The 141312-nt window shown below is 46.9% G+C and overlaps 7 protein-coding genes and 1 long non-coding RNA gene across 11 annotated transcripts; 4 read left to right on the top strand and 4 right to left on the bottom strand.

Moving 5' to 3' along the window:
- The first annotated feature begins 3940 nt into the window (after positions 1-3940).
- On the top strand, positions 3941-19482 carry matr3l1.2 (matrin 3-like 1.2). The gene is made up of 21 exons (XM_084448343.1): positions 3941-3982; positions 5109-6142; positions 6529-6590; positions 7216-7254; positions 7398-7501; positions 7764-7819; positions 8991-9107; positions 9207-9332; positions 9788-9949; positions 12339-12463; positions 12722-13289; positions 13759-13867; positions 14453-14472; positions 14870-14992; positions 15918-16046; positions 16153-16281; positions 16382-16512; positions 16906-17245; positions 18012-18174; positions 18529-18644; positions 18816-19482. The coding sequence occupies exons 2-21, from the start codon at positions 5309-5311 to the stop codon at positions 18861-18863; spliced, it is 3501 nt and encodes a 1166-aa protein (XP_084304469.1). The 5' UTR covers positions 3941-3982; positions 5109-5308; the 3' UTR covers positions 18864-19482.
- Positions 19483-23236: 3754 nt separating this feature from the next.
- On the bottom strand, positions 23237-36184 carry matr3l1.1 (matrin 3-like 1.1; the record flags this gene model as incomplete). Its single annotated transcript, XM_084448663.1, has 20 exons — positions 23237-23361; positions 23545-23666; positions 25378-25681; positions 26887-27412; positions 27534-27664; positions 28875-28997; positions 29350-29369; positions 29615-29696; positions 29777-30453; positions 30590-30866; positions 30930-31407; positions 31683-31807; positions 32867-32983; positions 33119-33244; positions 33965-34078; positions 34200-34264; positions 34367-34443; positions 34577-34615; positions 34910-34971; positions 35240-36184. The coding sequence occupies 20 exons, from the start codon at positions 36182-36184 to the stop codon at positions 23338-23340; spliced, it is 4434 nt and encodes a 1477-aa protein (XP_084304789.1). The 3' UTR covers positions 23237-23337.
- A 9933-nt stretch (positions 36185-46117) lies between these two features.
- On the top strand, positions 46118-55414 carry ugl (ureidoglycolate lyase). 3 transcript variants are annotated; one of them, XM_084449042.1, is made up of 15 exons: positions 46118-46174; positions 46328-46462; positions 46701-46919; positions 47043-47133; positions 47237-47313; positions 47549-47659; positions 47811-47870; positions 47990-48146; positions 49965-50163; positions 53417-53495; positions 53591-53683; positions 53779-53851; positions 54001-54068; positions 54507-54637; positions 54948-55414. In XM_084449042.1, the coding sequence occupies exons 1-15, from the start codon at positions 46169-46171 to the stop codon at positions 55117-55119; spliced, it is 1671 nt and encodes a 556-aa protein (XP_084305168.1). In that variant the 5' UTR covers positions 46118-46168; the 3' UTR covers positions 55120-55414. The 3 variants fall into 3 exon arrangements, with proteins under 3 accessions (XP_084305168.1, XP_084305170.1, XP_084305169.1); XM_084449044.1 differs by having other exon boundaries at positions 46135-46170; XM_084449043.1 differs by having other exon boundaries at positions 46150-46174; positions 46334-46462.
- Positions 55415-55521: 107 nt separating this feature from the next.
- naa15a (N-alpha-acetyltransferase 15, NatA auxiliary subunit a) lies at positions 55522-70577 on the bottom strand. Its single transcript, XM_084449041.1, has 20 exons — positions 70313-70577; positions 68717-68801; positions 68407-68511; positions 67670-67827; positions 67326-67460; positions 67010-67163; positions 66350-66469; positions 66129-66224; positions 64892-64998; positions 64692-64764; positions 64382-64551; positions 63791-63943; positions 63483-63611; positions 61572-61785; positions 60302-60495; positions 60026-60134; positions 59674-59772; positions 57559-57702; positions 57074-57171; positions 55522-56788 (listed from the first exon to the last, which is right to left on the bottom strand). The coding sequence occupies exons 1-20, from the start codon at positions 70364-70366 to the stop codon at positions 56582-56584; spliced, it is 2604 nt and encodes an 867-aa protein (XP_084305167.1). The 5' UTR covers positions 70367-70577; the 3' UTR covers positions 55522-56581.
- Positions 70578-74713: 4136 nt separating this feature from the next.
- Positions 74714-88421, top strand: mgarpa (mitochondria localized glutamic acid rich protein a). Its single transcript, XM_084448664.1, has 9 exons — positions 74714-74954; positions 77965-78065; positions 78924-79029; positions 80211-80231; positions 81242-81264; positions 81929-82373; positions 85239-86297; positions 86746-86789; positions 86952-88421. The coding sequence occupies exons 1-8, from the start codon at positions 74879-74881 to the stop codon at positions 86763-86765; spliced, it is 1851 nt and encodes a 616-aa protein (XP_084304790.1). The 5' UTR covers positions 74714-74878; the 3' UTR covers positions 86766-86789; positions 86952-88421.
- Positions 88422-89565: 1144 nt separating this feature from the next.
- LOC311317222 (ETS-related transcription factor Elf-2-like) lies at positions 89566-103552 on the top strand. Of its 2 annotated transcripts, none has more exons than XM_084448277.1 (9): positions 89566-89914; positions 90857-90937; positions 91624-91837; positions 95622-95729; positions 96172-96285; positions 97533-97619; positions 98079-98271; positions 98767-99003; positions 102095-103552. In XM_084448277.1, exons 2-9 carry the CDS (start codon positions 90866-90868, stop codon positions 102696-102698), a joined length of 1629 nt encoding a protein of 542 aa, XP_084304403.1. In that variant the 5' UTR covers positions 89566-89914; positions 90857-90865; the 3' UTR covers positions 102699-103552. The 2 variants fall into 2 exon arrangements, with proteins under 2 accessions (XP_084304403.1, XP_084304404.1); XM_084448278.1 differs by having other exon boundaries at positions 96175-96285.
- A 257-nt stretch (positions 103553-103809) lies between these two features.
- LOC311317678 (signal-transducing adaptor protein 1-like) lies at positions 103810-108833 on the bottom strand. The gene is made up of 10 exons (XM_084448764.1): positions 108575-108833; positions 108272-108343; positions 108051-108164; positions 107703-107759; positions 106386-106573; positions 105521-105652; positions 105092-105161; positions 104799-104901; positions 104405-104587; positions 103810-104101 (listed from the first exon to the last, which is right to left on the bottom strand). The coding sequence occupies exons 1-10, from the start codon at positions 108674-108676 to the stop codon at positions 104016-104018; spliced, it is 1107 nt and encodes a 368-aa protein (XP_084304890.1). The 5' UTR covers positions 108677-108833; the 3' UTR covers positions 103810-104015.
- Positions 108834-133165: 24332 nt separating this feature from the next.
- On the bottom strand, positions 133166-135060 carry LOC311317860. Its single transcript, XR_014630772.1, has 4 exons — positions 134939-135060; positions 134185-134308; positions 133465-133568; positions 133166-133329 (listed from the first exon to the last, which is right to left on the bottom strand). It is a non-coding gene; the product is annotated as an uncharacterized lncRNA (long non-coding RNA).
- Positions 135061-141312: the final 6252 nt, after the last annotated feature.

The raw sequence follows: 141312 nt of genomic DNA on the forward strand, positions 1-141312 counted from the left end.
GACACTTTGGTTGGTTTGGGGTGTTAGGGTTCTACCTGTAGACAATCTGTGGAAGTATAAAGTAAATCCAACCAGTAGATGGGAAATGATGCAGGATTACCTTGGAACTCCTTTTTCAGGGCAGGCCTGGAGTATTTGGCTCTTTTTTGCAAATGTGGTGAATCACTTTATTGAAGAATTTCATGGATTTTTCAAAACAAGTAAAAAGTCTGATCATTAATTTATGAAGGGGATAGTCAAAGTTATGAAAAAATAAGGTCAGGTTTTGTTCTATCCCTGATAGAACAGTAGGACCAGGATTAAAAGTGAATATTCCTCATACAAAATAACTTTTTGCTCTTTCCGCCTATAATAAGGCCTTATAGAGGAGGCTGCTGATTCAAAATAGAACCAAATATTGGCATCCTGGTTGCTTTGGGATGCACAGACACTACCTGTAGACCATCTGTGCAAGTATGATGTAAAAACAACCATCTGGTAGGAAATGACAAAGGATTATCTTGGATTTCCCTCTTTCAGGTTAGGCGTTTTTTGCACTTTTTTGGCCTATGGGGTAAGTCACTTCATGGATGAATTTCATGACTTTTGCAGTAAAAGTAAAACTTGGGACAATCCATTACATGAAGGGGACATATTAAAGATATGAAAAAACAATGTCCCGTTTTGTTCTACCCCGGGGAGGGGTATCTCAAAAACTAAGGCTCTTTTTGAGGGTTGGTTCCTCCACTAAATGGTTAATGCTGTAAAGCTCATACAGTGTCTCCCAAGTATTGCACAAACCATAAGGCCAGATAATGCAGCTGGTGAATTCTTTGCCAAAATGACCAGTGCCAGTTTTTGTCTAGCTGCCAGTGTGGTCAACAAAGTGACATTGATTGGTGCGTCCTATGATCTTAGTCTAGAACCAAACGATCTGTCTGCCTTTGAAAAGTTATTTGGTCACAACGTACAGAGTAATGTGGTTAATGCATTTAGCAGAAAGAAAACTCTGACAGGCGGGTTCTACCAAACAGGTGCACTCTGTGCTGTGTGCGCATGCGCAAATCATATTCAACTTAAAAAATATGTGTTGAGAAAAATCAAAAACTTTATATTTGCCCCTTGCCCGGATATTCAGTTCAGTATAACTCAAAATCGATGTATCAAAATGCAAAAAGAATGAGTTTCACAATAAAATCAATAATTTTCTCCTGTTTTCAATGACAGTTATTGTATTGAATGAACAACTGCTTGTTACACTTTTTATAGTGTATGTGGTATTTATTCTGTTCACAACTTCGCGATCGTACAGCCAGGCTACAGAGCTCCAGAAACCGTAGCCATAGCAGAGGAGTGGCCGGAAAAGAATGCTCCTGTTGCATTACAGTAACGCGGCTAATAGCGGAATTTGTGGTGCTATTTTCCATTCGCCCTTGATGAATCCTAACACAAATCCATATCTATAACATATTCATTCTGTTTCTTATTATCATAACCATACTCAGCGAATGGAAAATGGCACCACAAACAGAGCTATTAGCCCTGTGCTTGTTCCAGCAACAGGAGCTCTCTGGGTCGGCCACAATGTGATGCAGCTTGGCTTGGCATAGGGGGTTCTGGAGCTCTGGAGCCTGGCTGTACGATCGCGAAGTTGTGAACAGAATAAATAAAACATACGAGCAAATATAACCTGCTCCGCTATAATGAAACTGTTAAAACTAAGATGCCTGGATAAAGAACAATTTTTTTTAAACGTTATATTTGACAGAATCAGTATTTTACGCAAGCTAGTTCTTAATGCTAATTCAGACACACTAACAGAGCGGGGGGAGCTGTGAATGCGCATTGGAAATCCACAGGAACGTGCAAACTGTTCGTGAACGCAGCGGGGTCTGAGAAAAGCACAACTGCGCATGTTAAAAGGGGTCGATTCGGCAAGATGGCGCTGATCAAAATGTTTCAGGAAGTAAATTGCTTCCTGGCCCTTTGGGCAGGACCCAAAATTATTTCTGTTGGGCCTGTACCCTTTATGACTAAAGGTCATACATTTAAGCAGGGTGAACAAAGATTTATAAATATCTGCTCCCTACAGGCTAAAAGAATTATTGCACTTTCTTGGAAAGAAATTGGTAAACTAAGTATTGGAAAATGGTTTAAGGAATTGTCCCTGTTGTGTTCTGATACAGTATCATCCATCCCATTGACAGATGGATAGCCTAGTTCATGTCCCTTCTCCGGCCTGTCAGTAGCCTACCTGTTCCTTCTGGTAGTTCTGCTTCCTCCCTCTGGTCCTCAACTTGCTCTGAAATTCTCCTACTTTTAACAACAGTATCACCAGCTTCTGCATCTCTCTCTTTACTCTTTACTTTTGCTGTAATCTTATATCAAAGTATATAATTTCTTATTTCCTGGAAAACGGTAGGTCACATGCCATTACGACACCTGGTACCTTAGATTTTAGGCCAATAATCTCACGACATCCACCCTGTCAATCAAAACGAAATACATTCCTCTAAACGTTATGTCCCACCTCAAGAGTTGAGTTGAATATCCCGCCCGCTTGACTATGTTCCAATGGAATTTCTCTTAACGAATGTCCCGCCCTTGCAGCCTGTTTCAGGTGGAAATACGTCAAACTATGGAAGCTTGATGATTCCTAACATCCATTTTGGTGCGACTTTAAAGTTGCACAGAAATGAAAAAAGCATTCTGTCCCATTTTGGTTCACATGACTGGTCATAGTGTTCACCTATTCAATGATGTATGCCAAAAAAATTACAAAATTCTACTTTTGTTGTAATCTTATATCAAAGTATATCATTTCTTACTTCTTGGAAAATGGTAGGTCACGTGCAATTACGACAACAGGTACCTTAGATTTTAGGCCAATAATAATAATACGTCAAACTACGGAAGTTAGTTATCCTTTTCTGTGCGACTTTAAACATTAGATCATTTTTTCTTAGCATTTTGCCTTTTCATGACATTGAACAAGCATTTGACGTTTTTAATGTTCCCTCCTTCTTTCCCTCAGAGGGTTAATGTCTGGCATGCTACCCAGCGCCTAGGCAACCAACGTCCAATCACACACCCTTCCAAGCATCGAGCACTCGAGTGAACTCGCACGATATGTCATTCATGATTTAGGTTGTTGATCGTGAAACATCACAACTTATTACTTTGGATTTTTTATTTTGTTTTGTGCAAAAACAACTGCTCACTGCTGTCTGCCAAAATCCACAGCACTCGAGTCTACAATGCAGACTGCTGTGCAACATAGTACGACAAGCGAATGTAGCCTGATGGGAAATGCGAGTTACAAAAATGCGCCTCAACACGGGACACAATCTGTTGATGGAATACCACAGAGATTTTAATGTAGCTCAAATTTACATTGATTTAGGAGAAATGCACTTGAAAATTGTGTAGATAAAGGGCCTGTTTTGCATGACAGGCATCCCCTAAAAAAAAACAAACATGTTCCTTACTGCGTACCGGCTCTAAATCTTTTAGCGGTACGGCGTGGCACAATAGGCAATTCATGTTTGAGAGTAGGCTATGTGATAGATCCGAGAAATAACTCCTTTATTCTTATCTAGAACGAATTGCCTTCAAAAACACAGAGTTCGTCCTCGGAATTGACAGATCGCCTACATCGTATCAAGGAAATTAGTCTACTTCTGAGTTTAAAAAAAAACATAAATGTTCATATCATAGACGTCAGATAATTTTCCAACATTAACGAACACCCTCGAAGAACAATATATCGTTCTACCACCGCAGGAAGCATGAAATCAATGTCTGGTAGTATCCGCGCGAGCTCCAACGCGAGGGGGGGCATTTGGTGGTGCAAAAAATGCCCATAAACCAGGCTGCACCAGCCCATAAACCAGGCTGTACCTGGTCTAGTTAAAACTGCGGTTGCTTATTTGTCTCGCGAGAGTTGGCAGCACTGCCATTACTTTGCTGCCTACGGTGCCAGCGCGGTGTGCAACGAACCGAGGTAAGGACAGCAAACATGAAGAACTCGCACAGAAATCTAAATTTCTCGCTCATCTAGCTTACTATTATGCAATAACTAGCTAACTGACTAAACATTATATGATTGTGTTCTGAGCGAATCAATCTGTTCGAAGAAAACGTCACCGACATAGCTAGGCTAGCTAGCTAACTAGGCCAAGACCCAATGAAATGTGGCAGTAGGTTAATTCGTTGTTGTTGTTTTTGTGTGTTATTATTGTCATATAGACAGGAATTTTATTGACTGAAGAACTACGGATGTGCTTAGCGTGTTTGATCATTTTATGAGTAACGTAACGCGTATGATTACAGAGGATATTGTATTCTGTCACAACAGGATGTCCTTGGTGTCCAAAACGCACGAATGCAAGCTCGCTAATTCACTATAGTGACTTTACTGTGATGTAGCACCACGTTAGCTGTCTATGAGAAGAACCATATATGATACCTGTCATCTGCTATTTCATGAATAGCTTAAATCTGCAAGGCCGCCAATGCGTCTCTGGATCTCATTTTAAACCAGGTTCCCGGTTCGCTTCCCTCTAATCTTCAGCCCATGTTGTACCTCACAGTCATTCTTTCTAGTCTGATAACCGAATTCCCATGTACATTAGAGTTGGATGTTCATTATCCAAAACTAGGGTAATTCTGAACTCCCGATTAATATCACGTGCAGTGCAGATTATGCCATAGATAGCTAATGGCTAGCTGTCCTATGTTGTATGATGTTGCCACCTGACTGACTCTGAACATTTCTCAATGAAGATTGTCCTAATTTTTTATCTATCTTCTTTCTGGGCAATGGCACGCCCCGTGTTCATAATGTATCTTCCTCCACTTCTGAATGAGATCAATTCAAGTCTAAATCTTTATGCCTTTCCTACTTTCTCTTTCTCTATCAGTTACACATCTCTTATGAATGCTTTATAATCCATCCTGTCTCTCGTCATTAAGGCTAAGCAAGAATAAGCGTTTCGCAGTTTTTGAATCTGTCCGTCTGTCTCACACATTGTACATTGTATATGAATCTGCGGAATCCTCCATTGCCCCCATGTTTGCTTTTGTGGAGGAAGGATTCAAGAATGTTCCGCCCCATTGTGTTTCTGCAGAACTAAACATTCCATCAGGGAAGAAGAGGAGTTCTCCTTTCTCTACGTTGACTTGGGCCTAGCCTACTTCCCTCTTTGACATTGACTGGAACCCCCCCCCCCCCCCCCCCCAGGCTTTTTTTGGGTGGACTATTGCTTTATTCCGTCCTTGTGCCATTTTAACATCCGAGTCAGAGCACAGCCCTACTTCCTGTACCGCCATGTCTCAGAAGATGCCTTCAGATGGCGGCCAGAAAGGCTTCGCCGTAGGCAGAGGGTTGCTGGCGGCAGCCGAGACCTTGAACTACAGCATGGGCGAGCAGCACTCCGACGGCCTCCACGGCCCGTCATCCAGACAGCTCAACAGCATGGTCTCCGGCATGGGTGGCGGGGACGGCCAGGACCGCAACTCCCAGCTGCCCCGGCGCGGTGGCGGCGGCCCGGGCAGCCACATTGGCAACAGCATGAAGCTGTTCGCCAGCTTGGGCCTATCGCCCACCGACCTGAACGAGCTGGCGCAGATCCCCGAAGAGAACATCAGCGTGGAGACCTTGCCGCACCTTATCATGCAGCTGAAGAACCGTAAGGGGGATCAGGAGAGGGGGCGCATGGCGGGCAACCCCAGGGACCTCCTCTCCTCCGAGTCCTCCTACCGGACCACCAGGGAGGAGTGGGAGGACAGCATGCGCGGCGGGCGTCTGGGCACCTCCATGGGGCAGTCTTCGGCCCGTGGGCCGCAGGGAGACTTTGGTTATGGCGGTTCCATGCAGGATGCTCCCGGCGGGGCCCGGGGCTACGAGTTAGATTACGGTGGCAACAGCGGTGGTATCGGCGGAGGAGGCGTCGGCGGTGGTGTGAGAGAGCGCCAGTATTCGGAGCTTTCACGTGATCACTACGGCGGGATGGGGATGGCCCCCCCGGCGTCCGACAGTGTCTTTATGCAGAGGAGGATGGACTCACCGTCTCACGGCCAAGTCCAGGACTTCTTGGGAATCATGCCCCACACGTTTCCACATTTGTGCTCTCTTTGTGACTTTGATGTGCATTCCGCCATGGTGAGTAGTACCTTCCTTCCCTTCGACTTGCCCCGTAAAAAAAACCAAACACCATCCACATTCTCCCATGTTCTCTCACACTTCCAGCTCAGGTGATTTGATTGTCCACAGTCCACCTTCAAAACTTCAAAAACCTTCAGAGTTTAATGATCTGATCAGAGTTTAATGATCTGATTTGTACGTGTGCAATTCAGTGACCAGACATGAGTTCACAACCTAAAAGATTAATTATTGCTCACTTACTGTAGCTGTTGGAGGACTTTGTTTCGGAAGAGCCATAGTTGTGTGACTATGATTAAGCCCATGGTGGGTGTAGAGGTCAATGTTTGCCTGCTAAAATGCCTGATTCATCCAAGTCATTTATTCAGTGTGTGTTGTGTCCGTAGGGGTGGAATCAACACAGCAATGGGCTACGCCATGCCGAGAGCCGCCGGCTACTCCTCCAAATGTAAGTTCTTACAGACAGACTAGAGTTGCAAAGTTCCGGGAATGTTCACAAACTTCCCATGGAAATTACTGGGAATTTATGTGAATTTGTGGGAATTAACTGGAATTAACTGGAAAACAGATTTTATCCATGTTAATTCCCATAAACTTCCAATTTATTCCCCTTAATTCCATAAATTCCCATGGGAAGTTTGTGAATATTCCCAGAATTTTGTAACCCTAAGACAGAAGCTAGGGCTGCACGATTATGACAAAAGATAATAATTGCGATTATTTGCTTCAAAATGGTAATTGCGATTAATATTTCAATATGTCTTGACCTACTGCTATCTGTCTTCTCAGTGAAATTGCTGCGCACAGCGCACTCAGCGGGAACGCATGTGATTGGTCAGACAGCATAAGCGCCTGTGATTCGTCCGTGTAGTCCTAGCACACTCAATTCAAAGAGAAATTATTAATCACATTAATTGCGGCCTTTTGCGATTAGTTAATTGCGGAGGTCATAATCGCGATTTCGATTAATTCACGATTAATTGTGCAGCCCTAACAGACGCACACAAACCTTTAGTTCTCAACAGCAGGTGAGGTTTGTATATGTTCTCTAACGCTCTGTCTTTCCCCATTAGATACCCAGATTGGGATCCCGGCACGGCCCCAAGCAGAAGGTTTGTTGTGGGAGATGCTTGATCTCTCTTTCTCAGAATTGAATCGCAGGGATTGACAGCACAGGCAAACTCTTAAACACACACACACAAAGGAACAACCCGGTTTAGAGACCTTTACGATGTGAAACTCACCTCTCTTTCAGCTCGAGGTCACTCATGCTGGAGACCACCAACCCTTCAATGGGTCTGCTGGGAGACGCCCCCATGTCCATGGGACAGCAGGGCGGGGGAATGACCTCCAGCTGGGGTGAGGTGGCAGTGTGTGTGGAAGAAATTTAATGGTCTCTTCAATGCACCATTGGTTTGAACCTTATTGTATACGGTGTGATGAGTGCATGATTTTGGGATATTTTATTTATTATGTGTGATGGTTTTGGGCCAACTGAAGTGAGACTGATAAGGCAGAGAGAACAGGCGGTCGTGAGACTGGTCTCAGTGTCGCAACTCTTCTGCATTGTATTATGGGATTGTATTATGCAATATCATAACCTCTGTATGGTTCCATTTAGGCGGCGGTACTGGATCTGGTCAAGGCAAGGTCCAGTCTCACTCTGTCCAGCCCAAGGTAATCAGGCTTGTTCGCTTTTCAACAAGCTGTTCTTGTTGGCAGTTTTGACAATTACAACAAGTAGTCTATAGAATCAAAATTCCACAGTGTAAGGGGTGGCCTTTCACGAGAGACATTCTCAATTTCAAACTTTATTTATTATTTGTTTGAACTGCAAGGAGCAAGTGAGTTTTGTGTTCATTTGATCATTTATCAAACTATTGATACTTTTTCAAGTAGTTATTAGGGCCCGAGCACTGGCGATGTGAGGCCCTATTGAAATTGTAAGGATTATTACTAGGGCTGCGAGTAGCAGTGAGCGGGCCCTCACACCCCATGCATGTCGGGGTGCGGCGCCGTTAAAGGGTGTGCTATTTCGGTGTCCAGTACTGAGAGAAACTTCCTGTCACCAGTAGGTGGCGCTCTAGGCGTGACTCAATACCGATGCATAGATGTGTTCAGGACGGTACCTTGATGAAGCGTGAGAAATGTTGTGTAAATCGGTAAATCTTACTTCCTGTAAGCAGTAGGCAGTACTGCTTACAGGAAATCCTCATAACTCCTACATACATTATCCGATGTACACCAAATTGCTCACGCTTGATGAAGGTTGCATCCTGAACACATCTGTGCGTCAGCATTAAGTCATACTTGGCGCCACCTACTGCTTACAGGAAGTCCTCATAACTCCGACATACATTATCCAATTTACCCCAAATTGCTCACGCTTGATGAAGGTTGCGTCTTGAACACAGGTGTAGGTCAGTATTGAGTCATACTTATAGCGCTGCCTACAGGTCAAGCAGGAAGTCATAACTCCTACATACATTGTCCGATTTACACAACATTTCTCTCACACATCTATGCGTTGGTATTGAGTCACGCTTGGAGCGCCACCTACTGGTGACAGGAGGTTTCTCTAAGTTCTGGACACCGAAATAGCACACCCTTTAACGGCGCCACACCCCGACACGTGTTGGATGCGAGGGCCCGCTCACTGCTACTCGCAGCCCTAGTTCTTTTGAAGCCTTTTAAGTGATGGAGTAGGGACAGCTCTTTCACACTGTGAACTAAACAACGGTTCTAGAACTCCCCACCCCACACTTTCTAGGCTAACTTGATTGCTCGATAATGACTTGGGCACTAGATTCATATCTCAATTAACACACCTGTTCTTCCAAACCCCCAGATAAGAAGCAGAGTTGTGGTGGCCAAGTACGACAGGAAGCCACTCTCTAACAAGAGTCTGTTCGCTTTGGCTCAGCCCTTTGGGACCATCAGTGAGCACCTGGTGCTCAAAAGCAAGGTGAGATCTGATCTCTGGGCTTGAGGTAGTCCCTCCGCACGCATGGCTTATATTCCAGTACCCAGTCATCGTCACACATGCTGCATGTCCTCTCTCCAGGCCTTTCTGGAGATGCAGACCCACAAGGAAGCCTTGAGCATGGTCAACTACTACCAGCAGAAACCAGCTGTGCTCTATGGAAAGGAGATCACTTTCTATCTGTCCAAGGAACTTATCACAATTGAGGTAACGACTCTGTCCCTCTCGTAGAACGTAGAACTATATGCTGTAGCCGCTCTCGTTATGGACAAGGCTATATTGCCTCTCGATTTGTTGATTAAAGTGCCACATATCATCTAGTTACAAACGAGAATGTTGGTGATCATATTGACATCAATAGGCTTTTAAGTGAAAGCCTATTTCCTCTATGAATACAAAAACATGTTCAAAATGGCCCATAGTTGCCCATTAACTAGTCTCTCATAGCCAGACCTATCTCCACACTTCGTCTTAGCCCTGTGCCAGTGCTGGGGAAAGGTCTGGCTGCAACCCATTATCATTCTGCAATAGGGGTAAAAAACGCGGTGCCCTTGCAAAATAGTGTCAGGGATTGAATGTGATTGCGACCGTGCATGGTAATCAACGGTGATTGTAACAAGCGCATCTTCTCTGTCTCCCCGTATTTCCTGTGTGATCCACAGAAGGATGACAGGATGGACGGAGTCCCCAGGGAGAGGAAGGGCAGACCGAGCCAGGTGGTCTTCTTCTCCAACCTGCCGCGGGAGACGGAGAAGAAGATGGAGCTCCTCACCATCGCCAAGCGCTTCGGCACCGTGGAGAAACACCTGTTCTTAAACGACGAGGTAGACGGCGTGCCAGGCTCTTCGGAACTTGTCTGAATGCTGGTCTTGTTTAGCCTTGTGAGGCTATCCTGAGGTCGCGAGCTCGCGTTTACCCGTAGAGGAGTCTGGGTACTCTCCATAGAGAAAATGTTGAGCCCGGTCAGAAAACTATCTCACCAATCAGCGTTGGTTCTAGAATTTGAAAAGCAGACTGCTACGCTGGGCGGGTTTATGATTGAGGAGCAGTTGAAGTTAGTGCGTGATGGGACCCTTTCAGACTTTTTTCAGATGGCTCATCCAATCACCTGCCAAGTAGTTTTGAAAGTGCCCGCCCTTTTCCAAACAGTTTCTAACGGAGAGTTCCCAGATGATTATGCAAAGCAAACCATCTGGTGCGTCAGGTGAGCTCTTGTAGCCCTGGATCCTGCAGTGACGGAGTCACTTCATGCCGCGAGAGCGAACTCCCTCCTCTGTCCTGATACTCCTAGACCTGTCAGCAGCATTTGATACGGTAGACCACCAGATCCTCCTCTCCACCCTTGAGGAGAAAGGCGTCGCTGGCTCTGCACACTCCCTGTTTGCATCCTACCTGACGGGCCGCTCCTACCAGTCTGACTACGGGGGTTCCACAAGGGTCTGTCCTGGGTCCTCTCCTGTTTTCCCTTTACACTACATCTCTGGCCTCTGTCATTCGCTCGCATGGCTTCTCCTATTATAATAATAATAATAATAATAATGAAAAAAAACGACAGAAGAGGAAAAGAAAGAAGAGATGAGGAAGGAGAGAATGGAAAGAAACGATGGGAGGACAAGAGGGGGGGGGTACAGATCTAGGCTAGATGGTTCTGACATCTATTGGCAGAAAATCTCTCTACGGTTCGGCACGCACGTGGTCCGCAGATAGGTTTATAAAAAATAATAAAACAAAAAAGGATGTAGGCGACGTGGTCACGCAGGGCGCATGTTCAATCCACACTAGCGCTGCCAGCGGTAGTCATGGCTAGCGGAGGAGCTGAACAGCTTGAAAAACCTCTGGCTCAACAACCGCTCATCACCACAGCATTTAAGCAGCCCTTAGCTAAAGAATCCGACCGGGCTAAAGCTATTACAAAAGGTATTATTGGGGTGTTTATAGCTGCAGACATGAGGCCATATTCCATTGTGCAAAACGAGGGGTTTAAACATAGGATGTGCTTGAGCCACGTTACGAGATCCCGTCGCGCACCCACTTTGCTGAGAAGATCGTGCCAAATCTTTGAGCAGGAAAAGGCTAAAGTTGTCAGTGAATTATCCCAGGCATCCTCTGTTGCGCTCACAGACGGGTGGACCTCCAGGGCAACGGAAAGCTACGTGACTAGTGTGGATTGAACATGCGCCCTACGTGACCAGTTGCTGGTTATGAGAGGCAGGATCCTAGCCGACCTTTGAATCCCCCCAATCATCAGCTGGGCTGGGCCTCATCGCTAACCAGCAACTGAGCCAATTGAGCTAAAGGTGGTTAGCTAGCTCGATCGTAAATTACTCGGACTGAATAAATATGACACCGATAAGCACACCGATGCCAATAGTTAGCTTGATATAACCAAGACATCTGATCAGTCCAGAACAGTGAATTTAGCCTACGGTTTTACCGAGCCAGTCCCAAGGTTACCGCGTGACCAAAAAATACTGCGCTTACCATAATACCGCGGTTACAGTTACATGCTTACCGTTGAGCAATTTGGGTTAATTAATGAGACTAAAATAGGCCTAACGTTACCTGGGTTTTGATACAGGCAACTTTGCAAAAAGCATGAGAGGTGCACTTATAGAAATTCCTATCATCAATGATAACACCACGATGAAGAGTGAAATACGCTAGTATGGCTGGGTATTGGCACGGACCTCACGGTACGACTCGTCACAATACGTGGGTCACGATACGCTTGTATCACGATAAATTGCCATACAATACATATTGCAATACATTGCGATACTCCTGAATATGTTAACTCCATCCCCGCTCCCTGGAGGTAATCCAGAGGGCGTAGGGAATGAAAGGACACTAAATCAATTTAAAACGTATTCTGTATCTGACTGAATTCTATCCTTCATTTTATATATCTATATATATTCTGTGATAAAAAATAAATTATGTATATTGATACTCCTAACGCAGAAAATCGATACAGTATCGTGGAGAAAAAATAGTGTTGCATTGCTGTTTATTGCACAGCCCAATTATAGAAGTTAAGGGGAATACATTCTATTTTCCTCTTCTATCCGACTTTACACATCAATGACCTAAAGCATGCGCAGCACATGCTCCTGGTCGAAAATGAACTTGCAACCCCCACACTCAATGAGCAGAGCCACATGACTGAAGTGACTCTTCTGTGAAGCCTCCTCATCCCGTGCTTTTGTTGGGCAGGCCTTCGTTCAGCTGGGGACTCCCGAGGATGCCGAGATGCTGGTGAAGTACTACACCCTGAACCCCCTCACCATCAAGGGCCGCAGGTTGCGCCTCAACATCTGCGCCAAGTACAAGACTCTCAAGTAAGAGCAGCCCCCGCTTCCACCAGGGGATGCCTTATTATGCAAGATGAAATCCAAAATCGAGACGCATGTTCTACACGGTTTTCCGTGAGGATTTTGACTCGATCCATGCATTTCGGTTCCGGGTCTTCTGGCGTAAAAAATTAAAATTGACCCCCTCCTGAGAATAAAATAGATCAAAGATGTGAGGTTTGTGGCTAGCTATTGTGGTGGCTCTGTGAGCATTGCACTGATGTCGAGGCTGTTGTTCCATTGCAGTGTGAGTCGCTCCAGGCAGGCCCAGGGCCAGGGCTGGTCAGCGGCAGACCGGACCAGGAAGAACAGCACCAGCAGCACTGGGACCAGGGCCCCCTCCTCTTCCACCAAAAGCCCCAAGTCTACCTCCACTACCAAGGGCAAAGAGGACAAGGAGGAGGACCCCAAGCTTGCGGAGGGGTCCGGCGACGAGGTGGCCGGGGTCATGGAGGGAGACGAGGACGACGAGGACGACGGCGGAGATGAGGCAGCCGGCGACGACCAAGCGGACGCAGAGGGAGCTGACGCGGAACAAGCGAACTCTGAAGCGGGACCGCAGGACGGGGAACCAGAACCGGAGGGAGTCCGAGAGGAGAAGACGGAGAGCGACGGCGGCGGCGCTGAGAAGGCGTCCGGGCCCGGAGCGGAGCAGGGGACCGGGCCAAAGGAACATGACGACGGCCAGGCAGAGATGAGTGCTCCTGGAGAGACTGAGGCCTTCTCTGAGGAGCCAGAGGCCAAAGACGACACCTCAGCGACAGAGCCTGCGGAGACCTCTGACATGGCTGACGAGGCGCTGCTGGAAGACCAGGTAAACAATAATAATAACATAAACAAAACTACTACTTCCCACTTAAGCTTCACATATTGTCAAGATCAATGTCTTATGATCGATATTGTCCAAATATGTCTTGGGTATTTAGTAGATGCTCTTACCCTAAATTACAAAAGTGCATTTGTAGTGGGTAAACGAGGTAAATGAACTGCACTTATATAGCGCTTTTATCCACAGGGCTTTACAATGGCCTCTCATTCACCCATTCACACACACATTCACACACCGATGGCAGCAGCTGCCATGCAAGGTGCCAGCCTGCTCATTGGGAGCAATTTGGGGTTCACTTCGACATGTGGACAGGAGGAGCCGGGACTGGAACTGCCGACCCTACGATCATTGGACGACCCACTCTACCTCCTGAGCCACAGCCGACCCGCTACTATGTCCATGTACATAGCTAGACTGAAAGGAATATTAATTTGAATGTTTCCTGTCTCGACAGGAGGGCAGTATGGAGCAGGACTTCCCAGAGAACATGGATGACTTTGTGACTCTGGACGAGCTGGCTGAAGAGGAGGACATGGACTCCCAATCCAAAGACTCTTCTGCAGGTATATAACAATATAATAATCCAGAGACTCTTCTGCAGGTATATAACAATCCAAAGACTCTTCTGCAGGTATATAACAATATAATAATCCAGAGACTCTTCTGCAGGTATATAACAATCCAAAGACTCTTCTGCAGGTATATAACAATATAATAATCCAGAGACTCTTCTGCAGGTATATAACAATATAATAATCCAGAGACTCTTCTGCAGGTATATAACAATATAATAATCCAGAGACTCTTCTGCAGGTATATAACAATATAACAGTCCAGAGACTCTTCTGCAGGTTTATAGCAATATAATAATCCAGAGACTCTTCTGCAGGTATATAACAATACAACAATACAGAGACGCTTCTGCAGGTATATAACAATATAACAATCCAGAGACTCTTCTGCAGGTATATAACAATATAGCAATCCAGAGACTCTTCTGCAGGTTTATAGCAAGCTTATTCTGTCTAATGTGCAAGGTCGGTGGTGTCATGCCTTCATAAAATACAACACGTTTTGCTCTGATGAAATGTTATCCTATACCCCTAACACACACACACTCTCTCTCTCACTCTCTCACCCTTCTCCAGGAAAGTCAAAGAAAGGGAGGGTAAGTGGCCTTTTTTATGCCTCCGCCCGGCGCAGCTGTGGCTGGATGGATTTATGTTTCTAGGTTGTCTGTCCCATTCTTGTTAACGCAATATCTCAAGAAAGGCTTGACGGAATTTCTTCAAATTTGACCAGAATGTCCAGTTGGACTCGAGGAGGAACTGATTAGGGTCCAAATATCGCGATGTATTGCTTTAAGGTCAAGTTCACAAACACGTTTAGAGCAACCTGACTTTTGGCTGAGGCATACATCCACAAAGCGATATTTCTAGTTTCCTGTTGAACTATTTATTTGAACGTTTTTAGATTTGCAGGCTTTTGAATTAACCCAGTATGTACTGTGTCACTCTACTATCTGTCAATGTTTATGGTGATGTCTTTATTTTTTCCTTCTTTAGGAAATGAGGGTTGTCAATGTCACTGGATTTAAACGAGGTCAGAATTTCCGCAGTGAGCTCCTGGCCCTTGCCAAACCCTTCGGTAAAGTTGAAAAACACCTGGTGCTTGACTTGAGGCCTGAGGTAAATAAAGTTAACAGATAGTTAAAGTGGCAATCTCAAGGATTGTATAAATTCATCCATCCATCCATCCATCCGCTATCTATTGGCGATAGAGGTAACATATTACATTACATTAGTAATTTAGCTGACACTTTTATCCAAAGCTACTTACAGTAATTGCATTTAACGTAGGAAAAATCTACTACTACTACTTGTCAGAACTCAAAAGTGACTAAGAGCATAATCTAGTGCTGAAGGCAAAGTGCAAGAATAGCAAACCAAAAATATAATAGGTGCTCAAGAGGGAGGATCGTTGCAGTACTTCTTGAAGAGGTGAGTTTTGAGCCTGCGGCGAAAGATGGGCAGCGACTCTGCTGTCTGTTTTTAACTGGATGCGAGCTGCTACAGGGGGCCAGAAAGGAAGCTGTGTGGGAGAACTTGGGGTGGTTGAACACCAGGTGAGCAGCTGTGTGGGAGAACTTGGGGTGGTTGAACACCAGGTGAGCAGCCGCTTTATGGACAAGTTCCAGGGGTTTAATGGAAGTAATGATTCAGCCTATTCCCCATTCATGAAAGCCTTTCCATTTGAGCATTGCCAAGTTTTGTGAATTGGATGTCTGTGGCGACATTCCCACTCAGTATTCAGTAGCAGCAGACAGGCTGCCGTGATTAGTGGCTTGTGCTTGGTTGAGAAATGAACTCGGTGAGTTTGGAGCGCGTGCCATTACCTCTTATTGCCAAAACGTGGCGCCAAAGACAATGAAACTAATCCTTGCGATTGCCACTTTTAACTTTTTTATTATATATCCAATGGATGTGATATCGATTTGAAAAATATTCCTTTTGAGGAAATGTTCCTAAAGTTTGACTTGTTCCCAAAGTTGATGTCCAGTTATTGTATAATTATAATTTCCTTACATCTTCTGTTTTCCCCTCACAAACAAAGGCTTTTCTGGAACTCTCATCTGAAGAGGAAGCCAAAGCAATGGTCCAGTTCTACAATGGAAATGTCACGCCAATGGTCTGCGGGAAGCCTGTGAGAATGTACCATTCACAAACATACCCCACGATTGAGGTTAGTCCCTCTATGTAGGAAAGTGAGAGTATCATCATTTGTGTATAGAATTAAGTGATGTGATTGGTGGTGATTTCAATGTGGTTTTCTTTGTTTTCTCTTCCAGTGTGGAAATAGCAAAGTGGTGTATGTGGGTGGGATTCCACACACTAAATACTCAGATTCACAGATCTTGAGGATTGCAGAACCGTTTGGAAAAATCAGACGCTTCTTCCTCAACAGAAATCGCTCTGAGGTAATAATTAATCAATTTAGTAACCTAAGAACATAACAGAATTTCCAACCTTCACCATTGAATAGGATGATAAGAAAAGTTCTGTGTCTGTATGTTCTAGTGTTTCATTGAGATGGAGCACGGGGAGGATGCTGAGAAAATGGCCGAAGCCTTCCGAGTAAGCCCGCCGAAATTCCAAAACAAACGACTGACTGTGTATGTTAGCAGGAAATACAAACAACTCAAGTATGGGTGAGTCAGATGCCAGTCTCACTGTTCTTTCACACAGCGTTTTGAACATGTTCTTCTGCATTCCTTAGCTTCTGATCTCTGTGGATTTAAGATTCAAGGATGTTTATTTGTCATGTGTAAGACACTGGTACCATGTACAGTACAATGAAATGCTGTGCTCGTGCAGTAGAGGTGGTTTGGATGGAACCACACCTATTGTGTAGATGAGGTATAGTCTAGGACTTGTAAGCCAGTATATCTCCCACAGACCACCGGGACATCCTCTTGGTCTAACAGTGGTCTAGGGTCTGATCCACAGTACATTAGTCATTTAGCTGATGCTTTTATCCAAAGCGACTTATAATAATGGGTAAGTCCCACCTGTACCCCCTCCTCCACACACACACACACTAGACACAGACCACCAGGCGCTCCGTTGGAGAAGGAGGAGAAACGACCCTCCAAGAGGGAGCGGCCCGAGGGGGAGGTGGCCACCGGCACCAGTCCGGCAAAACCGCCTACCGAGCAGCAGCAGGAGAAGGAGGAGCAGGAGCCCCCGGCCAAGAAGCCGAAGGAGGAGAAGAGTCCAGCTGCCGAGGAGATAAAGAAAGAGGAGGAGCCTCAGGAGAAGGAGAAGGAGAGCGTCGAGGCGGCCGGCGCTGAGCAGCTGAGCGTGACGCTGAAGGAGGAGCCCAAGGAGAATGCCGACCAGCCCTCAGAGAGCGGCGAGGCCCAGAAGATGGACACTGACGCGGTGAGCAGTCATTTCTAGGTCCAGTCCTAAACTACCCATTCTCCCTAATCGCTTGACACAAAGGATAGTTGAACTTAATGATAGCTTCCTCACTAGCTTTATTTAGTTTCTAAAGACGTTTCAAAATATGATATTACAGAGGCATGTGAAAACCACAACAAGCCCTCGCTTTATGGAAGCACAACTAGCGATTCATAAAAATAGATCGATGAAAACTACCGTTTCGCGGCAGAAAATTAATTTTTTAGAAGCTGCATTCTCGGTGCCCCGTCCGCCGCCGTTACATGGATATACTTGGCTCACGGTGGATTTTAAATTTCTTCTACAGCCTCCGAATTACACCAAAGTTATCTCGGTGAGTCAAACGTCTTATAATATGCCGTAAATAAGGTCCAGGTTGTCAAAAAAGAGCGTTCTCCTTTAAGGACCATGCCAAGGGACACGTGTACTTAGCTGTGAGATGAACAATGTACATCTAATCTAATGGTACACTAATATCTCAAGAATGCAGTGTCAAAATGTTGAAATGGACTATTGTATATATATATAACCTTATAACAGGGCTTATAATGCTAAATACCACACTACTCCTTTAAGGATAGTACAGTCGTTTGAAAGGATCTCAGCAAGACGGTGAAACATTTAGGTTGCATTGCCCTTAAGAGGGCTATCCTGTCAGTGGCACCTGGAGCTTAATTGTGTCTGCAATATAATTACTACATAGTCATGTATTAATGTTGTTATTACTGTAATATTTGCTAAGCAGGTCATCAAGCGTGGGGAGGAGACTGAGGTTGCTGGTTCCACCAATGTGGATGTGAAGAACGGGGAGGATCAGCAGACTGCCGACCTACAGACGCCAGCTGCCGAGGCCAAGCCAGCGCTTGCTACCCTGCCACTTGCACCTTATGATCCCAGCAACCCTATTGGTAAGTTCTTAGAAAGAACTCTTACCTTACCATCCCAGCAACCCTATTGGTAAGTTCTTAGAAAGAACTCTTACCTTACCATCCCAGCAACCCTGTTAGTAAGTTCTACCTTATCCCAGCAACCCTGTTGGTAAGTTCTTAGAGAGAGAGAGAGCTTTTTATCTGTCAGGTATTGTTGAAGGTCAAGGTCAACTTTATTTATAAAGCACGTTTAAAATACTACATTCAACAAATACTGGCTCATTATTTTTCCCAGAGCAGCTTTGAAGTCATTGTTCTCACATAAAATGCTTAAAGCCAGGAGTAAGAATGCACTCGTATTGTAAAGCTGTGTTATAACTATTCTGACTGCAGGTGTTGAGTATGTGAAGATGGGATACTACTGCCGAGTCTGCTTCCTGTTTTACTCCAACGAAGAGTCGGCCAAGAAGGTGCACTGCAGCAGTCAGGCACACTACGATAAACTGAAGGTATTCACCAAAACTCACACTGATAAGACCCCTAAAAACTAGTACCATCTGTAATCTCATGACAGATGTCCATGTTTAGAGGTAAACATTTGATATGTAATAGGGATTTTGAAGTGAGAATGAATTTCATATTCATACAGTAAACTAATGGTCTTTTCTCTTTTCTTTCAGAAATATCTTGAGAAAGAGAAGGCTAAAGGGAAAAGAGTTTCTTTGTAATGACAACGCAAGTGTTTGGGCATGTGCGCATGCAATGTGTCCTGAGGATTACCATGTTTTTTTTGTTTAACTGATGTTTGGCTTAGATCGGATTCTTTAGTTTTAAACTTACTGTTGTACCAATTTGTTATTTTTGTTTTTTTTTAAGGTATATACTGTGTAAGAATCAAACAATGAATGTCATATGTTTTGTATGCCTCTTTTCTCAGTATTGACTTTGTCACCCTGCTAAAGTAGTTGTATAATTGAATTTTGTTTTTATTAAACATAAACCATTTGTTCACAATTTTCTCAGATATGCCTCTATGTAAATTGTACTCATTGGGTAGTCCTAGGAAATAACCTCTTTACAGGTCTTTTTAATCAATTGAGAAATACATTAAAATGTGATTTATCGGTGGGAACATTATACAGTGAGTGTACTTTACCATGAATAAAGCTAATAACAGAAGATCCATATACATACTGCTTTATTGTAAAAACATGAACAACTGAACACCATGGAAAGCATCAAAGAAGATGCCTCTGACATCCCTGTCTACTGTAGAACAGGCAACTGGTGACCAGTGCACTGGTGAGACCATGCTGAAGACGGACCACCACCATGTTTGGGCTGAAGACGGACCACCATGTTTTGGGCCTTATAGTGGTTTGGTAGCATGAGATTTGGCAGATCAGAACCACCCATGTGCTGATGGTAGGGGTGGTGGGAAAAAAAATGTGATTCATGCAAGAATTGTGATTTTCTCAAAGATTATCGATTGATTTGCAAATTATGAAGAAATAAATTTTTCCATTTCCTTTTTATTAAAAAAAAAAAACATTTCATGTGTTTTATCCTGTTAACATGTTTGTGCTTTGGATGTTTTTCAGTGTTTTCCCTACCATTACAGGACCCCCTGTATTTAATGGGCTACTGTATTTAATGGGTTATTGCAGTCAAATGGAAATGTCATAGAAAATTCTATCATAATCGAAAATTAAATCATCAATAATCGATTTGAAATCGAGTCATAACCCCAAGAATCAAAATCGAATCGCCAGATCACTACCGATTCCCACCCCTAGTTGATAGTAGGTTGTGGGATCTTGTCAAAGGTACACTTTTCCTTGTTCCACCGGTAACAACAGTGTACCGATCCCTCATACACATTTGATGCTACACTGTTGCAACACTTTTGTCTCCAACCTTGTGTCAACACCTCTGCTGTTCCTTTGGGGGATTTCTCGAAGGCATTCATGGGTGTGAAACAGACATCAAACTAGATTTTGTTGTGTTGTTCCAGAGCCTCCATACTGTCTCTTCATTTTCTCATGGAGCTGAAGAGGCTGTCATGAGTGAATTTTGCACCCCTGTGGTAGATCTGTTTTTCTGCAAGCCCCAGAATGATACTTGGCCCCTTCCCCAATCCAGTCTCGGAGAGGAGAGTGTGGGCTCCACAGTAATCAATGTACCCAGATGACGAGGCAAGACCAGAATCCAAAACGAATTGGTTTTCGAACATTCATTCATTGAATGGCAGGATCTTGTAGGAATGTTTGAGCTCTGTGAAAATTGGCCTGACTTTAAAATAGATGGGTTATCAGTAGCTTTAGAGTTGTCAAACGTGGATTAAGGCCATTATCTCATCAAAGCGACTGCATAGTATCTGATGTTGCTGCCTTATGACCAAAACTGGTGTCTGTGAGGTACAGAGCTGTAGCCAGTGGTGAGAAGAATCCCAGAGAAGGCAAGGAGGTCAAATTACATACTCAGGTAGTTGTTTGTTCGCTTGGTCTGAGTTGCATATAGGTTTGACATTTCAATGGTACTGTCTCTTCAGTGTTGGGGAGATTGAGCATCAAACATTCATTAAGCCTGGCTTGGTCACTTTGAAACAACCTGCAGCAGTTGGCTTATAGATCAAATGTTCTGGAATATTGCCTGCTGCTGATCTCTTTGATTTTTTTTTAAGATGCAGTCTTTATTCTTGAGATTATGTAGTTTCTGTGTTGATTGTGTTGGGGTTTCTGTAGTTCTGTCTACTCATAGCAATAAGGTCCTGTGTTCGATTCCCGGTTGGCACGCTGTTGGCATTGGGGGGCATGTTCTCCCCAGGTGTGTCCAGGTACCCAGGTGGGGTATCTCCCGGGCCTTTCTGGAGTTGCAGTTTGCATATTCTCCCTGTGTTCACAAGGGGCTCCTCCCAAAATAACCTTAATATAAAAGCATGCAGAAGAACAACACTCTCCTATTCCTGACCAAGATTAGACATGAGCGCTTGGATTGGTCAACGGATGTGGCACCTGCAGGCCCTCACTGCTCCTGGCTGCCCTTGGAGGAAGGACGGCACGGATGGGTCATCGATGCACCGATGGGGCTTGGTATCTGTGCAGCATGTGAGTGTGGCGCTGAGGAACAAACCACAGACCACGTCATCCAGGACTGTCCGACATACCGGACACCCAACGGAATGCGTGGCCTGACGGTTTTGGATGATGAAACGGTGACATGGCTGCTGGAGGTGTGCCCGGATATATAGCCCGGGTGACCCCCTCACCCAGGCTCGGGGTGGTAAAAGGATAGCCCCTCGGCCCCAAGCCTGGGGAGGAGAGGAGAATACAACACCTAACCCACACGACGACGACGAAGAAGCAAGGATGGGTCAAAAGCAGGGAACCCATTCCACAGGCCTAATGCATGTGTGTTGCTCATTGCATGTACTGTACACTTGTGTGTTGGGAGTGTCAAAGTCATGTGACAAATAAAGTCTGATTCTTATTCTACATATGTATACAAAGAGTCCCTGTATTATATACCATGGGTCACAATTGTGACCAAGATATTAACATATACTGTGACCATCATGGATGGTTAAAATTTTGTCATTTTAAAAGAACATCAATACTAAACCCTTTAAAGTTGTGTGTATTTACATAACATTGTTTACTAACCTTTTCTTGCGGAGCTTTGAGGTCTCCTTACTCTTCTGATAGTGCGTCTAGGACGGAAACGACTGTGGTCATTTAACCATTAATTTACAGTAACGTTAATGATGGGAAATTGTAAATATTTACTTATATGATGCAGGAAGACTTGCAACAGTTGGCAGCTCCCAATGTTTTAATTCTAACATTTAAAAAAATACTTTTAGCCCTTGTATTTTTTTTGAGCTGCCAAGTGTCACAAGTCTTCCTGCATCACTTTAGTTACCTTTTTTGACTGAGCTCCTGGAAAAGAGATGTGCACCTGTATACTCTAATTTCTCTTAATATTTACTTAAACATTATTTATTTATTTAAGAACTCAAATGTTAGGCACTATTGTGTCCCATGGGATAATTAATTTCATCATGTAAATACTAGAAGCCTGAAAAAACACCATGATGAACTAGTCTCCCTTCTGTCCATAAAACTAGTCACTACTAAAGAAAATCATACGTTCAATAATGTGGTTTGGGTTCACCGCTCCCTCTGGCCCACTCTTTCACACCTATGCTCTCCTTGAAATTATCCAAGTTCAATATTTAACACAATGCTTGTACAATGTATCAGGTCAGCAACTGTATCAACTCCCGCCTATGTGAGCTTGTGCCAATCAAATCATCAAAATGTCGCAGTCCCTCTTCTCCGCATCTCATCCAAAAAAATGAAAAAACAAAAACTATTATCCACATATGTGTAATTGCAAGTTATAATCTGATTGATCTGTACTGTCTAACAGCATTGATGCCTTGCCTTGCATGGTATTGCGTTTCTGGTGTGAGTGGGTGTGTGTATGAGCATGTGTGTGTGTGGTCATTGGGTGGTTATGAGTATGCACAACTGAGTTGTCTGCGGTTTGTATGTCTTGGGTCCCCTACCAAAAGCTTTTCCTTTGCTTCTTTGGGGTCCCATTCATGTTCTTCTTACAATGCACTGTATTCAACAGAAACTATTATGTTCTTTCATTGAAACAGGAATAAAAATATCAATCTGGATTAGATTAAAATCTCACATTTTGGGCTGTCAATGACTATTGAGACAAACCGCTCCCAGTTGCTGTTTTGATGTTCACACCCTCTCCATCCATTCACATCTGGTAAGGATTCTTGAAAGAAGAACTTGTATGCCACCTTTATTTAAACTTCTTTATCAGAATCATACAATACTATAGCTCATTTCGGAACTAAAACTTGCAGCATACCATGACGTCCAACATATCAAAACGTGACGTCCAACATATCAAAACGTGACGTCCAACATATCAAAACGTGGCGTCCAACATATCAAAACCTGGCAGAGTGTAACAGATTTTTATACCACTAAATACACTAACATGTAAGGACTGTTTCAGAAGCAAAACAGAATACAACGTGAAAGGTCAAATCCATGGCAAATTAATTGTTTTGTGGCCCAATGTTACTCCATAACATATGTGAACAAAATTACAGATATATAAAGACATCATCCATAGATTAACAATCTGCAGTCTTACGCTCTCTTCCAGGATGAGTCAACAGTCTCTTCCTTTATGTTCCTGAAACAAAACAATAAATGTGTTACAGGAAACAGAGGCAGCGCCGCCAGCTTTACATTACATACAGTAAATACATACATTCATTTCACAATAAGATGTTTGTCGTTTGCATGGAAAGTACTGGGTAGGTCAATTTCGACTGGGGGCGTGAACCCAGCATGGCTGGTTTGCTTGACTCCTCACCATGAACTTCTGGTAATGTGACGGGCTACTGCAGTGCTGGTTCTTGGCTTCGTCCTCGTCGGCGTAGATCACCTGACACAGGTGGCAGAAGTAGCCCACCACGGGACGAACAAATTCCCTTCCTGTGGTACAGATTAAAAGGAGATGAATTGTACGTGTGTGGTTCTGAATGGTACGTGTGTGGTTCTGAATGGGACGTGTGTGGTTCTGAATGGTACGTGTGTGGTTCTGAATGGTACGTGTGTGGTTCTGAATGGTACGTGTGTGGTTCTGAATGGTACATGTGTGGTTCTGAATTGTACATGTGTGATTCTGAATGGGACGTGTGTGGTTCTGAATGGTACGTGTGTGGTTCTGAATGGTACATGTGTGGTTCTGAATTGTACGTGTGTGGTTCTGAATGGTACGTGTGTGGTTCTGAATGGTACATGTGTGGTTCTGAATGGTACATGTGTGGTTCTGAATGGTACATGTGTGGTTCTGAATGGTACGTGTGTGGTTCTGAATGGTACATGTGTGGTTCTGAATGGTACGTGTGTGGTTCGGAATGGTACATGTGTGGTTCTGAATGGTACATGTGTGGTTCTGAATGGGACGTGTGTGGTTCTGAATGGTACATGTGTGGTTCTGAATGGTACATGTGTGGTTCTGAATGGTACATGTGTGGTTCTGAATGGTACGTGTGTGGTTCTGAATGGTACGTGTGTGGTTCTGAATGGTATGTCTGTGGTTCTGAATGGGACGTGTGTGGTTCTGAATGGGACGTGTGTGGTTCGGAATGGTACGTGTGTGGTTCTGAATGGGACGTGTGTGGTTCTGAATGGGACGTGTGTGGTTCTGAATGGTACGTGTGTGGATCTGAATGGTACATGTGTGGTTCTGAATGGTACATGTGTGGTTCTGAATGGTACATGTGTGGTTCTGAATGGTACGTGTGTGGTTCTGAATGGGACGTGTGTGGATCTGAATGGGACGTGTGTGGAACTGAATGGGACGTGTGTGGTTCTGAATGGGACGTGTGTGGTTCTGAATGGTACGTGTGTGGTTCTGAATGGTACGTGTGTGGATCTGAATGGTACATGTGTGGTTCTGAATGGTACATGTGTGGTTCTGAATGGTACGTGTGTGGTTCTGAATGGGACGTGTGTGGATCTGAATGGGACGTGTGTGGAACTGAATGGGACGTGTGTGGTTCTGAATGGGACGTGTGTGGTTCTGAATGGTACGTGTGTGGTTCTGAATGGTACGTGTGTGGATCTGAATGGTACATGTGTGGTTCTGAATGGTACATGTGTGGTTCTGAATGGTACATGTGTGGTTCTGAATGGGACGTGTGTGGTTCTGAATGGGACGTGTGTGGTTCTGAATGGTACATGTGTGGTTCTGAATGGTACATGTGTGGTTCGGAATGGTACATGTGTGGTTCTGAATGGGACGTGTGTGGTTCTGAATGGGACGTGTGTGGTTCTGAATGGGACGTGTGTGGTTCTGAATGGTACATGTGTGGTTCGGAATGGTACATGTGTGGTTCTGAATGGTACATGTGTGGTTCTGAATGGTACGTGTGTGGTTCTGAATGGGACGTGTGTGGTTCTGAATGGTACGTGTGTGGTTCTGAATGGTACATGTGTGGTTCTGAATGGTACGTGTGTGGTTCTGAATGGTACGTGTGTGGTTCTGAATGGTACATGTGTGGTTCTGAATGGTATGTCTGTGGTTCTCAGCAGAAAACAGTGCTGTAAATGCTGACCATAAGGCTGCTTCAGTGTTCCGCTCGTACATCAGATATTTGAAAGCAGGTCAGTTTAGTGAGACCAGAATGTAATCTCTTACCGACTGGGTTGTTGGGTTTGAATGACTCCGTACTGGTCTTGGGAGGGTCTGCAGGTGATGACTCCGTACTGGTCTTGGGAGGGTCTGCAGGTGATGACTCCGTACTGGTCTTGGGAGGGTCTGCAGGTGATGACTCCGTACTGGTCTTGGGAGGGTCTGGAGGTGCTGACTCCGTACTGGTCTTGGGAGGGTCTGGAGATCTCCGAGCCTCCTCCTCTGGCCTGGCTTCCATCTTCTCCTCGGGGCTGCAGGCCTGCTGCTCCTCCTCAGAGGCTCTGGCCTGGGGAGCCTTCATGCTGCCGCCCTGCTCAACAAAATCAGACGCCGTCAAAGAAGCATTGAGACAACAGACATTACTCTCACCATAGTCTCGCATAGGCAGACCTATCTCCACACTTCGTTTACGCTGTGCCAACGCCGGAGACAGGTCTGACTAGACATATTACCATTCTGAAATAGGGGGGGGGAAAATGCAGTATTTCTTTAAACAAATCAAAGTCGTCTTGGGCGGAGCCAGCCCCGGATGCAGCAACGGTGCTCTTACAAAATAGTCTGGATCGAATCTGATTAATTTGCATCGCCAGTCTCGCCACTGATTGGGCAGTGTGACAACGAATGACAAGGTTTATTGCCAAAACCTACATCCGTTGAGTCAGACTACTCTCACCATGATCAAATGTGAGCCTCATCTATTTGGATTAGGTATTAGCAGTTTGCAGAGTGACTAACATTGAAGTTTAACTGACATTAAAAGTTGAGTCTGCCACCAGAATGTAAAGGCATGGGGGCGGAGCAAAGGCACGGGCCGGCTATTGACAACACAGACAGAAAAGCTGGAATAACAACAGACAGGCCACCGGTAGGGGTGAGTCACTTCAGTAGAACGCGATTAGGACGCTATGGCTCAACGAAACAACCTGATATCAGGTGGTTTTAATTCGTTTTGACAATGTGAATAAAATCAACGAGTGCAGCTTTAAGGGAGTAGTAAAGGAAAAATGCATGTTTAGCCCTGTTTTAAGGTTACTTATGATCATAGGCAAGGCAAGTTTATTTATATAGCACATTTCAGCCACAGGGTAATTCAAGGTGCTTTACATGAGACATCAAAAGCATTAAAACAAAAAGCAAGACATTATAGACATTTAAAACAAAAATATTAATACAATTTAAAACAATAATAATAAATCATATACAATTGTTCAGATCAAAACGTTGACAAAACTAGCACTTTTGAGAAAGTCTGATAATTGCTCTACCACCGTTTTGGTCATACAATGGATGTGGGTGGGCACCGTGAAAAATCATTCAAAAAACATGTTAAACTCTCAATTTCAAAGACAATCCATTGTATGACCACAACGGTGGTAGAGCAATTATAAAGTGCTAGTTTTGTCAACGTTTTGATCTGAACCATTGTATATGATCATAAGTAACCTTAAAACAGGGATAAACATGCATTTTCCCTTTACTACTCCTTTAAGTGTGTTTCTGTTGGTGCAGATTTACCTTCTGATCACCTGAAGTCTGGGTGTCTGATGAGGGTTTGTCTGCAGTCACCTCAGACACCCCGGCGTTCTCCTCCCTCTTCTCCTGTGTGATGGAACAGACTTCCTCAGAGCCAACAGACTTCTCTATGACCTTGTTCTTCTTGGCTTCATTCTCCTTCTTTTCATCAGTGGAGTCTGTTCCCTCTTCAGCCTTCTTAGTCAAGTCTTTTTTCTCAGTTGTCTTTTTAGTCAAGTCATTCTTTCCGGCAACCGAGTCACCTTTGTCTGTAGTGTTTCCACTTGAATCCTCCTCCTTGGTCGTCTTTTTTGTTGAGTCCTCCTTGGCATCCGAGTCCTCTTTCTCTGTAGTCTTTTTCACAGCCGTTTTGTCGGAGGTCTTTCTGGTTGAGACTTCTCTCTCTGAAGTCTTCGATTTGGAACGAGAACGACTTCTGGACCGCCTCCTCCTCCGCGCGCTTCTAGTTCTGGGTCCTCTCTTCCTCTCGCTGTCCGATTCAGAGTCTGATTGAACCCTCCACCCAACCCTGAGAAAAATACACAGTTCATTAGACTGTTTAAAATGGCTGTTCACAGAAAACAAAAAAACATCTGAATGTGTGCCCTACTGAAGAGAAACAAGTTGGGTTGTAACGGCACACGTATTACCCTGTAGTAAGCCTGCGGTATTTCCGAGATAACACGACGTCCAGTCTTGCACCATGAAATTCGATGGGCTTATAGCTCAGCTCATTGGCCACTTTAAAGGCTTCATCAGAACTTGACATCTCAATAAAGCCCTGCATGCACAACAAGAACAATCAGAGTTACACAGCCGTTAGACTTTCCAAGACCAAACCAAAGCATACAAATAGGATTTGGACTCAATTACATAACGATTATTATCTAGAAATGTAGGCTTCCTGAAATACTTGTGTAGAAATGTATGATCATCTCAATAAATTATTTTATTCAACATCATAATATACTGAAACACATATTAAAGGAGAATGCTCTTTTTCGACAACCTGGACCTTATTTACGGCATATTATAAGATGTTTGACTCACCAAGATAACTTTGGTGTAATTCGGAGGCATGTAGAACAAATGTAAAATCCAGCACGAGCCAAGTATATCCATGTAATGGAGGCGGACGGGGCACCGAGAATATAGCTTCTAAAAAATTTATTTTCTGCCGCGAAACGGTTGTTTTCATCAATCTATTTTTATGAATCGCAAGTTGTGCTTCCATAGAGCGAAGGCTTGTTGTGGTTTTCCTCTGTAATATGATCTTTAGAAACGTCTTTAGAAATGAAATAAAGCTTCCCCACTTGCTCCAGCATGCATGCGCAGAGCAGAATGGCTATTCTCCGTCTGTAGGCTACACTCGCGGCTCACATTCTCTACACTACGATCGGCTTCCATCATATTCTAAGTCATCTTCTATGTCCTCAAAATCTGATAAATATTCAGCCATATTGCACACAATATTCCAGGCACCAACAAGACGATCGGAGCTTAGAGAATGTGAGCCGCGAGTGTAGCCTACAGATGGAGAATAGCCAGTTTGCTCTGCGCATGCGTGCTGGAGCAAGTGGGGAAGCTTTATTTCGTTTCTAAAGACGTTTCTAAAGATCATATTACAGAGGCATGTGAAAACCACAACAAGCCCTCGCTCTATGGAAGCACAACTAGCGATTCATAAAAATAGATTGATGAAAACAACCGTTTCGCGGCAGAAAATACATTTTTAGAAGCTGCATTCTCGGTGCCCCGTCCGCCGCCATTACATGGATATACTGGCTCGCGCTGGATTTTAAATTCCTTCTACAGGCCTCCAAATTACACCAAAGTTATCTCAGTGAGTCAAACGTCTTATAATATGCCGTAAATAAGGTCCAGGGTGTCGAAAAAGAGCCTTCTCCTTTAAATGTTATACTCTAGGCCTTAAGTTAAAAAAAAGTTAGATTAAAATAGAGATGGGTAATCATTGGAGAGACCTACTGTACCTCTTGACGATTCCGGAGGAGGAAGTATCTCACTACTTTTCCATAGCCCTTCAGCGTCTTCACAAACTCAGCGTCCGTGTAGAAACGCAGAGGAAGATCCCTGACGTAGAGCACTCTGCCACACTGGAAGATGTGTCGCATTACTTTTTAAGTAAAGGAACTTTTGCAGTAAACACAGAGTTTACCAAGTTCAGTAAACTAATTTGAAATGTGTTTAAGAACAAAAAGTAGAATAAACTCAGCCAAAATGGATAATGTCAACAGAGCGCCAAAAGATTAAGTCAGACGAACGTATGTTTCTAAGTTAACAGGGCATCAGTGCAGAGGGAGTCTGATGGATGCATATGGACATGATACGATGCTCATACAATGCCAGGAACCTACAAACTGCAAGTTCTGATCTGTACTGAAAAGTCTCACATATTTCCTTTGATTAACAGTACATAAGCAACTGCAGGAAAGAACCTGTCCTCACCTTCGCCTTGTCCCTCCTATCTGCAGAAGAAACAAAACGTGTCATGTTAAGGTTTTGTCGAAAATACCTTTCAAATGCAAAGTGTGCTTGTAACTTCACCGGATGGCTAAACCAGGGTTTATACTTGTTTTCGGGGTTTTTTTTTGGGGGGGGGGGGGGGGGGCGTTCGCTGACTGTGTCGGTGGTCAACACATATGAAGCAAGCAACCAAGTAGGAGAAAAATGGATTTTCGACACGCTTTTACTTAGCAGACGCTGTCACTACCTTCTTCCTCGGACATCTCCTCAGACAGCTCGTCCAGCGTGATGCAGTCGTCCAGACTCTCTGGGAAGTCAGGATGGAGGTCCTGGGTGGAAACGGACACAAACATGAGGTCAAACGAGCTCCATGGGCCGCTGAGGCGGCGCCAGACGGGTCTGTATTTACCTCGTCCTCTGGGTCCTCTCCGGCTCTCTCTGCCCGTGGCTCTGGTGAGCCAGCAGGAGCAGAGAGGTCTGCAGCAGGAGCTTCCTCCTTCTCCGTCCCGGTGGAAGAGCTTGGCCTCTGCTCGCGCTGCTCCTCCTCCTCCTTCTCGCTCCTATTCTGCCGTTTCTCCTCCTCTGGAGCTCCTTCTGAGGGCCCAGCCTCTGTTTCAGCCTCCTGCTGCATCTCCTCCGGGCACACAGCCTCCGCCTCAGCCTCCATGGACTCGTCCTGTAGACTCTCCCCGTCCTCCCCAATCACCTCCATCCCTTCTATATCACTGTCCATGCTCCAGCTGCCACCGTCCTCCTCCTGCCTGCTGCCCTCAGCCTCCAGCTGGACAAGCTGATCCCTGACGGCTGGTTGCGTCTTCTCAGCATCCGATTGGACCTTCTGATCAGTTGTGGCGGACTGATTTGAGCTTGTTGTGGCGGACTGATTTGAGCTTGTTGTTGTGGTGGACTGATTTGAGCTTATTGTTTTGACTTCCTGATTGGTGCTGGCTGTTTGGCCCTTCTGATCGGTGCTGGCAGGTTCTACAGCGGTGGCTGGAGTCTGCGTCTGGCCACCTTGGCCCTCGGTCTTCTCCTTGGTCTGAGGTTTTGAGGAGGTAGGCGGAGCTGTGTTGTCAGTGTTTGAGTCTGTGACAAAAGAAAGTACAGGCGGTTGATTAAACAATCAAGCATGATCTATTGTGCATCACGCCACAACCTAAGCCTGTGTGGGATCATCCAAAGAGATACTAGTATCAAATGAGTGAGAATGAGATGTTCTTACCTTTGGGTAGAGTTTTGTCAGGCCCCTGGGTCTTCTCGCTGGACAGATTGTCCCTGGTGGGTGAGCACAGGCTCCTGGAGGAACCCTCACCATGCCTGCTGGAGGACCTCGACCTCCTCCTGCTCTCTCCTCTGCTGCTGTCTCCTCTCTCTCTACTCCTGCTGCTCCTCCCTTCACTACCCCTGCCCTCTCCTCTGCTGCCGTCTCCTCTCTCTCTACTCCTGCTGCTCCTCCCTTCACTACCCCTGCCCTCTCCTCTGCTGCTGTCTCCTCTCTCTCTACTCCTGCTGCTCCTCCCTTCACTACCCCTGCTCTCTCCTCTGCTGCTGTCTCCTCTCTCTCTACTCCTGCTGCTCCTCCCTTCACTACCCCTGCTCTCTCCTCTGCTGCCGTCTCCTCTCTCTCTACTCCTGCTGCTCCTCCCTTCACTACCCCTGCCCTCTCCTCTGCTGCTACGGCTCCTGTCTCCTCTCTCTCTACTCCTGCTGCTCCTCCCTTCACTACCCCTGCCCTCTCCTCTGCTGCTACGGCTCCGGTCTCCTCTCTCTCGACTCCTGCTGCTCCTCCCTTCACTACCCCTGCCCTCTCCTCTGCTGCCGTCTCCTCTCTCTCTACTCCTGCTGCTCCTCCCTTCACTACCCCTGCTCTCTCCTCTGCTGCTACGGCTCCTGTCTCCTCTCTCTCTACTCCTGCTGCTCCTCCGCCTCTTAGAGAGTGGGGAGTGACTCCCATGACTGCGGGCTCTCCTCTTGGGACTTGGCGTCCTCTTCGTCTTGGTAGCGGTGCTCTCCTCATACTTCCTGGCTGAGGGCACGTTCCTGAGAGACCAGAGAGAAGAAAGAGACAAACATCTAAATGTTACCCTGATACCCTCATAGAAACCTGAACAACAGAGCAGACTACAGAGGGAGGTATAAGCAGAACATTTTCTTTTGTAGATATAATAATCAATATACATATTATATACAACAATTATTTATATGTGCAACCAATACTTTTATATACACAATGTTAAGTTATTTACTTTAATTCTATCAAAAAAAAAAAAAAAAAACGTGCCATTAAGACACTAACATGACATGAATGAACTTACACAAGTGTATTGTACTCTGAAGAGAATGTCACTTGAATTGATACACCTTCTATTTTGAGTGAATGGGATGAATAATAATCGACCAGCTTCTCAGCGTCTGCCCCGTTTGCCATTTCCACAAACGCCTGTGTGTAAAAAAAGTCAGTCAGCATAAATTTGTTACAGAGAGACGATGGACAGACATGAATGTGAACACAAGAGGGCTTCCTGGCAGAGCACACATACGCAGCTAAAATTAGAAATGTTGATTATGCCATGGTGGAACATTTTATGGATCGTCAACTTGATTTTTATGTCTCTTTTAATGCTTTAGGTTTAGATAATGTCCCCCTAACCCCTAGAAGAGGACATCTTTAACTAGATAATTAGCTCTTAAATCCTTAGCTATTGTGTGTATTTATTTCCTTGATTTGTATTTCTTTACAACTGTGTCTTTCACATGCTCTGGATGATGATGTGTTATTATTTACTTTTATCTTGTCATTTTAGGATGCCTAATTTATAACATCTTGGCCAGGGACCACAGATGAAAATTAGCCTATAAAATCTGGCATATTTACATTTGTTGTTGATTGATATGCATTGTCCCTTCTCAAATCAACTGAAATGAAAGGAAACAGGAAGGGAACCTCAACCAATCAGAGAGCAGGGAGGGAACCCTCAACCAATCAGAGAGCAGGGAGGGAACCCTCAACCAATCAGAGAGCCGCTGGATACACAGACTTCAAGCTATGACATCCCCTGGGTTGACACTATCGATATGGTATCTTTTCTGTAATCTTGGAGCATTTAGACTTTTGACATTAGTGTAGTCTACTGTATATGATGTTACCTTTTTTTGAATATGTTTATTATGTGATTTGATGGTCAATGTTCCTTGAAAATGTATTTTAGTGTATGATCTTTGGTAGCCTCTATTCTGTCCTCGGTTGGCTGTTAGGATTTTGACAGCTGGCCAGTTTCTCACCACTTGTGCATCATCTCACTGATACCTACAGGTGTACCAACTTATACTGATGACTGGTTAGTCTATGCCCTGATGAAGGCCACTGCTGGCTGAAACATGTTGGCTATCTGTGGTTCTCAGATGAAATAGCTTGTAGATTAAAGCTTTTTATATTTTGGAAGAGTGCATCGGACCATTTCTTTGATGATTCTAATGTGAAAACAAGAGTTGACTTTACCATGGATGGCAGGAAGAGGGAGTAGACCACGGGCCCGAAGCGTTTAGCTATGACCATCAGGTCCAAGTAGCCCTCCTCGCCCACCGGCGCCGGGGTGAAACTCACCACCCTGGAACTCTGTGAGGAACAACACCTTTAGAAAGGGGGCCAGTGACCCCCAACATGTGCATAGAGAGATGGAACATACACCATTCAGATCGTATGTTTTTGTTGTTGTTCTTTTTTTGTAATCAACTTTGGACCTGGTTTTACCTGGAGGAATGAGAATGTTGACGACAAATAAAAGGTGATCCTTTTTCCCTCGGTGTGCACAGGGTTCCCAGTGTAGTATTTAACCAGGTCCTCCGCCTGGCCGTGGGAGCCCATCTCCACAAACGCCTGAAAGTTCAGAAAGGGCGGTTCTGACTGTCAAGGAGCTATTTTGGGAAAACACAGCCGACTCCTCAGACTTTTAAAACAAACATTTGTTGAAATTATTTAGCAACAAAAGTAAACAGCGGGGCATTAATAAGTAGATAATTACAAATAGTAACACTGATTGCTTTGAGACGGACTGAGCAGCATGCCTCGTCACTATGCTTGAATGCTGCTATATTAGTTAGGTCCATAAATGTTTGGATATTGACACAATTTTTATAATTTTGGCTCTTTACACCACCACAATGGATTTGGAATGAATGAAGTGCAGACTTTCAGCTTTAATTTGAGGGTATTTACATCCAAATCTGATGAACGGTGTATGAATTGCAAAATATTTTATATTTGCCCCCCTCCCCTTTCTAAGGGACCAAAAGTAATTGGATAATTGGCTGCTCAGCTGTTCCGTGGCCACGTGTGAAATGTTTCATTTCAAATCCAGTGGTGGTGGAGGGCCAAAATGATGAATTGTGTCCAAATATTTACAGACCTAAATGTACGTATATCATTTGTAATATCTAACACATATAATATAATTAGTCATTATCACAGTATCGTATTACTTAATCTCAAAAATACCAATTACTACTATGGATTATGGTTAAAAACAGCTTTAAGTGGGTTTTAAAATGATGTGTTAGCCATGGAGGGATGGAAGAGTTCATAGGCTACTGGTCTTACCAATGAAGGAAAAAAGATGATTTTCACAACTTTCCCAAATTGTTCAGCCAGGCTCCTCAGAGAAGTTTCATCATAAGTCTGGTCGGAAAATTTGGCACAAATCACTTTAGTCCTCTGGAGTAGGAAAAAAAAACAAGACCAGTTTCAGGACAGTGAATAAAGCACTAATAAAGTATATTCATATATAGTATAGTAATATTTTCCTACTGACGGAGCAATATAACAGTATAAACACCTTGGCTGCTTTAGTTCTTCTTGACTTGCTGTTTTCTGGTCTTTTGCCTGTAGGACGACATAAAGCTAACCCACTTACATTGACAGTACTTGTACAGTACTTGATCAAATGCATATTATCCCTTGTGATGACATTGAAGCGTGAGCTACTGCAACAGGTCTCTTTACCAGGGCTGAGGTTGGGTCTCCTGGAGGGAGGCGCCGTCTTCTCCTCGGCCTTCGGCCTCGCTGGTCGGTCATCGCTCCTAAAAGAATCACGGGTCAACGGTCTCCCACAGTCACGCAAAAACAAACGTGCACATGCTAACATGCATGCGGCTTATCAGCAGTGAGGACGAGATTGTGGTTCTGTACACAAAACAGTGAAGATGTACTCACTTGCTGACACTCTCCAACCTGCAGTCCCAATCCGGGAATCTAAATATTAGACAGAGATGAGAGGCTAGTATGACAACACACAGAACAGGGGCCACACAGAAAAACCTCCCTGTTAGCGATGGGGGGACTGCATGGAAAAAGCAGGAAGAAAATAAGATAGAGGGAGAGGTGATAAGATAAAATAATCCTTGATTAGTCTCACAAGGGAAAATTGCAACGTTACAGCAGCAAAGTGGATAGGGTAAAAAAAAAACAAAGATAAAATAACACAAAATTCACACACCGTTTAAATTAAAGTGCAGATGTTTGTCAGTAAACCTCTCTACTACTCACACTTGGAGGAGGGAAAGTTGGCCGTCCCCATGCTGAGGTCCATTGGCGTGCGCGGTCCAGGCCTGCAGGAAAGGAAACCTCTGTTTTTACGCCGCATCATCAGACAGGAAATGTCTGCCATCTGATCGGCACCAATCACAATACATTACCTACAATCACCCATTCACTATATCTTACCAACCTACCTGCTTTCACCCTGTGCTCCACAGTCTGTGGTTTGAGAAAGCGACCTAGGGCGACCCTTTAATCGAAACGCCGACAGCGCGGCCGATTCAACCAAAACTAATTAGGGAGGAGGCGGGGGGAGGGGGGGGTAGACAGACTACTTACCTTCTCAGAGAGCACAGTGATATCGCACAGAGAGCATGCGTAAGGGTACATCTCGGGAGCTTCTCCGTGGAAATCGAGAGCGGCCTTCCTGGAGGGCATCTTGCCGAGGCCCTTCATCCTGCTGTTGCGGTCTTGACTTCCGGGTTGGTTGTAGTCCACCGGCGTCGGCGCAGATGACCTTCTATAATCAATATCTGAACAGGAGGAGATGGGAGCTTTGCCGCCGCCGCCACCCTCGGACGCCGCACTGTAAGAGGGCCTTTCATAGACGGAGCGGTCCTTCACTTGCTTACCGTAGTTGTAGTCCCCCGGGTAGCTAGTCTCTGCAGCCTCGCTCGGGGAGCTGTGCTTGTAGGAAGTGGAGCCAGTCTGCCTAGGGTTTCCCCAACGGTCTTGCCAGCTGGCGACCTGCTCTGGTGGCAGGGGCTTTGGCTCGGGGTCCCTGTAGGAATGGTCCAGCGGATACCTTACCGGCTGGGAGCAAATCTGCTGCCATTCGCTGGAGGTGGTGTTGGGGGTTGGCGTTGGATGAGGGCGAGCAGGTGGAGGATGAGATGTGCCCAGGGGACGGGAGGCGGCAGAGGAAGATTGTGCCCGTCTCTTGCTCTTGATCTCCACAAGCAGGCCCGGCAGGGTCTCCATGGTGAGGAGGTGTTCGGGCAACTCGGCCAACAGAGCCAAGTCTTTGGGTTCCAGACCGCAGCTGCTCAGGAGGCTGAGTGCTTGATCTGGGACCCTTTGGGACGGGTTGGTCTCCACCAAGGAAGCTCTGGATGAGGGTGGGTAGGGGGAGCAGGAGGAGGAGGATGACATGGCGGAATGAGATGTCTCCTGTGGTCTCCTGTAAAGGCTGTAGTCCACAGACGAGCGGAGCGGATCTGAATCTGGGTCCAAGTCGGACCGAGAATCCTTGGCTGGTCTTCCGTAGGGGTAGTTGTGAGACATGCTGGAAGGTGGACGAAGCGAGTCTCTGTAGATAAAGTTGCCGGGGAGAGAGGTCACTGTAAAAAGCCTATGGAAATGACCAATATCTCGAAAAGACTTACTGTTCTTGGATACAATGCACAGCCACATACGGTTGAAGGTGGAAAGTCATGGGACACAGCTAACTTGACATGCAATCTTCAAAGAGGTAACGTTTGCTTGTTGTAACTTGTTAGTTTTCGAACCCGGGTAAGCCTGTCAGACTAATTTATGTATCAATGAGGGTTCAATAAAATCAAAACCTTGCCCACCCGGTGAACCAGATTTTCAAAACGCGTCTATCTAGATGTAAATATAGCAAGCCGTCCTAGCTACGTTAGCTAACAATCTGTCAAACATATCCCGCACAAAGATCCATGTATTGCACAATGTCCAACAACACTTGGCATTTATATACTAAAGTAGTGAAGTATGCATGTGTCTTCTTACCTACACACGAAGTAGCCCTGTCAGGACTAAAACACTTCTGGGAGCGAAAAAACAGCGGAAGTGTGTTCTTCGTCGGTACAGTTCAATGCTCCAAACAGTGAGATTGGTTCCTACCAGTGACAGATTGGTTCCTACCTATGGTTTCTACCCAACAGTGCTCCAGTTTGCTGCAGTAATTATATCACTCTTGAATCGGTTACTCTTACTGACAATAAGATGTAGGCTATCAGACATAACTTGCTCAGCAGATTTTGCTTATATACTACTGCCCTTTATTTTACATCTTACACAATAACATGTACTGTACACGTGTAAACATGTTGTCCCCCACCCATTATACATGTTCCCTTGTGGTATCAAGCCCCCTGCCTCTCACTAGGCGTTTTAATACAGGTATCCCACTATATTGGCATATAGAAGACCCCCAACTTTTTGGCTTTGTTTGTTTATAATGAGCCAAAGAAAGACGGCATAATGTGTGATTTTATATAGCACGCCGGCAATCTGGAATCGAGAGGCGTGACCCTTAGACGCAACATTCGCTAGTTGTTAAACAAGTACAAGCACCAGTGCATGGTCAAAAGTCCTGATGAATGTTGAAATACAGCGCTACTAATGTCACATCATGTGTACCAATGATTGACCACAGTAAGCTCTCTACAAACTATGGTAAAGTGAGTAAGAGTACAATAATGTCTACATCTAGTGGGCAAACAAGTCCATGCACCTGTATGGTCAAAAGTCCTATAATAAATGTTGAAATGCAGACATGTCTAGCGCTACTAAACCCCTCAAGCTCTACTCTCTGCGGATGTAGAAAGTAAATGGTTTCCCGAGTAAACTTGTCTGAGACTATACTGAGACACCAAGCTTCTGATGCGTAAATGTACTTGTAACTTGAAAAATGCATTGGAAAGGCACCCCTTTTGTGGTGGGTTCTGGTACTACAGGGGGACTGACTGACTCACTCAGTCACTGATGGACAGACGACATGACACCGGCCAAACTAAAGTCCCCCTCCTTCGGCTGTCGCTGGGTGGGGAACAATATGGTACTCTGCCTGCTTGTCTGTCTGTCTATCCGGACTTTCCTTGGACACCGTCAGCCTGACAGCGTTCATATTTGACTTGGGTATCCACAGGGGTCCAAGGGCCGTATTTTTATATTAATTTAATTAAATAAATTTTATTTACATTTTGTCTAATATTAACAGCCACCAGCGAATAAAATACTGCTCCTAATAGAACACCGCCCCCTGCGTTCCAGCTGGCTACAATGGTCTAAATGGCCAATTACTGACTCCTCCAATGGGTATCAGAACTACGGGTGTATTGGGCTTCTACTGTCATCCTATGGCAATAAACCACAATGACTATGACTGGTCACTCATCTGTGTTCCTAACTGGTGGTATACTGTACAGCTACAATCACACACTCAACTGCTCTCCAATCCAGTAGCCCTCCTACCCCTCCCCTCGCCTAATGTCAGAGTCAAAACCACACTGAAGATGGATAGAAATACAATAGGCACAGGTACTTCAGCCAGAGCAACTGTCTGGGAGATTCATTAGGGGGCCATGAGTGAGAGGTGGGCTTCGAAGTCATCACTGGTACGGCCTGAGGTTAACCAAAACTTTCCGTCACACCAAGCCGCGCCCTCAGGGCTGGTGACATTGCCATTTGCGTCAACCTACCTGATTGATTCCATTTTGAGTCGAAGCGCGACCAAGGATACTGAAATCAACAGAAAAGGTACAGTAGTTTGTGAAGTTACATTGTTAACCCTAACCCTACATGTATATGTATATATATATATATATATATATATATATATACATACTATATATATATATTTGAATAGTTTGCAAATGTTAAAGGCTATAACTTTTTGAATAAAATAAACTGAAATACAGCAGCCTTGAAGTCCACAACAGGTACAGTTAAAGTTACACTTACCAAAAACCTGGTGTCTTGGGGCTGTCCAAACAGTGGATTCCATGACTCCTCAAACTCTGAAAGGACCTGAGCTACAACACATCAGCTCCAACCAGACCGCAGGGGTCTTCCCAGGTGGGGAAACCCAGGAAGGGCCAACCCCTGCTGGGGAGACTAGCCAGCACACTGGCCAGGTCCTGGGAAACAGGGAAGAGGAGGGCTCAGCACACACTCCTAGAGAGCCGCAAGGGAGAGGGATGATAGGGGAGGCTCTGAAGATGCACCAACGAGAAGAGGCTAAAGCGGCATCAACAGATGGATCTGCCAGCTCTAGAAAGCAGAGGCGTTATCGAACCACCTTCAGTAGCTTTCAGCTGGAGCAACTAGAGAGAGCTTTCCAGAAGTCTCACTATCCGGACATCTTTGCTAGGTAATATTACCATTCTATCATGTTATCTTCATGTTATTACAGTATATAATGATTCTTTCTGCCATCACTATAACATTTTAGATTTTAGTTTATATTGGTTTCTTGTCATTGTAGTAGTAATAGTATTGGGTGTCTGTACCTTCTATAATTGTATCTAATTTATTCAATAGTTGTACAGTACATGTAATTGCTCGGCAAGACGGTTCAACTGTAAATCAATTATACTTATGTTCTCCTTAGGGAAGAACTGGCAGTCCATCTGTCTTTGACAGAAGCAAGAGTTCAGGTACATTTGATTAGGTGACAGATGATCGATCATTGATCCTTTCATGGATACATTTTGCCTCAACTTCCAAATGAACGAATTTCTTCACTGACATTAAATGGACAATAGCACCTAGATTCATCAATAAGCTTGAATGTGCATTTTTTGTATAATAACGTGTATGTGTATATGTATAATTATATGACATCATCAATAACATTGATTCGGTCTACTGACTATAAGTTATATTCTAGCAATTATGGATTTATCATTAAGCCCACATTCCGTTCCTTCCCATCTCGTCCACGTGACCGGGTCCAGGTGTGGTTCCAGAACCGCAGGGCCCGGTGGCGTAAGCTCCAGAGGGCTGGAGGTCGGCAGCCATGTCTCCCTGGTCTGGCTCTCACCAGCAGCCCCCTGGGTCTGGGGCTCTGTCTGGACGGCCCCCTGATGCACTCTGGTCTGGAAGCCCTCTGGAGCCTGGGGGGGAGGCCCATCACCGCTCCCAGCCTGGCCCCCGTGGGGACGCTGGGTCTCAGTCCCTTGGCCTGGGCCTCACTGTGGGGACATCCTCTGGTGCAACCCAACTTCACCAGGTCTGTCTGCTTCATTGGCTTTCAGGAAGCATAGACACTACCTTGGAGTCTTCTTAGTGAAATATGTCTTTTATCCCATTGTAATCAATCACAACACAAGCACAACAATGCATATTGTAATTTTAAGAACATTGCATTGGTATATTTATATATAGTTCATTTGCTGCTGTTTCAATGGAACTGAGCAACTATGTTTTAAAAGTGGAGCTGTTCTTTACTGGGATTTTACACTCTAATCACCATTACCGTTGGTAGGTTTCTATCTTTGATGAATCCACTGGCGGACCCTGAAACCCTAATGACCAAAGCAGTCTGCCCGTCCTTCTGTCCAACGACCCTACTCGACGTCGAGTGGAAAGGTTCCAACCAACAGATCTAGGCACACCACGACCCCAATTTCAACCATCAGAGACAAAAAACATGAAACTGAGTCTGGATCCAAGTCATTCCTACTACATCCCATAACACTGTTTCTGGGTTTTCATAAATTCCTGAAGATGAGAGGTGCTTGAGTTTGTGACAACAAACTATATCTCACTCAATGTTAGTGATTATAATGACTTAATTTTACTATTTTTGGGGGGGAGGGGGGTTATCATAGTACTGTAAATGTCTCAACCATTGGTTTTGGTCATTAAATCTACAGTAACTGCATAATCATTTCAGATATGAATACACTAGTCTTCCACACACCTGCCATGTAACATTAATATAACACACATTATATAACACAAATGAATAGGGAACATCAAGATAAACTAAGGAGCTAACTAGAGAAACACTTCCTCCATTTAGCTCCATTAGCTCCTCTGTCCAAACAATAGCCAGCCTGGACCTCAGGAGTGTCTCATCCTGTCTGGAGCGGTAAATGGCTGAGCTGTACGCCACTGTTGACCAAAGCCCTGGTCGTCCTTCCGCAGATATCAGATGGGAATGATCCCGCAACAGCCTTATCTGGTCGGCAGGAGTCAGGGCCTCTTACCAGGCTGACAACCCACCTACTGTCCTGGCGGTCAACTGGCCATGAAGAGGGAGAGAGAGAGAGGGGCCATTAAAAAGTTTCATGGATGAAAGCACTAGCGTTCGTTCACCGACTATATTCTGACGCAGAGCATTATCAAAACAAACCCTACTTGTCTTTACGTTATCTGCTAATCATTAAAGGTGGAAAGAAAAAACATACTCTACTGAGCCAACAGTAGCCACCTTGCACATGCACGCACACACACACACATACACACACACACATACTCATTGCCTTTGTGTGGGAACTGGGAAGGTCAGACCATAAAAAGACAAGACAGTTTAAGATGCAATGCAAGAAAAAGCTGCCTTTGCTTTCAGTACTAGATAAAGCTCTTAGTCATTTGTTTTAGAAAGGAGATGCACTTGTGAGTTCCGGCAAGTAGTAGTACATTGGCTTTTCCTATGTTAAATGCAATTATTATAAGTCGCTTTGAATAAAAGCATCAGCTAAATGACTGTAATGTAATATAGTGTAAGGTTATGTAATGTAATAATTATCATGACCAGTACATCAGTAGTCATTCGGTAGTCAGTAGAGTAGTCTGCCTTACGTGGTCAATATCCGGAGTAGCAGCGGGAGAGGGAGAGTTTAGTTCAGGCCATGGATGTATTAATAGAACTGGATACAGCCACTCCATTCACTGGCAGCTATCAACAATGAAGCCCTATTGAACCGCGCCATCTTGGCAAATTTGTAGTCATTTGACTATTTCCGGTGACTTTTGACTTGCGCAGTTGTGCTTTTCTGGCCTTCCGGTGACTTTTGACTTGCGCAGTTGAGCTTCTCTGGCCGACGCGCGTCCACGAAAAAGTTCACATTTATCTGAAATGTAGGCTCTCTCGGCTCTCCCCGCTTTGATTTAGCAATGAAAACCGGCTTGCATATTAACCTGTTTTTGTCAAATATATCAATTGGAGAAATTATTTTTTCATCCAGGCATCTTAGTTTTAACAGGTTAAATATAACTGAACATGTTTCGTTTGCTAGTAGATGGTATTCATTCCGTTCGCGATAACGTTATTGCAGCCAGGCTAAATTCCTCCAGGGAGCCAGTGACCGGCGAGTTGAAGAGCTTCACTCCCCGCCAGCAGGAGCATTGGCCGCGGCTACCGCATCTCGGATAACCCGCTGAGTTCCTGGCTGCTATTTCACACTCGCCCTTGATCAATCCCAATACCGATCCATGGTAATAATGAATCAATCGTTCAGATCAGATCGGCAGTGCTGCATGCATGTTACAACATCATTGTTAGCTTTATTAACATAACCATAGCCTACATTTATCTCTCTTACGTTAGGCTATCCATCTTACACCAGTCGGCCATTCGATAGCTGGAAGCGGTCAACGCCAACGTTGACTGAAAACACCCAAACTCAGTGTATCGTTTCATCTTCATGCTACACATCAACTCCTTTACATTGTATGTGAATAAATTCCTGTTATTCTAAAAATATCCCATTTCTGTCCATTCCTGGAAAAGGCTAATAATTGCTGTCAAATGATCACTCCAGTTTATCAACGTATCCCACTACCATTTCAACTATGCACAGGAGATTGTCTCATATATATATGTGTGTGTATGGAGCAATTGTTTTTAATGTCCGACTTTTGTCTGTGCTGTTCAGTAAATGTGCATCTGTCCTAATTTATTGTAGCCTATCTACTACACAACCTAGTTCAAATTTATGAATCTTCCGCGGCGTGATCATTTCCAAACCAAATTGCGGGGGGGGGGGGGGGGGGGGGGGGGGGGCATTAAAAGCATTACAAATTAGACATTAAAAGCATTAAAACGAAATGTGAAACAGCATGACAACATACATATTCCTTGATTATTTGTATGCTGTGTTGTCCCGTCTGAGTTTGTCCTGTTCGTGATTGGTCTCGTGTTCCCACTCGATAGGCTTGCACCTTGACGTTGGTGAGTGGGCTTTAAACCAAGACGGGCTGTATGTGTATGTGTGTATGTATGTGGTTTGTGTGTCATATTCTATTATTGAAATGTAATAACAGAAACAGTGTGCCTCCTCTAATCCTCACAGCTCAAGCCATTTTTAGGAGACCAGTTCACACCTCAACCAGACCTGCTGCTGTTTAGGACCTGCTTTAAGCCCTTTTTTGTGGTGTCCGTTTTCTGTGTTCTGTGTCAAGTAAGCCAACCCACCTTCAATGCAGTGTAGCCTCCACATTTGAATGGTTACAGCAGTCTTGTCGTCTACAAGCAACAGTCTCTGGCTTTGCATGGCAATTTATGTAGTATCATCCGAGTTCTACAAATGCTGTACTTTTTTGTACTGTAAGTAACCCCTCAATTATTCAATTTTACTGGGGAGCAGTGACCATAGCCTACTTGCCAACCCTCCTGACTTCCGCGGGAGATTCATAAATTTGAACTAGGTTGTGTAGTAGATAGATAGGCTACAATAAATTAGGACAGATGCACATTTACTGAACAGCACAGACAAAAGTCGGACATTAAAAACAATTGCTCCATACACACATATATATATATATATATATATAATGTTTCACATTTCGTTTTAATGCTTTTAATGTCTAATTTGTAATGCTTTTAATGCCCCACCCCCCCCCGCAATTTGGTTTGAAAATGCTCCCTATTTCTGAGGTCCCAAGGTTGGTGAGTATGGCAAGCTATAAGCTATTAATACAAGCATACCGCTCAAAAAGGGCTTAATACATACAACAAACTGATCAGGCTAATCATTTTTTAATGAAAATGACCACAAGACAACCTCCTGTGCATAGTTGAAATGGTAGTGGGATACGGTGATAAACTGGAGTGATCATTTGACAGCAATTATTAGCCTTTTCCAGGAATGGACAGAAATGGGATATTTTTAGAATAACAGGAATTTATTCACATACAATGTAAAGGAGTTGATGTGTAGCATGAAGATGAAACGATACACTGAGTTTGGGTGTTTTCAGTCAACGTTGGCGTTCACCGCTTCCATTTATCGAATGGCCGACTGGTGTAAGATGGATAGCCTAACGTTAGAGAGATAAATGTAGGCTATGGTTATGTTAATAAAGGTAACAATGATGTTGTAACATGCATGCAGCACTTCCGATCTGATCTGAACGATTGATTCATTGTTACCATGGATCGGTATTGGGATTGATCAAGGGCGAGTGTGAAATAGCAGCCAGGAACTCAGCGGGTTATCCGAGATGCGGTAGCCGCGGCCAGAGCTCCTGCTGGCGGGGAGTGAAGCTCTTCAACTCGCCTGTCACTGGCTCCCTGGAGGAATTTAGCCTGGCTGCAATAACGTTATCGCGAACGGAATGAATACCATCTACTAGCAAACAAAACATGTTCAATTATATTTAACCTGTTAAAACTAAGATGCCAGGATCAAAAAATAATTTCTCCAATTGATATATTTGACAAAAACAGGTTAATATGCAAGCCGGTTTTCATTGCTAAATCAAAGCGGGGAGAGCCGAGAGAGCCGGGAACGCGCGTCTACATTTCAGATAAATGTGAACTTTTTCGTGGACGCGCGTCGGCCAGAGAAACTCAACTGCGCAAGTCAAAAGTCACCGGAAATAGCCAAGTGACTACAAATCTAGCCAAGATGGCGCGGTTCAATAGGCCTTCACTTTAGATTTCGAATCTTGGGGGCTTGGGTTCAGGCCGAGGGGGACCCTCTCTACAGGGGAGGTCCTTGTTGGAGCGACACAATCCTGAGACATGCTGTCATTGGCCAGGTGGGCATCTGGGAGGGGCCTACCATCAGCAGCGATGTCAATTGGCAAGAGAAGGGGGCACAGGTGATCCTTTCTGCGTAACACTAGGCTCGCTATGGCCCTCCTCAACACTAGGAGACCCAGTCTGACTTCCTGTATGGGACAAACACTGAGAGAGGCTGCTGGTAATCATACTGTGCGAACTTGTATGGATGGTCCTCAACTCTCACTCCACACATATGGCATCCAAAAAACGGGTTCTGTAAGGGTGTGTTCCAAAAACGGGTTCTATAAGGGTATGAGACTTAGAATGCTTGAACATCATTGGAAATAATAATGATAAAAATAATAAGAAGAAAAAGTAGAAGAAGAAGAAGAAGGATGATGATAATATTGATAATAATAGTAATAATAATAGTAATAATAATATTATAATAAAAATATTAATAATAATAAATAAATAAAATAATAATAATAATTTACACCATTGTGCTCAGTTACACCTCCTACTTTAACATGTTACAGTGATGCCATGTTGCTGGGTCCCCTCATTGCATGGAAAACTAGACATGTATAGGCCATCCACAGGGCTAATGTAGGCTAGCTGAGCAAACACACAGGCATCCCACAGAGACCATGCAGATTAATCACTGATCAATTCAACCCTGAATGCCATCTCCTTGCTCCTTGCCATAACAACCCATCAAGTTTTAATATTTATCTAGTTAATGGACTATGATTATATTGACCCCGTGTCTACTACAGGAGGAGATTGCTTTGCAATGAAGCTGAAATCATGAGTTCAGTGTGATGTTCCGAATCAGTGTGGACTACTGTTTAAACACACCAATAAAAGACATTACCACTGACGCATCCTCCGAATGCGTGATGTTATCTGATAATTTGTGCATTCATTCTCTGGACCTCTACTTAGCCCTTCTTTTTTGGCTTGTTTCTCACCTTGTGGTCTGTTGTCAAGAGACGTATGATGTTTTTATCTTTCCTCAAGTAGGCTACTGTATACCGTATACCCGCCCTACCAGACACCACACGCCTTCAAAATAGGTTATGTCTTTTTATAAGGCTCAGTGAGTGTGGTCAAAGTACCATTGGGGGTCTTATGAGTAAAATGGTTGGTGCCACTGTCTTGTCGGTGTAAAGGTATTTATTCAGGATAATTATCACTTAGTCTCTGCAGCACATTGCAGTCTCTGCAGAGGCAGCTGGTTCAAACCTGCCCGCTGTCGAGCTAACTCGGTGTTTACCATTTCTGTTGTCAATTTGTCATTAGTCTTTCCTGGCAACTAAATGTAGAGATTTAAGGTTCAAAATAGGTTTAAAACACAACCTGTCAGTTGTCTCATGGATGAATTAGACACTGTGGACACATTTTCCAATATGAAAAAAACACCACTAAAACACATTGTCCAGGGCCTCCTGTTTGCAAGTATTCTAACCCCACCACCAAACAAACCCTGTGGCTTGGTCAAACATTGGACAGGGTGTCAAAGTCCAGCCCAGTTACCGAGCAGCATAGAACCTGACTCCAGCATGTATGTGAGTATCATACTTCCAGAGTTCAGCATTGCTAATAGCATTTAAACTATGTTAAGAGTCCATTGTGAATTGCATTCTTTGAGTGAATTGACGTGTTCATGTTAACTATGAGTTTTGCATACTGTCACACTTGTGTGTCTGGCTCTATGGAAGTCCCAGGGCCATGCAGGCATGGAGCTGGCTCCCTCTCCCCCTGGACTGGAGGCCGAGTACCAGACCGTCTTCACCGCAGGGTCGCTGGTCTTCCTGCAGGAGTTGGTCTCCACTTTTGATGAAGAAGTTGACAGGGTAGGACACTATATAAGACGTTATTCTGTGACGGTCACTTGTGTGATTATTGTTATTTTTGGATTAGCAATTTAAGTTTGTGGTATGTTTATTTGAATGTGAAGCCACAGACAATAGCAGAATGATGATTCATTTTCATCTGCCTGAAAAAAAGTCTCTAGATGCTTCACAAGTCACAAAGAGGCTGGGATCTGAGAGGACAATCTGATCCCTATACTGTGTCTCTGTGCTGTTCTAGATCCTGAGGCTGAGGATCTCCAACAAGGCCCGTCTGGATCTGTCAGGTGACCTTCCAGGGTTCTCCGCGGCGACGGCCACCGTGAGGGCCGACCCCACCTGGAGGGTCTGCCCAGTGCCCCGGCGCCTGCAGAGGAGACACGTGGATGTGGGTGACCTGGCGCCCTGCGACACCCAGCGCCTCATCTGGGCCCTGTGTTCCTCCGCTCAGGGGCTGCAGGTATGGTACCCTGCTCTACAGGAAGGGCTAGACATCTGAAAGTTCTCTAGGGAAATTCATCATGGAGAGACAGAAAGAGAAGTTCAGAAATGTTTTGAATCGCTCGTTTTTTTTGTCTTGCAGGTTGATTTTGATGATGGAAACTGCCCGACATACCACAATCAGATTAAAGGCATCTACAATGTTTATAAGGCAGCGCGTAACCAACTTCCTGGTGAGTTGTGCACTCATTACACCCCCGACACACACACGCGCACATACGCACACGCACACTAAAAAACACGCTAAAGTTCAGATAATCGCTGTTCCTCCAACAGACACCCCCCCTATATCCCAAGCCCCCGTGCTGATGCTCCGCCCCCGTGCGTGGAACATGGTGGAACACAACATGATGGTACCAGAAACACACGGTTCCACCTGATTCTCTAGACCCTAGATCAGAAAGAGAGAAGTTCAGAAATGTTTTGAAATTATGGAAACTGCCCGACATACCACAATCAGATTAAAGGCATCTATAATGTTTATAAGGCAGCATGTAACCAACTTCCTGGTGAGTTGTCCACTCATTACAGCCCCGAAGAATTAACCAGAGTTCAGGTCTATAATAATGTAACTCTGTAACTCTGCAGGTCAGAGGGAAGGAGGTTCCTGGTCCACTGTTTGACTTCGGCCTCCTCATGTTCCACTGTGGGAAGCTGCTCCTCCACTGTGACAGCGGGCCCTTTTTCTACCTCTCCAAAGTAAGAGCCGTGGAACCATTGTGAAAGCTGGGCCGTTACACTCAGATGTATGCTATGATCATGTTTGCAGCACTACTCCTCACATCATCTCTTCGTCTTTCCATCCCTCTCCTGCTGTCTTTCTTCCTTATTTAATCCCTCTGTTCAACAGGTTGAGAGTCACCTGGAAGCAAGACTTTGGAACAAAATATTTGTCTGGACAGAGAATAAGGTTTGTGGAATCATAGTTTGTTTGGTTGTTTGTAGGTGTGTAGGCCTACGTGTGTCTTTTTAATTTGTCAGTAGGCTATATCTGTGTAATGTGTGTGTGCGTGCATGTGTGTTCTCCAGCTCGGCCTGCCTGTAGGTAGCATCAAGGCCACAGTGCTGATCGAGAACGTTCTGGCAGCGTTCGAGATGGAGGAGATCCTTTATGAGCTGAGAGATCACTCCGCTGGACTCAACTGCGGCATTTGGGACTATTCTGCCTCCTTCATCAACAAGTTCGGTAAAAGCCCGCCCGCCTGTTTCAGATATCTTTCCCGCCTGCCTGTACCGAATCGGTCTATCTTTGTGTTTCAGATATCTTTCCAACTCAAAAGTAATGCACTCACAATCCTCATGTAGTAGGCTATGACGGTAACTGCTCATCCTCACACAGTTGATTTTTGAATCTCATTTCCCCCGAAGAAGAATTAACCAGAGTTCAGTCAAACAGGCATGCCTTATCTCGAGATTGGAATCGGTTTCCCCTTGTCTCGGTCCGTGTGGACATAGGCTACATCCATGGTCTGAACACACCAAGCGAGTCCTAGCGCGCGCCATACGGATCGAGCCCGCTCTGAAAAGGTGGGCTCGGCCCGATTCCAATCGAGTTCTGAATAGGGTTGCACAGAGAAACAGCAGGATGTTGCGCCTTTTTGGATTAATCAGCTGCCGTACAAAGTTATAAGCCATGATGTCTGCGAAAAGTCCTGGGCTGCGTTCCGAATCGCATACTACCCTACTATATAGTATGCCAAAACAGGATGTAGTATATCCCAATACATAGTATGCCACATGCAGTATGGCAAAAATACCTGGATGTCCTACTACATCCGGTCGTATTTTGCAGTATGCAAGCCAGCAGGCGTTTCTGGCTATTCTGACCCACAATCCTGTGCACAGCGGAAATGTGCATCACATGTGCGAGTCGTGACAGCTGTAGACGAATGTCGCGTTATGGACAGCGACGGATGTGGGCAAATTTCAAGGCGCAATGTTATGACAAGGTAGTATGTCCCAATTGGATGCCTACTGCTTGCAAAGTACATACTTTCTAAGGGCAGCTGTAGTAGGTACTGGTAGTAAGAAGTAGAAGTATGCGATTCGGAACGCAGCCCTGGATATTTCCCCAAAGTACCTGGCTGCAGACAAAATGGCCGACCTCCGCAAGAGGCGCCTCCGCAGTTGACAGGAAATCACGTGACCTCTGCAGTTGACAGGAAATCTGTTCTGTTTTTTTGTGAGCATGTGCAAGAGGCTCCTCCACAATTGACAGGAAATCACGTGACTGCCACAGTTGACAGGAAACCAGACGGTCGTCTTCTTGTAGTTTTTTCGTGAATGACAGTGTGCAGTCAGATAAGAGAAGATATTTGTTGTTTGCGAGCCGCCATTAATTCAAGTGAAGAAGAAGATAAGAAATTCTTTATTTATTCTTTATTAGTCCACTTGTTGCCGAGAAGCCTCTGGTACTGCGACAAAGACAAGGTTAGTTGTCTTTTCTAAGGTTTTATTCAGTGTTGTCTATCAAACTTTATGCCAAGTGGCTCTAAGCATTTAGCTAACGTTAGCTAGCGATGTTTCGTTGCGTCATTGTTGCAGGTCATGTAGCTAGCTAAGCAGTTAGTAAAATATTTGTGTGAATGAATTAGTTTAATTGAGTTTAAAATAGATATCGTTTGAGTACAAACTGTTTGAATCACGTTACATTAGCTCGCTAATTGGCAGCAGCTGTAGTTAGCTGGTCGGATGCTAGGGAGATGTTTTTTTCTTTATTGGAAGTTGTATTGGACAGTTTTACTATCGGGAACTAGTCTGGCTAACTCCCAGAGCGTGCAGCCAGTGTAGCACGCAGTTGACGTTACTAGCCTGAAGACCTGGTCCAGGGCGATATCCTACAGATAACGCCCTGTTACTCTCAGTATACATCCCCTCTCTTCTCTCTGTAAAGTGCATTGTTTTGCATTTGTGTATGAAATGTGCTAGGCTATATGAATACATTTTGATTTGATATTAGGTATTTGGTCACCTAGAGGTCAGGGGTTGTTGGTTTCTCTTCCAGGTCACCGGGAGGCCTTCCTGCTCCCTGACCGCAGCAAGTACGTCAACATGGAGAAGCGCTTCCTGCGCAGCTACATGGACCTACTGGTCCAGACGTGTCACCGGCGAGGGGCGCTGGCCACGGGGGGCATGGCCGCCCTACTGCTGCCCCAGGACCGGGACAGCGCCACCTACAGGACAGTGATGGCTACTGTCTCCAGGCAAGCCTCCTGGTCAAAATGAATACCAAATGCATAATTCAACTGATGTCTTGCTACTGTAACATAGGTAGCTGCAGGCTGACTAGAATTCAGATTCAAACATCATGTCATAAATGAGGGCCACCACCCGGGCTGGTGTTCGGCTGCCACATACGGGGAGAGCAGCCGGCGGAGCTTTCCCCCTGGCTCCCAACCCAAAATTATGCAGCTGAACTCCGAAGGGCTCACCCCCAGGAAAATCGACGTCATCAAGCACCTGGCCTGCACCACCAAGGCCCTCGTCATCCTCCTCCAGGAGACCCACTGCGTAACAGCAGATAAGCTAGTTCTTCCAAATTTCACTATAACTGGGTCTACCTTAAGCAGGAAGCATGGCCTCACTACATTTGTCCATCAAAGGTTGAACTGGACTCTCGTTGACTGGTTCGGAGATTGAGTGGTTGTGCGTGGATGTTGGCGGCTTTAAAATGGTCAACGTCTACAAGCCTCCACCCTCGTGAATCACACCCAGTCTTCCCTCACCCCTGCCTCTATGCTGGCAACTTCAACTGCCAGCACAAGGACTGGGGGTACAGCACCAATACATCCGATGAAGAAAACCTGGCTGCTTGGGCAGTTAACAACAGCCTGGCCCTGTTGTACGATCCCAAGGGCGCAGCCAGCTTTGTCTCAGGTCACTGGAAAACTGGGAAGAATCCTGACTTGTCATTCGTGAGTGCCAGCGTTGACAACCGGCTGCCTGATAGACGTAGGAAAGTTCCCGCGATCCCAACATCGACCATCGCTGATTACCATGCCTAAACTCGTGGACCTCATCCCGAGCGAGCCGGCGAAGCGATGGAACTTCCGAAAGGCCAACTGGAAACGCTACCACCTCCTTACCCATAGATCCACGAGGTGCCTTCCACCACCTAACACCAACAACGTGGACGAGGCGTACCGGTAACTCAACATTCTGGTGAAAGCGGCCAAAAAATCCATCCCATGCAGACATCACAATAGCTACAAACCGTGTTGGGATGCGAAGTGTGAGGGTCTCTACTGTGCATTCCTCCGGGCCCCCACAGGAGCTGAGTCAGACAGACTTGCCTCAGCCCTGCTGTCTAGACTCAGCCGAAGGAGACAAGCACTGGGAAGAGGCCATTAACTCCATCGACGTCTCACACTCCAGCCGCAAGGCATGGAGCATCCTTAACAACCTCACTAGTAGGTCTCGACACTCTCCCCGTCACTGCAAACAAAATCGCATCACAATTTGTGAAAAGTGGGACATGCGAGGGCATGAAGACCACGAATCGTCACGTCTTGTGGCAAAAGAAGTGTCTGACCTCTGGAGGCCACAACTCCTAGCGGCGGTAACATCTTCGGTGAATTCACACCGGAGGAGTACGCTGCTGCCCTCCAGCATGTAAAGCCAGGGAAAGCTCCGGGACCTGATTCTATCTGCCCGTAGCTTATACTCCATGGCGCGCCTGCCTTGAAGTCCTGGTTAAGAGTGTTCCTCTCTTCTTGCTTGAGCCAACTCAAGATCCCCCAAATCTGGTGAAGAGCCCTAGTTGTCGCGATCCCTAAGCCTGAAGGGGACCCCAAGAGTTACCGCCCCATCTCTCTGTTATATATCCCCTTCAAGGTCCTCGAGCATCTCATCTACGCCCACGTCGAACCAATCATCGACCCGCTGCTCCCACAAGAGCAGGCCAGGTTCCGACACGGGAGATTGACCGTAGATAAAGTCACTTTGATGACTCAAGACATCGAGGACAGCTTTTCGGCTAAAAAGAATGCCTTTATAGTCTTTATAGACCTGACAACTGCCTACGACACCGTATGGCACCGCGGCCACACCTGCAAGCTGCTCTGCCTGTTACTGGACAGGCACATGGTCAGCATGATCATGGAGCTTGTCCGAAACCACAGCTTCACCCTCACCACTGGTAGCGGACAGCGAAGCAGGTTGCAACGCCTTAAGAACGGCGTCCCCCAGGGATCTGTCCTGGCCCCCCTCCTTTATAACATCTACACCTACGACCTGCCGACCACAGTCACCGGAAAGTATGCCTATGCAGATGACCTTGCGCTGGTGTACTCAGCTGGAGACTGGCAGGCTGTGGAGGAGACATTGAGCCAGGGCATGCAGACACAAGCAGCATACCTCCGGAAATTGAGATTGAAGCTCAGCGAGGCAAAGACGGTGTCGGCGGCCTTCCACCTTAACAACAAGGAAGCCAAACGTGAGCTCCAAGTGCACACCGACTGAACACTCCTGCCATACAGCGCCAAACCAACCTATGACATTGGACAGTTCGCTCACGTTCCACCAACACCTCGAGTCACTGCGCAAGAAGTTAACAGCTTGTGTAGCGTTGATGAGGCAACTTATCCGATCAGGTTTGGGTGCCGGTGCAAAAACACTGCGTACGGCAGCCCTAGACCTGGTCTACTTGACCAGTGACTATTGTGCACCTGCCTCATCGACCCGCCTGTGTCCCACTCCTGTGGACAACCTTCCCATCCTCGCAGGCATGCAGCCCACTGGCCTCTGCTGCACAGGAACCACAGCACGTCTTGCCTGCCGGGCCATAGAGCCTAACCAGGACAGGCTCACTACAACGGTGGAGCCTCCCCGGCATCACAAGTCGAGACACCCTTTTGTGCCTGCCGCACGGGATCTCCTGCAGCAATGCAGAGATCTTAACATCAGCGAGGCAGGATGGGCGGACCATATCTGGCGTGTGGAGTGGGAGGCAAACACCTCCAGCCTCCGTGATTTCATCCTGGCCGCCAGTCCTTCCCCTCCCGGGTTGGATTTACCCAGACCGGCGTGGGTAAGGCTTAATCACCTCTGGACGGGCGTCGGGCGCTTCCGCTCATCGATGCACAGTTGGGGCTTGGTATCCTGTGCGGTGTGCAAGTGTGGCACTGAGGAACAAACCGCAGACCATGTCATCCAGGACTGTCCGACATACCGGACACCCAACGGAATGCATGGCCTGACGGTTTTGGATGACGAAACGGTGACATGGCTCCTGGAGGTGTTCCCCGATATATAGCCCGGGTGACCCCTCACCCAGGCTCGGGGTGGTAAAAGGATAGCCCCTCGGCGCCGAGCCTGGGGGGAGAGGACAATAACAACCAACCCATACGAAGAAGAACATTATGTCTAGTTCCAGATTTGGACTATGGACAGGCTGTGCAGCATCCTGAAGTCCAGTTGTTTCAATCTTCGTTCCATCTGTCCCTCTACACATTTCAGATTGAAGTTATTGGAGATCGATGCTGGTGTGGACGGTTTCATGGTGTACGACCTGGGACTCATAGAGCCCATGCAGAAAGTGAGCGGCTAGACTTGATTCTTGAGTGTCGGCCATCTTTCATTACGTTGTAAAAGCCTCACTCTCCCAGCTCCCTCTATCTGTTTTTCTCTTAGCTCTTCCAGCTCCATTCCCAGGGTGACAACCAGCTGAGCCAGCTTCGAGATGACCTGGTGGTTTCCCCCGAGGACCTACTCTCCATGCCAGCGGTCAGTTACCGAAACACAGCCATTGTGTACCTATTTTGCTACTACAACATGATCTACACACCATGGGGACTGTCTTGTTCTCCGATCTATCTCAGGGCGGGGTGACGCTGTACGGTCTGAAGTATAACATTGCTGTGGGCGTCCTGTTTATCCAAGCTTGGCTCACAGGTGAGGAAGTAGCTTGTTTTCTGTATGGTTATTCTAATACTACTAGCCACTAGTTTGTAATTTATGGGGTAAGCTGAATTGCAGTAGCCTAAATCTGTGTGAACCTGGTGTGACGGGGTAAATCATCCATCTCTGTGGTTTTTGTCCAGGTAAAGGCCATTTCTTCTACAGAGGGCAGGTGGAGGACTCTGCTACTGCGGAGATCTCCAGGTCACAGGTGTGTACTGTAGTTACATTACCTTCCTCCTCGGTTGCATTGTACTTGTACCTGTTGTATTGTATTAGAGTATTGTACAGCAGCCCCTGGGTGCTAAGCGCTGATCTGGGGCCAGTTGAGTGCCCCTCCACCCTTATAGTCAAGGTTAGAATTTTGGTATAGGATATGCTGATCCAAGATCCTGGTATAACTTCCACCGCTAGAATCTTTTCTTTTTTTTCAGAATCTGATTTTATTTGCCAGGTAGGTTTTTACTACAAGGAATTTCTTCTGGTCATTTGTTGCATTAACACTTCAGTTTCCATTTAGTTTATTTAAGAAGGGACGGTGCATATTAATCAACTACAGAATGTAAATACACCAGATGGATAGACATTAAACGTTACACAGCAATAACAATAGACAGTTATCCCGGACCCGTTTCCTATTCCTGTCCAGGTGTGGCAGTGGATCCGGCACCAGGCCCATCTGGAGGACGACGGCAGGGTGGTGACCCGGGGGCTGGTGACGGAGCTCGCCCAGGAGGTCAGCGGCAAGCTCAGGGAGGTCACACGCTGCCAGACCGTCAGGTACAGGAGGAGAGGCCCACCAGCACCTGGGTGGGGCGGCTGTGGATCAGGAGGTAGACCGGGTCGTCCAGTGACCTCAGGGTCGGCGGTTCGAATCCCGGCTCCTCCTCCTGTCCGCATGTCGAAGTGTCCTTGAACCCCAAATTGGTCCCAATGAGCAGGGTGGGCGATGGCAGCTGCCGCGATTAGTGTGTGAATGAGCACTTTGGATAAAAACTCTATATAAGTGCAGTCCATTTACCTGAGACCATCACCCAAACCTCTTCATTGAGGTGTAGCCGTTTTAACTTCCTGCACCCTCCTCCTGTAGGGAGGAACAGAGGTTACTCACTGCAGCCTCCATGTTCCTGGAGGTCGTCCAGAAGAGGGACTTCCCAGAGTTCCTGACCACCTACCTGAACCTGGACCACACCTTCCTCAGCACCCAGGCCCGGGAACTGGACGGCCCCCCTGAGAACAGCATGCCTAGGCCCAAACTCTGATGTTGGGGACAAGTGTGCGTTTTTCACCGATTCAAATTTGAATGACTGGTGGTGGGAGGTGTGGTGATCCCCTGACTACCAATTCAGCATGTGGGGAGGAGTGAGTGTACCCGTCTACAGTCCAAAGATGGGAGTCAGGACACAGAAGTGAAGCATAGATGAGCTATTTTCAGCATGTGATATACAGCATAGCCTACTACTACTACTAGTGAGAAAACTGCCTGCAGCTACATGGCCACTCAAGAACGCTGAAAATGTGAAGGCTGAGCCCAGAAACCATACAATTAAATAAAGACAAAACTCCCTCAGTAAAGGAATCTTTTATTCAACTGTTTTTAATTCATAATTCCCTGGTGTTGGTTAGGTAGGAGCGGGGTCTATGTGCAGAGTTGAGTATGATTGACAAACGCCTTTTTTTTTTTTTCTTGCTCCAAAATTAAGTCAAAACAGAGGGAGTGGCGCCATGACATTCACAACGTCTGACAAACAGAAACCTCTTGAAGTACGACCCATGTAATAACCATAGGATGCCACTATGTGGTGTGATTCGGTTTGTCAAATAAGTGGTTTTTAATGGAACCCCACACACTTTTCACATGGGTTAAGCTGAACAGAAATACTAAGAGAAGAGAGAGAAAATGGATTTGTCTGCACATTAGTCAGTGAAACGGCAACACTCCAGCAGATCAGTTCTGAGCTGTGCGTGTTGAGATTCTGCCCGCTCCTCCCGCTAGTTTACATCTGACGCTGCTGCGCACCCTTGTGGCCGAGCAGAGAACTGCACAGGCTCAGATGGCTCAGAAAATCAAATGAGTGCGGTAATGTCTTGTATGTTTGAACTTTTATCAAAAAAAACAAGAAAAAAAAACAACCAAGTGCAACGCCACTATGCCTCCCCCAGGAAACAAGGCATGCCACCCTCTGAAAGTTCCATCTCCTCATATTTGGCACACGCCAGCCTCAAGACTACATACAACCAGTCCTCCCATCGTTCCCAGCACTACTACAATAGGATTTTTATTTCAGTTTTAAAACTTTTTTATTTCTTTGTTGTTGTTTTTAATATATAAATTACCTTTTTAAAAATGTGAGAAGCAGATGCACATACAAGAGGAACATGGCGTGGAATCACAGGAGTAACAAATCCTCTCTCAGGCCGTGTTCACAGAAGCCATCCATCCATCCTAACCACTCTCCACCTTCTACAGCCTCCTTCCTCTTCCAACGGTTCCATTTCCTTACTTCTGTTGTTTTCACTTAAAGAATAGTTGTCAACAGGGGTTTTTACAAAAGTAAAATGGGCATTTTTTCCCTCTTCTCTCTCATTTTCTCTCTCTCCCTCCCTCTCCCTCTTAGTCCATCCAGATCAGTGCACTGCAGGGGCGAATCACAAACCGCCGTAGTTGAGGGTGTGTCGTTGACAGACTAGCGGCAGGAGGCGTCGTGTGCGCGCTCCTCCTCCTCACATGTCGTTGGCCATCTCGTCGTGCTCGCCGGCCGACAGGTCGCCGTTGGCGCTGATGGTGGCGTTGTCCTCGTAGCCGGGGGGCATGAAGGCCAGTGTGTAGGGGTAGAGCTTGTGGCAGGCGGTGCGGTACGACTCCGCCGCCCTCTGCTGGCCGTCGCCGAGGCTGCCCTCGCGCAGAGCCTGCAGCACCTCCGTGGAGATCTACGTGGGGGGGGCAGGAGAGAGACGTACGCGGGTTAAGGTATCACAGAGACCTATATATGTGGACCGAGGAGACGCGCGTGGCGAAGGCATCCTTAACACACATTCCTGTGAATTTAGCTCTCCCACCAACTCTCGTCAACATAATCGATAGTGCTAAAACTACTTTTAAAAAGATGCCTTGTAAGCTAGTTATAGATCTTAAAGAATAGGTTATAGCCTGTAATGGTAACACGTGACGGCTTGTTGTCCCGGGGTCTAGTGGCTCAACAGAGGGCCGCTCACCCGGATGCTTCTCCCGGTGAGAGACTCGTCCAGCGCTGTTGCCAGCTCGCACGCCATCTTGTCCGAGGAGGGGTCCAGGTAGAACATCATCTTAGCAGCTGGGAGGGGAAGAGAGACGGAACTCAAACTGCGCTGTGTATGTGTGTGTGTTTTCACAAAACCAGTCAGACAGAAATATATCAGGTCACATAGTTGGAGTTGGAGTGTGTAGTTGTTGAGGCTCTGTCTTACGTTTGTGTGTGTGCGTGTGTGTGTGTGTGCGTGTGTGTGTGTGTGTGTGTGTGTGTGTGTGTGCGCGTGTGTGTGTGTGCGTGTGTGTGTGTGTGTGTGTGTGTGTGTGCGTGTGTGTGTGTGTGTGTGTGCGTGCGTGTGTGTGTGTGTGTGTGTGTGCGCGTACCAGCCAGTCGGTGTGGTATGGAGTTGGAGTGTGTAGTTGTTGAGGCTCTGTCTTACGTGTGTGTGTGCGTGTGTGTGTGTGCGCGTACCAGCCAGGCGGTGTGGTATGGAGTTGGAGTGTTGGCTCAGGTAGTTCTTGTTGAAGCTCTTGGGGTCGCTCTCCCCAATCAGCCGGGAGATCTCCTGCCTCAGCACGGTGCGCACGGCCTCCGGCAGGTCCTGGCTGTCAGATACTGGAACACACACACACACGCACATCAAAAGCTAGATCCAAAACTCATATTTCAGAAGGCAGGATATGATGAGCAGAAAGTAGCATATATAAAGATTGTTTGTTTGTATGCATGCATGAGTGTAATAAAGTACTGTCCTCCTGTTTCCCCCCATTGGGGTATAATTGAAAAAACAAAAATGTGGTCAAAAAATTGTTCCAATGTTAAGAGCAGGAATTAGAAAATACTTAGAAAAAAGAATGACTTAGAAAATACAGTGGAAACTGCCTAGAGTGATCATGTCTGTCTGGGTCAAATGGATCACTTTAAGCGGATGATTATTATAACCGAATTTTACATTGCAACATTGTGTAAGTGTGCAGAAACACACATTTTATAAATCGCTCAAATGTCCCCACCAGGCTCTCTGCCAATTCTTCTCCCTTTTAAGGACTCAAGGGGGCATTAAGTGACCAGGAATTATCCGTCCACCTGAAAGAGCAGCTGGAGTTCAAGAAACGTTCGCTTCTCCGTCTCGTTGGCTCGTTCTTGGCAGCTCGTTCTTGGCAGTTTGATGAGGAGACTACGCTTTTCATAGAGAAAATTTAATTGAAATGAATGAAATTATTTTTCTCATCATGATTTCAGTGCACACAACACCTCGCCTGACACTCAGATTGAATTGCCATTTGGTTTCACTTTGCCTTTTGAAAGGGGGCTGGAGGCAGGCTAAACTAGCCAGCGGAGAGCAGGCGTGTTACTGTGAGGCAAAGTAGGCCATCATGGGAAATGTATCAGTTTTCCATGTTCTCCATATATTGTCATGTATGAAAAGACCCAAAGTGAACACTGTAAGCGGATTCCTTGATTACTACAAGCAAATTATTTAAACAGCATTTGTATACAGTAGGGTACTGTAGGAATGACTCTGGCCCAAGCTTTTGGATCCATATAAGCGGTTGATTACTGTAACCGTGTTCACTGTAAGGGGTTGTCCACTGTTGGACTAAATATTCTAACCCTAAAGATGAGACTTTCATAGTAGTGTACATAATCAACATATCAGAGACGGACTGAGCCTTAGAGCTGATGCACAGCTAGTCTTGCCATACCAGACTTGGGGGGGGGGGGGGGGATCTCCGCCTCCGAAAGTCTAGAGACATCTCCATTGAAAATCGTTGCTAGGACAGCGGCAAAAAACGAAGCTACCAATCAGAGCTACTGCCTACATCTCCAATAGGGTGAAAGACCCGCCTTAAAATTATGTCCTCCCAAAAAATCTGGAGTGGAGAATCAAAAGAAAAAACATTCACCGCCCTGTTAGGAAGATGCTGGATTGGTTCTACCATGCGGGTTTCTTTCAATCTTTCTGTTTCCACCCACTTTTAGCAACGAAACCTGAACGAATGTCTTCAGTCTCTGGCTGAGCGCAGCGTTGAGCTCTTTGAGTCTAGTGGACAGCTTATTAGTGGAAGGTTGACAGAACGACTGCTGGTCCGCTGAATACAGGTAGGAGAGAAGACGGCTCTCCCGATGCAGAGGTACGGACCAGGCTTCGCTGTTGGCACAGACACTGGAGACCGGGGAGAGCCACACCAGGGGAGACTTCCTTGGGGGTTCTCTGTGCCAGGTCTAAGGGGACTGAATGAACTACGTAGAGCACTGGTGGAGTGAGACAGAAGTCTCCACAGCCACAGCCTGGTGGAGTGAGACAGAGCCTGGTGGAGTGAGACACAGCCTGGTGGAGTGAGACACAGCCTGGTGGAGTGAGACACAGCCTGGTGGAGTGAGACAGAAGTCTACCGAGGTGTACAGTAGTGCAGGTGAATGTAGAGAAGGGTAGGGTATAGTGCAGGTGAAGAGTGTATTTGAATGAAGTGTATTTGAATGTAGAGAAGGGTAGGGTATAGTGCAGGTGAAGAGTGTATTTGAATGAAGTGTATTTGAATGTAGAGTAGAGAAGGGTAGGTGAAGTCTAGGACACCGCCATACCTCCTTTGAAGAAGCGAACTAAACATTGGTGGAGCCACGGGTGAGAGGGCTCCATTGAGAACGCTCTCTTCACCGACTGCAGCATCAACAGGTACTTCTCTACATGATGGAGATGGAGAGAGAGAGAGAGAGAGAGAGAGAGAGAGAGAGAGAGAGAGAGAGAACCAAATCACCACTACTAAGTCAGACTACAGCCAAACAGATCATCTCAAAAGCGTTTAAAACAGGTTCTCATGTAAGTGTCCTAGAGCACATGTAGGATTTAAAACAGGTTCTCATGTAGGGGTCCTAGTGCACATGTAGGGTTTAAAACAGGTTCTCATGTAGGGGTCCTAGAGCACATATACCTCACCTTTCCTGAAGTAGATCTCGAAGGCCAGGAGGTGCGTCTCGATCTTGTTCTTCACCAGGTTCTTCAGAGGGGTCAAGAACTTCACCGCCTCCTCAAGGGGACTCTCCACCTGCACACGAGTCAAGTCTTTAGTGGCTGATCTGGGGCGCCGCTGTCCTTGTTGGGAAATGGATAGAATGACGGCTCTGCATGGAATCACGGACCCTGACGGACTAACCGTGCAGCAGAGGAAAGAACGCTCGGTCGTAGCGCGCGCCCGCGCGACCGACCACGCACCTTGGCCAGTTTGTCGGGTATGAGCTCCTCCTTGGGCCCTCCGATCTCCTCGTCGTCATCCTCCTTCTTCTTCTTCTGGTTCTTCAGCTGCTTCTCCTTCTCGGCGTTCTTTTTCTCCTCCTCCAGCTGGGCCTTCTTCTGAGCCCGCCGCTGCTTGTTCCGCAGCTTCTTCAGCTCCTTGTCCGTCAGGTTCTCTGAGAGAGATAGAGATGGAAGAGAGAGAGAGAGATGGAAGAGAGAGAGTGATGGAAGAGAGAGAGTGATGGAAGAGAGAGAGATGGAAGAGAGAGAGAGATGGAAGAGAGAGAGAGATGGAAGAGAGAGATGGAAGAGAGAGATAGAGATGGAAGAGAGAGAGATGGAAGAGAGAGATAGAGATGGAAGAGAGAGAGAGATGGAAGAGAGAGACAGATGGAAGAGAGAGAGAGAGATGGAAGAGAGAGATAGAGATGGAAGAGAGAGAGAGATGGAAGAGAGATAGAGATGGAAGAGAGATAGAGATGGAAGAGAGAGAGAGATGGGAGAGAGATTGAAGAGAGAGATAGAGATGGAAGAGTGAGAGATAGATGGAAGAGTGAGAGAGAGATGGAAGAGAGAGAGATGGAAGAGAGAGAGTGATGGAAGAGAGAGTGATGGAAGAGAGAGAGAGATGGAAGAGTGAGAGAGATGGAAGAGAGAGAGAGATGGAAGAGAGAGAGAGAGATGGAAGAGAGAGATGGGAGAGAGAGAGAGATGGAAGAGAGAGAGAGAGATGGAAGAGAGAGAGAGAGATGGAAGAGAGAGAGAGATGGAAGAGAGAGAGAGATGGAAGAGTGAGAGAGATGGAAGAGAGAGAGAGAGAGATGGAAGAGAGAGAGATGGAAGAGAGAGAGAGATGGAAGAGAGAGAGAGTGATGGAAGAGAGATGTCAGAGAAGGGTGAACGGGGAAAGTCAGACCAAGCAAGCACTTCGGATAATAATAATAATTTGTTTTTGTACAGCGCCTTTGGGGGGGGGCTTGTGTAGCACCCACCTGGGTAATGCTCGACCGCCAGTAGGCGCTAAACTGACCACCACGAGGTAAACGTTACAATAAAAAAAGAGATGATACTTCTGGAGTCTGGGGACTAAATAACGCTCTCTCTCCAAGTACATTAAAACAAGGGTTACTTTGTGCACCTGACCGACCTCAGCTACAGAAACACTAGCGCGTGCACACACACGTGCAAACACAAGACATCTCTCTCTCCATCTCTCTCACCCCTCCCTCCCTCGTCCGCTCACGCTCACCGGTGTCGGCCTGGTGCTCCTTGCTGTCGTCGGTGAGGGGGTGGTCGTGCAGGCTGAGGTAGATCTGGATGGCGCTGCGCGCCGCCTTGTAGTAGAAGGGGTGCATGCGCAGCACGTCCTCCAGCTTCAGCAGGTCCACGTAGGAGCGCAGCGTCATCTTCCTCATGCAGTAGGTGTGGAAATCGAACTGGTCGTCCGTGATCTCCACAAAATGCTGGTTTTGGGAGTGGAGGAGGAGGAGGTTAGTGAGAGGCAAGTGCCATCTCAGGGCTCTAAGGTGCGACCATTTTACTCGTATTTGCGTTGCGTTTTGTGCTATCAGAAAAAATCATTTAGGCGCACACTGTGCGAGTACTGTTTTCAACTATTTCACTTGCATTTTTTGCCTAAAATAAATCCATGCAAATTGGATCAAACTAGAGTCAAAGTTTCACGCACCCGTATACAAAACTACAAGTCCCACAACTTTATGACAGCTCAGCTGCCCTCACTCAAAAACGACAAAATGAAGAAAATAAAGCCCATTCAATCGTATTTTGCCCGGCAAAGTGGAACCAAGGAGAGAGGAATTCGGTGAGGCCCGGGGGGAGTCGAATCAACTGTCACTAAAAAATCGTTGTTTACACAAAGTTCTATTCATTCGATTAGATTCACCGTAGCCTACCAGTAACTCACTGGATCCACATCAAAACGCAATGAAATGCCTTTGACATTGTAAAAAGTGATTATTTTTCCCCTGAAATGCGTGTCATAACGATCCAATGACATGTTCCTTTGCATCTACATTAAACTAAGCTTTTCCACTGATTTTACAATTTTTGAACGATTATTTGCGAAGATATTGGGCTTTCTTCCCACGTTTTTTCACAGCACCGGCAGCTATATTTCATATCCCTGCCTAAGTTCGCAAAGCATTGTGTGCATTTTCATCTACCCCTCGGTTTCAAGTCAGCATCTGAAAACCCTTGTTTTGGAGGGCTGTTTGAACGTCCACTAGCCCTCGATATGCTCCCTAGCCCTAGAAGCTAAAAGGAATGGGATACACTACCCTACGTGTGAACGCGCAAAATGTAGGAGTAGGGCCAAGGGCTGGGGCTAAGGGGGGTATCGGGCCATAGTCTTCATTAGGACCAAGGCACATGATGAAGTGTGTGGGAATAGTATAGTAGGAGAGGATGAGAGCTCCTATGGTGAGCAGGTTATTATTTATTGTTTTTGGCAGTAGGCCTAATGTGTGTGTTGCTAATAAAAATGTGTTATTTCAAATTTTTCATTCTGCTCCTAAATTTCTCTCTGTGCTCCGAAATTTCTTCATTTAGGAGCACATGTGCTCCTAGTGAAAAATGTTATCTTAGAGCCCTGCATCTGATCTGTGAACGTTTGCAGCGTATGTCAAAAGAGTGTGGGAATATGTGGAGGAGGTAGTGGTTTGTAAAATGTTAAATGGAACATGCAGGGGTTTTTCCTGCATAGAGGATTTTTGGGCACCCCCCAAAGAGATTTTAGCCAGAGCCAAAGGAAAAAGACTATACAATCAGATTCGATCCAGACTATTTTGCGGACTGTGATTGGTTTAAAGAAACAGTTTTTTTTCCCCCTATTGCAGAATGGTAATATGTCCAGTCAGACCTGTCTCCGGCGCTGGCACAGCGTAAACGAAGTGTGGAAATAGGTCTGGCTATGCGAGACTAGGGCGGATTTGAACTTGACTACAGTTTGACCACCTCTTTGCTCCTTATTATTTAAGCGTTGGGTGGAGCGATCTAAATGGTGAATGGACTGCACTTATCTAGCGCTGCTTTTATCCAAAGCGCATTACAATGGCCTCTCATTCACCCATTCACACACACATTCACACACCGATGGCGGGCCGCTGCCATGCAAGGTGCCAGCCCGCTCACTGGGACCTACCCTCTCAATCTCATGGCACTTCTTGAGCGCCTCTCCAAACTTGTTCATGGACTTGTAGGCCAGAGCACATTCAGTCTGGAACCACATACACTGCATCTCATTCAGGTTCTCCACCGCGGACGTCCCCTCCTGAAAACACACAGAAACACAGAGTTAGCAGCACACATCAACCATACTATGTCAGGTGACAGTTGAAACTGTGTAGCTTAATACAAGGTGGACGTGGACGGACGGATGGACGGACGGACACGGACACACACACACATGGACACACACACACACGGACACACACACAAACCCACTCTTACCCGTGTGAACTTGGAGCACATCTCCTCCGCCTCCTTGACCAGGCCAGCCTTCAACATGTACTTGGCACACTTGGAGTTGATGAATCGGTCAGCAGTGTCCAGAGCCTGGGCCTCATCCATCCACCTGGCTGCCTCCTTGATGTTCCCAGCATGCTACAGAGAGAGAGAGAGAGAGAGAGAGAGAGAGAGAGAGAGAGGGACAGAGATGGAGGGGGAGAGAGAGAGAGAGAGAGAGAGAGAGAGAGAGAGAGAGAGAGAGAGAGAGAGAGAGAGAGGGACAGAGATGGAGGGGGAGAGAGAGAGAGAGAGAGAGAGATGGAGGGGGGGGAGAGAGAGAGAGAGAGAGAGGGACAGAGAGAGAGAGAGATAGAGAGAGAGACAGAGAGAGAGAGAGAGAGAGAGAGAGAGAGAGAGAGAGAGGGACAGAGATGGAGGGGGAGAGAGAGAGAGAGAGAGAGAGAGAGAGAGGGACAGAGATGGAGGGGGAGAGAGAGAGAGAGAGATGATGAGTAATGTATGTGTGTGTGTGTGTGTGTGTGTGTGTGTGTGTGTGTGTGTGTGTGTGCGCGCGCTCGTGCGTGCATGTATTACCTTGTATATCTTGGCTTTGATGAGGAACAGTTCTATGAGTGTGGGCGTGCTCTCGATGGCTGTGTTGATGTACTCCAGCGCTAACGTCTGTTGGCCAACGTGGTCAAAGTGCTGAGCAAGGAAATACTGCACCCAGAGAAGTGTGGTGGGAGGTTCCTCTTTTCCATCATCTACAACACACACACACGCGCACACACACACACACGCGCACACACACATGCGCACACACAGTCAGATATGTACAGCCATCACACAAATGTATACATGTACACATACGTAGAGGCTCAAGACATTTTAGAACGCCACTCACCATTTTGACTAAACATTCGACAGCTTTTTAAGCAAGTAGCGTATCCAACGACTAATTCTTCAATGATTGACACCTGCACAGAGAAGGACGACACTTTAGCATTTAGGCTTCAGTTCAGGGCACATCTGACACCGCCGTGCCATTCCGGCTGTCTGCGGCGTCGATCACCGAACTACGGCGCGGCGCATTACCACACGCACCTTCTCCTCGTCGCTGTAGAGGTTCTTGAGCGTGGTGAAGACGGGCGGACAGCCTTTGCTGAAGTTCATTCTCAGGTAGCAGTCCAAACATTCACGGAACTTCTCGCCTGCTCAGGAAACATGCAAAGGAAAATTTGACCAAACGATACACTTGAATGAAATGGAACCAAAGGTAAAGTGATCCTCAATTTGCATATCCGATTGTGGTAATGAGGCACCAGCAAAGCTCATACACAGTAAGAGTAAGTAGCCTTGAGCATCAATGGTTTTCGAGCTTAATGGCCCTTGAGCTTAATGGCCTATTTCCTGATTCTTTAGCGTGAGGCAGCTTGATGGACAAGAACACCCCCTGGACATGACGTCACAGGGACTTACCCCCAATCCAACCCTGGATGCTGAGTGCCAAGCAGGGAGGCATTGGGTACCATTTTCTATAGTCTTTGGTATGACTCGGCCGGGGATCGAACCCTCGACCTCCCAGTCTCAGGGCGGACACTAACCACAAGGCCACTGGGCCTTTCTCTGTGTTCTGTTGGTGAACAGCTGGGGCTGCATGGCCCTGTTCCACCGGCACTGTTCCACCGGCACTGTTCCACCGGCACTGTTCCACCGGCACTGTTCCACCGGCACTGTTCCACCGGCACTGTTCCACCGGCACTGTTCCACCGCCTGCGGACTGGGACTTAGCTCTTGGGCTCCGTTTCCCACATGAACAGATGAGGCTAAATCCTGAACTTTGATCTCAGACTGGTATTAAATTCTTCACTTTAGGTGCTTCAGTTTTTCGATTGTTTGGGAGTGATGTGTGTGTGTGTGTGGGGGGGGGGGTATGGGGTGTTTGTGTGTGTGCGTGTGGGGGGTGTGTGGGGCGTGTGTGTGTGGGATGTGTATGGGGTGTGTGTGTGTGTGGGGGGGGGGAGTGTATCGTGTGTGTGGGGCATGTGTGTGGAGTGTGTATGTGGGGTGTGTGTGGGGGGGAGGTATGGGGTGTTTGTGTGTGTATGGGGTGTGTGTGGGGGGGTGTATCGTGTGTGTGGGGCATGTGTGTGGAGTGTGTATGTGGGGTGTGGGGGTATGGGGTGTTTGTGTGTGTGCGTGTGGGGTGTGTGTGTGTGGGGTGTGTGTGTGTGGGGGGGGGGGGTATGGGGTGTTTGTGTGTGTGCGTGTGGGGGGTGTGTGGGGCGTGTGTGTGTGGGATGTGTATGGTGTGTGTGTGTGTGTGGGGGGGGTTGCGTACCAGTAAGGAAGGTGAGAGGAAGCCTCCTAGGCACCAGTCCTTTGGGGTATTTTACCCACGCCTCCTCGTACAATTTCTGCCTCTCCTCCACATTCCCTGTGGACAGACATGCACACAATTGGGTAGCCTTAACAAATGTAGCTTGTTTCTGTAGCCGTGTAGCCACACAGGCCAGGCAGAGGTCTCCAGGGGGACAGGAAGCAGGCGAGATCTTGGCGTACCTGGTTTCAGTGCTTTCTCCAGACCCTGGTAGTAGGCCCAGTTCTCAGGGTTTCTCTCCTGCAGTCTCCTGTAGACCTCTAGGGCCTCCTCTGGTCGGTCCAGCTGCAGCATCAGTTCTCCTGTAGAGACGGAGGAGAGAGGGGATATACAGTATAGGTGGCTACGCTGGTAAAAGCTATACCACGTTGCACACAAAAATAACTCAAAAGATATAACCCACGCGTCTACTCGTAGCCTCGTGAGACATTCTGCTTCTCTCGCAATTCAGGCTGGATGCTCTCCACAGAGTTCCGTTTGTGCCAGAATACGATCCCGCCAATCAGCATTGGTTCTGAAGGAATTTGAAATATAAGCAGCTACGCTAGGCGGGTTTAGGTGTCACGATGGCGAGGAGCGGTTGAAGTTGGCGCGCGATAGACGGTGATGGACAGATGGCTCGTCCTGTTCAATCACCTGCCAAGTAGATTTGAAAGTGCCCGCCCTTTTCCAAAGTTTCCAACGGAGAGTTCCCAGACGGTTATGCGAAGAAAACCAGCTGGCGCGTCAGGTTAACCCAAAGACCCAAAGAAAACCCCCCCAAAAAACAAAACATTGGCAACAGATATCATACGGACACAGCGCCAACACAGCGCACTCTCTCCCAAACAAATGAGACGCACCTCTGGTCTCCTCCACCGCCAGCTTGTCGCACATCTGTTTCTCGTAGGTGGTGAGGTGCTCCAGCGCTTCCTTGAACAGCCCCGCCTCCCGGAGAACCTGGTTCTGGTACAGCAGCAGCTCGCTGTACTCGTAGTCCACCTTGTCCGGAGACGTCTGAAACAACACCACGGGTACCGATCACATTCGCACGGACGCAGGCCAGCGGCGAACCAATCCCGCTCGCTGACGCGGTCCGTCGTACCTTGTATCCCGATGCATCCTTGACCGCCATGGGTCTTCATCTTAATACATCCCCCATGAGGCGGGCCCGCTCACCTGTTGTGTTTTGCGGAACTCCTCGACGATCTTGGCGGCCATCTCGAAGTCCTCCAGCAGGTGGTAGGCGACGGCGTAGCCGATCCACGAGGCCCTCTGGGCGGGACGCAGCTGCAGGAGCTGGTAACGTGTCTCCTGGAGAGAGTGTAGGGAAAGGAGGACGGTAGAGGGGACGATTACACGCAAAACAGGAGGAACTCTCGCACATGTGCGCGCGCACACACACACACACACACACACACACCTGGTGGATCCATAGAAGCCCTGGTCCCAGAGGACCTGCAGGTCGTCCTAACGCCCTCCCACCCCCCCACCTCCCTCCTCTCTCCCCCGACCCTCCTCACCCTGTACCCCTCCAGGTCCCTCATCTGGATCTGCAGGAGGGACAGGTCCCTGAGGATCTGCAGGTTGTCCTTGTCCCACTTCAGGGCGTTGCGGTAGCACTTGATGGCCTCGTCGTACTTTTTGTCGGACCTCTGCAGCAGCCCGTAGACGTGCCAGCCTGGGAGACGAGGGGTTAAGGAGGCAAAACAAAAACAACACACACAGAGACCACAAAGGAAAGACAGAGCAAGGACATGGGTTAAGAGCAGAGAGAAGTTTCATCTGCGGATGCTCCAGTCATTTTGTGTGTGTGTGTGTGTGTGTGTGTGTGTGTGTGTGTGTGTGCTCGCCACCTCCACTGTGATGTGCCGCCTCTCACCGGGTGATAAATAAAGATGTCTGTTTGTTTGTTTGACATATTACAGCTAAACTCTTTAAACACAGCCCATTTCAAGCAGAGAAAGTGCAAAGGCGCGCACACACACACACACACACACAGCAGCCAAGAAACCTGACACTTCCATCGACAATGCCAAAAAAAGAGGGACTGGCTCTCCGTTATATATTGCAAAACAACTGTTGCGCGATATTGTGATATCATAAGTTATTCGTCTGCCAGCCTAGCCTTCTCTTCACTCCCGTCCATAGGAGCTCTGCACAGATAGTGGGTATCAGAACAATTACATGTGGGGGGAGGTGGAGGTGGGGAGGGGGTAAATGGCGCATTTCCCAGTGCAGCATGGCAGTGCAAGGATACAGACGTGGCTCTTGAGGTCGTTGCGGAGCCCTCGTCTCACCAGCTCGTAAGCCTCCTCCTTCTTCCCCAGACAGTTGAGGGTCAGGCCCTTCATCGCCAGGGTCTCTGATGGAGGGAGGGAGGACAGGAGAGGAGAAGGAACAGCGTCAATGCCCTTCGCGAAACATGAGGGAATTAGCATGACTCATCACCTACTAGGCACTGCTCTTAGTGCTGGAATGGATCTGGTAATAGTTAAGTTCAATGAGTGCCCCCCCTCACACTCTAACAGAGGGCAGGGGAAAAGTGAAGAACATGGTACTGGTTTTACCTCCGTGCTCAGCGAACTTTGGGTTGGAGAGGATCTGTTTGCAGAACTTGAGGCCATTTCTGTACTGCTTGTGCTCGTAACATCTCTGCAGAGAGAGGAGAGAGAGGAGAGAGAGAGAGAGGGAGAGAGAGAGAGGATATTCATCTCAAGTGATGCGTTTCCTGTTTGTAGTGGTGTCTGATGCATCCTCAAACAAGCTACATCATGAACATGCTGTTATGCACCAAGGCTGAGGTTGTGTACACCAACACAATAGCCTGAGGGGTGGGTTTTAATGGGGATGTGACCCTACATGCAAGGCAAGGACACCTCTGCAGAAACCGTGCATATTTTAATTGATTTTATTAGCCTGCTTGATTGTCTGAGAATACCAGAGGCGTGTGTGAATCAGCGTTGGGGAGAATAATGATCAGAGGGCCAGTTGGACAGACACAGAGCCTGTCTGTCTGATACGCCAGGGTCAGCAGTCAGCACAGGACCCCAGAACAGAGCCTGCCAACTCCCCACAACACTAATGCCCACCAATCCCCCAGGGCCCAGGCATAGAGAGAGAGAGAGAGAGAGAGGAGGCGCTCCAACACAATCCGGGCTCATTCAATGTAAAGAAACTTTTTCAGCAACACGTTCAATTCAAAGCATTAAAGGCGATCCCATCGAACCAAAGAAATGCTGCAGATCACTTTTTCCAATAATATCACATTTAAGACATGATCAACTGAAACATGACTTTTAAACAGCATCAGTTTATTCACAACTGACAGCCCACAACTGTCTATAATTGGTCACAATCGATGTTAAAGCATGAGGACAAACGATTATTAGGATAAGCAGTATCCCGACAAACAATCATGCTAAATTGTGTGCATACAAGCTTCCCAAAGTAATTCCCCGAGTATATAATATTATATATAAGATTATATATATAATATAATATTGAATGCATGAATACCAACCAGTGGCTATCGCACCAGCTAGCTCTAACGTGTGGAATGAGTGTGCAGAGTGCAGAGCTAGGCGTTGTTGTAGCACGCTTAGCCGAGCTAGCTCATGTTAGCACGCTTAGCCGAGCTAGCTCATGTTAGCACGCTTAGCCGAGCTAGCATAGTTAGCCAACTGTCACTCAGACAGGCCATCATCACAACCGACTGCTCCAGCAGCTAGCTAGCTAGCCGATGTAGCTATGAAAGACAGCACATGTCCCTTTAGCTAGCTAGCTCACTGGTTTGGGTTTGCTTGTGGTAGATGTGATCATGTTAGCTAGCTATGGCAGCTGGCTATCCGTCTAATCTAGTGGACGTTAGCTTCCAATGAGCTATAGCTAATGAGTGAAATAGAGACACTAGCTGGCTAGTTCGTTAGCTAACTTTATATTTAGCATGCTAGGGTATTTAGCATGCTAGGGCATTTCTCTCTCTTTATATTGAGCATGCTAGGGCATTTCTCTCTCTTTATATTTAGCATGCTAGGGCATTTCTCTCTCTTTATATTTAGCATGCTAGGGCATTTCTCTCTCTTTATATTTAGCATGCTAGGGCATTTCTCTCTCTTTATATTTAGCATGCTAGGGTATTTAGCATGCTAGGGCATGTCTCTTACCAGGATCCTCTTGAAGAGAGCGTTCTCTTTCGGCGGCAGGGTGATTGTGGGCATTCTGGAAACGGGCTACTCTTCTGCTGCTTCACACATGAACCGTGATAAGTTTTCCACTCTCCCCCCACGGTCTCTCTCTTCCCCACGGTCTCTCTCTTCCACGGTCTCTCTCTTCCCCACGGTCTCTCTCTTGCCCACGGTCTCTCTCTTCCCCACGGTGTCTCTCTTCCACTCGAAGCTCCCGGACTCGTCCTGCTCTCACTCGGGCTCTTCTTCCTCACGTGGTCACAAGCAGGGCCCCCTTCACACCAAAATGGCTGGTTTACCTTCTCCTCCGGGTCAAGCTGTGCGGCTGCGTGTGTGTACTACTGTGTGTGTACTAGTGTGTGTACTACTGTGTGTACTACTGTGTGTACTACTGTGTGTACTACTGTACCTGGTTGTGAATCATAATCAACACTGTAGCATCCAAACAATGCAACAACCATCAGAAACAGAGGCAATTATGGAGTTAACTAATGAATAAGAAAATTGACTTGCAGAATCTAGGTCAACATTTATGATGACACATGACCAAACTCGAGTCTAGAGAGTATACTGAAACAGTTCTCCCTTTTAAAACGTGCAATAGGATACAATTGGGTTCCTGTATGATTCATACTTTACTGAAACATGAGTGAATCTACAGCTCGGGGATGAACAGATGGTTTGAATGGTGTGGTCATGTATTAATTCCATTCACTAGTCATTCCTAAAGTGGAAATTAAGCGGACCTAATTATTATATCAAGGCAAGGCAAGGCAAGTTTATTTATATAGCACATTTCAGCCACAGGGCAATTCAAGGTGCTTTACATGAGACATTAAAAGCATTAAAACAAAAAGCAAGACATTATAGACATTTAAAACAAAAGGCAGGACAAATTAAAAGCATATCAGTGATTTGTGCGCATAATTCACCCCCCCCCTCCAATATGTATATCTACATATTCAATCACCGAAGGAGGGAGATTGAACAAGTGCGCAGTGGAGGCAGGTCCTCATCTGTTGCTCGGTGATCGAGGCAGGTCCTCATCTGTTGCTCGGTGATCGAGGCAGGTCCTCATCTGTTGCTCGGTGATCGAGGCAGGTCCTCATCTGTTGCTCGGTGATCGAGGCAGGTCCTCATCTGTTGCTCGGTGATCGAGGCAGGTCCTCATCTGTTGCTCGGTGATCGAGGCAGGTCCTCATCTGTTGCTCGGTGATCGAGGCAGGTCCTCATCTGTTGCTCGGTGATCGAGGCAGGTCCTCATCTGTTGCTCGGTGATCGAGGCAGGTCCTCATCTGTTGCTCGGTGATCGTCGCTTCTCCCTGGCAGGAGGTTGTCACGGTCACACGTCCAAGAAGGATCTCACCTTCTGGTTAAAATGACACTCAATCGGTTGTTATCGCGGGCAGCAATCGTCAGTAGGGGTAAGAAGCTAAAACACATTACAAATAATAATAATAATAATAATAACTAATGGTTTCCTACTAAGTGTAATTGGCCAACATAGCTAGTGCTGGCTAAACAGAGCAAGGCTGTTTTGAGGCCTGACCTTAGCTTAGCTTAGCTATGCTAATCCCACCCTCACTGTTCTCTATGGGATTTAGCTGGCTAGTGCTAGCTAACTTAGCTGTAGCTGGTTAGCAAGGCTAGCCCAGCCTTTGGGTGTTGTTAGCTAACGTCAGAACCTAAACGGTTAGCAAGTTCTCACAGTCGTACGTGTTTAACGTAGCTAGCAATACATCCATGGAAGCTAGCTACCTAGCTAGCATTAACAAGCTGCGTACTAGATAGCCTGCGTACTAGATAGCCTGCGTACTAGATAGCTGTTGTCATGGATTTGTGCTAGCAAGCTAGCTAGGCTACATCTTACAGCGAATGTTGTCTAACTTTATAGCTAATCTACTATCACTCAAGCTAGCTGACTATTCTTTTTGGTAGCTAACACCCGTGTGCATGTTTATTTTTGTGTGTTTGTTTGTTTTAACTAGACCATGTTCGTGTTGATGGCTGATTGATGTGTATGTATTGTAGTTGGGACCAGGACAGCGTTCATAGCTGCAAAACCAGACCACAACAACCCCAACTGGCTGCGCGTAGGACTGGCACTTGGGACTTCTGCCTTCATCTGGGGCCTGGTAATGCCCGCCTGCTACCTTCATACATGGGGGGGGGGGATCCTATACTACATGCCAACTCTCCAGTCTCTCCACCTTTTTGCTTAGCTGCCTGTATGTCCACTTCTTCACTGCGTTTGTCCACTTCTTCACTCCATTTGGGATGTGAAACATCTAGGATAAAGTGTTGGTGTTATTTTACTTCCATTGGGGAGTGGTTAAGGTTAAAGTCCCAATGATCGTCACTCACCTGAGTGTGTGAAATTTGTTCTCCGCATTCGACCCATCATCCCCTGGGGAGCGTTGAGCAGCAGCGGTGCCGCGGTCGGGAATTATTTGGTGATGTAGCCCCCCAATTCCAACCCTTGATGCTGAGTGCCAAGCAGGGAGGCAATGGGTAGCATTTTTATAGTCTTTTGTAAGACTCGGCCGGGGATCGATCTCCCGACCTCCCAGTCTCAGGGCAAAGATTCTAACCACAAGGCCACTGAGCTGGTTCAAGTGGATGCAAGAGGGACGAGGTTGGAGAACGTGTGTAGCCCATATGTTTCGGTATGCCCTGTGGTGGGATTTCAACCCTGGTCTCACCTTTTTAACCAGCTACACTGGTGAAAAGCTAGCTCTTCAACGGCATGAGTGGACGGTATTTATACTGGGGGAGTGAGTTTAACCAACAACTCGCTACTTAACTCAGGACTTAGGAGGACTCTGTTTCACTCGGTCACGCATGGGCTCAGTTTAAAGCGAGATGCACTGTTTTTAACTATTGATATTAAAGCAAAACATTTATAGGCCTACTAGCTTCAGTATTATAGTGTAAAAAGGAATGGACATTGTATTTGGTCCTGGTATTCCCTAAAATAGTTGCAGAAATTAATAATGTCTCTTTTGTTTCTGATCTACAGCTCTTCAAACAGCACAGCACAGATGTACATGAGTACAAAGTGAGGAACGGCTTGGAGTGAATCATGTGTCACTGTGAGTGTCCAGTCAGGTAGTCTTATCAGGAACAAGTTGTGGGAAACACCTCAGACTTAAAGAACTTGTGAAAAACCATACGGTCTAGTTTGAATGCAGTGATTGTTTTACATCTTGTATGATTGTTACGTTAAACTGAAGTAATATTTTTGTCATGTTTCATAATTAAATATCTGGTTATATCACAAAAGTTATGCAAAGGATAAAGTGAACATTGGTGTTCTTTGACTGATCCTCATTCTCTATTCTGCAGGACAACAACGATTATACATCTGGAAGGTTGACCTCATTAATACATCTGATGTATTTGTTTTCTGTATTTTTATTCAGTGATAATCTTATAGATTGTATTATGTTCTGTACAATAAAGTTATGACTATATTGACCTGGCTCTGTCATAAACCTAGTTTTATCATTCCTTTAGGTCGCGTGTGTGTGTGCGCGTGACTGATTGAATTCAAACAATTCCTAACACACGAGGACAATCTGACACTTGTCAGATGACTACACTGCTGTCACCATGGAGAGAGCATAGCCAGTGCCCAGGTCTTTGTTATAAACAGATCTGCTGCAGTATAATTAGTTAACTAGATTACTGAGAAACACTGGTTAATGTTCTGCTACTGTTCAAAGGCATTTGAGCGATTTGTTCTCCGGATCGTTCAACCACTTGCTATGTGCCTGCTGAATGTTTGATCACATTCCACACATACTATAGCGTTTGTCATTAGGTGTAGTGTAAATGCTGTATTCACCTGTAGTCTGCCTTTAAGTCTGTGACTGGTCCATTATAATTTTGAATTTCACACAGGGCAACTTGGACAGAGAACAGGGCAGCTTCCCTATAAGGGTGAGCCCCAGGGAACATGATCCTGAAAAGCCTCCAGCTCATTACGACTGATTTGGTTCGACCACCTGTATAAATTAAAATGGCAGCTATAGAATGTACATTGCGTACAGTAAATGAGGTAATGAGTTTGTTAGACCGATCCTGCTTTTGCAAATCTACCCCCCGGGGTCGCCCCCTTTGGTCTTTCCATGGTGGGATTCGAGGGGAACAGTCTGGAACACGCGGACACAATATTCCATCCATTAACAAAAAAAAGTCCTGTCCATTGTTGAATGTAATTTGTTGTCAAGAGACTGGTCTTTGAATTCCAAAATAGGAACCATCTTTAAAGAAGTAAAAAAAAAAAAACCTTAGGCTACATTTATCCCACGTGTTTCCTTTGACCTTTCCTTGCGTGCGTAGCCTTCATGCGTGACAGCGTGCGTGAGAAGGGGGAGGTGAACGGCCATATCGAGCTCAGCCGTGTCAGAGGAACCCGGAGGAACCACACTGTTCTCTTAAACACGCGGCAGCACAAACCAGCTTAGTCTCGCCATTCATCCGGCCCTCCTTCCTCCAGTGCAAGCTTTCCTTCTGTAGCTATCCCATACCGTGCGTACGGCAATGTTTTTCTGCAGAGCGGCCTGGCAAAAATGTGGGCCTTTGGCACGGAACACCGCCTACAGGTTATCTCGAGATGGTGAGTAGCTATACTGTGCCATAGTCGATCAATAACCGAGTTAGAGCTGATTTCATACGGGTTGGAGTTTTGTTTGCAGCGTGCCCGTGAGCACTTTTCAGAGTAGAACATTTTGTTCCAATGCATCCCGACTTTGCGCACACAACCGCAGCTGCAATTTGAAAGATGGTCCTGGTGTTGTAGTCCAGGGATAATGAAGGTCAATTGGAATTTGTTGGCAATGATGCTTCCAATGCTAATATCCATATGCGATAGCCTATAGGAGCGTCATACTCATGTTAAAGGGATATCCATCTTATTGGAGTAGCAGTCTAAGATTCAAGATCTGCCTAAACGAGGACCTATTAGCAATGAAACGGCTACGAGTAAGAATGCATTTGTGCGTCATTGTGCAGACTGAGCATCAGCTCTACTGCTGTAGGCTAAATCCTCTTCAATCATTTGATGAACGTTACTGTGCCTCGCCGGTCCAGGATGGCTATATGGTTACGTTAGAGGACGATAGTTGCTCTGTCTTGGAGGGGTGATATACATTAATAACGAATGGTGGGCTTGAGATAAGACCACGTAATATAACATGTCTGTGCTGATTCATTACAGCGTTTTTATTGATTCTGATGCGTTCATTTGACCCTAAACACTCCGGTGTTTATTGACCTTCAGTAGATCAAGGGTGGCACAGAAATATGGTTCCTGCTGTTGCTCACGTGGTAAGAACGTGTGACGCTTATAGGCTGCGGACATAGAGCACACGTCATCACGCTGTTCCCGGAGCCGTGCTAAGCATCACATTAGTCATTTAGCAGGTCCTTTATCCAAAGTGACTTACAATAATTGCATTTAATGCAGGTAGTCACTGTAGCCTACTACTACTCACCAGAACTCACAAGTGCATCTCCCCTCTAAACAAGACTAAGAGCATAATCTAGTACTAAAGCGAAAGTGCAAGCATAAATGAAACCTTGAACAGTTGTTTCATTCATATGCTATGAAGCTACACAATGACTATTTCCAGCTCCTATACATTTGTGTGCACCCCGGGGAAGATTACCAGTTGTTCTGCCACAGCTAATAGGGAAGCACAATCAACCTAAACATTGAGTCTGTTTGACATGTGCCTATAGCCTAGCCTAGGCTTACTGGTATCAAACATTTGAGTTTTAGGGTTCTGTTGAAACATGGGAGGCACAGATGTCTTTTAGATTAAAGAGAAATTAAAGAAGTGTTGGCAAGTTTGGAAACAGCTTGTCTTCTACTGCTTCCCTCAGGACACCGCTCTCTTGTTAGCATTGCTCTGGCTTTTCCTTGGCCTCTGCATAAAATGCTTTAGCTGCTTCTGGTTAAATAACAATGGAGTCTGGATGCTTATTTATTGGCCTGCATCCTCTCTTAAACTCGCACGCACACACACACAGACACACACAGACAGACAGTCTCTGCCTGCTGTCAAGCACCAGCGGCGTCCTCTTAAAAGATCACGCGACATCAGGCCTTGATAATGTCCGTTTGTGTGCATGTGCTCTCTCTGCTCCCGCCTCCTACCTCTCTGGAGCTCAGCTCACACACGCGTTATGGAGCCCCGCTCGTCCTTCCTCACCCTCCCCTCCCCGCCTCACCCCCACCCACCGCACCCAGCTGCACTTAGCAGGTGCGAGGGTATCATGCCTTAATCCTATGGCACCGTGGCCCCTGTCTCTACAATCCTTAACCTTTCAAATCCTTCAAGGTTTTATCTGATTTACAGATATAAATAACAGGGTCTTGGATAGAGCCTCGTTAGGAGGCTCAGTGGGGCCACAGTGACTGGATTAGCCAGGTGAGAGTTTGAGAGGTTAAATCCCATTCGAGACTTCCAGGTACTTTTGTCGTGGTTGTCGTTGGGTAAAACGAGTAGGTCTTCGCATTGGTAACTGCTAGTCCTGAATACATTGATAGGGCTAGCATTGTGCAATAGCCCTATAAGATTACATTAGATGAGGGAATACCCGTCCCAAAGAGGGTTCCACGCCCTCTTAATAAGTAGTGTACGGAATCATTACAGCGTTATTAGGCTCACTAGCCATGTAGGGTACGCTTGAGGCTTCATCGGATGTAAGTGGCTTGTCTGTTGCATGGAATGTGTGTTGCGCATCTTTGTGCCATGCGTTCCTGGGTGTCGCATGCATGTCTGCAAAAGTTGTTCTGACCTGGCAGCTTAAGCAGGAAACCCTGGTCCGCGATCAGCTGTAGTAAACAAAGACGGCCTGGGGGTGGAGTACAGTCCCTCCTTCCCGCTGACGTAATGGCTGTTTAGGCTACTCAGCGCTAGGAAACTAAATGTAGGGGCAGCATGTAATGACACAGCAGTCCACAGCTTCTGCGCGGTCACAGAAAATATGCTGAGAGGCAGCAGGAGACACATTTTCTCATTTCTAACAGGTCTGCCTGTTTGCCAGTTTGTAAATTGGACTATTGGACTTCCAGCCAAATGAGAAACTAGCCTGACTTGTTTGTACTGTACTCTCTGTCCTTGGGCATTAAGCCAGTTTTAATGTTTCAAACAGGCTACTAAGTGTTCAGTTCCTGGCCTCAGTACAAGAGGAGGTGTGACTGTTTTAGGCAGATGAGTGGTGACCGGCATACCTCCCCTTGCACTCCAAGTGAGACACATCTGATTTATTTGTGCCTGAGACCAGCTGCAATCTTTTTTGAAAGCCACCCGGCAGGGTCCATCTCAGCTTATGTTCACCTGGTGGAGGTTTGGGGCATCTGGGTTGAATTCAGTCCAAATTCTTAGACTTTCCTTGATCTCTTTTGTTATATCGGCCACATTCTCCAAAACGCATGGGAGGAGAAGGTCTCTCCAGTGTGTTTTGAGGTGACAAAACAATACAAGGAATCATGGAAAATGTGAAAATTCTACTTGACTAATAACTACGTATCTAGACGTTACGCATGACATTATAAAGATTTGATTCTCAGAGGAGATAACAGGAGATGATCTCTAACCTTTGACCTTTGACCTCTGCAGTGGTGCCCAGGCGGCAGATGTCGTCGGCCCCGGGCGGATCGGGGGAGAACATCGTCTACGCCCTGCTGTGTACCGGGGCCCTAGTCGCGTCAGTTACCTATGTGAGTGCATGTCCCCAAAAAAACATGTTTTTTTCAATTCACATAATAATTTAGATTTATTCTACATTACAAATGTAGCCCTAGTCCTTTCTCCTAAGGAAACCACATAGATTATAATGAACTGGATAGCCATGTAGCCTATGTAGTATCGTGGAATTCACTTAAGCCCCAGACGCACTGGAAGAGTCTGACGCTAGCGTTTTGAAGTACACCAATTGTTTTAAATGGCCGATCTCACACCAAAAGCGTTTTGAGGTGAGTTAAACTGCCTTGACGCTTCTACTCAGAACTTGTTTACATTTTGGAGCGTCAAATGGGGACCCATGCAGCGGTCCCCCCCCCCACCCCCCCCCTGGACAGCTCCCTATCAAAGCTGACGCCTGCAGTGCGCCATAGGAGCGTCAAATGAGGCGAGTCAAATGAAGCGCATCAATTGACTCTTCCAGTGCATCTGGGGCTTTAGACTCACGAGTCGGTCTCTAAATGCTGCACTTAGCTAGAGACTGAAGACATTCATCCAGGTTTCGTTGCTAAAAGTGGGTTGAAACAATTTGAGATATTGAAAAACTTGCATTGCAGAATCAATCCAAGGTCTTTAGGGCAGTCCTTCCTGATGGAGCGGTAAATGTTTAGTTTTGACTCCAGTTAAGGATGAAGATGGGGGGAGGACATAATTTGGGTAAGGCGGGTCTTCACCCTATGAGAGATATAGGCAGTGGTTTTTGGATTTTCAGAGGCGGAGATCTCCAAAGTCTAGCATCGCAAGATTAGAATTCACCTAAGCAAACCAGTAGTGTCTCTATCCATATCAATTCTTGTGAGTCTAGAAATGGGAATTTTCATATGTGTTCCACACAGACCTACAAGACTGTGACCACAGACCACGAAAGATTCAGTGAGCGTGTGGCTGAAATCCAAGCCAGACCCAAGTCAGAGTGGCAGCCGAGACCCTGGCCCCCCAAGGGTAAGAACCTCTACACCTCAATCACCACCCCCTCGGTCACCGCCTCTTGTCATTCACTTCCAGGTTAGCATCAGCCCCCTTAGTGGTCATACTTCAAGTGGCTGTTGCATCAGTATTCTGAAGATAACTAGTCCTAGGCACCGTTGCGTCATGGTACAGCAATCACCCCTGTGATTCACTGTACACTCCTGAGGCAGTGAAGGCCTGTTTGTCCTGATCGAGAAAGGAAGAGATGTGATCCAAGCTCGGGATTGTGGGAGAGTTGGAGGCCTGGATAATCTCTACTTATTTCTGTGTCCGAGGAAAGTCGCTTCCCACACACACTTGCAGTCTCCTAAAGCTGAAGCCTGGCTTGTCTTTGTCTGTGTGTTGCCGTTTTTTTGTCTCCCTCAGTGAGGCTTCTTGTTGAAGTGGCCATCCCGCCGAGGGCCCTGTTTAGACCAGTAGATTCACACCAGCTTGTAGACCAGAGCTAGTCAGTGCCTCCTCCTCTGTTCCCCCTAGTCAGTGTAGCATCTCAAACACAGACACATTACAGACGCATCAGGACAGGATAGCAAAGTTACCTCTTAAGGTGTGTGTGCGTGTGTGTGTTCAACTATGAACTCACATATTTGGCCAGACCACCCCGCACCCTCAGCCAAGCTGGTCAGCCTGGCTCTCTCGTGTGCACATGTCACTGCTGCCAGAGCATGCCCTACAACTGGCAAAAACAACAACAAACAAACAAAAACACGCTCTTCGTCCAAGTTCCAACTATTTATACCCCAGTGGATCAGCTGTTACGTCACGGCGGAGTGGACAGGGAGGGAGTTTATTTATATTGTCTGGTTCGACAAAATGGGTTTGTAAGTCGAGCGAGTCAGGAAGCGATCAGCTGTAATTGTAGTGGCTTTGTTGTGCACTAGTGGTGGATGTTTATTTAGGCTGGAGTGGTTTACAGAGTGACATACTTTATCACACCTTGAAGTCTGCGTAGGCTTGTGTATCTTTCATTGTGAACTCGTGCTAGACGCATGCCAAGAGACATCGCCTCATACACACCTCAATGTTCCATTGTACATCACAGTATAGTACATCAGAGTACACAGTATATCCTGAGTATCAGAGTACACAGTATATCCTGAGTATCAGAGTACACAGTATAGCCGGTGACACTGATTCCCTGTGTGCGTTTTCAGATGGAGAAGACGAAGAAGAGGGTAAGTGTCTTTGTGTGACTAATATCTCATAACTAATTCAAGCTTGTACAGTTTTCACTCACAGTCTGAGTGTACCTCTGAATGACCAATGATGCACTACTTGGGAAAGGGAACCTTGGCATGGACTTGATGTTTCTCCCTATCCTTCTTTCACTGGTTGCCTTGAACGTTTTCTGTAGAGATGCACTCAATATGCTTCCTTGACTGCTCATTTCCTGTTGGACGATCCACCCCAAAACATGTACTGTACTCTCCCTCCTGTGTCGTTTTCACTCCCTGTTCCTTTAACGTAAAAAAAAAAAAAAACAATCAATCTCTCTGCTACCAAACTCAAGTCCACAGTGATGGTCTCATCACGCCGAGACAACAGGTTAATTTGTTATAGAGCGCCAACAATAAAGGGTTAAGTCCCTTGAAGTCCCTTACCATCAATGATGCGTTGCACAAGTAGCCATTTTGAATAGATGGAAACCACATAGCATAGGCTTTGTGGTTGAAATTTGACGAAGTGTAATTGTACAGTTAATTGTTTAAAAATGTTTTGTTAAAAGCTAAAATTCGCTTCGCTTTTTGCTAACTGTCTGTATTTTTGCTCTTTTCAGTGTAAAGCTAAATAAGGTCCTCTGAGACCGATTGTCTACACGTCAGGGGACTATAGAACTGGACTATAGAACTGGACTCTTTGGATGAATCTGAAAAATCCAAATTCCTCTCCTTGTCTTTCCTCCTGTCCTGTACTGCTAATTATGAGCCCAGCTATCCATGCATTCAAATTAAACGCCTGTTTCTGAAAGTTTCTCACTACTCTCTCTGCTTTTATTCATTTGATGGACTGGTGCTATATTTTAGTGTCTTGTTGGTGTAATGTTAAATGCAAATGGATGAATAAATGTATAGAGATAAGTGTATAGAGATGACTGTACTGTATAGAGAGCGTACCCCGATTTGAGCTTAATAAAACGAACGCGCCCCGACCACCTGGACTGTCTCTGTTATCGTTGGACTTCCAGGTTCTGGTAGCTTTGATTGGATGGTAAGGCCCGTCAGCCGTCCCTCCGCCCGCCCTCCCTCACCACCTCTCCCCCCCTTCTCTTGTCCTCTTCCCCTCTCTTCTTTTCCCTCCCTCGTCTCTCCCTCTCCTGGGTGTGCATGCCGGTGTGTAGTGAGCTCTGCTGTGCAGTGATTTCTGCAGCACTCAGCTTCTTGCTCCCTGCAGGTGGGGGGGGAAGGTGCAGTCTGGAGGAGTGGTAAGAGGTTGTGCGTCTGTGCGTGCGTGTGTGTGTGTGTGTGTGTGTGTGTGTGTGTGTGTGTGTGTGTGTGTGTGTGTGTGTGTGTGTGTGTGTGTGTGTGTGTGTGTGTGTGTGTGTGTGTGTGTGTGTGTGTGTGTGTGTGTGTGTGTGTGTGTGTGTGTGTGTGTGTGTGTGTGTGTGTGTGTGTGTGTGTGCGCGCGCGTGTGCGTGATATTGTGAAAGCAGGATAGTCTTGAGTCTCATAGGAGAATACAAAAAACATTTGAATGAAAACCTATTTCATGTAAATATGTAAGGGGGAAAAAGGATGTAATTTTGCACCATTTTAAACTTTCAGTAATCTGTTAGAAAAAGATGAAGTGTAGGAGATGACTAGTTAAGTTCATAGGTGAGCTTATCCTGATCATGGGATATACTCAGGCAGTATGGTGTGAGTGAACCTTGCAGAAAAACAATATTGTTTTTTTGATTAGTCTTCCTCTCTCTTTTTCAGGTGAGGCAGCAGAGGGAGGAGAGGAGGCTGCAGAAGAACCTGCGGAAGAGGCCGCCGCCGAGCCTGTCACGGAGGAGGAGGAGCCTGCTGTGGAGGCGGAGCCTGTTGTACAGACGGAGGCGGAGCCTGCAGCCATAGAGGCGGAGCCTGCAGTAGAGGCGGAGCCAGCAGCAGAAGAGACTGTGGCGGAGGAGATTGCCGCTGCGGTTGCCGAAACCGCCGAGGTCGTTGCCGAGGTCGCAGAGGTGGTCGCCGAGGCGGCGGAGGAAGTGGAGGCGGCGGCGCAGGAAGTGGCCAAAGCGGCCGAGGCGTTGGAGGAGGCGGCCGAGGCGATCGCCACGCCCGCCATCGCCGAGGAGACGGTCGTCGCGGCAGTGGAGCCAGAGGCGGAGAGCAATGGTACGGCCCCTCCCCCTGAGGAGGAGGAGGCGGCCTCTGAGGCCTGAGTGGCCTCACTCACACACACACACACACACCACGTATCAAACAAACCTCCACTCACGCACAGACAGCCCGACAGTAGAGAGGTTCTTTATCCCACCACACCACTAATAGCAGACGCGCAGTCCAACATTGGTACCCACAGCTTGTGGGTCGCAGGGGCTCCTCCCCATCTTAACCCTTGTGGGTTCTTCTCTTAGAAAAAGCAAATCCTTTTCTCTTGTATTTATTGGAGTTTATGTAGATGGCAGGGGGGGGAGTAGTGATGTGGCTGGTGTTACCACAGTGTGAAAAGAGAGAAAACGGAGTAGATTATTATTTAATAGATTATATTATTATTAGTAGGTTATTTCCTCCACGTTCTTCACACTTTGAGATTTGTTTGTGTGGCGTAGATTATATTATTTAATAAATGTAGTGCTTGACAAAGTCTATGTGGGTTATGTACAGAATTTTGTGAGTCCTGAGGTTACATTCTTAACAATGCTCTCACCAGGGAGGCCATTTGTTCCTGTCCAGCTGAGCAGGACGTAAACACCTCAGCAAGACCCTGTATAAAGTAGCAACGATGTCATCATTGTGAGGCGTGCTACTGCACAGTTGAGGAAGTACTATAGTGGTGACCCCATGCTTTTTGGAGCAGTAAGAATAGAAACACCCTGTTAGTCCAGTGCACTGTGCTCCCAGGATGTGAACAGACGCCTGCTTTTCCCTCCAGACCACCTCACCTGAGTGTGAACGTTTTGCAGCCCATGGTAGCCTGGCACTGAGGTCTCCTATTCAGAGACATGTTATTGAACCTCCTGGGATACCTTGGAATGCAAAAGGTCTGCATCCTTCGTCTGTGTCCCTAGTTCTTGTCAAACACTGACCACTCTGGTTACAGGGCTCCGTTGACTTCACGTACCTTAAACCTCTCACCTTGTCTTACCTCACAGGCTGCATGCAAACAAACAAACAAACCAGCGAACTGTACAATGAAGAAACACTCCATTTGTTAAATTGTTTTGTAATGTGTGGCCACAACCAGCTCAGGTACAACTCAGGCTTCTCAAAACAGAGATTTTCACCACTGTATTTTGTTGCCCCAAAGCCTTTTTAACAAGTCCTTCTCTGCCAGATATCACTGAGTTGGTACACGCCAATGTAATGACATGAAAGCTTTGTTAACCTTAACTGCTGTGTTATCTCGTGCAGCTGTGTGATAGCTTCCCCAGGCGAACTCTGAACCCTGTACACGTCCTGTAACTGTTGCGGTGTTTTTATTCTTACCTGTAAGAATTGGTAACGTAAAAAAAAACAGTACTCCAAATCATGTGTGGTGCTTTTAGATTTTCTTTTAACTGGCTAAAGCAGCGGTTAGTGTCAACTGGTGAAGGGAATTCTTCGAGATATATACAATAAAAGTATTGTCAAACTGGAAAGAGCTATTCCCGTGTTTAATTTGTCTCAGTTTGGTCTGCTTACGCTGACGGCTAGCATGTAGGGCTTTGGGCTGCAGGAAACCGCAGTGCAGAAATCTAAAATAACACAGGACTCGGCCAGCAAGACTGCTAGCATCACTAAAGTTATGAATGTGTTTGAGTATGAAAATATCAAACACTTTATAGCTTTGGTTCATGCAGTAATATTTCACTGCTAAACTGATATTGTACTTATTTTGCTTTGAACAACTAATGGATAAGCTGCCACACTGACACAACAGCTGCCCAAACGTTGTTGGTAAATGGCGCTCAAATCAACACGCAAATGACTACCATTCAATCTGGTGTGTGTATTCCTTTGTGATATTTGGCAGGAAGGCCTTTTTCATGTGTTTTATGTGCTGTGGCATCTATTGCAAACACACTCATTGTACAGTGTATATTCAGATTATTGATATGAATACAGAATGTAATGTCTTTATTCACACTGGTGATTGGGTTGTTGGTGAATGCACTTTTGCACATTGCTCTGTCTGTGTGTCTCTCTCTCTCTCTCACACACACACACACACACACACCATTTCCACTGCAAATTACTCCGTCCACCCTCTTTCGCCGACTCATCTGCTCAGTTTGTCCTGTCACACATTAGGGAGGTCCTCTCCTGTGGGCTTTCCCTTTATGGTGTCCTCTGCTATGCCTGTTTTCTGCACCCAGGGGGGGGGGGGGGGGGGCAATTCTGATTGTCGTACGATTTGTTGATGCGGGGTGGGGGTTGTTTACTTTTCGCAGAGTTTTTATTTTCATCTGTTTTCTTTTTCTGCTCCTCTTGCTGCCCCCTGCGAGATGCTGCCCTGGGCGTCTGCCCATGTCGCCCATGCCTAAATACGCCACTGGGTATACTTGGGGGGGGGGGGGGGAGACTGGGGTTGGACAATGTTAAAAACTCACATGATGGGAAGACTTTTCTGATGAACCGTTGTACAGTATGTACAGTACATGTGTCTTTGTTCAGTTGGTGCTCAGCCCTGCGTGTTTCTAAATCCTAAATCCCCTGCCTGCTTGATGGTATTACTGTACCCTTCTTGTGGTTACTGGCTAATGCTGTGTTTGTGTCTCCGCACTTGCATGTTAGTCCCCCCCTCACCCACACACAAGTCAGCTAGAAACCAGGCCTCCGCTAAACTGACCTACTAACCAAAGAATAAATCCTCTCACCTGTCACCTGGGATATGTACAGTACAAGGAACTAACATGGCTACATCACATCTTTTTTTCTTTTTCTTTTCGTTTTTCAAGTCACCAACAGTCCTGAGTTACGAGTCTTGTGTACTGAATGTCCTGTCTGTGACCGGAGTGGGTGAGTCATGTCGGGCCTGTGGTGGGTTCTATGTTTCAGTGCTGACGGCCGCCGCTGCCATTGAGGTGACGAGCGTCGACGTGCTGGAAGTGGCCGTTCCTGTGGAAAGTGTGGCAGTAGAAGAGGCCATGGTGGAGGCTGCTCCAGTGACTGAGGCCCCAGTCGAGGCCGCTCCGGCTGAAGTTGTGGCTTCGCCAATGGAAGCTGCACCGGCCCCGGTAGAAGTTGCCCCCACGGCTGTCGAAGAGGCACCAGCAGCGGAGGTCGCCCCAGCAGTAGAAGTCCCTGCCCAGGTAGAAGAAGCCCCAGCAGCAGTGGAAGAGGCCCCAGCAGCAGTGGAAGAGGGCACAGTAATGGAAGCCACTGCCCAGGTTGAAGAGGCCCCTGCAGTAGTGGAAGCAGTGGTGGAAGAGGCCCCTGCAGTAGTGGAAGTATCGGCCCCTGCAGTAGTGGAAGAGGCCCCTGCAGTAGTGGAAGCAGTGGCCCTAGCAGTGGTGGAAGAGGCCCCATCAGTAGTGGAAGAGGCCCCAGCAGTAGTGGAAGCAGTGGCCCCGGAAGCGGTGGAAGCAGTGGCCCTGGAAGCAGTGGCCCCGGAAGCGGTGGAAGCAGTGGCCCCGGCAGCGGTGGAAGCAGTGGCCCCGGCAGCAGTAGTGGAAGAGGCCCCAGCAGCAGTAGTGGAAGAGGCCCCAGCAGCGGTGGAAGCAGTGGCCCCGGAAGCGGTGGAAGCAGTGGCCCCAGCAGCGGTGGAAGCAGTGGCCCCAGCAGCAGTAGTGGAAGAGGCCCCAGCAGTAGTGGAAGTAGTGGCCCCAGCATTAGTTGAAGAGGCCCCAGCAGCAGCAGTAGAAGCAGTGGCCCCAGCAGTAGTGGAAGAGGCCCCAGCAGTAGTGGAAGCGGTGGCCCCAGCAGCGGGGGAGGTAGCAGCAGAGCCTGCACCTGAGGAGACCCCTGCTGACGATCCCAAGAGAGAGTACATTGTGGTGACACTGGAGGGAGCGCCCAGGTCTGACAAGAGCCCCAGGGTCCTGGGAGTCGGCCCTATGACTGGAAGGGTCATCCCAGCCCCAGAGGAGGACGGCGCCCCTGCTGCTGAGGTAACAGGTAATCTCACAACTAATACTCACAGAATGCAACTAATCAATTACTGATAAATACTGGACTGTGGGATCATGGCATTAGATTATTAGCATTAGATTGGCGGAAGTTCTATGATTGGTATCTTTAAAATTGTGTGAGTGAAATATACAATGAGAAGCTAACAAGCGATGCATGCCTCGCTGTCAATTTTTATTAATGCACACTGTTTTTAGACATGACTCCTTTGATACAGTAGTACTGAAAACTCAATGACGGTATTAACATTTTGAGTTACACATTTAGGTACTATTTTTTTATTTTTTTATTTTGTAGTTGGTTTATTTATTTTTACCATGGTAGTTAACGTTGAGATTCACAATTTTAAGTGAGACCAGTCCAAACAGTTACAGGCAATGACACTTCTCTTTTAGTTCTATACATGTTGGCTAATAGAGACTTGCTTTCTCCTCAGGGCAAGCGGAAGCTGCTTAGGATGCAGATGCAGTAGTTCCTGTTGTACGTACAAATGTCCCTCTTTTGATTCAATATTCTCAATTTGTAGAGAAAAACTACTTTGAGCTGTCTTTATCTCTGTTGATAAGTCCACTGATGTGAATTGCCATTTTATTGTGTACGCCAGCCTTGGTAACAAGTGCTTTCCTCTCCCGTCTATCCTAGAAATCTCCTGGAGCTCTCTGGTGATGAACCTTTACCCCAAGGAAGAAAATGGGTTGTGCCTTTCCCCAACCCCGACCCCTCTCCCCTCACTATCCCTCTCCTTAACGCACCCCAACACTTTGACCCCTGTATCTGTAGTTTAAAAACTTGTCTACTTATCTTGGTCCAGGGAATTGTCTGTAAATATTTATATATTCAGATGATGCCTGCTTTATGAAACCAGCATTTGGTGTGTTTTCTAAATGTACATCTCTGGTTCATTTGCAAAATACTGGTTATGGTGGGCCCATAGCTTTACTGTTTTCTCACAGGGATTTTCCTGGTTACAACTGTGAAGGATACGTTTCTCTGCTTGAGCGGTTTCCCTCACATCCAGTCCAAGTTTACTGCACCTCCAAGACCTCTCACTAGAGCACTCCACCGGTGTCTCCTGATTCTCACCAACAAATGCGATATTACACTGCCTAATCTGTGATACCACCTTGCAAGAGTGAGGCATGTGTTTGTGAGTGACCAGCATCCTTTAACTATCCTCAGGTTTTTTCCTCTTCTAGACGCTGTTTGAGAGAAAAACCCAAAAAATATTTCAACTTCAAAGACAGTGGGTTCAACAGTTTTTTTTGTAAAACACTCTTTCGGTTTACTGGCTCCTTCCAAGGACACTTGATCCAGTAGGCTACAACACTCACTACCTCAGCTTTCCGTCTGTTACCCGCCTCACAGACACTCGCCAAAGCAGATGCAGTGTTACAGACCGCATCCCAAACCCTTAGAGTTACAAGTTGCATTTTATTTGTGGAAACGATTAGGACAAATGGGTTTAGCTAGTGCAAATTATGTCCTCATGCTTACTCATAATGTCACAGTTCAATAATATTACATGCTTGTCTTCCATCACAGGATCAGCATCTCTTGAGATTTCATAAGGCAGACATTTTCATCTCTGTGTTCTCCCACCCCCGGGCTGTTGTAGAGCCTTGCTGTAATTTCCTTGGTTCACATTGCAGGAGTACAGAGATGTTAGATAACATACTTTACTGCTTAGTTCTGCGTAGCTGCATAGGCAATGAATTGCTGTGATAGGTGGCTCACAGTGAATGGAGTAACGAGTGACCAGTATAATGGAAATAGACCACAGTAGATTCAGAAAATTCTTCACACTTATCAAACCCATTTACGGTCATCAGTAGGGTGATGGACCGATGTACCGTGCTCGACAACTGTGTTGTAGTTTTCACTCTCCGCTTTCCTCACTTTTGTTGTATTCCTGCTTGTTTTATCTTCTTGCTTATGTCGGACATGTTTGAAAAGGGATCGAGGTCAATGACAAAGATCTGAATGTACGCTTATATTCCTAACGAATCGGGATTATTCGGTGCGTCTTATGTTTGCAGGCAGGTCTCGTATAATGGGATTGATGCTTGTCTTGTGAACGGATGACTTGGCACTGGTCTAGGAAAGACCAGAAACGGTGACTGTGACACTGCTGTTTTGTGAAATAAAGAGGGAAATAAATCTTCTGTTTGCTTTGTCAGATCATGTTTATCTGCTAATGTTTTGTGTCAGAGTCAATTTTACATTACTGGTGGGTGCTCAGTATTAATTCTTCATGGGCAAAATTCTCAACCCTGCAACCAAGGTCATGTTTGGAACACCAATGTGTATCAACGGCTAAAATCAATCATTTATATTCGCCAAGTAGGTTTACACCTACGAGGAATTTGCCTTGGTCTGTTGATGACAATATAGTGCAAGACAGGGCAATGCAAAATACAATAAATATAAAATATACAAAAATGTGTGAAAATAGTGTTTCCGAGTCTCATGCCTTGTTGATGAGGCCAGTTGCAGTCGGGAAGAAGCCGTGTCAGGGTTTTGGTCCTGATGGAGCGCAACCTCCTACCGGAGGGGTTCAAGGCAAGGCAAGTTTATTTATATAGCACATTTCAGCCACAGGGCAATTCAAGGTGCTTTACATGAGACATTAAAAGCATTAAAACAAAAAGCAAGACATAGACATTTAAAACAAAAGGCAGGACAAATTAAAAGCATTAAAACAAAAAGCAAGTCATTATAGACATTTAAACAAAAAGCAGGACAAATAGAATATAGGAATAAAAGTTACAGAAGTTACAAAAGGTTTGTGTCCGGCGTGGGAGAGGTCAGTCACAAGGAGTCACCCAGGGTGATGGGGGGGGGGGGGGTCTGAAAACGTGACAGTCACAAAATATATATAACAAGGAACTGTCAAACATCGTATAATTTTCTTTCAATTATAAAGCTTAACGGGCTTGGAGCTTTTGTTCATGTCTGGAGCACAGAGGGACCCTTGGTGATAAAGGGCCAGGGGCTCGTCGACGAGGGTCATGACGTCACCGGAGCCAGTGATTCGCCAGCGGGCTGAGAGAGAGAGAGAGAGGTTGAGAGAGAGAGAGAGAGAGAGGTTGAGAGAGAGAGAGAGAGAGAGAGAGAGAGGTTGAGAGAGAGAGGTTGAGAGAGAGAGAGAGAGGCTGAGAGAGAGAGGTTGAGAGAGAGAGGTTGAGAGAGAGAGAGGCTGAGAGAGAGAGAGAGAGAGAGGTTGAGAGAGAGAGGTTGAGAGAGAGAGAGAGAGAGAGAGAGGTTGAGAGAGAGAGGTTGAGAGAGAGAGAGAGAGAGAGAGAGAGAGAGAGGTTGACCTGAATCTCCTGAGTCCTGGGAGGGAAGCAACGGGAAACCTATATGCTACCGTAGCTACACACTGCTGAGGAACTTCGACGCAACTGAAAGCGAAATCTGCTCCGAGCTAACCAATTGGCTCAGTCGCTTAGACATCTCGCAAACACTTGAGAGGAAGCAAATCGACTCGGCCTGGTCCACTTGGCTAGCTTAGCGTTAGCTCCCCACCTGCTAGCTAGAGACAGGCTACAGGCCTCACTAGCGTTAGCTTGAGGCTAACCCGTCACGGACAGAGGGATTACAAGAAGGTAAGTTAGGAAAGTGACTAGCTAGCTAACTACCATGCAGTTGAATCATGGATAGTGTTAGATATATATATATATACAGTGCTAGACACCCTGCTGTTGAGAGGCTAGCTAATGTCCTTATTCAACCTGCACTACTTCTGTTTTCCTGCTAGCTAGCTGTTTTCTTGCTAGCTGGGGGTTTGCTAGCTAGGGGCTAGCTTTTTAACAATCTCACACTGGCACCGGTGTGAAGCTGTTAGTTATCGACCGACGTTGACCTCGGTTGAGTTTAGCTAACGGATCATTTGATCTGCTGCTGGGCTGCTATGGGCCAGGCTAGCTGGCTCCCGTTAGCTAACCTGATGAGCCAGACGCGCAGTACAAATCATGATGTAAACATTGGCGCTGGCTATTAGGTCCCATCCCGCCACGATGCTCTAGTTAGAAGTTATTCCATGTTGTTTTTGAGTCCAAGAGTCACTTACTTCCAGTCTAAGAATCCTATTTATCTAATTTTGTATTTTATTTGCCTTTCTAATGAATTCATTAAACATTGGCGCTGGCTATTGAAGGCAAGGCAAGTTTATTTAAGCCACAGGGCAATTCAAGGTGCTTTACATGAGACATTAAAAGCATTAAAACTAAAAGCAAGACATTATAGACATTTAAAACAAAAGGCAGGACAAATTAAAAGCATTAAAACAAAAAGCAAGAAGGTCCCATCCCGCCACGATGCTCTAGTAAGACATTATTCAATGCTGTCTTTGAGTCCAAGAGTCACTTACTTCCAGTCTAAGAATCCTATTTATCTAATTTTGTATTTTATTGGCCTTTCTAATGAATTCACCAGCAGTGTATTAGCCAACACACTCCTATTGTGGGTTCCTTACAAGGACTCGTTACTCTCTAAGTCATGTAGGGTTGAACAAGCTGCCTCTTCTGAGTTGTGTTGTGTTTTCGCAGGAATGAGTGATGAGCTCTGTGGTGGTGGCAGATGGTGGAGGGAACGTGGTGGAGTACGTCACTGTCATGGAGGAGGAGCAGGTAAAGAGGTTCACCACCCCGTCTTTCTCTACCTCTGGTGGTGTGTCACCCCCAAACTTCCACTAGTACATAAGAGATCTCACCCGCACTGCATCCTTGGGACAGGAAAGGCCATGTGATCACTGCACTTTCACTTCTTTTATTTCCAAAGCACTGCTCTTTCTTTAAACCACGTTCAAGCCTGGTTGTGTTCTGTCCTCCAATGCATTTCTGCATTGGCTTGAGGGGGATTCTCCTCAAAACATAGATAGAGATAGATAGTAGGGATGTGCACAACTCACATTTTTCATCGTCGGTTAATCAGTGGATGGTATGAGCGATTAACCTTTTTTTTTTTTCGACATTCGTGTTTAAAGTATTGTTTATTTTAATGAAAAAAAGTAAAGATCACAATTCCATTGATTTTGACTGTAATTTAGCCCCTATTCCAATCAATATAGTTCTAAAGAACGGATGATGTATGACATTAGTTCAGTTTAAATATTTTTTAAAGGATGTGGTCGAGTGAAAAAAAAATTGACCACAATTTGACCAAAATCAACTGACCGTCATGAACGACTAATTGGACCCACCCCGATAGATAGATAGATAGATGATCTGTAGAAGATAGATACTTTAAGGAGTGTAATATACAAATACAATAAAGAAACATGCTATGTGTATCCCTAACCCCTCTGCCCCCCCAGAGTGAAACCGCTGGGGAGGAGGGCCAGGAGGAGATGGTGGTGGTGATGGAGGAGGAGGAGGTGGAGGAGTGTCCGGCGGTCATCGTGGAGGAGGTGGCCAGCGCGCAGGTGGAGCAGTGCTATGCTGCCCAGGTTCTGGTCTATGACGACGAGACGTACCTGATGCAGGGCGTGGCCGAGGAGCAGGAGGTGGTGACGGAGGTGGTGGAGACGGGTGAGCCTGGGGAGGGATGATGTCGTGTGTGTGTGTGTGTGTGTGTGTGTGCGTACCTGTGTGCGTGTGTGCTTGTGTGTTTTTGTGTGTGTGCTAAGTACCTGTGTGTATTTGTGCATTTTTCTGTGTGTGCGTACTTGGGTGTGTGTGTGTTTCGGTATCGCCGCCTCCCAAGAGAAATCGGATACATGTAATGAGTGCTATTTCACAGAGACACAGGCTGGATGATGATGATGATGATGATGATGACAGGCTGGATGGATGTGGTGAGTGACCTTTGACAGATGCCTTTGATAGAGAGGCAGGCGAGGTGGTGTTAGATGTGTGAGAGGGTTGTTGTGGCAATAAGGAGTTCTTGGCACTGTTTGTGTGTGTGATACGGTTAGGCTACGCTATCAATCAGAGCCCTGCTGGGAACACACCCCTAAGTCACGTCACATGGTCGCACATGCAGGTTGGATTACATTACAACTTAAGTGGCCTAAACTCTGAATAATGTAAAATAAATTATCCTTCAAATGTAAATATTGGTTGCCCTCATTTACAGTGGCGACGAGTTAAAATAAATAAAAATAAATAAAATAGTCGGTGACAAAACTGATTAATCTGGTAAAACTGATAAATAATTATGGTAACAGTATTTAAAAACACCTATATCTCAGTTTCATTAACCATATATTTTTTTAACTGCTCTAGGGGACTAATGCATACAATTTGAAAGTCTCTTGAAACTCATTCCAAGCTCTAGGGGAACAATACTGTAACTAAAAGTAGTTTTTCTCAGCTGGGTTGTGACTCGAGGGACCTCCAGGAGTAACCAATCCTGGGACCTTGTTTGGTGATGACTAGAACACCATGTGATGAGGGATGCCAGGTCATTATGTAGCTGTATATACAGGAGCAGATGCTGTGTCATCATTAAAGTATCTATTTATCCTAGCGACCAACCTACTGCCTGATAAAGATTATTGATGCTTAGCTTCATTAAAGGAATATTACTAAGAAAGAGGCTTAAAGGGCAATGCTCGTTTTTGACAACCTGGACCTTATTTACGACATATTATAAGAAGTTTGGCTCACCGAGATCACTTTGGTGTAGTTCGGAGGCCTGTAGAAGAAATTTAAAATCCAGCGCGAGCCAGTATATCCATGTAATGACGGTGATCGGGGCAACGGGAATGCAGTTTCTCAAAATCCATTTTCGGCCGCTAAACGGTTGTTTTCATCAATCAGATTGAATGAATCGACAGTTGCGATTCCTCAACGCGAGGCATTGTTGTTGTTTTCAAATACGGGGTCTTTAGCCTCTGTAATATGATCTTTACACGCCTTTCCCCACTTGCTCCAGCACGCATGCGCACAGGCCAGCGCGCAGACTGGCTATTCTCCGGCTCACATTCTCTGCGCTACGATCGGATTGTTGCTGACGAATGACGACGACAATATTCTCGGCACCAACAACGATCGTAGCGCAGAGAATTTAAATTTTAAATTTCTTCTACAGGCCTCCGAACAACACCAAAGTGATCTCGGTGAGTCAAACTTCTTATAATATGTCGTAAATAAGGTCCAGGTTGTCAAAAACGAGCATTGCCCTTTAAGTATGGTATGATAAACTGGTGAGTCAACTCTAACATTGAATCATACATTCAGTCTAGGTATGTATACATTCAGCCTAGGTATGTATACATTTAGCCTAGGTATGTAATGTTCAGGCTTGTTATATAAGATTATATATTATTAACACCAGACAAGATTAAAAAATAAAAACGGGGAGAGGTCCAGGGCCTGGCTAGGGGGGAGGAGAGCCCAGTCCAGGGCCTGGCTAGGGAGGAGGAGGAGGAGGAGGAGAGCCCAGTCCAGGGTCTGGCTAGGGGGGAGGAGGAGAGCCCAGTCCAGGGCCTGGCTAGGGGGGAGGAGGAGAGCCCAGTCCAGGGCCTGGCTAGGGAGGAGGAGGAGAGCCCAGTCCAGGGCCTGGCTAGGGAGGAGGAGAGCCCAGTCCAGGGCCTGGCTAGGGAGGAGGAGGAGAGCCCAGTCCAGGGCCTGGCTAGGGAGGAGGAGGAGAGCCCAGTCCAGGGCCTGGCTAGGGAGGAGGAGGAGAGCCCAGTCCAGGGCCTGGCTAGGGGGGAGGAGAGCCCAGTCCAGGGCCTGGCTAGGGGGGAGGAGAGCCCAGTCCAGGGCCTGGCTAGGGGGGAGGAGGAGGAGGAGAGCCCAGTCCAGGGCCTGGCTAGGGGGGAGGAGGAGGAGGAGAGCCCAGTCCAGGGCCTGGCTAGGGAGGAGGAGGAGAGCCCAGTCCAGGGCCTGGCTAGGGAGGAGGAGGAGGAGGAGAGCCCAGTCCAGGGCCTGGCTAGGGGGGAGGAGGAGAGCCCAGTCCAGGGCCTGGCTAGGGGGGAGGAGGAGGAGGAGGAGAGCCCAGTCCAGGGCCTGGCTAGGGGGGAGGAGGAGAGCCCAGTCCAGGGCCTGGCTAGGGGGGAGGAGGAGAGCCCAGTCCAGGGCCTGGCTAGGGGGGAGGAGGAGAGCCCAGTCCAGGGCCTGGCTAGGGGGGAGGAGGAGAGCCCAGTCCAGGGCCTGGCTAGGGGGGAGGAGGAGAGCCCAGTCCAGGGCCTGGCTAGGGGGGAGGAGGAGAGCCCAGTCCAGGGCCTGGCTAGGGGGGAGGAGGAGAGCCCAGTCCAGGGCCTGGCTAGGGGGGAGGAGGAGAGCCCAGTCCAGGGCCTGGCTAGGGAGGAGGAGGAGGAGAGCCCAGTCCAGGGCCTGGCTAGGGAGGAGGAGGAGAGCCCAGTCCAGGGCCTGGCTAGGGAGGAGGAGGAGAGCCCAGTCCAGGGCCTGGCTAGGGAGGAGGAGGAGAGCCCAGTCCAGGGCCTGGCTAGGGAGGAGGAGGAGAGCCCAGTCCAGGGCCTGGCTAGGGAGGAGGAGGAGAGCCCAGTCCAGGGCCTGGCTAGGGAGGAGGAGGAGAGCCCAGTCCAGGGCCTGGCTAGGGGGGAGGAGGAGAGCCCAGTCCAGGGCCTGGCTAGGGGGGAGGAGGAGAGCCCAGTCCAGGGCCTGGCTAGGGAGGAGGAGAGCCCAGTCCAGGGCCTGGCTAGGGGGGAGGAGGAGAGCCCAGTCCAGGGCCTGGCTAGGGGGGAGGAGGAGAGCCCAGTCCAGGGCCTGGCTAGGGAGGAGGAGAGCCCAGTCCAGGGCCTGGCTAGGGGGGAGGAGGAGAGCCCAGTCCAGGGCCTGGCTAGGGGGGAGGAGGAGAGCCCAGTCCAGGGCCTGGCTAGAATGTTGATAAAATGATCTCTAGAAAAGAGCGGGAACCCTGAAACAGATCAAATATCTAGGGAGTAACATAAAAAAAAAAAAAAAACTCTGTCCGCAGGTGTTGGACGAACGTTATCATAACATACTAGTGCTGTAAACATGACTCCCTTTGCATGACTCCCTTTGCATGACTCCCGGTGAGCTGTCGCTAGGAGAACAGTCAACAAACAGGGCGTTGTTTTGGTTTCTTTTAACACAACTAACTCACTCGCGTGCTCTGGTTGTGGAAGCATACGAGTACATCAACAGCAAGAGAGGGTGGAGGGAATATTACATCAGGTAAATGGACTGTAAATAGCACTTTTATCCAAAGCACTTTACAATGAGGGCCTCTCGATATGTGGACAGGAGGAGCCGGGATTCGAACCTACAACCTGCTCTACCTCCTGAGCTACAGCCGCCGTTGCCATCTGTAACGGTAAAGCTCTCTCTCTCTCTCTCTCTCTCTCTCTCTCTCTCTCTCTCTCTCTCCCCCCCCCGACCTCAGTGGAGGTGTCAGGTCATGACATGGTGTGTTTTGACAAAACCTTCGAGGCAGCTGAGGCTCTTCTGCACATGGAATCTCCCTCCGGTCTCCATAACGACCGTCACGCAGGTAACCGCCCCCTGCTCCACGGCAGCGCCCTTCTCGTCTAGCATTCGATGACGCTCGCTGTGGATGAAGTGTCTGCTCAAACTCCTATACTGCCTACGCACTTCTGGAACTTTCTATTCATGTTTTATTGATGTTCTGTATGTATGAAACCTGGATGGTTGTGTTTTTGTGTGCTGCCCTCTTGGCCAGGTCACTCTTCAAAAAGAGATTTCCTTTCATCTCAACGAGTTAAATGTGGTTAAATAAAGGTTCTATATATATATATATTTTTTTTTATGACTAATGTAATAAGGTAATGTCTAAAGACGACTGAGTCTAGCCTTTTTCATCAGTGGACCCCCACTCTCCATCTGCATTCATGCCTAATCTAAACCTGTTTATGTTTCTATCTCTGCACCCCCCCCCTCCTCCTCCCTCCCCCTCTCCCGGTGTCTGTTCCCAGTAGAAGATGTGATGATGGAGACGGTGGTGGAGGTGTCCACCGAGTGTGAGCCCATTGAGGAGGACAGCTTCCCCATCCCTCCGGACTGTGAGCCTGTTGCCAAGAAGAAGAGGGGTACAGCTCCAGCTAGGCTACTAGATATTCATACTGTTACTCTGTACCTGTCTGTTTGCCTCTGGGTCTCTGCAGGATAGGATAGGATAGCAAAACGTTAATAGCTCATAACTGTTTTATAGCGGGTGAATTGGGGTGTTTTTTGAGTGTGTGTTCTGGGGTTAAGAGTGTGTTCTGGGGTTAAGAGTGTGTGTTCTGGGGTTAAGAGTGTGTGTTCTGGGGTTAAGAGTGTGTGTTCTGGGGTTAAGAGTGTGTGTTCTGGGGTTAAGAGTGTGTGTTCTGGGGTTAAGAGTGTGTGTGTGTGTTCTGGGCTAAGTGCGTGTTCTGGGGTGTGTGAGTGTGTGTTCTGGGGTATGTGAGTGTGCTCTGGAGTTAAGAGTGTGTGTTCTGGGCTAAGTGCGTGTTCTGGGGTGTGTGAGTGTGTGTTCTGGGGTGTGTGAGTGTGTGTTCTGGGCTAAGTGCGTGTTCTGGGGTGTGTGAGTGTGTGTTCTGGGGTGTGTGCGTGTGCTCTGGAGTTAAGAGTGTGTGTTCTGGGGTGTGTGAGTGTGCTCTGGAGTTAAGAGTGTGTGTTCTGGGGTGTGTGAGTGTGTGTTCTGGGGTGTGTGAGTGTGCTCTGGAGTTAAGAGTGTGTGTTCTGGGGTTAATGTTTCTTTCTCCTCAGTGAGCTGAAATGAAAACTTTTTTTAAAATTTCCTGCAGAAAATGCATGTGAATGCTGAGAAGCTGAAAATAAATCGCAAAAGCATTGCTATTATAGTTATTTTTACCGGTATACGTGTTATTAATGCCATATTACTTAGTGCATGCTCAGCCTATGCTACAATTGCTGAAAATGCATACCCTAAATGGGAAAAATGTCTACAACTAACTTGTCTAACACCATTTAGTCCACAACACATAGCTTATCTCATGATAGCATAGCATAGTTACTAACATCACAAGACAGACTAAACTGTGTTTACATTACGTCTAGCTAGCTACAGCAACAGAAAAAAAATGTCATTGCATCGTCTCTCACTCCCAGTCAGAAAATTTCTGCTAGCCACAATGCTAATTTTTGTTACATTGAACTCCATTGACCTATGCTAAACATGTTGGCTATCTAAAAGTCCTTAATGGATTTTGGTCTTTCAGGGGGGGGCGGAAGGCCCCGATGTGGGGGCGGGGGGCTCCAAGGCAATGGTAGGGGAAACGCTGTGTGTTCTGTGGTGTGGTCTGAGAGTGTGTTCTGTGTGCTTGGTTTGCAGGTGGTGGAAGGAGGCCCAAGAGCCATCAGTCAGCCTCCAACGGCTCCATCGACCTGGGGATGAGGAAGAGACCCAGAGAGGGCAAGGGTGTGTGTCTCTCACACACACACACACACACACACACACACACACACACACACACACACACAGCTGAGCTTCAACACAGTCACATCTGTCTTGTCATCGCGCCTAAAAATGGTGTCCACTTGCAGTCTAGACCTTTGTCTAGTGTCAGCAAAAGCTTTCCTCTCACTACCTCTCTCCCTCCCTCCTTCCTTCCTTCCTTCCTTCCTTCCTTCCTTCCTTCCTTCCTTCCTTCCTTCCTTCCTTCCTTCCTTCCTTCCTTCCTTCCTTCCTTCCTTCCTTCCTTCCTTCCTTCCTTCCTTCCTTCCTTCCTTCCTTCCTTCCCTCCCTCCCTCCCTCCTTCCTTCCTTCCTTCCCTCCCTCCCTCCCTCCCTCCTTCCCTCCTTCCCTCCCTCCCTCCCTCCCTCCCTCCCTCCCTCCCTCCCTCCCTCCTTCTCTCCCTCCACCACTCCCTCCCTCCAGGCAGCACCACCTACCTGTGGGAGTTCCTGCTGGACCTGCTGCAGGACAAGAACACGTGTCCCCGGTACATTAAGTGGATGCAGAGGGAGAAGGGCATCTTCAAGCTGGTGGACTCCAAGGCCGTGTCCAGGCTGTGGGGGAAGCACAAGAACAAACCCGACATGAACTACGAGACCATGGGCCGCGCGCTCCGGTGAGGAGGAATCTATAGACGCTCAACTGACTTAAAGCTCAATGAGAAGTTTTTTTTATAGTTCAATATTCACCTTTTTGAACTTTAATTGCTATTAGTTTATTAATTGGCCTTAGCAAGACCCCCAAATAATTTTCGTGACATGAGACCCTGTGAATTTATTTTTTTAGAATTTCGGTGTACTGGCTAGTAAGCTGGTGGGAAATCTTGTAGTGGAAACGGAAGTGACACGTTTTGCATGTCACGATATCAGGAAGACAACAAACACTTCGCTCAATGTAATTCATCTACATGCACGTAAAGAAAGACCAGTATTTACCTGCATTGAGGCCATCCTTCCAGAAAGTTCATTGAAGTAGATACAATCTTCCAATCCAGTCTGCTCCACGCGCGTTGTGTGGTTCTTAAAACGTAGTGCCGATTCTATCACGACCAGAGGGGCCGCCAAAGTGCTTAATTATCTCATGTAGCTTTAATGCGTTTCAACCTGTGCAGGTACTACTACCAGAGGGGCATCCTGGCCAAGGTGGAGGGCCAGCGCCTGGCCTACCAGTTCAAGGACATGCCCAAGAACATCCGGGTCATTGACGACGACGGCGAGGACGAGGGGGACGAGGACGAGGGCATGGCCTCTGAGCACCAGCAGGCCGTCAACGCCCTGACTGCTGCCGCCACGCCCACGCACACCCAGACCAGCTACGTCACCGTCATCCCCTCGGCCACCGGCTCCAGGTGAGAGGCATGATGGGTAGGGAAGGGATGAGGCGGCGTCTGCAGTAAGGGTAGCGAGGGAGATATGCAAACCTTTATTTCTACTTGTAAAGCACTGAGGTTTCCCTCATTTACAGTGTTGACGAGTTTACACAGATACACAGATACACAAATACAATATACAATAATAATAATAATAATAATACCCTCTACGATCGAGGCAGAGCCGGAAGATGATGGGGGGTCGTCAATGTCCTTGGAGGAGGTCACTGAGGTAGTCAAACAACTCCACAGTGGCAGAGCCCCAGGGACTGATGAGATCTGTCCAGAAATGCTGAAGGCGCTGGGTGTCGAGGGGCTGTCTTGGTTGACACGCCTCTTTAACATTGCGTGGAAGTCTGGGTCAGTGCCGAAGGAGTGGCAGACTGGGGTGGTGGTCCCAATATTCAAAAAAGGGGACCAGAGGGTGTGTGCGAATTATAGAGGCATCACATTACTCAGCCTCCCAGGGAAAGTTTACTCGAAGGTGCTGGAAAGGAGGGTCCGGCCGATAGTCGAACCTCAGATCGAAGAGGAACAATGCGGATTTCGTCCTGGTCGTGGAACTACCGACCAGCTCTTCACTCTCGCAAGGATCTTGGAGGGGGCTTGGGAGTTTGCCCAACCTGTCTACATGTGTGGGGGGAGGTGGGTTTGCAGTTCGGTGAGCTGGGGATCGCGTCGCTGCTATTTGCAGATGATGTGGTCCTGATGGCATCAGCTGCCTGCGACCTCCAGCACTCTCTGGATAGGTTCGCAACTGAGTGTGAAGCGGCTGGGATGAGAATTACGCACTTCTAAATCTGAGGCCATGGTTCTCAGCAGGAAACCGGTGGCCTGTCCGCTCCGAGTAGGAAATGAGTCCTTACCCCAAGTGAAGGAGTTCAAGTATCTGGGGGTCTTGTTCACGAGTGAGGGAACCATGGAGAGGGAGTTTGGCCGGAGAATCGGAGCAGCTGGTGCGGTTCTGCAGTCGCTTTACCGCACTGTTGTGACGAAAAGAGAGCTGAGCCAAAAGGCAAAGCTCTCGATCTACCGGTCTATCTTCGTCCCCACCCTCACCTATGGTCATGAAGGATGGGTCATGACCGAAAGAACGATATCACGGATACAAGCGGCCAAAATGAGTTTTCTCCGGAGGGTGGCTGGGGTCTCCCTGAGAGATCAGGTGAGAAGTTCAGTCATCCGGGAGAGACTCGGAGTAGAGCCGCTGCTCCTTTGCGTCGAAAGGAGCCAGTTGAGGTGGTTCGGGCATCTAGTGAGGATGGCTCCTGGGCGCCTCCCTAGGGAGGTGTTCCAGGCGTGTCCGGCTGGGAGGAGGCCGTGGGGTAGACCAAGGACCAGGTGGTGGGACTACATCTCCGCACTGGCCTGTGAGCGGCTAAAGATTCCCCAGGCAGAGCTGGTTGATGCTGCTAGGGAAAGGGATGTCTGGGGCCCCCTGCTGGAGCTGCTGCCTCCGCGACCCGACCCTGGATAAGCGGATGAAGATGAAGATGATGATGATAATAATAATAATAAAAAACGGCTACAGGTTGAAGTACAAATTTCAAGAGCCATGGATTTAAACTCTGTGACTGAAGGAAGTACCTCAAGCTGTAGAGTCTGTTGTAAAGTATTCCAGGTATAAGGAGCATCATAGAAAAAAAAGCAGCTCTACCATATGGATATATTGGCCTGTGTTTTTCAGTAAACGGACAAGTTCAGAATCAGAATTTCCTTTATTGCCATGCAGTTTTTCAACGTACTAGGAATTTGCTTTCAGTTGTGGTGCATAACAACATGGAGACAACATTGGACAGGGTGCAGGGACGAGACAGGACAGTGCAAAGGGCGAGTACAAAATGCTAGTGCAAAAAAGGTCGTTCGTATCTCTGAAATGTCCAGATGACTGAAACTTATGTTAAAATGCACTAAATTCAATAAGTGGTATACTTGTTTCATATAGACTCTTAATAGACCGATAAATACCCTTAATTACTTGTGAAAATGCATCAAAATTGCAATCTAGTTGGCAATAGCCAACTAAACTCAAACAGCCTAGCTTATAATAGGCCTACAGTAGCCAATAATAAAATAAACAAATTTCTACTTGAGTGCATGCCTTGATCAAATACAGTACTTTATTCTCAAATGAGGCGTACGCTGCATCGATAGGCTACTGTATTCGCAGAACAAAATGGTATAGCCTAAAAACAACCCAATATTAGAACAATTAGAGCAAATGATAATCAATAAATAAATAAATGAAATGACAGACAAGTTGTCGTGTCTTAGGCTATTGCAGCCTAAAGGAATGTCTCTAAAACAACCGATGTAGGCTAACGGCTATAGGCTATAGGCTATTATCTAACAAATACAGTAGGTCTAGTAGGCTAATCTACATGCCCACAACACGTCTGTGTTCCTGAAGTCCATTAACTGGGAACGAAAAATGACTCGATGCTCCTCTGCTTCAGGTTGCTGACGCGCTTTCTGGCTACCAAGGAATGCAGCTCTCGCGCAGCAGACTCGTTTGCGTTTTGCGCTCGGCATTAAAGTAACAAAGAAATTAAACATGACAGTAGGCTACACCTACAGGCAACATGTAGGTCTACATACAGTTTTTATTCACAGTAGGATACAGTACATGTTTATTATGACAGATTTAAATGCAAGTAGGCCTACAGTAGCCTACTGTAATGAAAATCCCACCAGTAACCAGATAGCAGGCTCAAAAAAACACCAAAAAAAAGTAAGCCTGTCCGGTAGACCGGGAGGTTGGGATCTCTGAAGTTCGGATGAGTGGGGTCCTACTGTATGCAAACACACTCTTTCTGTACATCAGTCGTTGGGCGGCTGTAGCTCAGGAGGTAGAGCAGGTCGTCCAATGATCATAGGGTCAGCGGCTCAAATCCTGGTTTCTTCCTGTCGAAGCAAGACACTGAACCCCAAATTGCTCCCAATGAGCAGGCTGGCACCTTGCACAGCAGCTGCCGCCATTGGTGTGTGAATGAGAGGCCATTGTAAAGTGCTTTGGATAAAAGCGTAGTCCGTTTACCACCATACTATCACTGAAATCTCTCTGTCTCAGTGTCTGCAGGACTCTACGTGCCATGCCTGTCGTCATGACGAACTCCCTGGGCCAGGTGACATTGAACTCCTCCTCCATCATCACCGGCGCTGCCCCGCCCAAACTGGTGATCCAGACCATGCCCACCGCCATGATGCCGGCGGGGACCAAGAGCGGGGACAAGATCACCATCATCACCATCCCCGCTAGCCAGCTGGCCTCGCTGATGCAGGCCAGCTCTTCGGGCCAGCTGACCCAGTTCATCCAGGCTAAACCCATAGCTAGTCAGCTAGCGCAGGCCAAGCCCGCCACAGTGCAGATAACACATGCGAGGCCGGCCGCCCAGCTGATACTGGCTAAAACTGCTTTGGCGCAGCAGCCCCTGCACGTCCAACCCCCCGTAACCCGGCCCCTTGCCCCCCCGGCCCGCCCCCTGCAGCCGCCCCACGCCGCCCCCAAAACCCCCACCCCAGCCCCAACCCCCGCCCTCCTCACCCCCAAACAAGAACCCGTCTCACCCAGCACGGCGGCGCCCTCGCAGTCCAACCCGGACCCCCCCGCGCCGGACAGCGGCCCCCCCCTGCCCAGCCCCTCATCTTCGGCCCAGGACACCCCTACCTCCTGAGAGGGGAAGCTCTGGGGATGGGTGTGTGTGTGTGTGTGTGTGTGTGTGTGGGGGGGGGGGGGGTCAGCGAGTTACTGACTCTGGACGCTTGTGCTTGAAGAAGAGACTTTTCTCCCCTCGTCTGGCTGGACAGGGGAGCTGTCCCCCCCCCCCCTCCCCCCCGAGAGAAGCTCTGTTCTGGGCTGAAATTCATCCGCGACTCCCCTACCTAGAGCTAGTCATGGCCCTCTTTAACATGAGCGGAGGGGACCCCTTCTGCTCATTCTATAAGCCAGCAAAAGACAGCAGAGTAGAAGAAGGGACTTTGTCTACAAACACCACACACGCCCGCATACACACACACACACACACACACACACACGCATGCACAGACACACACAGCACATACACACATGCTTTACTCTCATACACACATGCTCACAGTCTCAAAGAAGATGGGCGGCCTTAGATTGTCAATTGAAAAAATCTGTTTTTGTAATCGACGTAATATAAAGAAAGACGGACACGTTTTGTGTAAAAAAACAACAGCTCTTTTTTGATACTCTGCAGCAGGTTATGTATGTATTACAGGTCCAATGCAACTGCAGTTCTGTATGTCGTATAGTTTGAATCTTTGCTTTGCTTTTTCCTATTCTTTCTGTACATATGTCTGACTCAACCCATTCCCCATAGCATTCTACCCCATTCGTTCTTTGTGTTTTTCTTTTATACCGTTGGTTAAAAAAAGGGAGAGAAAAGTTGTCCCGTCTGTCAGTATCGAGCTAGATAAATGTACTCCACATTTGAAGTATATATGCTATTTTCTTGTACTCCCAAAGTGTATTGAAGTAGGTTTTACTGAAATATGAAATATAAAAAACATATGAATCAAGGCTTCTGGGTTTTGTGATTATTCTTACAGTTCGCCGTTTTTTAAAACTGTTTAAATGGCAAGGCGACCCCCTCAGGCTGCTTCAAGTAGCTCTCTCACCCACCACTGCTGAAAGCTTTTAAATGATACCATGGAAACCCACCCAGTCATGTCATAAACACTTTATAAGCAGTTCTCATGAAGAGGAAGGCAGTAGATGTTCTCTTGACAGATTTGATACATGTTTTCTGTGTAGAGTGCACAGATATACAATTTGCCATGAATTTGTCTGTGAGTCCCTTGGTCCGAACTCCATAACTTTTATGAGTCATGATCATAAAGATAGCACTGTGTTCCAGGCAATTGTTGATGAAGGGACTGCTTTACGTACTGTTATGACTGTGTTATGTCTGTGTGGTTATTATATTAGCTGACTGTTATGAGTGTGTCATGTCTGGCGTGGTCCTTCAAGAAATCCCCGCAGGATCGATCTTTGTCCTCATTTTCTGTAGAACTGTCCAGAGTTCGTTATCGACCTTTTCCGGTCTAGTGCCTGGAAGGACGAGAGGCAAGGATCTGAGTCCACATAATCATAAAACACGTATGCTGCTATTTAAAGGGGTAGTATATGCCGCTAACGCCGGAACGAAGGACGGCATGGAATCAGCTGAGAATGTTCTCCATCAATCAACATTATGGGTAAGTCGTAAATGAGGCTCTATGTCCAAAATTCTGAACTACCCCTTTAAAGAGGTAAGATTGGCACCGGTGCTCTGATTAACTTGATTGATTGCCGGCTGCGCACACAAACACTCTCATGGCCGCCATACACTTACAAATACACACATACACACACCTGGCTTTGGTTTGACGTCTATGTCGATGTATTCCCCCTCGGCTGCGCCTGGGGCTTCGCTTGGAGGCGGTGGCGGGGGACGGGCGGGAGGCGTGTCATCTGACGGTTCCTGCGTTTTGATCATTGGCGCAATCCTGGCACGGGGCTTTGCTGCACGGTCGAAAGATGGAAACGGCGGCACCTCTGATGAGCACACACACACGCACACACACACACACACACACACGCGCACACACACACACACACACACACACACACACAATCAAGGGCATTGCTGTTGCTTCTGTGCCAGCTCGTACTGGACATATCTTTTGGGTCTGTTGTGCTGTGCAGTATATTGCATTGGTTTGGAGGTTGTGTGTGTGTGATAATATGGATGTGTAGTATTCCTCACCGATTGTGGTGTGATAAATCAGGGGAGTCGTGTATGGTCTCAGACGGTATTTTGTCTCGGCGAGGAAATAGTCAAGCACCCCCCTCAGCGAAGGAACAGTCACCTGACACAACAAGCAGACATGGCAGGAAGACCATTTAAGACAATGAAGGTATCAATATGAAATGTCTCATAAGGTCTATACTTTGCATAATGCAAAGGCATTGTCCTCCCACCACCACCTCATTTCATATCAGTATCATATTAAGATCATGCCCAGATGGGGACAGTATAGCGACAGAAAGATGACTCACCGGCGGTTCCAGCTCAATGATGAACTCATTCTCTGCAGGTAGAACCCTGTAGCTCTTCAAGACCGGCCCACTGAAACGTGGAACGAAGAGTCAGGTGTGTGTATTTTACATTTATTTTAAGAACTGGTTACGTGGACACATCATAGTCCTAGACTAACAAACATATCGATTGAGATTCTGTTTGAAGGGCTTCTTAGTTCTTGAACGGGCAACCAGCCCTATAAGATATCTTGATTGAGGCTTTCTTTGGGTTGGCCCAAAGGGCTGTCACTGTCGAAGGTGTCAAGGAACAACCTAGATTTGGAAGAGCGCAAGCCATGTCTCAGCGTGGGTCAGGTTTGGTCTTGACCTAGAGGTCAAGAAGTCGCTGGTGGAGCTCATGGGTTGGGGATCAGGAGGAGGTTAAGGGTTAAAGTTGAGAGGGCAGACCTGGGGTTGTCCTGTCTCAGGGTGAGGGCGTAGCCGTCGGTGGAGGTGGAGGGCCGGAGAATGATGTTGCCGTGCGATGGGTTGTCCTTCAGCATCTGCTCCGCCTGCTCGCGTGTCACATCCAAGAAGCACCTGGAGCAGGAGGAAGAGAGGAGAGAAGAAGGGATGCATGCAAGGATGATGGGGGGGGGGGGGGAGGGAGAGAATGCAAGACGGATAGAAGGGGAGAGACAGAAAGGAAGGACAGGTGAGACTTTAAACTCTGGTACTAGCCTACAGGGCAATGAAAGGAGCAGCTCCCTCCTACCTCCAAGCCATGGTTAAACCCTACACCCCCTCCCGACCGCTACGCTCTGCTACCTCGGGGCGACTGGTTGCCCCGTCACTCCGAGGCCCCTGCGGTCGATTGACACGGTCAGGGCTCTTCTCTGTCCTGGCCCCGCAGTGGTGGAACGAACTGCCCACTGACGTCAGGACAGCAGAATCGCTGCTCATCTTTCGTCGCAGGCTCAAAACTCATTTCTTCAAGAAGTACTACAGCGATCCACCCTCTTAAGCACCTATTGTATTTTAGATTGCTATTCTTGCACTTTGCTTCAGCACTAGATTATACTCTTAGTCACTTTTAGAAGTTTTAGAAAGGAGATGCACTTGTGAGTCATGGCAAGTAGTAGTACATTGGCTTTTCCTACGTTAAATGCAATTATTGTTAGTCGCTTTGGATAAAAGCGTCTGCTAAATGACTAATGTAATGTTTAGACGGAACATTGCACAGTGTAGAATCACACACAACAGTGTTCACCCTTACAAACGCACATTTCTCCAGGACACCCATCTGTTCAGACCACCACAGTTCTGTACTCACAGGGGACGTCCAGAGAGACTGTTGTCATGTTCCCCTCTAGGGCAGGAGGAGGAGGAGGAGAAAGGAATCTTTCTCAGCGGTCGGGAGGGTGGAAGTTCAGGTTCGAGTCTTCGTTTCTCCTGCTCCAGAATGTCCTCCAGGGTTTGAAGCTGACCTGGGAGAAGTTGCAGTTGTCTTGGGATTTCCTTCTGCAAGGCACATTGTCATCATCACCTTTATCATCAGTAACATCAACATCTTTAACCATCACCATCATCATCATCATCATCATCATCCGCCTGGCACAGAGTGGTCACTGGTATCCGTCGATTTTTTGCCAGAACATCACCGGACACCAATGACTATTCGGTGAGTTTCCTGTCTTTGAAAATGAGAGTTGATGGTGTTTTTGAGGGATTTTTTCTACGCACCTATGGATCCATTGAGTGTGTTAGCAGTGATGGGCTGTATCTCAAGAGTGCGCCGTTTGACGAAACTTTGATATCGGCCTTTGTATATGATCGTAAATAACCTTACAACATGGCTTATAACGTTTAAATCTGAACCCGTCCTTTAAGGTGTGTTGTGCCATGTGTAGAGAGAGAGGAAAGGAGAGGTATTGTTTGATGTATGTTTGTTTCAATCCTGTTATTAGAATTCGTCTTGTCCTAGTTGATAGTTGGTTCAGTGTGTGTTGGTGATCCCCGGTTCCTCTTTTCCTCGCCACGGGAGAAGGGCTAGGTGAGATACCCTGGGGTACTGTATACACTTGCATCACGTAGGTAACCACTGTCTAAATACACTAGGTTAGAAGCGAGTGGGTGTCACCCCTGTAGTTTCTGTAGCAGGTAGGTTAGGTTCTGGGTGGGTTAGTTAGTTCTGTGGCATAGGGAGGTCAGAGGTGGATAAAAGCATAGGGCTGTTTGTTTTGTGACGCCGTTCGCACAGTCCTTCTCCCTCCCTTCTCCTACCCAAAGTTAATCCCTGGTTGATGTTTTTTTGTTGTGTTCTGTTACTCTTCCACCCTGTTTGTTGTGTTATTGTATTGGATATTTATATCATGAATATTTGTAAATAGCACTGTGTGTTGGCATTAAATCCTTTATTTTTAAAAGGTATTCGTTGGTCTGGTCGGTTAGTTGTTTGCACCACACCCCCCGGGTTTGCAATGGTTCCTTCCATCTAGCCGGCTGACCGGGTTGATAAAGGCAGCAGGTGGCATTCACCTCCCGAGTAGTCACCATCTCAAGGGGAGTGGAACTATTATATGTGGGTGTTTTATAGCCTATATGTACTGTATATATATGCCATTGAGTATTTCTATGTTATTATACTCACAGTGGCGACAGTCAAGATGAAGCCCCTCCACTCCTCCCCTTTGTAAGGGCAGTCCATCTGCATCAAGAGACAGTATGAACAGTTACTTTCATACAGTGTGTATCCAGCCTCTTCTATAGCACCTATAGCACCCAGCTATTTGTCCTGGGTCAAATCAGGATCAAAATCTCTGGTAATAGAGATGTGTTTGATTTATCTGTCATGAACGGCCATTACCTTAGTTTCACTGTGCTTGATTTACTAAGTAACTTCAAGTATTTGACAAGGTGTGATGCATTTATCAACCCAGGTAAACTGTGGAGTGTTGACTCAAGAGATTCTGAGGAGTGCCGGGTGAATGTTATCGACCTTCAGCTGAACTTCCTCGTTTTGCAGGGTGAGTCGGATGGTTGGAGTCTTCTTTGAATGGGGAGATTCCATCGCTACAGTCTTCAGCATCTCCAAGTCCAGCTTCTCTACGTACTGACAGGGCACAACAAGGGAACACATCAATGCGGCTATCGATCAATCACGTGATCGTTCTTTTCGCCAAGGTCATGGTAAGACTGATGTGTGAGGGATTATTTTACCGTGTCCTGGGTTTCATTTGTGTACAGGAAGATAGTGGATCCTCGTAGTTCTGCATAGAATTTCTTAAAGTCCTGGAGACAACAGATAAAACATGCCGTTCACCACTCGAACACGGCAGACGGACTGTAGCACAAACAGCATAGTACATACATACATAGCTCCAGTTAGGTGGCTTGTATTCTTTCCATCTCCTCTCTTGCTAGTTAGTGACTCCCCCATTGGAGACATTTAATTCTAACTTACCTTTTAAACAGTACCTTCGGTTTTAATATAATCTCTCTCTCTCTCTCTCTCTGGCATACCTTCTCTCCTGTGTATTTCTTCAGTAGGGTTCCAGAGAAGTAGAGGGGCAGAGCTGTGATGGTGGTCCTCCTCTTGGTGACAACCCTGGAGGATGCTGCCATGGCCTGACCCTGGTCTGGTCTGACCCTGGTCTGGTCTGATCCGGTCCTGGTCTGGTCTGATCCGGTCCTGGTCTGGTCTGATCCAGTCCTGGTCTGGTCTGATCCAGTCCTGGTCTGGTCTGGTCTGGTCTGGTCTGGTCTGGTCTGATCCGGTCCTGGTCTGGTCTGATCCGGTCCTGGTCTGGTCTGATCCAGTCCTGGTCTGGTCTGGTCTGGTCTGGTCTGGTCTGATCCGGTCCTGGTCTGGTCTGATCCGGTCCTGGTCTGGTCTGATCCAGTCCTGGCCTGGCCTGGTCCGGTCTGATCCGGTCCTGGTCTGGTCTGGTCTGGTCTGGTCTGGTCTGGTCTGGTCTGGTCTGATCCGGTCCTGGTCTGGTCTGGTCTGATCCGGTCCTGGTCTGGTCTGATCCAGTCCTGGTCTGATCCGGTCCTGATCTGGTCTGATCCAGTCCTGGTCTGATCCAGTCCTGTTCCAGGTCAAGATCCGCTTGGTTTCGGTAATCCCAGGCCCTATATTTGTTTCTGGTCGATTTTCTCAAATAGATTGAAAAGGTAGCGGTCCTGTCTAACTCAGGATTGTCTCACCACGCTCTATGTAGTTGTTGTTGTCAGTGAGAGCGATCTCCTTCTCTCTCTGTCCTCGGTTCAGTGACAGGCAGGTCCCACTCTAAACAATAAGGAAGCAGAGCGGTGATTTAGCGAGGGGGAAAGTCCAGTAGGCTACCAGTTCTGGGCAGGGCTAGGTAGTGCACGTGCCCTACTGATCTTTGGATTGTATTGAGTCTACATGGTGTTGGTTCTGGTATCACTACTACCCTAATCTATCATCTTTGTGTTCAGCAAGAGCTGACTTGCTCTATCTGCTTCGAGACCCTGACTGATCCCCACCAGTATCCGTGTGGACGTGATCGAGTGAAACGTGGTGTAGCTGGGGAAACTCACTCCTCAAAGGAGCGCTGACAATCCCTCCAAGATGGACGTCCCTATTGGCTCAACTGTCATCGTATCCGCCTCCCAAACTGGAGACCCAGGTTCTAATCCCACCCTTGGCATGCCGAAACGTATGGGTTACTGTCTGTCCTGCATCAGCAACCTGAGGAGCAGAGGTGACCACCGTGTCGTACAGAGGAGCAGCGATGTCATCAAGAACTACCTTCTGGCCAAGTTCCAGGGGTTTAATGGCTGACGCCGGTGCCCCAAAGAGGAGGGAGTTGCAGTAGTCCAGGCGGGAGATGACCAGGGCCTGGATGAGCACCTGTGCCGTTTCGTCAGTGAGGAAGGGGCGAATCCTCCTGATGTTGTAGAGCATGAATCTGCAGGAGCGTGTGACAGATGTGATATGTGCGGAGAACGACAGTTGGTCATCCAAGCAAACAACAAAACTAAACTAACTAACTAAAAACAAAACTAACTAAAATAAACTAAAATTATTGAGAAAATGTCCATAGTTTTAGTCTTTTTCATTTCATACATAAGCCTAGTATTTTGGGTGGATATGAAATCTATCTGTTCTTTATCTGTGCCCCTGCGCGCCTGACGTGCACCAGATGGTTTGTTTCACACGGAGTGAAACAACGTGAGCTCACGAGATCAGGATGGTCTCACGAGGGTAGCACAGAAGAATAAAAAACTAATACTAATACTGAAACTAATAAAAACGAAACTAAAACTAAGCATTTTCAAAAAATAAGTGTGTGTGTGTGGATTTCAAGGAAATATAATATAATCACTAGCCAGGATGTTCAGAAACATGTTTAGAAATGCAAACTAAATCCATAATTTATTGCTGTAGTGAGAGATCGATGAAAAGGTAGCTATAGGCCTATATGCTCGGCTGAAGTGTCCATTTTGTAAAACATTGTTTTGAATAAAAGTTCCCATATCCCTTATTCAATCCGTATTGGTTTGAATACACCCACACACGCACGCACACCAAAATACATTTAAAATACTGTAGCCTACTATTGGTTTCGCTTTCTCCATCTGCTCTTTCAACCTGTTATCTGTGGCTTAATTGGCCTCCGCAACAGCGGCTATAAATTATAATAAACACTGACAATATAGCCTACAGACAAACAAACAGACAGACAAGATTTACAATCTTACAGACAGATTTAAAATCTTAGATTTGGAAATATGAGATTAATTATCTTGTTTTAAAGGTTATTTACTAGTTTCTATCTTATTTCTAGACTCGAACCATCTTATTTTAAGATTTCTTGTCAAGTAAAACTATCTTGCTGCATGGCCAGATAATTTCACTGGTATTAAGTAATTTCTCCTCAAATTCAGTATTTATTTATTGTATTTTAACTAATGTTTTTTGCAGTGTACAAACATCAGAAACATAAAAGTCAAACCCCAATGCATGCACGTGGTTAAAAGTCAGCATTACATCCAGTAGCCTTATGTTAACACTGCATGAACAGCGGTTATCAAAACGAACTATTGAGTTGAAGAACAATAAAATATAGCAGGTGGCACTGGCATTATTTCTGTTGTGTGATCTCTCTCGACATTGTCTGTTTCAGTGATTTTAATAGTTATTTGCCTCTGATTAGTTTAATGCGTGTGGGTAATGAATTCCACTAACTGAAGGCTCTAAAGATGAGTTTTAAGTTGATTTGTTTTTGGCTTTGGAGGTTCGGGACAATACAGTCTAAAGTCTAAAGTCTTTGAAGCTATTGCCTGTTATCATTAAGACTAGCCTACTACTTTCTGTTTCTCATCTGGAATCTTTTCTCTTGCAGCCTACCTCTGCTTTTCATTTTCATTAGACTTTAGTGTCTCTTGCAGACTTTATAAAAATGGACACAGTATTGTCAGAGTTGACTTGCTGTATCTGCTTGGAGACCCTGACTGAGCCCCACCAGTATCCATGTGGACACAGCTACTGTCTGTCCTGTATCAACAACCTGAGGAGCAGAGGTGACCACCGCTGTCCAGAGTGTCGAACAGAGTTCCCTGGGAGCAGCGATGTCATCAAGAACTACCGTCTGGCCAACATTGTGAAAGCATTGAGGGAACAGCAGAGGCCAGAGGTGAGTTGAAAATAAACCAGAATGTCTTGTTTTATTCTCGTTATAGTTTTAATATCAGAACAGTTTAAGTATAGTGCAGTATTGTTTTCAACTCAGAATCACTGTTATGATCCATGAGACTTCCCTTGTGAATATTCCCAGGTTGGATCACATCAGTCTGAGGGGGGAAGGTCCGTCTCTCATGAATGGCGCCCGCTCATCCCCCTACTCTTTGCTGCCATCTTCTGTGAGTAGGCTAGATTTTACATTTTAGTTGACCCTTTTATCCAAAGCGACTTAACCATAGGTAGCCTATATTTGTCTAGAATGCCTACGTGAACCGACTGTACATCCCAGTCATCAGTTAAGCCTTCAATAGAACAAGCAGTCACAGTGTAGTGGCAGTCGAACAACGAAAAAATACAACTTGAGTGAATTAGAAGTTCTTTTCAACGCGTGTACAAACCAGGCCAGGTCCAGCCTGTCTTATGTGCGTGGCTGGCTTGTTTCTGTTCAGGACCAGTAGGACGGACACTAGTCATGCCACTGAAATAGCTGTGAATTGAAATGACATGAAATAATGTCTGAAATAATAATGAAATAAGGAAATAATGTCATTCTCATCCGTGATTAGCGTTTTGGTAGTGTTCCGTCGCCCCCTACAGTCCTCATGAAAATACAGTCCATGTTACGGTCCGTTGACAGCTGTCTTACTAGCTCGTCATTCACTTAACATTGTAGGCCAGGGATTCTGGCTTACCAAATGAAAAATCAACCAGTCAAATTAACCCACACATACAAGACCGCGAACAATGTCGTCATCAGTCGAAATGTAACCTAATCTGTGATTTGTCAAAATGCTTAAAAGTGGGCGTAGGGTAAGCCAGTTCTCGAAGTGCTTACATTGGAATTCCAATTGACGTTTTAACATTGGGACGGTTTATCCAATCAAGATTAGGTTACATTTCGACTAATGATGACATTTTTCACGGTTTTGTATGTGGGCTAATTTGATTGGTTGATTTTTCATTTGGTCTTGATTTTCGTAAGACAGAATCCCTTTACCTGGCCTACAATGTTACGAGCTAGTAAACGGACCGTAACGTGGACTGTATTTTCATGAGGACTGTAGGGGGCAACGGAGCACTACCAAAACGCTAAACACGGATGAAAATGAAGCGATATGGCAGAATATAAAATGCATTTAAGTCAAAAACAGTCTGAAAGTCAAATTTCGTGAAAGAAGGCGCAAAAATCAAGTTTTATTTGGATTTGTATGGGCCCTGGCTTATAGAAGCAATCACCACTGGTAGGCTACATTCACAGACTCCATTCAATCTATTGCTAATCTATTTCTAACCTAAGAGTCAAGGCGAGACCTTGTGATAGTTCCAATTCATACATTATAGTAAAAAGCATTAATCGATACATATACATATAAGACAGTCTGGGATTTCTTAATTAATTAATGAGGATGACCGTTATGTTCTATTCAGAATAGTAGTAGCTTCAGTTTTGATTGAGCCATCACGCTTATTGCTGTAGGAGTCTCGCTCCCGGTCTGAATGGTCCAGAACAATGAGCATTTAAGTGCCTATTTCACCGGTACATTCACACATTGCATTCAAGGTTCACTTGGCTGTTTAACAACGGTGCCCCTCTGGACACCCCCAATAGAAACACTCCAGCGGATTGTTGCTCTGATTCTGATGGAGGACCGATATCTGTGTGGTATCTGGGAAAAGGTTGGAGTGAAAGAATGAACGTGTGGAGGTTTGGGGTATAGTCGGGATGGTGACACAGTTAATCTGCAAAACAGACTGTACATTTACTGTAGGCTACATTTTGTTCCCATGGGATCTCTCCCATCCATCAGAAAAAACAAAACATTTACCTGGTAAATACATGCAAAGTATAGCCGAATATATAATGGGTAATTACTGAGAAACCTATACTGTAGGTATAATTTCAAAACAGGAGTATTTCAAATGTTCAATTACTGCACATTAATTCAATAACTGACATAGCACCACCAAGTAACCACATTTTTACAGCTTCTATAACATCCAGTGATGAAAAAACATCTCCCACAATCAGGCTTGAACCCGTAACTTTTGGTATGGGAGTCAGGCGCTTTTTCCACTAAACCACCAAGGATCTAGAAAGTATGTGATGTCATAGTGGTATTATTTTGGTGTTCCGGGACCACTGCCTCTTGTGGTGGTAACATAGAAATGCAGGTCAACAACGGCACATTTTGCAGGTTAACAACGGGGCGGAGGGATTGACAACCCGACATTTGCTGTCTCTGGTGCGTGTAGCCACGCACAAAAATGAGGTCCACCGTAGAAATAATCGTCAACACTTTATTTATCCATATTTAAAAGATACACAAAATACTGCATGACTGATTATAAAAACAAGCTCATAAAAATGATGACATTAAACCAACAACGATGCCACCAAACCTGGCTGTCAACAACACGGTTGAAAAATTGCGTGGCTTCCCTAGTGTGCACTTCACTGACTCCCAGAAGTACCCTGTGACAATATAGCCTCAATATGCCCTCTGGTGCCCAGGTGAAGTAACCACAAAATGTATCTAAAAAACACAATTCAACACACACAACTTATAACATCAAATTGGCTACAACACACAGTGCTAGATACATTTGTACGATAGTACCCATTAGAGGAACTGAGACCTAATGGATAAATGGACAGAGATATGAACGAATAATACTGCTGTATGTTTCTGCTCATCCACCAGTGACCATTCTTTGGGAGACCAGAGGCAAGACAGAGAAGGAAGTCCACCCAAACCTGATGCCAGGGGCTAACCCTAAACAAAACCAGATTAAAGGATCTTATTTCAAAACAAAGAACAGTATGTTACTGAGTGTGTGTGTGTGTGTCTTTGTGTGTATCCTGTCCTTGTGTCTGTCTTATCTCTTGTAGACACACGCCAGGGTTGGTTCTTCTGTATCTGAAGGGGTGTGGGTACTGGTCTCTCTGCCGTTCTGGTGTGTGTGGCAGCTCCTCCGACTCCTCTCCTGGCGCTTTGGTGCGAATGGCAGATCGACGGCCGCATCCTCCAAATCTTTGTTTGAACCGATCAGCAAGTCTAAATTATCAGTGTAATGAAATATGTAGCAGAGAAATCCTATGAAGCACAATGTAGAAATAATTTCAGGTGCAAAACATGGTAGGCCTACTGCAATATAACTTTGGACAGCATTACTAATGCAAGTTATATAACTTGATTTAAAATCAAAGATCTTGAATCTTGAATTGAGGTCGTGCTACTGAATGTCAGCATGGCTGTGATTCATTCATAGGTGAAGTAATGTTGAATATGATGTAGACAACCATAGTGAAGTAGAAATGAGTGGTTTTGTTTTAATGGCTCATCTTGGTGGTACAGGCAACATACAGTGTATTAAAGCATAGGTTCGGAATTGAGCATTACCAACCCAATCGGAAGCATACCTTGTGGCGATTTTTTTGTCACCACATCAACGGACATCAGTGACCACTCGGTGAGTTTCCTGTCTATGAAAACGAGAGTTTAGGTTTTTTTTGAGGGATTTTGTCTATGCACCTATAGATCCATTGAGTGTGTTAGCAGTGATGGGCTATATCTTGAGAGTGCGCCGTTTGACTAAACTATGATATCGGCAATTGTATATGATCGTAAATAACATGGCTACTATAACATTATTATTTTTATTGATTACATTGTATTTTGTATTTGCACTGTCCTATGTCGTGTCCATCAGTGTACAGTATGCCACTACCCCAGTCAAATTCCTAGTTTGTGTAAACCATATACATGGCGAATAAACTGATCTTGAATCTTGAATCTTAATATAACAAAATAATAAACACAATAAATGTCTAAAATGTCCTAGCTAATGTCATACGGCAGACCTCTTTGACCCATTTTCACTGGGATGGCCGCGGATGATTGATGGTTTCGTGCACGTGGTCTAGACGGTAGCTGTTGATCTGCCATGTCCTCTGGAATGTCTGAAGGTCGTTCACGTCGGCTGCTCTTTTGCTGGACTTTGAATGGAGGAGAGTCCGAAACGAACGTCCCTCATCTGCTGGTACACCGAAACGAACGTCCCTCATCTGATGGTTCACCGAAACGAACGTCCCTCATCTGATGGTTCACCGAAACGAACGTCCCTCATCTGATGGTTCACCGAAACGAAGTGCCTCATCTGATGGTTCACCGAAACAAATGTCCCTCATCTGATGGTTCACCGAAACGAACGTCCCTCATCTGATGGTTCACCGACTGCTGGGTGTACACCAATGTACGTAGGCTAGGCTACTTGCTAACTCGATCTGTGCATAGACGGATCATGAAAAAATGGGCCCCTGGGCCTGGACGTGTAGAGGGGCCCCCCTCCCTACCAGCTCCCCCCCACCACCCTAGAGCCTTGTGACCTGCGCCTGTGTGATCTGTCTCGACTTCACAAACTTTAATAGTGCCCTCTATAGACTAGTTTTATAGCCTACTCATTTATCTATGGAAAGGTAGCCTACATTCCCACCCATTAGATTAACGAGTAGGCTATAGAAAATATGTAGCCCACACAAGCTTCTCTCTTTTTTTAAAAGACGTGGGCCCCTATAAACTGTTCAAAATATTAATGTTTTTTTATGTTTGTGTAAGGAATCTCACCCTAAATTTCTATCGGTGTCCCTGCAACAAGAACTGCAAAGGGCCCCTCAGGTCTTGGGCCCCTGGGCCTGGGCCCGGTAGGCCCGTTCGGTAATATGTCTTTGGGACTGTGAGATCTTCAGCACAAATACACGGTACAAATGGTAAATGGACTGCACTTATAGAGCACTTTTATCCAAAGCATTTTACAATGGCCTCTCATTCACCCATTCACACACATTCACACGCTGCAGCTGCTATGCAAGGTGTTAACCTGCTCATTGGGAGCAATTTGGGGTTCAGTGCCTCGCTCAAGGACACTTAGACATGTGGACAGGAGGAGCCGGGATTCGAACCGCCAACCCTACGATCATTGGACGACTTGTTCTACCTCCTGAGACACAAACACCACAAACGTGAACTGGCTAGCTATTTGCAAATCACTACAAACTCGATCCTCTAAACTCCCTCCAAACCATGGACGGATTATGGTGTGTGTGGGCCCCTGGACCAGGCGTCCGTGGAGGGCCCCCCCCCCTCCTCCCCGCGACAGCCCCCCGCCCCCGCTACGGTCACAGCATTTTTCTTTAAAGTTATTATTATTATTATTATTGTCATATCGCCGAACAACTGCGCTCAGGCCGGCTAAGCCAAGCTAAAACAATTAGCACTAGTTATACAACAGACAGAAAGTTGCAGTATGGACAGCGCGTGTGTGTTAAAATAAAACCAAGCAAATATGCTGCCTCTCTGGCCAAAATGACAAATCATATGTCACCAAAATTAAAAGGCACAACCCTGCAGCGCATGTGCCAGTCATGGCCTATCTGAGTTACAAGTAGGCCCAACCCCAGGCCTTCATCAATAAAACACATAGTCATAGGCTAATCCAAGAAAACGCACAATCCACTGGACACAATCGTGGCCGCATTAGACCCGCAAACATGTGACACAGTCACTGACCCTGCATTATGGCGAAATACTATCAGCGACCAAGCCATTCTTGTTGCAATAGGAGCAGCGCCATTCCAAAATCAAAGTGCCAAGTACCCAGCCTCGGTCAGGGATAGAGCTATCGGGGGTAACAGTAGGAGTTTTACTAATTCATTACTCAGCTGTTCTTTACCGAACGGACAAACTGTGTCTAGACAGTGGCTACTCTACTCCCCATCAACAGGTTGCGTTTATTGTTTTGCGTGCAAACTGTTTTCCAACAAGCACAATACTTTTGTTGATGGATTTTGTGATTGGAAGCATTCGGAGAGAATTGGTGAACACATGAGAAACGTTTAACATAGCGCTTGCATGCTGGCATTACACCAGCCCTCCAGAGGCCTTCCACCAGCCCTCCAGAGGCCTTCCACCCGCCCTCCAGAGGCCTTCCACCAGCCCTCCAGAGCCTTCCACCAGCCCTCCAGAGCCTTCCACCAGCCCTCCAGAGGCCTTCCACCAGCCCTCCAGAGGCCTTCCACCAGCCCTCCAGAGTCCTTCCACCAGCCCTCCAGAGCCTTCCACCAGCCCTCCAGAGCCCTTCCACCAGCCCTCCAGAGCCTTCCACCAGCCCTCCAGCCCTCCAGAGCCTTCCACCAGCCCTCCAGAGCCTTCCACCAGCCCTCCAGAGCCTTACACCAGCCCTCCAGAGCCTTCCACCAGCCCTCCAGAGCCTTCCACCAGCCCTCCAGAGCCTTCCACCAGCCCTCCAGAGGCCTTCCACCAGCCCTCCAGAGCCTTCCACCAGCCCTCCAGAGCCTTCCACCAGCCCTCCAGAGCCTTCCACCAGCCCTCCAGAGCCTTCCACCAGCCCTCCAGAGGCACAGCAACAAATGACTCTGAGCTAGTTAAACAAATTGATGGAGAGACGCAGTACTGGAGGGAGGTTTTAAGAAGAGTTGTGGCTGTGATACAATTTTTAGGGGAGAGAGGGCCCTTGCTTTCAGGGGGGATGATGAGCTACTGGGCTCATCTCACAATGGACATTTCCTGGGCATCCTAGAGCTATTGGCAAAGTTTGATCCATTCTTGATTGAAATTCTTTATTGGGAATAACCCCTTGAGACGAATCATCTCGTTTTCAAGGGGGTCCCTCGACAGCAACACAACAGAACATTCCATAATTACACATTTAGACATTAAAACAAATAACACCAAGACAGAAACAAATGACAACACAGAACAACAATCACACATACACACATACACCCATACATAATATGCGCTTAAACATGAATCTTTCATGCAAAATTAGTAGAGAGCTGTTAAATACAGAGTAAGGTAAAGGATAGTGTTGCTACAAAGATAATACAAAGTTAAGACATTCTATCACAATATTTGATCAGGTACATGTACAATTAGTTGCATAGAAGGAAGTGAAAGCATTTTGAAAAAGGTAGAGTGATGAGATAGAAAGAATATTGACCTGGAACAACCAGTCAGATGGAGCTTTGTGCATAAATGCATTCTTTGCTATAGTCTTGGAAACGGCAGGAACAGAAAAAAAGGCTTGTGATGAATGTCTCAGAAGGTGGCTAGAGGAAAAAGGTACCAGTAGTTGCTTTACATACCAAGGATAGTTGAAGTGAAAACATTTGAAAATAAACTGTAACCAATGTTGGTGTCTCCTAGATGAGAGAGAAGGCCAACTCAGAGATGCATACATTTGGCAATTATGTGTTAAAAACGGGCATTCCAGAACGAATCTGCATAATCTATTGTAAACAGTATTAAGAGGAAGTAGAGTAGATTTATAGGCACATTGATATACAACGTCAGCATAGTCGAATATTGGCAAGATGAGTTGTGTAGCTAATTTCTTTCTTACAGAGAAGGAAAAACAGTCCCTGGATCTATGGAGAGTCCCAATAGAAAAATGTAATTTCTTGACAGTTTGGCTAATATGGTATTTGAATGTGAGTTAAGGGTCCAGAAATAATCCCAAATACTTTGTTTGCTCAACTTTAAACAGGGGTGTTCCATCCAGACAGGTGATACTAAGTAACGAGTCTCTAGATTTAGATTTTATGTTCTGACGTGTCCCAAAGATCATAGTGTGAGATTTATTTCTGTTGAGTATTAGTTTATTTGACATAAGACCGGTCTGTACAGCATTAAATTCTGACTGTAAAGCAGATTAAATCAGAGATAAGGTAGTCCCGGAAGTGTATATAACTGTGTCGTCTGCGTAGAGTTGAACAGAGCATTTAGAATAAATGGATGGGATATCATTATGCTTATCATTATGGGAACATAACATACTAAAATATCACTGATGTAAACAGGAGTGAGACCATGTAAAGCTTTAAAAACCAACAACAACACTTTAAACTGAATTCTAAAATCTATAGGGAGGCAGTGTAGTGATCTCAGGACAGGGGTGATGTGCTCATGTTTTTGGGTGTTGGTGAGAACCCTAGCTGCAGCATGGTGTTGGTGAGAACCCTAGCTGCAGCATGGTGTTGGTGAGAACCCTAGCTGCAGCATGTTGTTGGTGAGAACCCTAGCTGCAGCATGTTGTTGGTGAGAACCCTAGCTGCAGCATGTTGTTGGTGAGAACCCTAGCTGCAGCATGGTGTTGGTGAGAACCCTAGCTGCAGCATGTTGTTGGTGAGAACCCTAGCTGCAGCATGTTGTTGGTGAGAACCCTAGCTGCAGCATGTTGTTGGTGAGAACCCTAGCTGCAGCATGTTGTTGGTGAGAACCCTAGCTGCAGCATGTTGTTGGTGAGAACCCTAGCTGCAGCATGTTGTTGGTGAGAACCCTAGCTGCAGCATGGTGTTGGTGAGAACCCTAGCTGCAGCATGTTGTTGGTGAGAACCCTAGCTGCAGCATGTTGTTGGTGAGAACCCTAGCTGCAGCATGTTGTTGGTGAGAACCCTAGCGGCAGCATGGTGTTGGTGAGAACCCTAGCTGCAGCATGTTGTTGGTGAGAACCCTAGCTGCAGCATGTTGTTGGTGAGAACCCTAGCTGCAGCATGTTGTTGGTGAGAACCCTAGCTGCAGCATGGTGTTGGTGAGAACCCTAGCTGCAGCATGTTGTTGGTGAGAACCCTAGCTGCAGCATGTTGTACCACCCTCAGTCTATTCATTGCTGTACTGTAGAGTCCAGTGAATAGTGAGTAGCAGTAGTCTAGACGACTGGTTATGAAGGCGTGTACTAGTTTCTCTGCATCGCTACGGGAGAGGGAGGGTTTAACATTAGCAATATTTTTTAAGTGGTAAAAAGCCTTGCCTGTGACATTTCTAATGTGTGCGTCAGAGTTTAGGTTGCTGTCTAGGATGACACCCAGATTTCTAGCCTGAGAAGTGACTTTGAGACCTCTACTCTCAAGATGGGCAATGACAGACTTTCTTTTAGTTTCATTTCCTATGACCAATATCTCGGTTTTATCTTGGTTTAGTTGCAGAAAATTGTGGGCCATCCATAAATTGATGGTGGAAAGACAATTTAGGAGGTCATCAAGTGGCTGAAGATGTTTAGGAGTAGCAGCTATATATATTTGTGTGTCATCTGCATAAAAATGAAAATCAATATTGTATTTGCGGATAATGGCTCCTAGTGGAAGCATGTAAAGGCTAAAAAGGATAGGTCCTAGGAAGTGGATCTGTTGAGCAGCTAACTGGAGTCTGAGAGCTGGTTGAAGAGCATCAAGGCTTCACTCAGCTCACTGTTGCCGCCCTTGAAGTTGGTTCCATTGTCACAACGGAGTTTGTGCGGCTTTCCTCTCCAGGCCACGAACCGGCAGAGTGACATCAGCAATGCATCCGTGTCCATGCTTGATAAGAGATCGATATAGAAAGCTTTGGTAGTGAGGCAATTGTACAGGATACCCCACTGTTTCTCGTTCCGCCTGCCTATCTTCATAAGAAAAGGACCAAAGCAATCTATACCTGTCGAGAAAAAGGCTGGGCGATGGAGTCTCTAGCGATGCTAGTCGGCTACTTGCCAGGACTGACTTTTCTGCCTGTAATGAGATAAAGTCGTCCAGAAAACTCTCCCTCTGGGCTTGTCTCAGAACTCCCAGCTCTCCTTGCCAAAAGTCACTCGCTGAAGGGGCATCGGTCCCTCCAGCCACCCCATGAATCATCTGGGCTGCAGCTTCTGTCAGCTCGGGGAAGGTGCGGTATTGGCTAACATCCAGGTGGAATGGCTTGGAGTCAGATATCGTGGCTCCACAAAAGGTTGGCTTACGAAGCCCTTCTACGACTTCAGAGGGTGTCTCCTCAGGTCTTCTTGGCCAGGCCGATTCTGATCGCCAAAGAAAGGCTGGACCTTGACTCCACCGGTTGCATTCAGCAAGATAAGCCAGCATCTTTCCCTGTGTAATGTCATCTGCAGGGTTATTTTGGTTGTCAACATCGAGCCAGATCTGAGCCTGTTATTTCCTGGATTTCAGAGATTCTCTGCCCACAAATACCTTGAATCTACAGGACTTAGTTTGAAGCCAGGTGAGAACCATCATCGAATCCGTCCAGTAGACGAAGGTATGGACATCAAGGGTGAGTTCATTCCTCAGGACTGTTGCTAACTGTGCCCCAGTTAATGCAGCGCAGAGCTCTAGCCTGGGCATTGACTGTTGTCATTTTGGAGCTACCCTAGATCTGGCTGCAAGGAATTCCACCTGGATGTTTCCACTACTGTCTTCCGTGCGGAGATATGCCACAGATCCAGCCTTCTCTGATGCATCACTGAAGATGTGGATACTTTGGCTAGAGGTTACACAATCATCCTTGTTGGATGTGTAGCATTCTGGGCAGTGTGACCGTGGGTAGCTGTGGGAGTTCCTCTTCCCATGAGAGCCATGCTTGCAGCAGGTCCTTGGGAAGATCTGGATCATCCCAGCTACGTTTCTTATCCCAGAGCCTCTGTACTAGGACCTTGGCTCGGATGGTGTATGGTGTAAGGAAGCCTAGAGGGTCATATTGCTTGGCAAGAACACTATATATGTGACACATGGTGGGCTGCATTGTCTTGATTTGGCCATGTTTGTAGCCAAGTGTATCGGACTGGCAATACCATATTAGTCCAAGGGCTGGTTCCTCAGGGTCTGACCTGTCTTGTGTGAACCAGAGCTCACTGTTGGACATGGTTCCAAATGGGAGCACATGCCATTGGTAGACGTCAGGGGGGTCACTCCTCCTCATCTCTCGCCATAAGAATCTCAGTACCGGTTGATCTTCAGGGAGGAGTTGGATCTGATGGAACATCCCCTTTATGTCACCACTAACAGCAAAGGGATGTTCCCGGAAGTGATGAAGGACTCCAATCAGTGTGGAGCTTAACACTGGTCCAGGTAGCAGGTGTTAATTCAAGCTAGTGCCTTTGTAAGCAAAGGAACAGTTACACAATCCTGTTCTTTTCATTGTGCTGGACCATATGATAGGGTATGTACCAGCCTGGGCTAACTGCTACTTCTTCTGGAGGGACCTTTCTCACGTAGCCTGAGTCCACCAACGTGCTGATTTATTTACAGAAGTCTGCGGCCTTGTCTGGATTGCCTGCCAGCCATTTCTCTGTCCCCCTCAGGTGAGCTAGAACAGCTTATTTTGGAGCCACCAGTGCTGGTAGGTTGTTCTTCCACATCAAAGGAGTGGCGTATCTCTGGACTCCATCCACTTCCACTCTGACAGTCTTCTCTTCCAGTATCCGAATGGCTACTGCATCCTGCTTGGAGCGGGTGACTAGTTTTTCACTCCGGGTGGGCCCAGATGCACTGGCTCGACTGGTGTAATAAGATGCGGGTAGTCCGATCCAATTAGCAGTAGTGGTTGTGCGTTATTGATGGGGTGAAGAGGTAGCTCCTTGAGATGCCTATGCATCTTCTTTAAAGGCAGAGATTGCATATGATTGGGGGCCAAGGCGTAGCTCTTGGGTTGTGAAGCCTCGGTGGATGTTGAAGGTCTTATTCGGCTGGTTTGCAGAGGCAACCAAAAATGATACTGTAGCTCCCTGGATGGTGCAGATGTCCTGGCGTACTGTACGAAGAGCTAACTCCTCTGATGCACCTTGTAGTCCAAGCTGTTGAGCAGCTTCATACAGTAGGATGGTACGCTCTGACCCATCATCAAGCCGGGCATAGGTATCCAGTGAGTTTTCACCATTTTGCAAGATGACCCTGCTCAGCTTCAACAATACCTTGCTGCTATCAGTAGGTCTGTCGACATAGAGGGTCTCCACTGTAGAGTTTGATGACTTGAGTGGCGGATTGGGCCATAGAGCAGCAGAGCTTGGGGTGAGGGGAACCTCTTTTCCCCCGTTGCCTATGTTGATCTGATGAAGGACCTCAAGATGACGCTTGTCACATTTCTTGCACTTGGCTTTTAAAGTGCACTGTGCTGATGCGTGTTCTCTGCCGCACTTCCAACACCTCCGATTGGATCTGATCCTGGCTTCTATCTGTTCTTTAGTGAGAATCTGAAAGTTCACACACTGGTTTAGATAATGCTGGGTGGTGTTGCAGAAAGGACATAATTTCTTAGGTTTCTCCGTCTTTCTCATCTGAGGATATGCTCTGTATGGCGGTCTCGGAACTGACTTGCTGTTCAGGTTCATCCTGCTCCTCGCTCCCATGGAGGAAAGTGGCTCCCTTGTATTGGGGCTTCCTATCTTGGCGTTACTCTTTGATGAACCTCTGACGTTCTCCACTTTAACCAAGTGCCGGGGGAGACTGGTAGACTTCAAACTGGTACTGGTACTGTAAATTATCTACTAATACGATTTATGCTAATACTAAATTTTACGACTCTAAGCCTACTAATTTAAAATACCTTCTGAGCCTTCCAAACAATACGATTTCCCTTTTAGCAAACCAAATGTGTAGGCCTACATGAAAAAAGAAATAAAGTGTGAGTCCTCATCACGGTATAGGCTACACGGTAGACTATATTATCCTGACTGTACATGTCATGGACGTACTGATCTGGTCTGGTTATGGCGTTGGACTCCTGAGTTTGTCTGATTGGGTTGCTTCGCAGGGTGGTGTGATATTGTACAGTATGTTTCCGTTAGGTCGCTGTGGCTAATTGTGATCTTCTTCTTGAAGTTGTGGTTCATCAAAGCGGACCCGTTTATACTTTTCTGCGTGTGTGGATTGCACAGCTCACGCAGATGGCTCCTGCAGCACCTGATCTTATTTGCATTCTTATTTATTTCGTATTTTACCTATATTTACCAAGGGAAGCCCACCGAGACCACGGTCTCACTTTCAGTGGTGCACTACGCTCCGCTACTTAGGGACGACAGGATCTGCGGTCGATCGATGCGGTCACAGCTCTTCTCTGTCCTGGTGGAATGAACTGCCCAATGACATCAGGACAGCAGAGTCGCTGCCCAACTTTTGCCGCAGGCTCAAAACTCATCTCTTCAAGAAGTAGCCTACTACCATGATCCTCCCTCTTATGGGCCTAATGTATTTATGCTACTCATGCACTTTGGCTTCAGCACTAGATTATGCTCTTTTAGTCACTTGTTTAGAATGGAGATGCACTAGTGAGTTCTGGCGAGTAGTTGTACACTGACTTCCTACGTTAAATGCAATTATAGTTATCGTGTCTTCTCAATAAAAGACCTGCAAATACTGTTTTGTTTACTTTATTCCTTATAACCACCCAGCAAGCACGGACAGACCCGGAAAAATCCGGACAAGCCCGATTGGGGCAAACTGAAGTCATATCATGACTAGTCAGATCTGGACCAGAATATCAGCATATTACAACTACAGTGGAAACCCGGACGAGCCTGATTGGGGCCAATTCAAGTCATACCATGACTAGTCATATCTGGACCAGAATATCACCCTATTTCAATAACAATGGAAACCGCTTATATATCACGGTTACAGTGATCAACCGCTTAGATGGATCAAAAAGCTTGGGCTAGAATCATTAGCCAGTAGTACAAATGCTGTTTAAATTATTCGCTAATAATAATCAAGTCATCTGCTTACAGTGTTAATTTGGGGTCTTTTCATACATGACAATATGGCAAATATGAAAAAAAACTATTGAAGTAGGAAAAACTTCACCTTTTTGTTGTTTTCCATAAACACAGTATTTGCTAGTGTGAACTTCAGTTTCGGCTACAGTGAACTCTGATAACCTTTTGCTAGGCCATACACAGTCTGAGTCATGTAGGGCGAGAAGGTCAAGGAATATTCTCTGCTGACCAGTTCTTCTGTAAGAGTAAACAGCAGCTGCTAGAATTGGGTAATTAGACATTGGAGACATCTAGAATGTCGGACGCCCTAGCAACGATCTAATCTTGACCTGGCTGATTGACAAATGACAATATCAAGCAGCCTTCTACAATAACATGATATGTCACATGTCACCCCCTCCCCCTGGTTAAGACAGCCCCATACTGTTATGTTAGCTTTTAGCTTCTTAGCCTCTCCTGGCTTCTCCTAGCCTAGCCTTGTAGCAACCTAGCATGCTAGCCCAATAGCTGCACCGTCATACTGCATCCTTCATGCTGCATTCTTCCCTAAATGATCTGGCTTCTACTTCCACTCGCTGCTACGACAAACAACTCTGTAACGGTATAGTAGCAATTGCCTCATAACAATGTAAACTGTATTCTGCCTAGCCTAAAGCTAGGCTATTGTCTGTAACACTATATGCTTATTGTTTATTAATAAATCCACGTCAATAGACGTCTGTTTTTATCCACCTGTCTAGATCTGAAATTCGATTTACATCACTATGATACACGGGGAACAACAGGGTCGATATGTATACAGTAACTATCAAATGTAGGTCTATATCAATTATAATCACCCAAAATCTATGTAAATATTACCTGACATGTCCTCCAGCATCAATGTACTGTTTATACAACGGTTAGTTCTGGTTCTTGATTCTGATTGGCTGGAAGCCGCCGTGTTAAAATACTTTGTAACATACACCTGGGACCGCATATCATTCCATTTTCAGTATTAATGCGCCTCCCATTTGATCCAATGCATTGTAGTTGTTGTTGTTGCTTGGCAACCCATTTGTTAGGGGAACTATTTTGCTCGGCGGAATTGAGGGAATGATGCTTCGTTTTGAATAAATGTTAATATTTTACATTGCTGTGTGTTTATTTTACACTAATAGCTGTAGTAACCGTTGTATAAAAGCAATAAACCACTCGAGGCCGTGTGTTATAGTGATTTTATAACATCTAAGCGGAGTGCCTAAAACCCCCCTAGCTGTTATAAAATCACTATAACACACGACCTCTCGTGGTTTATTGCTTAAATATAGAATGTTCACCTTAGCCTCCCAGCAAGCCAAATGACGTCATGACGACGTCATCATAACAACCTTTTAATGACCTAAAAAATGTCCAGTTCAGGTCATTAAAAAGTCGTTATGATGACGTCCTGAAAAGACGTAGAAAATACCCTAATCCACACGTGTTCTGGCCTAGTCCGGGACATCTCTGAAAGACGTCATTTGTCTTGCTGGGCATGTTCCAGCCTTCAGAGGGAACAGGTGCCGGCTCTCTATCCGCAGCCCCGACTGACACTTAACCACGTCCACTCTAGGCGCGTACCCTCCAACCAGGCGCGTAACCAATCGCGTTCCAGCACACAAATAACTTTGTACACACATGTATTATTCATACACTACAATAAAAAAAAAAAAAAAGTGTCTGCTAAATGACTGTAATGTAATGTAATGTAGGCTAATGTGTTACGGCGGCACCACCGCGCGCATTCCCCTCCGCTCCTCCGAGCTTGCCGGTGGCCCGACGCAACGTGCGTCGGTCCGGCTCTACCCCGCGGCGTTCGGGGTCTCCCGAATTCCCGCCTCCTGAGAGTATTCCTGAGACGCCCAGCACCTCAGCACGCGCACAGCGCGCGCTCCAACGCCACAGGTGAAGGCAATCGTGGTGATTAGTGAACGCGCTTACGGCTGAGTGCTGCGCACCGGGTCCCAATCATCATCATCGCCTGCCTACAAGAACCCTGGTTTTCTCCATGCTCATCGCCAGAACTTCCCATAGAATTCCTGTGGCAAGTACCCTAGCCAGCGTAGCCTACCTTGTTGATTGCTGTCCGTATCTCTGTTTTTGCTTATCCATTTTTTCTCGTTCCGTTTTACTTTCCCTCCAGACCCAGTGTGCAGTGCTCGGCTTGCCTGCTATCACCACCCCTGGACTGAAACACGGATTCCCTGACCCCCCTTCTGGATATGGACTTTGACTACGGATTACGGATATTGGACATTGTTTGCTGATCGCCTGACCCCTGCCTGTTTATCGTTTTTGACCTTGCCTACTGGACTTATTTATTTATTATTAAACCGCCCTTTGGGCTTTGCATTTTTCTCTGCCTCCGGTGTCGTGCGTTTGGGTCCAAATCCAACCCAGTCATAACAGAAGATCTGGCCAGTATGGACCCAGCCGACACTGGAGAGCAGTGGACCCAGCCCCAGCGTGAACCTCACCTAGCTAACCCCAAGCCATATGATGGGACCTTCTCTGAGTGTAGGGGCTTCCTCATGCAGTGTGGATACATTTTCCAACATCAACCCAGCATGTATTGGTCTGACGCTGCACGGGTGGGCTACATTGCTACACTCACCACTGGGGAGGCTCTGAAGTGGGTCCAGGCAGCCCTGGGTCCGGGCAGTCACCTCCGCGATGACTATGCTGCTTTTGAGGCCGAGTTTAGGCTAGTTTTTGATCATGCGGCTGATGGTCAGGACGTTAATGCCCGTCTCACCACCATCCAGCAGGGTGGCCGCTCCGTGGCTGCCTACGCTACCGAGTTCCGCACCCTGGCTATGGGTAGCGGGTGGAACGACGTCGGTCTGCGCAGCGAGTTCCGACGAGGCCTGAGCGAGACTCTCAAGGACGCGCTGGTCAGGGACCGCCCCACCTCCCTTAACCAACTCATCTTTCTCGCTATGGAAATCGACGAACGCAACCAGGAGAGGAAGCGTGAGAAGGCGCTGCGTCATCCCGCCCCCTCTGGTCGCTCTCCGGGCAACTCCTCCACCGTTCCACTTACCCTGACCATGCCTGCTCTCACCAGCGAAGAGCCCATGCAAGTGGGTAGGGCTCGCCTCACGGCTGTTGAGAAGGACCGAAGGAGGGCACTGGGATTATGTCTCTACTGTGGAGCTAAGGGCCATCTGAGGGACAACTGTCCCACTCTGCCAAGAAGAGTAGGCTCACCAGCCAGGAGGGGATTTCTGGTGAGCCGTGTTACCCATTCCCCACCATCTGTCAGCCCTGCCCGGTTCGAAGTTACCCTCGCCTGGCACGGGCAGACGCTTACCATCGGTGCGCTCATTGACTCTGGGGCTGATGACAACTTTGTGGATGCGCACCTTGCCGCCTCAGCGGCTTTCCCCCTCGCCGCCCTGGAAACCCCTCTCACCGTCTCGGCCTTGGATGGACACGACCTAGGCCCCCTCACACACCGGACCGAGCCACTGACCATGACAATTTCCGGAAATCACGTGGAGGAGATCCGGTTCTACATTCTTGAGACCCCCCGGGCTCCTCTCATTCTGGGCCGACCATGGCTGGAGCTCCATGTGCCGCATGTCAGCTACGGTCCCGGCCGCATTCTGAGCTGGAGCACGGCCTGTTACGCGCGGTGCCTCCGTGCTGCTCAGACTCCCTCCCTGTCGTCTCGGCCGCCCCCTGCTCCCCCCGACCTCTCCACCGTGCCAGAGGTTTACCACGACCTGGGAGAGGCCTTCAGCAAGGAGCGCGCCCGCACCCTTCCCCCGCACCGGCCCTACGACTGCGGCATTGAGCTCCGCCCCGGCGCCCAGCTCCCAGTTAGTCGCCTGTACAACCTCTCCCTCCCTGAGAAGGCGGCTATGGACAGCTACATCTCTGAGTGTCTGGCTGAGGGCCTCATCCGACCCACTCTCTCCCCGGTGGCGGCGGGGTTCTTCTTCGTGAAGAAGAAGGGTGGGGACCTCAGGCCATGCATTGACTACCGGGAGCTGAACGCCATCACCATCAGGAACACGTACCCTCTCCCCCTCATGAGTTCCAACTTCGAACCCCTCCTGGAGGCCACCATCTTCACGAAATTGGACCTCCGGAACGCCTACCACCTGGTTCGAATCCATGAGGGGGATGAGTGGAAGACCAGTTCAAAACTCCCCGAGGCCATTACGAATACCTAGTCATGCCGTTTGGCCTCACCAACGCCCCCTCCGTGTTCCAGGCTATGATGAATGACATCCTCCGGGACATGCTGGATATCTTTGTTGTGCTCTACCTCGACGACATCCTGGTGTTCTCCAGGAGCGCTGAGGAACACGTCCAGCACGTCCGCCTTGTCATCCAGCGTCTCCTGGAGAACCGCCTCTTCATCAAGGCCGAGAAGTGCACCTTCCACACTCCCTCTGTGGAGTTCCTGGGACTTATTGTGGAAGGTGGACAAACTCGGCCTGATCCCAAGAAGATCCAGGCTGTCGTCGAGTGGAGCCAACCCACCACCCGTAAGCAGCTGCAGTCCTTCCTTGGCTTCGCCAACTTCTACCGGCGATTCATACGGGACTACAGCCGGGTGGCCGCTCCCCTCACTGCCCTCACCTCCTCTCTGCGTCCTTATACCTGGACACCTGCAGCCAGTGCCGCCTTCACCGACCTCAAGAGGCGGTTCACCTCCGCGCCGGTCCTGCTTCATCCCGACCCCTCGAGGCCCTTCACCGTGGAGGTGGACGCTTCAGACACGGGTCTCGGCGGGGTTCTCTCACAACAGTCAGCGGCCGACCAGAAGATGCATCCCTGCGCCTTCTTCTCCCGCCGCTTCACACCTGCAGAGGAGAACTACGACATCGGCAACAGGGAGCTGCTGGCTGTTGTGGAGGCCTTCCAGGAGTGGCGGCACTGGCTAGAGGGCGCGGAGCACCCCGTCACCGTCTGGTCGGACCACAAGAACCTGACCTACCTCAGGTCGGCCAGGCGGCTGACCTCCGGTCAGGCGCGCTGGGCCCTGTACCTCGGACGGTTTAATTTCCACATCACTTACCGTCCGGGGTCCAAGAACACCAAGGCTGACGCACTGTCTCGGCTTTATGCGGCAGGGGAGGATCTTACCACTCCGGACACTATTCTTCCCGCCTCCCGGGTGATCGGGGTGGTCACCATGAACGTCGAGGCAGTGGTCAGGAGGGCCCAGCGCACCCAACCCGACCCCCGGACTGGCCCGCCCAACCGGCTGTTCGTCCCGGCTGCCGTCCGGACCCGTGTCCTCCAGTGGGGACATGCGAGCCGGTTTGCCTGCCACCCGGGTTCCCACCGTACGCTGTCTTTCCTACGCCGGCGGTTCTGGTGGCCCACCATGGCAGCGGACGTCAGAGAGTTCGTCTCCGCCTGCACCACCTGCGTCCGCAGCAAGGCATCCCACCAGCCGCCGGCTGGCCTGTTGCGACCCCTTCCTGTGCCCAGTCGTCCGTGGTCACACATCGCTCTGGACTTCGTGACCGGTCTCCCTCCCTCCCGGGGAAACACCACCATCCTCACCATTGTGGACCGGTTTTCGAAGTCTGTGCGCCTCGTGGCCCTACCCAAGCTCCCCACCTCGATGGAGACGGCGGAGCTGCTGACTGAGCACGTCTTTCGGCTCTACGGTCTGCCCCAGGATGTGGTGTCTGACCGTGGACCCCAGTTCACGTCTCAGGTATGGAGGGCATTCTGTGCGGGGATTGGGGCCACGGTCAGTCTCTCTTCTGGTTACCATCCACAGACCAACGGCCAGGCGGAGAGAGCCAACCAGAGCCTGGAGTCAGCCCTCCGGTGCATGTCCTCCCTTCACGCTTCCTCCTGGAGTCAGGACCTGCCCTGGGTCGAGTACTCACTGAACGCCATGGTCAGCGAGTCCACCGGCATGTCACCCTTCGAGTGCTCCCTGGGGTTCCAACCTCCCCTGTTCCTGCTCCAGGAGGCCGAGGCGTCGGTGCCGTCAGTCCAGGCTCATCTCCGCCGGTGCCAGGGGGTCTGGTCCGCAGTGCGGTCCGCCCTGCTCCGCGCTACGGCGCGCGCCTCCCGCGGTGCCAACCGGCGGCGTGTCCCGGCCCCGGTGTACCAGGTCGGTCAACGGGTTTACCTCTCCACTGCTGACCTGCCCCTCCACGTCTCCTCCAGGAAGCTGGCGTCGAGGTTCATCGGGCCCTACCTCATCGACCGGGTCGTCAACCCCGCCGCTGTCCGGTTGGTTCTCCCCGCCTCCCTTCGCCGGGTCCATCCGGTTTTCCATGTGTCTCGGGTCAAGCCCGTCGTCACCAGCGCCCTCGTGCCACCGGCTCCCGCGCCGCCCCCTCCGCAGCTGGTGGATGGCCACCCTCAGTGGGCGGTGAGGCGGCTGCTGAAGGTCCGCCGCCAGGGCCGCGGGTTCCAATACCTGGTCGACTGGGTGGGGTATGGCCCGGAGGAACGGAGCTGGGTTCCTCGGTCCCAGATCATGACCCCTGTTCTCCTCCGCGACTTCTACCGGGCCCATCCTGATGCCCCCGGTCGGTCGCCAGGTGGCTCCCGCTTGGGGGGGGGTCCTGTTACGGCGGCACCACCGCGCGCATTCCCCTCTGCTCCTCCGAGCTTGCCGGTGGCCCGACGCAACGTGCGTCGGTCCGGCTCTACCCCGCGGCGTTCGGGGTCTCCCGAATTCCCGCCTCCTGAGAGTATTCCTGAGACGCCCAGCACCTCAGCACGCGCACAGCGCGCGCTCCAACGCCACAGGTGAAGGCAATCGTGGTGATTAGTGAACGCGCTTACGGCTGAGTGCTGCGCACCGGGTCCCAATCATCATCATCGCCTGCCTACAAGAACCCTGGTTTTCTCCATGCTCATCGCCAGAACTTCCCATAGAATTCCTGTGGCAAGTACCCTAGCCAGCGTAGCCTACCTTGTTGATTGCTGTCCGTATCTCTGTTTTTGCTTATCCATTTTTTCTCGTTCCGTTTTACTTTCCCTCCAGACCCAGTGTGCAGTGCTCGGCTTGCCTGCTATCACCACCCCTGGACTGAAACACGGATTCCCTGACCCCCCTTCTGGATATGGACTTTGACTACGGATTACGGATATTGGACATTGTTTGCTGATCGCCTGACCCCTGCCTGTTTATCGTTTTTGACCTTGCCTACTGGACTTATTTATTTATTATTAAACCGCCCTTTGGGCTTTGCATTTTTCTCTGCCTCCGGTGTCGTGCGTTTGGGTCCAAATCCAACCCAGTCATAACATAATGATCTGTTATCACAAGGAATGACTTCCCGTACAGGTAGGTAGGCTAGGCTATATGTGATCGCTGTACCTTGATTGGCAGTCATTTCATTTATTAATCTGTTAGCGTTTTTTATTTATGTAAACATTCATCTTACCTGCTGTATCAAAGTTGTATGTTTCTGCTAGCAAGCTCTAGCCTACCCCTGCAATTCTGTGGTCTTACATTCTGGCCTCTATGTAGGCTACTGCTCCAATATTGTCACAGGGGGGCGCTGTATACACCAGACCCACGATAGCATTTCAAGAAAGATTTTTTTCCCACTCTCGTACGAAGATACTCTGAAAATTGCTGTTAATAATCAACTTTAAAACTGATGTGAAAGTAAATGAATGGAAAAAAAAAACATATTACTGTGTACAGAACAGTATGAAAATATGTAAAATAAAATTTTATTAAAAGTGAACAAAACAGAAATAACAACATACAATATGAACTATAATAGAATATATGTATACTAGATAGACAAGAGTTCAGTCTTTATAGCTTCTTCCTGAGCTTGTTTCTTTATTATTTAAGTTTCAGAATACTGTGCTTTTGATTAATAGTCCACTTCTATCTCCTATGGGCTGAGCAGAAAGGGAGAGTCCAGGAGAGAGAGAGAGAGAGAGAGAGATGGAGGAAGAGAGTCAGTCAAAGCAGACTGATCAGTTGTCAGAGTCCCCATAAGCCCCGATGGAAATGCCGTTGGTGGTTGGTGAGGGCCGGGTAGGGGAGGTCTTCTTCTTCCTATGCAATCAAATGAAACAGGACATTAGTGGCCCCCCACGCATTTTTGACATTTTCAGGTTTTCTTCAACAAAAATGTCCAGTTAGAAGTTTTGCAACTGATGTGTGCAGCATGAGACAGAAAATCATGCGTACAGTGATTTACTTATGACTCGATGGACTTCATGAGCCTCTTCAGCACCGGTAACTTGGGATCCAGGCAGTACTGAACTATGTTTGATCCTGTGTTCAATGTAATACTGAAAGGAGGTGGGAAACATTTAGTTCACCTGATATCAAATCATCCCACCAGTACAACACAATGAATCATCCCACCAGTACAACACAATGAATCATCCCACCAGTACAACAGAATGAATCATCCCAACAGTACAACAGAATGAATCATCCCAACAGTACAACAGAATGAATCATCCCAACAGTACAACAGAATGAATCATCCCAGCATTATAAGAGAATAAATCATCCCTGCATTATAACAATGAATCATCCCAGCATTATAACAGAATGAATAACTCAACTGAACAGACTATGATCAGGACTGGACAGACAGATGGACTAACCGACCAACAGAAGGATGGAAGACAGACAGACTGATGGAGGTAAAGACAGACGCACGGACAGACAGACAGACAGACAGACAGACAGACTGATGGAGGTATACTGTAGACAGACACACAGACAGACAGACATACTGATGGAGCTATAGACAGACACACAGACGGACAGACAGACTGATGGAGGTGTAGACACACGAACAGACAGACACACGCGGACAAACAGACAGACTGATGGAGAGACAGACACACAGGCAGATAGATTGATACATACAGTATCAGTGTAACATGGACTTACACGGCCTCCACTTTATCACAGGAGTTGTCAGCCGGATGGATCTGGATATCCACAATTGTCCCGAGGCTGCGGGGCGGAAGGCCGCGATTGACATGGATACAGAGACAATGCTGGATGGAATAGTCTGTGGGCGGAGTCATGGAGGGTTAAAAACAGACCTTTCACAGAAAATTCACGACTACAGAGCAATGTGATATCCAACGAGTACATTTCTATGACAATTTGGATGTGTTATCGATTCATACATGTATGCGGAAATGTGCATGTATGTATGAGAAAGAAATGCTCCCTTCTAAGGTCTTTGGATTGAAATATTGTGATTTAAGTTCATTTGCATGTGTACGGCGTGCGAGTGTGGCGCCGAGGAACAAACCGCAGACCACGTCTTCCAGGACTGTCCGATATATCGGATGCCCAACGGAATGCGTGGCCTGACGGTCATGGATGACGAAACGGTGACATGGCTCCTGGAGGTGTGCCCGGATATATAGCGGGTGCCCCCCTCACCCAGGCTCGGTGTGGTAAAAGGATAGCCCCTCGGCCCCGAGCCTGGGGGGGAGAGCAGGACATAACAACGAACCCACACGATGAAGAAGAAGAATTTGCATGAGTAGCGTTTCCTTCTCATTACAGTGGCCCGTGGCTTCCTCCCACGCACATGTCCCTTACAGATGTGCAATAGGTTTTTCCTTGTAACACCATAGTAATGACATAGTAAAACAAAGTAATAATATAGTAATAACATATCACTCACGTTGGGCAAGGGCAACACTGGCAATGACTGTGAGCAGGAGTACTCTGGTTATCATGGCCATGGTTGCGTACAGCGGTCGTCTCTGGTCGCACTGGTAGAGATGAGTCTCTGGTAGTCAGACGAATGACGATGTGATGAGAGGAGAATGAGAGACAGAGAAGCTACAGAGAGGGGAGGAGAGACATAGGCCTCTTATACTGAGTGGGGGCGGGGCGGCTTTAGCTCAGGAGGTAGAGCAAATCATCCAATGACCTCAGGGTCGGCGGTTCGAATCCCGGTTCCTCCAGTCCACATGTGTAAGTGTCCTTGGGCAAGACACTGAACCCCAAATTGCTCCCAATGAGCAGGCTAGCACCTTGCATGGCAGCTGCCCACCATTGGTGTGTGTATGTGTGTGAATGGATGAATGAAAGACCATTGTAAAGCGCTTTGGATAAAAGCGCTATATAAGTGTAGTCTATTTACCATTTTACTGAAGCGTCTCGGAGGTCTGCGCCTCCTCTCTCCTGTGACCAGGGGAAATTTCCTTCACAGGAAACTGAAACACGTTGACAAACCACAACGCTGTATCCTCCCTCGCCGACCACCACAACCGCTCCAACAAGCCTACTCCACATCTCAACTTACTGTGAGAGACTTATTTTACACCTGCTGAGTTTTACATTACTGTTAGAGTGAAGACAGCTGTTTTGAGAACAGTGGGCCTCATTCACCAATATCCTCCTGAGTGTTTTCTTAAATGTCTCCTTAAGAGCCTCTTAAGAACAATCTTAAGAAAAGTATTTGTCAGATTCGTAAACGTAAGAATTGTTTGCAGCTGTGTTCTTATCCCATTGTCGTGTTAAATAGACAGTGTGCCAGTTGTCCATAGTTAGCCCAGTGAACGTTAAGGTGTGTGAAGTGTGTGTGTGTGTTGTGGCATTCCCCCGCCGGTGGGACATCGCGGGCCTGCCACGGGAGCCCGCAATACTGGGGTAGGCACCTGTTTTCCCCCACTTCACCACCGTGGAGAGCATCGCGCCGGAACAGGCACACCTTGCCCTCCATTTCAGAACCCTGGACAGCGGGGATCTGTGGTGGAAGGAATCTACAGGCCATTTGCCACACCTGACCCTCATCAGCTCGTCAAGGACCAACCCAGCTACCAGCCAGCTGGGTCCCATCACCTAATCGCTGCAGGGAGAGGTGAAAAGGCCAGGCTTGACAGACAGAGACGAGAAGGAACACAGTGAGTGGTTGTGTTGATGGCATGCTATGGTTGTTTGAAAGCCTGCTTTATAGATTTACCTAATACCCTGTTTTTGGTCACCGGCAGGACTAACCCGAGGGTTCCGCGCTGACCAGCCCTCGAGGAGCCGCCCCACCACTGGGGAATCTTCTGTTTGGTTTTGACCTTTTGGTGTTTTTTTGTTGGTTAAATACGCGCCCCGGCGCTAAAGAGTGCAGCCCCGACCGGAACCTCCCTTTGTTTCCCCCTGGCCTACCACAGTGTGCACACAGTGTATGCGTGTGCATAACATAATCTTTATATTACATTGTTTAATCAGGAACTTAGGAACTGACACGCAACTGGAGAGGAGGAATATCAAGAATTCCAATGTACTTGTTGCATAATGGTAAAATTTTAAATCTCATAATTCTATTCTCTCAATACTTGAACTTGAAAACATCTCTATGTGCGCTCAAAATATTCCTTCAGGTGCACAGAATTTTGGCACCAAAATAACACCATAGAGCACTGATGCCAAATGTAAGAAAAACATCTGTCGTTCTGAAATGGAGGTAGGCCTACTGCTGCAGGAGGTGAACAGCAAACAACCTGTCATATTTAGTGGATATAAAATAACACAAAAAAAAGATACACGGGATGCTATAGCGTACTGATATGACAATGAAATGAAATCCGTTTGTTAGTCACACAGCAATTGACACACCAACACATGCATGTAGCCTAATGAGTGGCGACAGAGCGCGTGCGCACACACACACACACACACACACACACACACACTGATGCATTTAGCGGGCGCTGGTGTGTCCTCTGTGTTTCACCCACGGACCTTGCAGACCGCTTAAACGTCCACCACACCAGTCAGCAGAACCACCCACACATGGGCGTACTTCCTGTCCACCCTGCTGGGGTCTGTTGGTATAGACCCGGGGTTCCCAACTGTTCCCCAGTGCCTCCCTAACTTACACCTGATGGAATTTGCCCCTCCTAAATCGCTGTGAACATCCAGTCTTATGTTTGTATGTGTGCAAATTCCATACAAGGGTACAATGAAGCGCTTTGCCAGTGTATGAGTAATATTAATGTTGACACGATTCATAGTCTCAGATTAATTTGTTGAATTTATATGGTATCGTAGTGCCATAAATACAAGGCTTTTTGGCCCTTCATCAGATATGATCATGTATTTTGTTAAGATTGCTGTGTGACATGTCAGGAACATGATTCTTTGACTAATATTTGTCTAGCTAATATTAAGGCCTCAAACCGTCCGAGGCCTGAAGCCCCCTGTGATGGTTAAGGGGGCCCCAGACCCCAGGTTGGGAAACCCTGGTATAGGGAGCCTAAGCGGAAGCAGGAAGAGCTGTCCCATGGGAGCTTATTTCGGAAGAAAATATGTACTGTACTGTAGGGTAGTGACTGGAGATAAACAAGTAACTTATTGATCCCGTTTGAATTGTGCCCTTCACATGGACCATCACATATGATGTTTGTCAATTTAAAACATAATTTTGCAAGTCAAGAAAGTCACAGTTGTTCTAAAGACTGTAAAGCAGTTATTCCAGAACAAGTTTACAATTATTAAAAGAGGTGAAAATCACTATTAGTCAGGCCAGGTGAGAGCTGCAGGAATTTACAAGGTTTTGGCGAGTGTTAAACCAGTCTAATGTCAGCTAGCCAATATTAGCTAACTTGTGAGTTAACCCAGATGAGTAAAATGCATGTTTTCAATTGACTAATATTGCATGTGATGGTCATGGCACAATTCCATCAGGATCAATAAATTATTTTTCTTACGCCGTTCACTATACTGTACCATTCATATATATTTTTTTCCAATTTAAGGTCCCATGGGCGTTTTCTCTTCCTGTTTCCGCTTAGTCACTCTATATGGATGTCACCAGCAGCAGTCAAAGCTTACTTTCCCGCAGAGTTTGTAAGCTATCCAGACACTCAGGTTGTGATTGACTGTACAGAGATCTACTGTCAAAACACCATCCTCTCTCCTCCTACAGAGAGAAGTGTATTCCACATACAGTACAAAGCACATCCCACATTCAAGTGTATGCTGGTATGACAGCACATGATGGAGCTACGTCCCACATTCACATTCATCCCCCTATTCATTTTTTGAACCAGGATTACACAAAAGCGACTGGACGGATGTTCAGGAACCTCAGTGGAGGGGTGTAGCATGGGCCAAACTAGATCCAAATCACTGGATATGATGGCCAGCCATTCACCTCCATCCATTTTTTAGACCGGGTTTATGCTGGAATTACCAAACTGATTGAAACTTGGTGCAGGGGTGTAGCATTGGCCAATTAAGAACCCATCCATTTATTCGGCCACACAGGGACACACACAGACACACACACAGTGAGCGGCGACACGGCACACAGCACACACACACACACACACACACACACACACACACAGCACACACAGCACACACACATGCCATTTTCGGGAAATTGTTCCCTGCATTTCTACCATCCAAGCTGTGCTCCTCCAGGGGCAGCCAAGAGAAGTGGGCAGCCATCGTTCATGGCGCCTGGGGACCAAGTCCAAGTGCTCGGTCCAGGTCTTGGTCAGTGGGGGCGGGGCGGCTGTAGCTCAGGAGGTAGAGCAGGTCATCCAGTGACCTCAGCGTCAGCGGGTCGAATCCCGGTTCCTCCAGTCCACATGTGTAAGTGTCTTCAGCGTGGCCTTCTTCCCTGTCAAGCGATGCTGATGCCAGCTGAACTGATGTGCTAGCAAGGGGGTCGTCCGTGGGCTGGCCACCTTTAAAAAGGAGTCTAATTTAGGAGCTCTGCTACATTCTCTTCCTGTTCTTTTCTCTTGTCATTTCTTGCCGCCATTTTGACGTTTGAAAGGCATGCAGATGGGCTCAGTCTGTGGACGTTCACATGTTGTGCCTAGCTATATATTATCGTCTCGTTGAATGATCAAATAGAGACTTGACATTGGACAACAACATACATATTAAACAGCAATCATCTGTATGCCAGAATACCAAAGAAAATCTGAAATTATTATTAATTTTTTTATTCATTTTTATAGTTTATTTATAATTTGTATAGTTTATGTAAAATAAACATACTTTTGTTATAGACTATTTTACCCCCTTCCTCCAAAACAAGACAAAACCATGACGAAGATGGGTTTGCCCTTTCAAGGGCATAGCAAGTGGAACCATTGATACGAGAAATGCGCACTGTTTAAGAGTGGAGCCGAGGGGAAAGCTAAAGTTCAAATATTACAACGGTTTGTTGTGTGTTGGCTGTAAGCCGACACACCAAGAAGAGGGAATCCTTTTTGTCGCTCCCTTCCTCCGTCCCTGTTGGCGTTGTTGACCTGCAGTTCTGTTGCAGAATTACGGCTCTTGCGCAAAACACCTTTCAATGGAAACATGAAGATAGGTTTGCCCTTTCAAGGGCATAGCAAGTGGAACCATTTTCAATTTAACGTGAGTTATTATTTGAACACATGCGTACTTCCGAGATGGCAATCTGAATTACTCACCCCCAACACATTGTTGCCCTTTTGCTCTGTCAATGAGCCCCTGTGCAACTGTACTGCCTGCAATGTCTATATTTACAGCCCTGTATCTCACAGTATCTCTGGTTTGTGGTTAACATAGCTCTCCTTCCTCCCTGCTAATGTGTGAAACACAACTCGTAGCTTCTGCAAACATGCATCTGTGCGTGACTTGTGCATGCTGTTTATTCCACTATGTGAGGCCCGGAGTTATTTCAGTACATTTGCGTTTTAGTCATTTAACACTTTTATCCAGAGTGATTTACAATAAGTAGCCTATAGTTGTCAAGAGCAAGTGAACAGTGAACTGCCCACCAACATCAGGACTGCTCATATTTCACCATAGGCTCAAAACTCACCTCTTCAGGAAGTACTACCAGGATTGTCCCTCTTAAGAACCTATTGTAAAAAAAAAAGAAGAAAAAAAAAGTTATTTACATTTGCCCTTTACCTTAAGCACTAGACTATACTCTTAGTCACTTGTTTAGAAAGGAGACACACTTGTAAGTTCTGGTGTATAAGTAGTACACTAACTTAATAACTTAATAAATTATTTTAAGTCACTTTGGATAAAAGTGTCAGCTAAATGACTAATGTAATTCTAACAGCCAAAGAGAAACAATGCTGTTGCTAACTAATAATGAATCTTAGCTGTGTGTTGCTGAAAGTTGAAGATTGAGGGTGGATGTCATATTGGTTGAAATTGGTTCAGTCCAACTACTGTACACATGCATTTTGTTTTACATGAAAACTTGATTGGATTTTGATAGAATACTGTGGCAATCCAGGGCCCTCACAGTCCAAAATGGCTGCCTGTACCACAACATGGCCGCTAGCTTCCCTTCTCTGTGTGCCACTGCCATTTTGGAATTTGTGGTCTTCCCTTTCCCCTGGGTTGCCACAATACAAAGAAACTATGAGGAAGTGTGCATGAGGTAGAAGAGGAGGAAGAAGAGGACAAGGAGACAATAGTCGCGTTTCCATTACACCTAGAATTGCGCAAAACCCCTAATATCACAATAAAAAATTGGTAATGGAAACACCTACATTTCGAAAAACCTCTCAAATTTCGATAAAACATTTTTACGCTCTCCTGAGGTGGTTTTTCAGAAGTTTTGATATAGAAGTTTATCACAAAAGCGTAATGGAATTTAGGCAGGAGAAGAAGAGGTAGGGGTCACATGATTTGCTCGCTTAAAAAAATTATGCGATATGCCTCCGGAGCAAGTGGAAGACCCTAAAGCAACGATACGACGGCAAAGTGACTGGACCAGCAAAGGACTTTTGTCTGGCATGAGCGAGCGGAATGCGACAACGGGACTGAGAAGGGCTACATTTCAACCAGACATTCCAGTGAAACCAGGTAGTCAAAATAACTTACCTGATATAAAATGGGCACCTATGTAGCCTGGCTGTACGATTGCGAAGTTGTGAACAAAATAAATACCACATACGAGCAAATATGACCTGCTCCGCTATAATGAAACTGTTAAAACTAAAATGCCTGGATAAAGAAATAATTTTTCGAAACGATATATTTGACAGAATATAACGAGAATATAAACTAACCACAGGTTCGAGGTCTGGGTAACTGAGCGCCTTT

Source organism: Borostomias antarcticus (assembly GCF_949987555.1).
Source record: "Borostomias antarcticus genome assembly, chromosome: 14".
Taxonomy (NCBI): Eukaryota; Metazoa; Chordata; class Actinopteri; order Stomiiformes; family Stomiidae; genus Borostomias; species Borostomias antarcticus.

Bases quoted from the DNA above. Each gene is read 5' to 3' on its own strand.
- matr3l1.2 (XM_084448343.1), top strand. From the start codon at position 5,309: ATGTCTCAGAAGATGCCTTCAGATGGCGGCCAGAAAGGCTTCGCCGTA. The intron at 14,473-14,869 runs GTAAGTGGCCTT...TTCCTTCTTTAG, and splicing joins GAAAGTCAAAGAAAGGGAGG to GAAATGAGGGTTGTCAATGT. The intron at 18,645-18,815 runs GTATTCACCAAA...CTTTTCTTTCAG, and splicing joins CACACTACGATAAACTGAAG to AAATATCTTGAGAAAGAGAA.
- ugl (XM_084449042.1), top strand. The intron at 47,660-47,810 runs GTAAGAGCCGTG...TCTGTTCAACAG, and splicing joins CCTTTTTCTACCTCTCCAAA to GTTGAGAGTCACCTGGAAGC. The intron at 54,638-54,947 runs GTACAGGAGGAG...CTCCTCCTGTAG, and splicing joins ACACGCTGCCAGACCGTCAG to GGAGGAACAGAGGTTACTCA.
- naa15a (XM_084449041.1), bottom strand. From the start codon at position 70,366: ATGCCCACAATCACCCTGCCGCCGAAAGAGAACGCTCTCTTCAAGAGG. The intron at 68,802-70,312 runs GTAAGAGACATG...CTCTCTCTGCAG, and splicing joins CTCTCTTCAAGAGGATCCTG to AGATGTTACGAGCACAAGCA. The intron at 66,470-67,009 runs GTGCGTCTCATT...CCGTCTCTACAG, and splicing joins GGCGGTGGAGGAGACCAGAG to GAGAACTGATGCTGCAGCTG.
- mgarpa (XM_084448664.1), top strand. From the start codon at position 74,879: ATGTTTTTCTGCAGAGCGGCCTGGCAAAAATGTGGGCCTTTGGCACGG. The intron at 78,066-78,923 runs GTGAGTGCATGT...TGTTCCACACAG, and splicing joins TAGTCGCGTCAGTTACCTAT to ACCTACAAGACTGTGACCAC. The intron at 81,265-81,928 runs GTAAGGCCCGTC...TGAACCTTGCAG, and splicing joins CTGGTAGCTTTGATTGGATG to AAAAACAATATTGTTTTTTT.
- LOC311317222 (XM_084448277.1), top strand. From the start codon at position 90,866: ATGAGCTCTGTGGTGGTGGCAGATGGTGGAGGGAACGTGGTGGAGTAC. The intron at 90,938-91,623 runs GTAAAGAGGTTC...CTGCCCCCCCAG, and splicing joins CTGTCATGGAGGAGGAGCAG to AGTGAAACCGCTGGGGAGGA. The intron at 98,272-98,766 runs GTGAGGAGGAAT...CAACCTGTGCAG, and splicing joins ACCATGGGCCGCGCGCTCCG to GTACTACTACCAGAGGGGCA.
- LOC311317678 (XM_084448764.1), bottom strand. From the start codon at position 108,676: ATGGCAGCATCCTCCAGGGTTGTCACCAAGAGGAGGACCACCATCACA. The intron at 106,574-107,702 runs GTGAGTATAATA...TGTGCCTTGCAG, and splicing joins TCATCTTGACTGTCGCCACT to AAGGAAATCCCAAGACAACT. The intron at 104,102-104,404 runs GTGTGTGTATGT...TCGTCCTTCCAG, and splicing joins AGACGTCAAACCAAAGCCAG to GCACTAGACCGGAAAAGGTC.